Below are 107,482 nucleotides of genomic sequence, written 5' to 3'. Positions count from 1 at the left end.
TTAATAATAATAATATGTTAATTTATGTATAAATATATACCCAAAAATATGTTAATCAATCTGAATGCTTTTGCAGGGTTTTTTTTTTTTTTTTTTTTTTTTTTTTGCTTGCCTAAAATGTGTAAATGCTTCTTTATATATCACTACAGATGCAGCTTTTGTGTTGACTTTGCAGCGCAAAAACAGCCTAACATCTGTGTGGCCAAAAATGCTGTTTGTATTTATTACATTAATTTATGAGTGAAACCAATCTTGGGTCTAGATCTAGACCTCAGTTTGTTAATTGGTGACCTCTGGTTTATGGTTTTGGTGTTGTTATAAATTGTTTAATTTTATGAAGAAACCAAGCCCACAGGAACAATTTATTGCTCAGAAATTTCTCTTTCATAGCTCAGGAGACAAAATAGTTATGGACTGGTTTTGTCTAGGATAGTTCTCCTAGAATTCCTCGGGATTAATTAAACCTGACTGACTCAGAAAATAAAAGTAGACAGTCCAGGTAATTTGGTTTTGGAAGTATTTGATGAGAAATGTAATGCTAACAGAAATGTCTTTAATCGAAAGCAAAATCTAAGAAGCAACAGTCCCAGTTTGATCTCCCAGTGCAGTCTAGATAAAACAATGGAAAGCTACATTGTGATTTTTTCCTATATGGAAAGTCTATTTGGAGGTCCACACGTGTGCAACTTTCAGTGTGTGTGCTCATAAACTGGCATAATCATTTGCGAGGCAGCAAAGGAAATGAAGAGTAATTAAAGTGGGCCATTTTAGTGTTGCTTGCACAGCGAGTGACACGGTGCTAAAGAAAACAAAGAGTGGTGGAAAAACTGCAACTATCAGCAGCAAACAGGGACCAGCACTCAGGCAAACCGCCAATCCAACCATGATTACCCACAGAACTGAACTTTACATGCATGCTCACGTGCACGCTTGTTCAGTTGGTCCGGCCAAAGAGCAATAAAGCCTGGAGTGAGAATTCCACGCCGGCGTGATCAAAATGGTCATTAGCATTGGCCATGTCAGCGGGAGTCCGTTGGACCAATTTTCCATTCATTTCGCCCCATATCTCCCATTTCCTGCCTAGTAAACAGTAGTCAACTGGGAGCGCTTAGAGATACGTTTCACCTACTGTTAGCACGACGTCCAAAAAACTAGAGCAGGAACGATGGGCGCCAGATATTGTCATTTCTTCCATGAGCGGTTCTCGCTGTACTGCAGGAGGCAGGAATCAGGCCAACAGTAGCTCAGTGGACTTTTTACTGGTGTGTGAATATGCAGAATGAAGAAATATTGTAGCAAAGCTAATGGAGAGGGAAAACTAGTTTTGCATTTTGTGAAGGACCAGCGCTTGCAAGGAAGCAAACAAATTGTTTTGAAGACTGAATAATTGTAATTAAGGTTAAAAATATCAATACAGTGTTGCAATCCAAACTTTCGTAAGTCTTCATTTGTAACTTTATTTGTAAGCTACTCAAATTTAGCTAGCAAAGCTACCAACTACTTGGAAAATAAAAGCTAAACTGCATGCCATCCCTTTCAATTGCAGCTGCAATTTGCTTCATATTTCTATTTATTTGTTTTAAAATACAGTGTCCCATTAGGTTAGGCAAAATTTGACATGTAGTTGTTCAAAACCGTTTAGGTCCTGGTGACCCTGGGATGACACTTTTTGTCCCTAGGCACAAAGTCTTTCTCATTAGTGTGTCTGACGCATGATTTGTACTTGCTCGGAGTTATAAGTCAAATGGAACGCAGCCAGGTCTGACATCTAAATGCTAAGACAGAATGATAATAAGCTGGAGATAAACTGTTTATGATGCAATACCAGGGTGTAATCTAACGCATATTGATCTGATAAGAAAAGTGGACTGATGGAGACATTTGCTGCCTTGCCATGTTACTCAATATCGCAAGCACTGCGTTAGCACACACACACACTTTTCAAGCCACAAACCTCTTCCTTTCCAAGATTGCAATTTCAAAAAAGCTCGAAATGCATAATTTGTCTTTCCATCAAAAACTAGAGCAGCGCTTAGAAGTAATAGAGAGAGATTAAGCGGGACCGAGCAGAGTTTGGCATTCTATGACAGGTAATTACACTTGAGCCTAGCGAAGCGGAGGATGACGTTATGATCAGACTAAGTTCCAGTTTTACAAGTCTGGTAGGCCCAGTTATGCTCGAGGAACCTTGTTCTTCTGTGTTTTGTAATTGAGCCGTTTAACACTCATATTACTCTGAATGGTGTCAGAGATAAATCAGAGATCATTGAAAGACTGCATACAAAAGTTCACAACCTTGACTTCACAAATGAAGTAATGGGTGGAAGGTTGCTATCTTGAGTGTAGTGCATTAAACAATTATGCTTTGTATTTATTAGTCAAAAGGCCAATATTTGAACACTGGTGTGATTTGGGGGGCAGTTGATCCAACCAATGGCAAACAGAAATAATAAATAAATAATACATTTTACATTTAAAATGTTTTCTTTGTATTTTAAAATGCATTTTATTCCTGTGATGCGAAGTTGAATTTTCAGCATTCATTACTCCAGTCTTCAGGGACACATGATCCTTCAGAAATCAATGAAGATGGTAGATATTGAAAATTAACAATTTATTTGAAATGGAAATATTTTGTAATATTAAAAATGCCTTTATCCTATCGCTTTTAATCAAATTAATCTATCCCTGCTGAAAAAAAGGAAAAAACCATCACACTTTAAGGTCCAATTCTGGACCTTATCTTCTAGATTTATATCTGTTATAATTGCCTTGCTAATAAACAACTAGTTAATAGTGAGAATTGGTCCCTATACAAAAGTGTTACCGAAAAATCATTGTGATTCCTAAAATTTGAGTAGTTGTAGTATTTAATTATGGAAGAGTGAGGGAGAAAGACATATCAGTGTTTTAGACATGTTTCTTGGTCTCTAGCGTAATGAAAGAAACTGGTCTGGCCAGTATTGGTTCTGTCTGGAACAGTGAAATCCAAGAACAGTCCTGGGCCTCATATAGCCTGTTTAACATGTGCCAGGAAAAAAACCCATCTCGCCCCTCCTTTCCTGAGGAAACAGCTCAGTTGAGGGAAAGATCGAATGAGGGAGTGAAAGAACGAGGGCAATGGACAGAGATGAAGTGTTAATAGTGGCCATGACAGATGGGTTGCAGAGGGACCAGCCTTTCCTCATGAACACCCATCAAAGACTTCGTCAGCTTGTGCTTTTCACAAATGAACCTTGTGGTGAGTGAGCCCAGCCCACAGGTTACTCCCCAGCTAACAGCTTCTACAAACCTGAGGAGACTCCCTCTTACAGATAAAGGAGACAGTAAAAGGAGTGTGAGAAAACAGGATAGAGAAATAGTGCTGAGGTTGAGTTTTCCTCTGAAGTGGATTCAGCGATTTTATAATTTCATCTGGCAAAGGACTTTTTATGTGACCCAGATTTGTAAAAAAATACTAGGGCTTGCATAGACTAGTCGAGTAGTCGAGTGATGGACTAGTTCAACCACTAGTAGGCGCTGTCAGAAACAATCGACTACTCGAGCATGCCATGCATTAACCATAATGCATACAAAGTGTTTGCAAGTGCGACGTGAATTTTAGGATTACAACACTGCGTGTAGCTGTTAGTTTCTGTTATGTTGCATGTAAAATTAAAATATGTAAATAGGGTTGTGCCTGAAGCCGAATACTTTATTCCGAATGGATAATGGCTTAAAAAATGAATAACAGACAAGGAATAATTCTGCCTGAATACTCGGCTGAAGCTTGCACAGTCCGGAGGTTGCTAGATAACAGGTGAGCCAGGGGATCAACGCAAAGTTATACAGAGAGCTCTAAAGTCACGAGTGTGAAGTGAATCAATGTAAACTTTATGAATGAAAAGAGCGCAAATCAAACACAGCATTGCTGTTGTCTCTCCGTGCATCTCTCAAAAATCAGAGCTTGGCAAGAATAATATCACCTATAATAATACATCAAACACGTTTTATTGTATATATTTAAAAGTAAACCTTAGGCTACGATTTGATACGAATGAATGGATTAAGCACAGCGAGATTACCAATCAAACAGCTGCGCGTGTCAGTCTCTCAAAAACCAGTTGCCAAAAGGCACATTTGTTCAGTGAAGTTCACTGGACTCGCTTAGAGTTAATGTAATGAAAATGTGTGCATTGAATTGATTCAGTCTTGTTCAAATGATAACTAAACGTTTGTCATGACATCTCTCTGCTTGCATGATTAATATTATTTTAGAAATTAATATTTATTTTAGTTTAACACGGAATACTTGTTCAGTGTTAACTATGAAAAAAAAAGATAGCCATAAACGGAACAGATACGAAAAATGTTGTGATTGTTACAGACACAAATACAAATACTGACATGAAAATGTAAATATGTAATGTCATAATAGTTTTGACAATTTCTGTAATTGTTACATAAGCCTATGAATTAATAAGCGTTTATTGATAAAAAAACAAACAAAAAAAAAACAATGTCTTTTCATTTACATTAGCATGAACCACGAGTAGTCGAGTAATTCGAGTTTTTTTTTATAGAAAATCGACTAGTAGAAATCAGTAGTCTTGCAAATACGATGCTGCACTCTGAAAACTGACAAAAAGATAAACTAGCCAGATGCAATGTGTGAAATTTAAAGCAATATGATATATCAAAGTCAATCAGAATATATCTGATATGTAACATGCATTGATGTGTTGTAGGATTTGGGATCATTTAGGTTTTAACAGTGACTGGAGTTACAATGAGTGACTCCAGGAATAAAATAGACTGTCCCTAGAGTTTGCATCTGGTTAGGACTGCTATACATGCAACGTCAGATCATTTGCAGGGGGCTCACAATATATGATCATTTAAATCACAAAATGTTATTTTATGATTTTATGAAGTTTGTTTGATATCTATAATCGCCTACAACTTTTTATTTTATAATTTGATTATACAACTTAAAAGCAAATAAATTTTTATTTTACATTTTTATTTTTTATTTGAATTGTCAGGTCTCCAGTGCAGGAGAAATAAAGCAGCCCAAGTTATGATATGGTCTGGCCTCTGTTTCGTGACCAGAAGCAGATAAAAAAAAAAAGAAGAAGTAAAACTATTCTATTGGTCATGTTTAAAAGCCCCATGAAAACAAACCATTCTTCATGGGTGGCTTTGTGCTTGATGAGGGCCGCAGAAGCACTCTGGCTGTGTTTAAAATCAGTCAGGACGCCCGGTTAACTTCAGACCAGTGGCTCAGGAGTTCAACATCAAAAGTCTTCTCTCTGTCTCTCTCATCCTTGTTTAGACTCCAGATACTTGAGAGAGGGAAGGAGGTGCTCTTTTTGGGTTGACATGACCGGACATAACAATGAGAGAGCTTATGGAGAGCGACGGGCAACCCTAAAAGGGCAAGTGACAGCAACATGATACCACACTTTAATAAGCATGCAGAGTCTATAACACACACAGTTCATGCATTTAGCATGCATCTACCATAATACCATGTCGATACATTTGTTCAGATGTCACCCATTTATTCTTGTCATCCTCTATTTGGCAAAGTAAGTTCTAGATTAATGTGGTATTAAGTAGCTATGTATTCTCACTCTCAAGCCAAACCACTCTCCTCTGAGATGTCACAGGACGTGTCCATGTATAGTTAACAACACAGCTCTATTAGGCCAAAAACAAATAGTCCACCGTCACGTGGGATTATCACTGCGGCTCCTGCATTTATAGCTCCTAATGCTCTTACAGCTGGCTGTACAATGCTATTACTATCCCATGTAACAAAAACACTCTATATCTATATCTATTTCTATAGCTATCTTTTCCAATCACATGACAAAAATTCATGCTGAAAATACAGAACGCTCAACCAACACTTTACAATGGCTCTTTGTGCGTAACCTGCTTTATTTTTTGTTACTATTTATTTTATGCATTTTTGCACTTATGTATGCATTTATTTGTGCATTTATGATTTTCTTTATTTGCATTTATTAATTGTGCTTTTATTTATTTATTTATTCAATTTTCTACATGGAAAATGACTTTTTATGGCACTGCAGATTTATTCAGGTCAAAAATATCTATCATGTGTTCAAGAATTTTCTTGGTTTAAAACCATAAATTATTTAGCAGATTAGCCATAATTTATTAAATGAAGCATTTCTGTCTCATACCCCCCCTTTTAGGACAATTAACCTTCGAACCTTTCACATGCAGGTACAGACATGATATGAACTTTCTGAGCCTCGGGTAGCTTCACTCAACCCAAAGCTATAAAATACACCAGCTTTTTGAAATAACATAACTATAAAAAATATTTTATTTGCAAATGCTGTGACACTCGTAAAAAGTGTTTTTGTCTGTATGACATTTATGGTTTAAGGTTTCTTGATCTGTGCGGCTGAGGATCAGTAGATGTCTTGGAGGTGTGAATGTAACTCACTCCTTGAGTTAATGAACAGTCAGTCAGTAAATAAATATGATCTCATTGTAAAATGCTGCTGATTGTTTCGGTACTGCAATGACGACATCATCTCAGGAAAGAGATAACAGCTTTTCTGTTGTACTTTGACCCAACAAGTACAACTGACGTCAGTTCTTCTATAGATTGACGCTTTTTGAAATTGCCTTTTTTTACATCGTAATTACGTCGTAATTGGCCTATTGGTAAGCCCCTCCCCTCGAACGCAGATGAGCCACTGGCAGTTGAGTATCAGTTGCACAGGGATCGTAACTCAAACATCTTTAGTTTTCAGCACCATAGAGAAACATTGGAAGATCCGAAGGTCGTATCAATTGATGTTGTTTGCATTGTGATCTGTAAACCTTGCTTCGTAATACCCACCGTATTTATTTTAAAATATTTTATATGTCCCTCCATGGAATATTTAATTCCCACTTGAATGGTGGCCCTTCTGTGTACAAAATTGTGCAAAAACATTGTGGGACAAGATTTTGACACTTAAATCTGTCGTTATAAGAGAGTAAGCAACTCCGTTTGTTTGTCCAAGGGAGTAACAGTAACTAAGGGGGCGGGGCTTACCGATAGGTCAATTGAATCAAGCTCTAGTAAGCATCAAGATTCGCTCGCAGTCGTCTGGTGGGTCTTTGTGTTTTAGGGTTTGTGTACACGGGTCCTGATAAATGTGCTTTGACTGGCTGTTCTGCAGTGTTCTGTCGGCACTTATCTGAAGTGACTTTCAGAACCAAACACAACATGTCATGCATCAGTGTTAACATAAATACAAGGACTCATCGAGTTTTTGTCACTGTGCTTCATGGCACGTAACACTGTGTAATCAAGTGTTGCTCTGCGTTATGTTGATAACAAACTAGATCACATTAGCTTTTTATTGTGATTATGGGTCATAGGTTGCACTATGAGATGTTGAGTTTGAAGGGCGGTATTAACAAGGGAACAGCACTGAGAATAAAGTGTGTGTTTATACATAAAGATGTTCTATAGAAAAGCTATTTTGTGTGATTTTAATGTATTCAATAATTTAATGTTACAGTAATGCCATGCCTTTTTAATTATAAAAAGGGGCATTTAACAGGCCTTTTTAATTATATATTATAATACATGAATTAATCAATATATTGTTGTTATTATTATTACTACTATAACATGCTGTGTAACCATAAATACTACTACGGCTGCTGCTTCTACTACTACTATTATTAATAATAATATAAATAATAATAATAATAAATTATTATGTATGTTTTTTTAATATTTATTTATTATTATGAGACACTATAAAATGCTTTATTTTATTATAATAAGTATAATTAAAGTTTCTAATATTATTATTAACATGCTAAAAACGCATATTAATAATTTGGATAATACTATTGAGCTGTTGTTGTAGATATTATTATTTTTATTAAAGCAAGCCGTATAGCATAATAGAAAATGTAGAGAATCAGGGATCCAGTAATTAAAAGGCTTTAGAGGTCGTCATCATCATACAATTCATGCAGAGAAACTTTGTATTTGTTCATTTAAAGTTAATTTAAAACATGCACGCACAGTACTCACACATACTTAGCTGTTTACCAAGTTATTCATTATGATAATAAGTTCAATTCTTATTTGAAAACATCTTGTTTTAGGTCGCCTCTCACGTGAGCTGTGTAAGCGAGTGTTTGCAGCAGCACAAAAGAGGCTTTGTTCCAGCAAACACACACACCACACGTGAATGACATCACTCTTGTGAGTGTTACTGTGTTGAATCAGGATTAAACCCTTTGGTATATGTGCCTGAATGTGATCCAGTGGTTTGAAGCCATACCTCAGTGGGTATTAGGTTTTCTTTTCTCTCACCAATTAATCTTCACACGTTATTCTCAAGTAGGTCTTCCATTACCTTGTGAAGATGGCGTGAGCCTCTAACAGGTTTTAAACATACATAAACCAATGCACAAAAACAGCATGTGTAAAATTTGTGTTTACAATTAAGTGATATCGAAAGCATGCAATGCTAATATGAAAAAAAAAACCTTTGTACACAAACTGAACGAATAACATCCCGTCAAACACGCACACAAAAGATGAAAGGCAAACATTCAGAAGGCTGGCATGTGTGTTTTCCATTTGCAGACTAGCAGCAGTATTGGGTTACTGATGGTAGTGGTGACCGGGCCAAACATAAGCCTTGATCCATGTAACTGCAGTGTTTCTGAGCGAGTGACACGTGTAACAGAAAGACACGTGTGATGTGAGCACTGCTAGGGAAGTCTTGTCCCATCGCAAATACAATCGGTTTGCATGGGAGACTTCGATAAATGTAAATAAATGCTTTGTGTGTTTGAGCATGTTCGTTTCCCAAGACCTCTCCTGGGAATTGGAGGGGGTTTTAGTGTGATCATGTGCCTGTGTGTGTGTGTGTGTGTGTGTGTGCACAAAAAGTAGACAAATGTAACCATGAATTTGCTGTAAACCACAGTTTAGTGGTGGAAGTTAATTCAGCTTGCCAAGCTACTTTTTCAACTCTTGAAAGACTAACACAATGTAGCTAACTACTTTGAAAAGAACCAATACATTTTAAAATGTATCACTATTAGATAGAATTAGCAACTTTTAAAATAGTTGTCAAATTCCAATAAAAAACTGCATTATTCTCCCACAGATATATTTTTCAATTTTTGACAATCTGGTGCATTAAAAGGAATCTGACTTTTCAATGAGTTGAAGATATGATTTTTTTTGGCAGAGGTTATTTATTAACTAGAAAGAATGCACTTTTTTAAGACTAATCATAAACTGGTGAGCTGTTGAAAACGTTAGGTTAGTAGCGTTGGCAACTGTAGTTAGTTACTTCGCAGTGCTGACCTTATCTTTTTTGTCCTGTGGCAATGAACAGGATGTAGCAAACTGTTGGACTACCCTGTTCCCTTCCTACATGTTCTTTATATCTAATCGGCCCTCAATAATCAAGTTGAACATGAAATGTGGAAGAAGATCAGGCTGTCTGCTTTGCTTTGTCCTTGTCTATTTGTCCACTTCCTTTCACCTGAGCCAACAACACAGCAATTAAGTCGTCAAACATATCATGTTCAGGTCTGTCAAATGCCGTGTAAACAAGGGTAATCCTCTTATTTGTGTGTGCCTTTTAGTACAGTTACATGGTGCATTGTAAAATATTTCAGAAAAAAAATGTTTGCATGTAATGTTTTAATTCAATATAGCTTTGGGTTTATTTACACTGGTTATTGCTTCATGCTGGCTGGAAGTAATGTGCAGGTATTGGTAAAAATAAGCTTTTTTTTTAGTAGTTACTGGATCTTGCAGTGTTAGTTTAAAATAGGGATGTGACGTTAAAATGATATACCAATAACTGAACGGCAAAGAAATGTATTTTCAGTTTTGATAATGGTGCAATTAGCTCTAGTGGTGCAAAAACCATACACTTTATGATTACGATTTTTTTTTTCACACTTAAGCATACAGTTTTATTCATGACTTACATCATGCAGCAAATGTGTTATTTTAGCTTGCTTCTATATGTCTTTGAGCTCTTGTATCATGATTTATGGTACCCGAGCACCAATGCAATACTGTACCAGGTGAGCTACTGAGCAAGTTTCCAATATTAGAAAAGGCAGACATATGAAGCTGGATATGTCAGAATGTATTCTTTTACAAATCATAACATAAAATTGTTCAAAGAACCACGTAAAAGAAAGTCTACATTAACTGATAATCTTCCCCCTATATTGATTTGTAAGAACATTTATAGACATTTTAAATCCACTAGTGTTTATTTCACCTGGAAACTTCAGTGAGTTGTGTGAAGGTAAAACAGATCAAGCAAATGCAAACCACAAACTTTGACTAATGCTAGCTGCTCCAGTCTTGTAAATCTGGTTTATACTCCAAACAGGAGAAGCAGGTAGGGAAACAGTAAACTTTTGTATATATAAGTGTCATATCTGACCATCATGTTCAAAAGATAAATTCGCTATCAAGCATTTTGTCTTTTAGATTAGAATTGACACAACTGTTTTATTTCTCACTAGTCCTATTGTATGCTATATCTTTTTGAACACTCGATGATGGCTAAACCTTGATGAAAGCACTTCACAGGTCTGCCGGCCCCAGCAGTCAAAAATGACTCATTGTTGTTCGCCAGACAGCAGAAAGATTAAGTGATAGTAAATAGAGAGAACGGCATACAAAGTTGGAAGGAAAACCCATTGGCGCATCCTGTCGGGTGACCGGACCGGCTGAGAACAACCTATGATGTCATGACAGCAAAACTGTCAAAACAGATAAAGCACACATCTCTCGCCCACGTGCTATGGAGAGAAACTAAATTCATTGGGTTCGTTTATCTGGTAAATTCTTTGCTCAGATATACGTGCCAAATGTGGTTCATGGGGAGGTTGGTTAAGGACTAGTATATTTCTGATTCACCTACGATGACATACTTAACTGGAACAGCTGTACGGGATGGCTAGAATTAGGCCTATGGCACTGCAACCTAGCGCAAATTCAGACATGATCACGTAATGCGTGTCTAAATATACCAATGTGACCTCATATACAATGAGACCATTTCAGTTCATCAATAGCTTTGTCTCTTTCTCTGTTACTGTGGGGTATTGATAGATGGTGCACTGAGTTTCGTTCCTGCAGGGTTAGATCTGTTATTTAACAGTGTTTTGAGTCCTGGAAAAGCACTGGTAAGTAATAACAAGCAATGACACAGCAGTCCAGTTCCAAAAAAACAAGACATTCCTTTAAATAGCATGAGCATGTATTGTCAATATTGAGGCTTACAATGAATCGACTGGCTTTTGTCTTTATAGGGTTGTTGTTGGTATACTTAACCTTAGGTCGTTTTAAACAACAGATTTTGAAAAGAGGTTGGACAACCAATCAGAATAGCCTCAGCAGTCACCACATTAGATATTTATGAGATTGGTAGAGTCACAGAAACTTCCTCATGCAACTTGGTTTCAGTGTCTGATATGGAAATGTTTGTCTTTGCGCATTTCAGTAGATTTAAAACAGCAACACACACACACACACTTAGATCTGAATTAGATCTTGACTACCTAAGGTAAAGTAAAACATTGAACAAGATGAAACTTCATTTTAAGTAATATTGTTTATCTGCTGTTATAGGGTGGGATTGAGAGAGACGCAATGCTGTGAGATGGCGAAAGGATAGAGAGAGTGAAAGGGAAGAGTCATTTAGTTGATCACACCAATGATTCCTCTGTTAAAAAAAATAATGATAGAAGTTTCCTGCCTGGCAGACATTATAATATAGATTTTGAGTCACTTCTGCTGTGAGAACATCTGTTGCCAATCTGGCAGTGACTCAAAACCTAAAACAGACACAACTATAAAAGTAGACCGAGACTCCCCAGACGGTCTGCTCCTTGTACAGTCAAGAAGACAAGGGTAATGTTGGCCACAGTTCAACGCCACATTATGATGTGACACTTATATGGTTTCAGGCGCCTTTTAGATTCCCATTGTAAAATACAATTCGGTCAATTCCCGCTTTTGAACTCACACAGCTTTTTCCACATAAATTTAAACAAATCTTTAATGTCACTGTGTTTGCACCAAGGTTATCATAGTTTAGCATTTTCCAATATACTTTTCTTTTCTTTTTTGATGCACAATTTCAGTAGGTTTTCATATGATTTATTATTTACATTTTTTATTTTATGGACATATGTTAGTTTTTTTTTTTTTTTATTATTATTGTAATTCCTAGTATAAACCGAGGAACCAATAGAACATGGACAGAGTTTACCTGTAAATCTAGAAAAGGAGGAAGTTGTGTCTGTTACCAGAAGATGTGCACTGTTTATGATTTTTGGAAAATACACTATTTTGATGGCCCCACAATGAACGTTCTACTAATTAATCTTGCGAATACTTGCAAATACAATATATTCTACTAACTCTAACCCAACCACTTAACAGTCTACTAATGCGCTGGTCTCACTTATGTGGCCTTAACTATGTACTTACATCAAAAATAAGTGCAATGTTGTTGTTTTTTTACTTCATATTGTATTACAAAACACTTCAGCTGCTATTGAGGTGGGATACAAGTAAGGTTAGGGACAGGTGTGGTGGTATGGGTAGGTTTGGGCCTACAGTTTAATTATAAAAATAATTACAGAAATCAATTACATACATAATAGCATGCATGTTTTTAAAAATATAAATATAAGTACAATGTAAAATCAGGTAGATATGCAATAAGTGCTTTGTACCAACTGATGATTGTGATAGTTATAGATACCTAATGATAGTTAGTTGACATGCAGTTGCGAAGTTAGTAAAATGTCTTCTAGAAAGTGTACTATCGCAATAAAGTTTGGACTCTGACTGTCATAATGGCAAAGTTTAAATTGACATGGAATTTCCTCGTTTTTTTCATGCAGAACAAAAGCTTTATAACAGTCAGATACAGAAGTTTAATTTACAGAAAGTGTAAATGGACTCTGTCTGCCTGTACACTCATTGTAATGTGATGCACTGACGTTTAATTTATCTAATGTCATCTCTGTTATCAGTATGAGTAAACTTACTGGCATCTCGCTTCATAAAAAATAGACGTGCTTTCTGACATGACTTCGGTTACTATGCCATGTGATGAGTTTTTATTTTATTTTATTTTGTTGGTTTGTTTTGTTTAATATTTTATTTTATACATTTTTTTTACTTTTTTATAGGTAAACTTCTCGCTTCATAAAAATATGTGACATGCTTTCTGCCATGTGATGAGTTTATTTTATTTATTTATTTCATCTTTTATTTTATATATTTTTAACTTTTATTTTTTTATTAATAGGATTTATCTTAGTTTTCATATAATAACCCTGCTCCTTGAACTACAGGACAGGTGCATATAAAAAAAAGTTAGAATATCATGGAAAAGGTCTTTATTTTTTTGTAATGGAATTCAAAAAACAAACTAGATTCATTGCACACAAACTGAAATATTTCAAGAGTTTATTTGATGTAATTCTGATGGTTACCACTTACAGCTTAGAAAATTTTACAATTCAGTATCTCAAACAATAAGAATATTCCATTTTAAGCTTTATTAGTTTGATTAATTTTGAGTATAAATACTGGGTACCTCCTGGGCTAGATTAGAACATGAAACCACAATTATGGGAAACACTACTGACTTGACAGTTGTCAAGATACCCGGGGATTTTGGAGCACTTTATGCTTCCATCTGCTGATAAGCTTTATGGAAATGCTGATTTCGTTTTGAAAGTGACGTGACATACACCATACTGTATGGTGACCTATACTCAGAATTCATGCTCTGCATTTAACCTATCCAAAGTGCACACACACACACACACCATGAACACACACCTGGAGCAGTGGGCAGCTATTTATGGGGAGCAGTTCTTGAACATTTCTGTTTTGTAAATCTGTTTTTGATTGATCTTTGGAAATATATTTAAATATTTTGAGATACTTCAATTTGAATTTACCTAAGATGTTAGTAATAACCATCAGAATTAAAACCAAAAGTTTGTGTGCACTGTGCAATGAATCTAGAATATAAGAAAGTTAGCTTTTTTAAATGAAATGCCAAAAAATAAAGAACTTCTCCATGATATTCACATTTTTTGAGATGCACCTGTAAGTTTAAAAACCTGATATTTGAGTCCTTTTATGCTGTTCCCTGGCTCTTCCAGCCATGCAGTGGTTTTACATCATTGCTTTTATGTAGTCTAAGCAGAACCAGTTTCATATTGCTCTAATAAACTACATCAGGAAGTTAATCTGCTGATATACTCTCTCACTTGAAGAAAAACGACACCGCAAATGCCACAATGCTCCAGGCAGCGAGACAGGAAGTGCTTTAATCAAGGGGTTCCTGTGTTCCTCGCTCTGAGAGGCTTGTTGTGTCTGTGATGCACTCACCAGCTGTTACTGTAGCAGCTGGATCCAGACGTGTGTGTGTGTGTGTGTGAATGACTTGAGCTGTTAAAACTCCCTCGTAGCAGAACATGTGCTCTCTACCGCCTAGATCTTAAAATCTAGATTACTCATCCCTCCAATGTGATAGTAATGATAGGGATCTGCACCTGACTGCCTGATTGTTGAGACTGATCTTTAAAACTGCATTTATTTCACCTTCTGCTGTAATAATAATGATGATTATCTGTGCTTGACTGCCTGATTGTTTGTGTTACTGAAGCCTTGCGGTCTCGTTGTTTTTAGCTAAAGGAGATGCTATGCTTGTCAGATAAAAAGATGAAAAATGGTTTGTTTTTGTCAAGTTTTTGTATGTACATCCACACCCAGGATGCTAGCAGAGAAACTGCTATCTTGCTGAACCAGTTTTATGACGTTAAACAGAAAGTTGCAGGGTTTCCTTTTGTATATTCTGTCAGACTTTAAATGCTAATGATTGAGATGCTAACGCAGTTTAAGAATCAGGTTCAAATTAACATAGAAAAAGAAAAAGTATCCATTTAAATACCTGGAATAACCTGGGGTTAAACAAGTTGCTGACTGGTCATTTCAAGCTGTTATTTTTTCATTTTCACATTATAAGTGACTCATAAGATCCCTGATAAGAAAGGGAGCAAGCAGAAGAAGAGAAAGATATAAGTGACTCATAAGTAAACATTGAAGACAGCTCAAACCCCTTGTTTGAGTATATTGATTAGCCCACTCTTTATAAAGATAACAGAATGAAGAGCATATTTTAACATTTTCAATCAAAGCACATTCATTTTGATAACACATTATGGTTTATTTGGTCTGTCTGGCAATGTGTGTTAAAATGAAGATATAATATTTTTAAAAATAATAATAATATACCAATCAGGGTTATTTTATTATCAACTAAAAACCATTATCCTATTTGTTAATATTTTGAATTAGCTTTATTTTATATTTTTAGTTGCCATTTCAATCAGTTTTTCCTTTAATTTAGAAATTTAAGTACATACTTTTCTAGTTTTCTCATTTTCCTAAGACAACATTTCTAATGTTCATGTAACATTCATATTTTATTTCAGCTTTTAAAATTAATAAACTGTTTTTGTAGGTAACTAACAAATCTGATACCAATTTTCAATTCACTGTTATGAATAAGAAGGTGAATTTATATTCTAATTAATATTTTAATAGTTCAGGATTTAAAAACCTACTTAAATAGCCATTGTGCCACAGAGAGCATAAGAGTTAACATTTTAAAAAGTCAGTTCTTTTGGCCTTAACATAATCTACTGAAATGAGAAAACATAGTTCTGGTATCTAGGGATGAGTCTATAAATATCCTTCTGTTGCACATTTATCATCTTATCAGTACCTGCAGCAAGGTCTTGTAATGAATTTGTAATGTAGGGACATTTTAAAAATTTGAATGAGTCATGAAAGATGGAATTGTTGGTATGGTGTCCGTGGAAACACTGTTATTGTTTTTAATCCACCAGCGCAGGGCGAAGCGTTGCACCCATCAAGGACAGTGGGAGGCTCATTGTTTGTGTGTCTGTTTAAGCTTGAGATACTGAAACGCTGATATTTCAAAGAATGATGCGTTGTTCAGTGTGTTTACTTCAGTGTGCGAGGAAAAGGAACAGAAAGAAAGAGACAGAGTGTGTTATCTGAAGTAGGTCTGTTTGGTTTATCATAAGTAAGGCACAAAAGTAATCTTCCATATGCTGTTTACAGCTAGTTATCCAACTCAAAATGGGGTTAAGAGCCTCGTGCAAGCCTCCAGTTCAACTCTAGAGTTCTTGGGTTCACATGCCTTCAAGCATTTAGCAAACATGTTTAAATAAAGCAACATTTAATGTGTACATTTTTTCACTTGTGATCCCTGAATCAAACCCATGACAAGCAGAGCCATCAAAATTAAGAGTTGCAATTGAACATGCAACCTTTCACATGACAGAGTCCTATTTGGACTACTTTTGCTGCCTAACTGCTTTTTATAGACAAACTGGTTTTCATAGACTAAATAATTTCTCCTGCTTCCAGGCATCTTTGTCTAATTTTAGGAGAGTTAAGTACAGAGGCTAATTTGGCTGCAGTCTAAACATCGATTTGGACATGCATTGGTAAAGAGAAGTAAATCTGTTCAGATGTAATCAGTATACTATCTATTTCGGGTTTGTTACCACTATAAATAGGAACGTCCTCTGGTTGGTTCTAGATTGTATTTGTTTTCTTTCCCTTCCAAAGAGGAGATAATCTTTTTTTAAACACCAAAACTTCTTTGTATCTCAGCTTTTACCGTATGTATTTTGATTTCACGGTCTCATGGTATATTTCTCAGAAATTGTCTTTTAACTTCAGGTGCAGCCGCCTTTCATCTGAATTTCTTGAGGGTTATTATCAGATCCTCACAAAGCTGGGTTGACAGAATAAGGTTGTTTACAAGGTGTTTGTGAGATCTTGCAGATGTTGCACTGTTAAGACATCGAGGTCACTTTGGCACACAAACAGACATGAAGTTGAGCAATCGCACTTGAAACTGAGAGCGGAGAAACCAGGTCACAGCATCCCTGGGTCTATTCTCTGCGATGGGGAGCACAGACCTCTTTGCACGCAGACCAAAAATCCCTTTGGATGAAATTACACCTGGCTAACCTTGCAGGTGGGAATATATCTTTTAGGATACACCTTTATGGCCACTGATGTGTTGAGTTTGACTGCAAGTTATGTCCAGAAGGACTTCTGTCATTATGGAACTGATGGAAATAAAATGTAAATGTTGCATTGACAACTAACTGCAAAATTGTTTGAGTACCATAATCACTAAAACGGAAATTAAAGGGGGGGGGGGGGGAATGCTATTTCATGCATACTGAGTTGTTTACACTGTTAAAGAGTTGTATTCCCATGCTAAACATGGACAAAGTTTCAAAAATTAACCAAAAAAATACCTCTTCCTGTTTGTCACAAGGTTCGGAAAGTTTTTTTCGAGTATGGCTCTGTGTGACGTTAGATGGAGCGGAATTTCCTTATATGGGACCTAAGGCACTTCTGCCGGAAGAGCGCGCTCCCGTATAGCAGAGCACTGAGAGCACAACAGACTTCACTGATCAGAGCGAGAGCGTTGGGAAAAGTCACAAAAGAAGTGTGTTTTTGGTTGCCAGGGCAAGACAACCCTGCACAGATTACCAAAAAAAAAAACAGCATTAAGGGACCAGTGGATGGAGTTTATTTTTACAGAGCATCAACGGAGTTGTGCAAGTGTTTTTGTTTGTTCCCTGCATTTCGAAGATGCTTGTTTTACAAACAAGGCCCAGTTTGACGCTGGATTTGCACATCGTTTATTTCTTAAGGATAATGCAGTCCCAACGAAAAAGGGTCACGATCGTGTGTTGGAACCGCAGGCGGTGAGTAAAACTGCTTCAAATATCTCTGTGTTATTAACTTAGCTATCGGCGCGTAAGCACATCAAGTAAACAACATGCGATGTTATCATCAAACTGCACTTTCCACATGTACAGCTTAAAAAAAGAAAGAAAAAAAGACGACATAAAGTGGTACTTAGTCATTTTCCAAAACCGCTAAGCAAATATATACAGTTTCAGTACATACCACATAGAGACGTCGTTGCTGCTGCTGCTCTTGTTAAATTTCAGCCTCTGGATCTGATTCTGGATCATAAATATAGACGGTTTCATGGGGCGCACGCACCTGGACCTAAGTTAACTTCCGGTCTGTTGGCTGCAGTGCCTTGCCTTCTACAAATGCAGTTAAAGCCAAGGTGATGAGTAGACTGAAGTTGGGCTCAGGTGGTTGTGCTGCGGGATGTGTTTCCCATACATTTATTTTATTTTTGGAGACTCGCCACAATTTTAAAACTGATCGATTTTCAAAAAGGCTTCGTTGAATAAACTTTTATTAATAATAATTCCTTACATTTATATGTTTAAATATCAAAGCGAGGCACAGGTGTTTTTATATCGCTGTATTTCTGAAGGAAGACTTGCATGTTATATGGCTGATAAAGCAGCGTGTGAGCGTAGCTCTGCTTTGTTTACAGCTGTTACAGGGGAAACCTCTATTTGTCGCACTTTATGTCTATGCTTTAAAACATATTTTGATTTGTTATCAAAAAATATCTGTTGTTATTTATTCTATTTGGAAGTCTACCGGAAGTTAAGTTAGGTCCACAATACGGGCACATGCAGTAATGTTTTTTTATATTGTTGCCGTTAAAACCGTCTATACGGCTGAATCTGACTGTTAGCCATGGTTTGTTTTGGATGATGGTTTTTTCCTCACGGTAATGTCACAGCTTCCAAACGCTCTCAACGCAAAAGCCTACTTGCGCTCATGATTCTTTAGCTCCGCCCACACGTCACGCCTCCTGCGGCTCGTGTTTTTCCGGGAAAAATCGGTACAGACTATCTTTCTCTTATGAATATAATAAAACTAAAGACTTTTTGGAGTTATGAAGGATGCAGTACTACTCTATAGGTACTCAAGATTAACAGGATATTGAGTGAAAACGAGCATTTCACCCCCCCCCCCCCCCTTTAAAAAGATAAAGCTATATAGGAATATTAAAAAAAAAAAGAATAGAACGGCAAAAGCACAATCACCTTTGGTCACACTTTATTTTAAGTTCCAATTTCTCTATTAACAAACCATTAACTTCAACTTTTACCCCAAACTCCTAATTTGTGGTTTATTCATAATTAGTAAGGTAATTGTTAAGTTTAGGTATTGGGTTTTAGGGATGTATTTTACAGTCATGTAGATTTTGTGCTTTTACTGAAAAACAGCCAATGTTTAAATTAGAATAGCGCATATTAAATGTTTTGAGAGTCAAACCGTTACGAAATGAGTTCTTAAAAATAATAAAAAAGAGCTATTAATAAATATTATAAAACTATATAAATAATATTAAAACAACACTTTAGAATGGTGGTTTTCGATTCAAGTAAAACAAGGTCCGCGGTTCACATTACTTTGACTTGACATCCATGTTTTGTCAACATTTCACAACATAAATCCCTCAAAAGTGAATTATGGAACCTTTGTGGGCTTCTAAAAAATGCAGATTGCTAAAAATAACTTCCAGAAAATGTGAATTTATGTGCTTGATGAATCAGTAGTCCTTATATAGCGTCTTGCATCCTATGAGGAACACAGCGGCTTGACAATCTCTTCAAATAAAGTTAACCGCAGACCTTTTTAACTTATAAATCGAAATCTACCAAAAAGGAATATTTGCGAATAAGGCCCACCAATTTAAGAGTTTGGAAAGAATGGCTCCATCTTCTACTGCATATCTGGATATTTTACACATCAAACAATAACAGTTTGTGTCTGGCAAATGTTTATGGGTCCTAAAAAGATGGAAAACACCTTGTTATATACTAGATAACTACTAGATACAGAATATTTCACAAGTGGTTGCTGTCTCTAAATTACATAATTTGAGTCCAAACTGAGTGTGTGTTTACTCTGCTGGAAGGAAACCAGCGGAAGATATGTGACTGTTATAATACAAGAGTGTAATCAAATGTAATGGCCATATTTCAAGCATAGCTAAAATGATTGTTTGGCCAATGGAGAAAGACAAATTCCTGTGAAGTCATTGTTATTTAAAGACTTCTAAATATATCGCATACTAAAATAAAATGGTGTAGAAACAATTTTAATTCAGAAACTTCTAATTTCATATATTATTATAAAAAACGGCAAGTAACACGGAACTGAATGTAAAATTTTGCAGTATAAAGACTCAAACTAGTTTTATAATCAGTGTTGTTGTAGTAGTACAAATTATTTTGGGTAACTTAAATAAAGTTCAAATATAATTCTTAAACTTTTGGTAGTTATTTTAATTAGTTACATTTCTAATTTCACTTTATGAGAAGTACCAGTTATAAAAACTTATAAAAATATATAAAATAACTAATAAATGACAAAGGCACAAAGTTGCTTAAGCTTTTGAAACAAAATTAAAAACACTGAGAATATAAAAATCTAATTCAGGATATTAATAAATATTAAAAAATGATAGCGTAAAATTGTGTTTTTTGATTTGAGTTAAACAAGGCCTGTTATGTTCTCATTCCTTGAAGAAACCTCCATGTTTGTGACCATAAATCCCTCAAACATGGATTATGAAACCATTGCATGCTTCTAAAAGATAAAAATGGCAAGAAACAAACAGATGCTTTTAGAAAGTCTGTATTAATATTTCCTTGTAAATTTTACTCCATCTTTATTTACAACTTCAATAAATAAAGTGAAGACAGGGCACAGAAATGTCGATATAGTCATTTTTTTTAGTGAACTATTCCTTTAAGAATATGCTTTAAAATGTTTTTCAGGTGCCGTCTTAAGAGCCTGAAGCTCACATGACATGATATTGACATGCCAAAGGTCTTCACAAACATGTTTTTCTCCAGAATGGCACAGATGTTTTGGCTGCTGCGTTTGCATCCGAAGGTTGTTGAGAAGGTCACAGTCTTGTTATTGTAGAGCCAGAGAGCCGGGAGGACATTGTGTCTGTAGGAGCTCCGAGGAGCTGTTAGATAACAGGCTCTTCTGCTGTAGTTTACACTTCTCAGTGTGCTACTGTGCGGACAGATGCTGAAGTGTTTAGGAAAACTGTTTGTACGGCCAGGGCACGTGTGCGGGAAGGAGAACCGTTGAAGGCGTTATGCAACCATGCTGAAGAGCTATGCTGCGATTTATTCTTCTATAACTATATCCAGATTTCTGTTCACTCTACCTTGTCACTCTTACTCTAAAATCTCTTTTGTGGTGACTCTCTCTTTGTCTGCTTCTTTGTTTGTCTTTTGTCTGGTGGCAGTGTGAGGTGAAATTGGAGATTATGTGTGACTGGCTGACTCAACAGGTGAATAAGGCAAATTTGTGCTTGGAGCAATGGCAGCGCTCCAGTGAGGGGAACCTTTCACACGCGAACCCTGCAGAGCAGCACTAGTGTGCTAAATAGTCTCATACACACTGTACTCAATGATCAGACAGCCCATACTACTCATTTCTGATCATTAATTCAGTTATGGGAAGTCAGCATTTTCATGCATTTATGACTGAATGATTGGTCACATATATAGTTGTAATATGGATTATGGACAATTCCGAATTAATAGTTTGAAGTTAAAAAACAATTATTTGTTACAATAATTTATTGTTACATAAATTAAAAAACATTGCATATTTTAAAGGCAGCATATATTAAATACTACCAAGATGCATTCTTTGAAGTAAAATTGAGATTTTTTTTATTTGTATAATAAAACTAATACAATGTAATATTAATGCAATATTTAAGAGTTTTTTTTTATTTTATTTCATGTAATAGAATTTCTTTTTATTTTTATAATAATTATCCAGGCTTGTTGTTGGCAAGTTATGTGAGTTAATCGGTAGCCTATATTTATCATTTTTATTGACTATTTTATATTCTGTGCATTGATTTGCCTTTTTTACCCTTTTCTCTCTCTTAGACCTGCGCTGTTTGGTAACTTTTGTTCTGTCTCTGTTGATTTGCTTTGGCTGTCTATGTGTTTTTTCCACCGGTTTGCTCTGCTGTGGTCACTGATTCATGGACAGCGCTATTATGAATCTTATCTGCCTTCCCAGCAATGAGTGTTGAGAGGTTTATCTGAGAATCACTGCTGTAGGCTAAAACATTTCAGAGCGTGGAAGATGACTCTGCAGTTGAGCTCACTGACTGCTGACCGCAGCCTCAAACAGACACAACACTCACTTCCCCACAAACACTGAAGAGTTGAGTTGAGAAGAGGATGAGTCCACACAACACTGACAGCTTATCATAAACTTTCCCTTGGAGGATGCTGGATTTGCAATACAAATCAAATGGCATCATCTTATCACACACTAGGCCTTTACCTCTGGGAAGTAACATTATGGTCACTCTGATCTGATCTGATAGTTATTATCTCAGCGGGCAAATTAGATGACTAAATGTTTACTCTAAATGCACTATAGGGAGTGATTTGGACACAGATACAAGGACTAAACTGTTCTCAAGGAGCACAATCTCAAGTGTCATTAATCCACTAAATGCGGAGCAGTATGCAAGGAATGCGGAAAATACAAGCCCGAAACTCTGAGGTCCGTTCATGCATGAATAACTATAAATATGCCATTACTTGTTAAATATTGTGGTTGTAAAAAACACTTGCAGGTGACTGGTCAACTGCCTCGAGATGAAAACATCACTTCTAGTGGCCTCCAGGAGTTTGAAATCCCTGCTTTATTATCACCTTTATTTGAGAAATTGTTAAATCGGCTTTTCAAATGACCAAACATCCAGCTTTTAAGAACTGGGTTTACGTTTTAGGTTTCTGCGAAGGTTGTCATAGTTAAAGTGTCTGTCCAGGATGCAATATTAGCAATCTGGATTCATTTTGAGAATGTACTTGGCGTTAGGTGATAATATTTTAATTTATTTTATTAATGGCAACATGCAAATATAAAATGGATTCATTTGATCTGTCACTACATATTTAGAATCAAGCATCAAAACTACTCATATACTCATACACTGAAAGTGAACATAAAACTAATTTAATTTCTTTTCCACTTGTATCATAATGAAACATTGCAAAAGTAAATTATTGCAGCTCCATTCTTCCATTGGTCAGACAAACAGATTCTCAGCTCTGTCAAGCTGGTTGGAAGTTTAAGTCTAAAATAATAAGGATAGTCTCAACAGTAATTTTATTTAGAAAGAGATGGAAAGATGAGATGTTTTGGGATGGAAGAATGCTGGAAGATACTCTGGATGCATCATGGTGTTTTTTAGAGGGTGGAGAAACATCGAGATAAGAACACATGTAGAAAGACACTAATACTAGTACATCTGACTAATACAGACAGACACTACAGCCAAAGCCATTTAGACGAGCACCTGATGACATGGCTGAGATCTGTTCAGTCTTGTCTTTGTTCTGCGGTCATGTCAGGAACACATAATTTGAGCCTCAGGACTGATTCTTCTCTCTTTGATGTTGTCCATGAGACAGATTGAGAGTGAAGGCTTGGAACAGGCTCCAGATCTCTTGTGTAACTCACCTTTAGATCCTCAGAACCATTCGCTTCTAAGAGAGAGAAAGGGAGGTTGCTATAATTGCAAAATATTCAAAAACTGTGTAAAACGGCGAGATTCTCTTCATTTCCCTGTATCTGGGCCCACAGAACAGACAGGTTGGAGTCGGTGGACGCTGAGGTCACAGGAGAACAATAGTGCGGGGTCTTCATCACTGTTTAAAGTTCTAAATCTGTTTCAACAGGAAGAGAGAATGATTCTCTTACAGGGAAAACAGACCCCCCCAGTGCTGTGTGTTTGATTTGGGCCTGGTTCAATCAACAGATCTCTCTGTCCGGCTCCACCCGGTCCCTGAGTCACCCTCATCTCCAAACAACTACAATCTCAGCATCTCTACTCTAAATATGGCAATTTATCTCAATCTTCTGCAGAAATGGCATAATTAATGACTATTTTTAGATACTAGGGAGGAATTCTATGAAATTGTAATGGATGGTCTGGCAGTGATCATAGCTTCAGTAGATTTTTTTTTTTTTGCTCTGCATAAAAGCTTTGGTCTGTTTTATGGTGTGTTTTGTGCCTGAAGTGCATTTTAGAAGAGCTGAACATCTGTTGTTTATGAGCTGATGCCGTCAGCCCTGCATGAGCACTTACATAATCATAAAACTGACACAAACTGTTCACATCAAACTCTTTCTACAAAGATACACATGTGAGAAGGTTTTCTGTTGTTTGGCTACCTTAACATTGTATCACCTGAATGAACTTTGGGAGGAATATAATGGAGAAAAGTAATGATGAGAAAGACATTGCATGAGAATAATTAAGACAAACAATCTGACGGACAAATTGGAAAACATGCATTTTTGATATTTTCAAGACATTTTGTGATAGGATGAAATAAATGCATTGTGAAATGCTGCATTAAAAATCTAACTTGCTAGAAAGTTAATTTAATTTAAGTTAATTATTTTGCCATTTAATGTCAGTTTTTATTATTATTTTAAGTGAATGCATGAAAACGATTTTTAATTTTTTTCTCTTTTACACATTTAGTTTCCATTGATTGCAACATTTCAAGATGTATGTAATTATTAAATGTATATCATTTCTAATATTAAAAGCTTGTTTATGTATTGTGACTAACACTATTTTACACATTTTGTTACTGTACTTACTATTATAATAATAGTGAATTATGCATAATAACATCAAGTAACCCTAAACCAAACCCTAATCCTAACTCTAACCATATAGTAAGTACATGTAGTTAATTAATATTACTTATTAATACTTACATTTATTACTACACTGTAACAAGGACACCTTAAAATAAAGGATAACCATGCTGTGTTTGTATTGTTTGAGATGTATTCCTATATCCCTCTTCAATTTTCTGAAGGTTTCTGCTCCTGTCACATGAACAAAAAGTATTTATAAACTGATTTAAGTACATGTAACAGGTTTGGGTTAGTTTTGAGTTCAGGTCAACAGACCAGTTCACTGAATGAGCAAACCATTAGACTGATTCAAAGTGATATAGAGAATTGAATTTATAGTTGTGAACTTGTGAAGAGTTGGAAAGTTCAATGTTAAGCTACCCACAAGTCTCTGGGTCACAGGTAGCAGTGAAGGCCAGTAGAAAATACAGTGGTGGCCGTATTTTGCTTTTCTGTGTTTATGTGATTCTTACCAAAAGATAAGGGTCTACACAAAGTCTCGCAAGCCTGTGGAATCGCTTGCAGATGCAGTCAAAATCTATTTGTTAAATAAGGCAAAGGTAACATCGAGAGAGATAGTGTGTGTAAGACGAGGACTACGTGCGCCTTTTGTTATTCCAGATGGAGCACTGAGTGTTTGTGTACAGACATAAGGATTTATGCTTCTGACTGTATAACTGGTGGTGGATGAAAACTCAACGTTAGGCCAAAGTTCAACCCAAAACTCAAGCCGCATCTTTAAACTTTTCTAAGCCATCAGGTATTTGGGGAGGAAATGAAAGTACAGCCGGATCTGGTTGCTTTTGTAATAAAAAACATAATTCACTCGACTGAATCTGCAGAACATTGTGTTTTGTGCAGTAGTGTGTGATGAAAGATTTATTGCCAAATCAAAATCTTTGAAAAAAGTGATGTCATGCTACTAAATTTACTCAAAACATACACATATTATTTGCTTTTTTTTGTGTGTGTAGTGTGTGTTCAAGTTGTCACTTTTCTAATGTTATTCTTTCTGAAAGAAAAAAAAATTGCCATAATTTGCATTTATGAAAATAAATGTGAACAAAACATCAGATCTCATTATGCAAATATTATGATGATGCAATCCTGGATACCTAAAGGAAAGAGTAATCCTTTAGTTCCTCACTATTCACACTATAACTAGTGACCGAAGTAAGATTTCACACATAAACTGGTTAATCACAAATGTCAAACCTACAAAGTACATCAGCAGTTTTTTTCAGTTTCATACATTTTACAAAATCTACTCTCTCCTACACTGTCATCAAGCGCTTAAGTAATTGTGCTGTGTCAGTTGGTGTATTAGCAAGCTAATATACACATTTACAGTAATATTGTTCTGTTCATTATGTAATTGTTTCATAAGTTGAGAGGTGTGGTCCTGAGATTTAACGACAATGCAGGACAATACAATAAGCAGCAGTAATTTTAGATAATTAAATGTTGTTTCTACATCACAAGACAACAGAGATAAACGGTTAAATACAGTTAAATAACCGTATCCGTAAAAGTAACTATGTGTCGTGTGTGTATATCAAATCACAAAAATATATAAACCATGTGGTGCTGATTGAAAGACCAGCATAAGTGTCTAATAAAAGTAGTTTTTAAACCATTAATAAAGATGGAAATGTAATGTTTCGCAATCAGCCATGAAAAGGGAGTACTGAAAATGGGAGATTTCCTGGAACTGGGTCTGCCTCACTGACAGAACTGACTCATAGCTTGGCCTAAACTACAGTCAGGAATAGATCTTCTTGCATAAACTGAACATTTTATGTTTACAGCATCATAGCCTGTAAACAAATATCAAAATTTATGCAATAAGTGATATTTGGGAATAACTAAATCAAATACCATTCAAATGACAGGAATGTCGATTTGATCATTTCAGCGAGTAAAACTTGTTGACTCTATTTGACCCATCTCTGTCTTGGACAACGTTGGTTGTATGATTGACAGGAATGGTGCATTTTGCAGTTTTGGTTGAGAAAAGGTTGAGACAAGCTGAAGTCTTACTGACACCAGAGATGTTATACATTCCATATAATGCTTCATGGCCTGGAAGCCAGAATGAACAGAGATATGTTATGTGTGTGTCTGTGTGTACCTGGTATTCCCTACATAATGGGGAGCAAATGTTACCCCAACCGGGATAGTCATGCCAGTAAATTTGTACCTTAGGGGGACCTATTTTTTTGGCTTTCAAAGTTTCCATGAGTTTTTTGAAAATCTAAAAATGCAGAAACCCTTGTGTGATGGGTAGGGTCAAAGTAAGGGGTCAGACAATACAGTTTGTATAAAAATTATTACATCTATAATAATGTCCCCATTATTAGAGGAAAACCTGTGTGTGCGTGTGTATGTTTTTTTTACATTAATTCATGCATTCATACTTTCATTCGTGCATGCATTCATTCATGCATTAATTCACTAATTAATTAATGCATTCATACTTTCATGTAGCTGCCTGTACTGCTATGCATGTTGCCTACATAGAACAACAGTGATCTTGGCGATGGCCACCAGTGGTCATGTGCTTAAAAACTGTTACTCCAGCTTATGCAGAAAGCATGTGTATCCAAATTAGGTCATTGCTTACTTTTGTTGGTTGTAGTTAGTTCTTTATCTCAGAGCATGATTTAGCATGTGAACAATTTAATGTATAAGATAAAGGAAGGATGATTGAATAGGAAGTGATTCTTTGACTAGTATTGTGTGATTCACAGAATTAATAAGAAGTTGACATCAGTTCCCAGCTTAAGCTCGGAAGTTGGTTTTGTGTGTCAAGCTATTCTTCTCTGTAGCACCTCTGGGTGAATGAAGTCATGCTCTGTCTATACACACCATTCAAAGTGTACCAGAGTGGGTATCTGAGTGCTAAGTGTGTGCACGCAAGCTTATGTCAGTCAGTCTTTAATTCAAATACTGATAATATAGAATAAATATTGTGCTCCTTGTCCTAGATATCTAGACCTTTTGTTTGCATATGTGTCTGAAAGAGAATAAAGTCAATAACCTAACATTTGTGTATGACCATACCACCAACTGAAACTAGTTCAAACAGGCCTCAAAGTCAGCATAACTTTCCAGCTAATGATCTAAAACAAGTTCAGTAGCAAATCAAATATTTACAATAATTATTGTTGATAGAAACAAAATAATACTGGGGAAAATGGCAAAAACAGGGGGGAAAGTATCTTATTAGGCAATATTTGATACTAACAATGAATTTGTATGTGCCTTGATGCCTTTCTGCCACTATACTGCGTGCCAATTCCCTATTTTCAGGTTTCAGAAACAAACTATGTGTAACAACATTAACAGACATCCAAACCACATCTGAGCTTTGGCATTCTACTGTGCCTTTCTGTTAATAATGTTGATACTCTACATATAAGCAATTTCAGTGCTTCAAAGTCATCATAACATTACCATTTTACATCTGACCATTTGTTATCTCAGTGAAAACACCACCAAGATTTCCTTAAAGCATGAAGATGTGATCAAAACCAAAGATCTGTTACACTCGAGGTTTGTCTGGCTCAATCGCCACCATCTATAACAACAAGAAAGCATTGACTTATTAGCTTCTTATTACAAGATTAAAACTCTGTTAGTTTTTGTCAAGCATTACATAACTCCAATCATCTAAGAGACACACAATAAAGACACATTCACTTATGTAACCATAATGATTTACACTGGAGCCAAGAGTCCTTACATTTGTTTAAAGACTTAAGGGGGTAGGTGCTAATTCAGTGACTGTTCAAGTGGCTGTTTAAACAACATGTAGTGCTCTTCAAGGTCTTCGTTAGTGTAACGCCAGGTCATATTCACACCAAAATTAGATCTAAATGTCGTCAAATTAAGGATTGTTTTTTTTTGGAACAGTCCCCCTCCCCCAAACCTCTTTCTAGATTGGACTCAATTACTAGTAAAAGTGTTGTCTGTTCGCGGTTGTAAACTGACCATCATCTGTTTATTTGACTTCCTTCCAGTAGACTCAATAAATGTGGTTTCCTCCCGTACAGTGAGAACAATGTTGAGTGCTACTGCACAATAGAGGCCCTCTTTATGATGACCCGACTCGCTCGTAAATGCTCGCGACCATTCGCTGACCCTGGAGAGGATACGTGTCTACATTATTAGTGTTTATTAAAGAAAACTGGCAACAGCAGGCAGCCTCCTCGGGCAAAATGAACAAACGTTTGGAGAATTCCGTTATCCCTTAAAGGCAGACATGAGGCAATTTCTCCATAAAACCTGAACCCACTAATATGTGGCTTTGCCAAGCACAGAAAGACCATTTCGAGCATCCAAGAGCCAAATGACTTAATGCACATAATATCAATCTATGAACTCATTTGTTGAGATTAGCTTTAAACAAGAACCGATCGCATTCTTTGGACCCATCATCAACGTTCACACAAGCCCTCTGATTGACCGTCGGACAAACAAAGCGATCGTGTGTTATTTGAATCCAGACTCCAAAGCGTGTCAACGGACGTGCTAAGTGACTTCTGACAGCTCATTTGTTTTGGGCCTCCCACTAAAGAGATAACCAGAGGCAAATGCCATCAGTGAAGGGGGTTCACGGAGATAAATGAAAGTATTTATTTAATACAGACTTACTTTAAGCAGCTGCCAAGTTCTAGATGAAATGGAGAGGGAGTTTAGGGCAGTGGAACTGGATAAGACACAGATTCAGAGTATGAAAATCATCCAAACGCTAAAAATGGAAGATGATTCGGGCATGCCGCCCACATTGGGGGATTTGTTTAAAGAGCTTTTGAGTGATTCATTGTCAGTGGAGAAAAACACAGAAGTAGTTTGACAATTAACCTGTGTATGGGTGAATTCGTATCTGTATGTTTGAGTGCTTGTCTACCTGGAGTTTATGGAAACAATTTCAAGATAGCTTTCTCATAATCACATCGGCATGTGTAATAAGTTTAGGTTTTGTAATGTCTTGCATGCCTTTGGAAAACTGGGTTTATTTTGTAGTGTAGAGCAGCAATTCACATCAGAAGAAAGAAAAGAACTCTGTTGTCCGATGCAAATCTTACACAGACCTTTATTGTTCTTTTAATAGTTTTTTACACCATACACTGTACATACAGGCCACCACAGTCCTTCTCAATAATGCCACCACAGTCCTTCTCAATAATGTACATCCCTTCTCATTTACAAACTTTTACAGACATTTTGAAGGGGTCATAACATACCTACTTTAACCTTCTTTAAACAGTTCATTCTCCTAAACATACTTTCATTTTCCTTTTCAAAACAACATCTTGGCTTTTAAACCAGTGTATCAAACCTTCCTACTTCATGAAGACACTACGAAAATATGAACAGCAAATCAATGTGCATGAATAGTTGCTAATATTGAGTAGCGCATCATCAAGTCCATCTATTCGTATCCAATTCTATTCCAGCGTTTCCTTCTAAACCTCACATCAACATTCCTCAAACCCTCATTTAACATTCAACTTTTCTTCTATCCGACAGTCCATTTCTACAAAGACTTTCTTCTTTGACAAGCATGTACATGCACTGGGCCCTCATGATAATACAGGCACGACTCAACAAGTAAAGCTCCATGCAAGATGCTACATTAAATATTCATCCATCATTTCGGGGGGTGGAAAACTTATGGCTCAGATCTGATTTCTGCATTAACAAAATATTTTTTTTTTCCATTTGGACAGTTTGAAATCAAATTGCTACAAAACGTAGCATTTTTTCATGATAAAAATTCTGATTTAAATATAAAATGAAGCTGATAAAACATCTGTTTAATGGGAATGTACTTGTAAGACTTGCCTTCCAGTACAGCTATGAATCAGACTTTCACAAAGTATTCATTGCTTTGGATATTTCATATATTTTTCTCAGTGGGTATTCTTCCCTTCTAAAAGCTAAACAGTGCTTTTAACAAAAACAAAAAAGAGCTACAGTAAATATCTTATTGAGAAGTTTTAAAAAAGTAAAACTTTAATTACAAAAAACAATCAATATTAATAAAATAATAAAACAAAAACATGACCAAACTAACAATAAACAAGACGGGATGTGTCTTCAATCTTCAATCCCTTGAGATCCACACAGTCGCCTCACGAATACTGTCTTTCTGGTACTGGTGCGGCCCACATGGACCTGGGAGGGTTTTAGGGGGAGGGATTTGGTAATAATAGCTGCCATTGTGGACAGTAACAAAAACACTGCTGTAGAAACACACAGTCCATACACACACATAAATACAAGTCCTCCACACAGTGCCACTCAATGTGCACCCTGGGATAGCTTAGTCTTTACACCATGGTCTCCTTTCTCTTGCCCAACGAGCAGATTGAACGCTTGTCCTTTTTGGATTTGCGGGACAGAAAGGGGGCGGAAATTGAAGATGATGAAGAGGATGAGGAGAGGGTGGAGGTTGTGGAGGACGTGGGGCTGGGGGGCTCCTCAGAGCTGGGGGACGAAGGGGCGGAGGCCGCGGCCCGTGGATAGTTCTCATCCGTCTCTTCCATAAGGATGATGGCGGAGACAGAAGACGAGCGCCGTTTGGTGCGAACGTCAGTACTGGCAGGGGTTGACAAGGATTCACTCTCAGGGAGCGGCGAATCTTTCTGGGTCAGCATGGCGGTGCGGAGGCAGTTGAGCCACTGTTGCTTGTGGAAGATGTCATTGACCTGCAGTGTGTGGGACTGGCCCTGAGATGAGTCCTGGAAACGTACCCTGAAGATGTTCTTGGCTAAAAGGGGGAAAAGAGATATTCCAATGAGCAAAAGGAAACAAGAAATGACCAAAGGAAAATGTGTGATCAGATTGACGTTGAGAGTCATCAACCTTACCTTTATCTGCATTACTGAAGGCCCCTCGGAATGAGCCACCCATGCGGACGTCTCCGTCCTGCAGGTCTTCCAATACGAGATCCTGCACTGGGATTGGCTGGCGGTACACCTGGAAACAATGTCGATCGTTCCGCGTAACAGGCCGGGTCAAGACCAGAACCTCCGTGAAGAGAAACACATGCAACTTCTAAAAAGAGGACAAAGGGAAAAAGAGAGATCTGGTTATTGACGTGTTGTTTCAACGTTGGGATGATTTACAAGAAATAACAATTTTCTCTCCTAGTGCTCTCAAAGATTCCCTTGTCATTGTGTCATGGGTTTAAGAGACAAAGGGAGCCAGTTTCCTCCCTCTAATGGCCTTATTTGGAATATGGTGGTTTTGTGTTTATATTTCCAGTGAACAAAAGACCAGCTATTTGCCCACAGTGGTTTAGGCTGTTATGGGTGTGTTTGTATTGAAGACAAAAACTCACCGTGCCACTTTTGTTGCGAAGTTCCCCATGGCAAAGCAGGCTCTTGCACTGCTCTATGCGAGGGTCTTTCTGTCTGTCATCCAAATACTCCAGCTTATCGATATAGTACTGACACTCGGACTCCCCTTTCTTCATGTTTATGTCAGCCAACACGGCCTGAATGATGCTTATCTGGAGAAGAGGACCAAAGGCAGCATTAACATCAAATGTCACCTAAACGACTCCATTTGAAAGACTACGGTTACTAGATTTGTGACTGAACTTACTGCCTGCTCAAGGCTTGAGGTGTCTTGGTGATCTGGTGGTGTGTGTCTTAAAATCTCTTTCAGAAGAAGGGGGTATTTGACCAGTCGTGAACGAGGGATGTCTAAGAAGCTCCACAAGTCTAGTTTCCTGCTGAAAGGCGACTCAAGGCAGCGCTGTAGGAAGTCCTGAACCCGTGGGTCCTGTTTCTTTTGGTCAAGCAAGGCTTTGGCGGCCAGCTGGTTACTGCAATATGCCCTGTACGCATTTAACCTTGGCAGCTGTGGAGCAAAGCGAGAATTAGACTTAACAATCTAACAATGTTAGTGTGCCTTTTATGATAATGAAAGGACAATCAAGAGATAAGATAATTACCCAATCCACAACAATCTTGCCAATCTCTCCCACTGTACCATCTGTGCCTGTAGCCTTCGCCAACTCAGCGAGAAGATCTGATTGGGTAAAGAATGAGTTAGCACTACTTTTTGTCAAATTCATTAAAAACATTAAGGTCTTGTGTACAAAATTCACCTTCATGAAGAGGAATATACGCATCTAAGTCTCCAAAGATGGCTGTAAGCTCCTCCTCAGACATGATAGAAAGTTTCAGCATTGGGTCATGGTACGCCTGGACACACAAATTGAGAAAATGATGAGTAAACAATAGCAGCTTCTAATTTTACATGGAGAGACATTTCTGGCTATAAATGGAGGAAGGAAGTGAGCCAATGTATCTGACTCTGAAAGCACAGCCAAGAACTTATTCGGTCTGTTTGCTTTAAATGTTCTAACTAAAAAATGTTAAATGGACAAACCTTTCGGGCTAATTTCAGGTCTTCAATCAGGTCTTGTTCTCCTCGAGACAGCTCAAAAATAGCCTGGAGAGACAGAAAACGAACAGTCAGATTCATTACCAAGAAAACTGTTTGGGTATTTTTAGTCAAGCTCCCTACATATCTGTCTGCTTCCTCCCTTTGGTGGGAAATATTTGAGGGGCTCACAGTTTGCTGTTATGTCTGATTACTAGGTCTAGTTGTGAATGAGAAGTGGAGGCTTTGTGCGTCAGACCAGTCAGTCTGTGTTAGCACTGTACGTCTGACTCTGAGATGCCAGAATGCAGCCAGACTCTCTCAGCTCAATTCCACTGCGTGCCAAGAACACACGCCAAAAAAACACAAAGGCCGAGAGAGGTAGAATAAAAACAGAGTCAGAGGAGTACAGGGCGCTTTCCAAGCCCCAGGCCCTTTGGGTTTAATAAGTCACATAGGCCTGATTCAGTAGCGTCTGGCGGGGGACTGAAAGTGGATCTAATAGTCTAGGTTTCTCTGTGCTGTCTGGATTTCAAAGCTCCATCTGTACTCACCTCTTGTCTCTTAATCTCTTTGGTGGAAAAGGTTCCTTTCTGATGGACGTCCAGGGTCTCGGACCAGAGCGTGCTGTTTCGTCGCTTGGGTGGTGTGGGAGCCACGGCCTTGCTACAGGGTTTCTGCTGGGGCACGCCCGGAGACCGCCCGTCGCCCCGAAATGAGGCCTGGAGGGTCTGGCCGAAGCGTCGGACGGCCCCATTCTTCACGGGAGAGATGAGGTTCGCCAGCGAGGTCACTCGGCCGAGAGGCCGCACACGCTTAGTACAGGGTTCCTATGAAACACAAGGATGAAAATAAACGTTAAAACTTAATCACCCCCTACTGACCACAACAGATTCCTTAGTGCTACATTAACTGCACAACTGCCAACACAAGTTTCTGCCTCACATAAACAGAGGCTATCGTATGAGTCACTGGATACACTCTCCATTGTTGCGGGTGTGAAGGGGGCAACCGGAGGTCAGGGTGATTGGTATTTACTGGGTAACAGACAGCTAGGTGGAAGATCCAGCCTCTGGAGGAAGCAGCTGTTCTGCCAATCACGTGAGATTGACCCCCTTAGCAAAAAAAACTATAATTTATTTTATATATATATATATATATAAAATCTGCACATGCAAACAAAGACCTGCAATCCTGGAGACTCAAGGTTCAAGAGGAATGATAGGAATGTAGGAGACCTCAGTCAGCTATCCCACACTGATGACCCACACACACTCGACAACATAGCCTAACTTTAGCAAACAGGCCACCTGATCAGGGTGGTTGTTCACTTAACAGAGAAAAATTTGCTCTCTCAAGGAGAAGTTTAAGAGCTGCTGGTTGTGTGTATTTATGTGGGTCAGATGGACCACCACGGTGTGTTACAGATTTGACCCAGGATTTAAACAGGGTGCGCACTACTCCCTTCTTCTCTGTTATTCTCCCTTCCTTTCCTCCATTAAGAGCTGATTATGGATTCGTGTTGAGGCAGGCTCTGTAGCCCTTGCGTGAGAGACAGCCACACCTGAAGCCCCTGGAAGAGGGGGAGGTGAGCACTCTCAAACCCTATATCCATAATGACTGGGCCTCCAGCCAACTTCAACAGACTTGAGAAGGGGGGAAAAAATCAAAGCAAAGGAGATCTGAGACATTGATCCTACACTCTAGGGATCTGACTGAAAAATTATCCTACCATTCCAGGAACAATGTGAGCTTTGTCGTCAAAAAAAAAAAAAAAAAGTTTTGCAAACAACGAGGACAAAAAGCACTATGCGCTTGCACTTTTTAAAAATGCACATTTCAATTGATTTTCCAGTGCTGGATGGCTTTCCAACTGCTGAAAATGCGTAAAAAAGGATGTGTTGTTCTCATCTAGGCAAAATGAAACCAAGAAACCATTCCTCAGACAAGCGGAGACAGCTGCCGAGCAGATCTACGACTATTTTAGCAGGAACTGCAACTGTGGCCCAAGCACAACTGGACTTGGCCACCCAGATCCGCCTGCCTGCACTTCCTCTGCTGTAACATATCATGCAAGTAAATATGAAGACCACAAATGAACCTTCTCCACCGGTGGCCAAAAACACAAGATGTTGGGGAGACTGACCGCAGAGGAAGCAGTCTGGCTCAAAACTGAATTTAAATGAGTACCACAATACCTGTGTGAGCCATCACTGTCTCTAAGCAAATAATCGCAGTGCTGCTGCTGCGCATTGCACTCTTTCTGCTGTTTAGGGAAACCCTGCAATAATAAATCTTTTTTAAAAATAATTATTCTAGATTATTTAGTGGAAAGAGCAACATGTAGGCAGACAGTTAGTCTGATAGTGTGGCTATTTCTGGCTGTGTTGACTCTTAGGGACCCCCTGGGAGAGTCGCATTGGGAGAACTTAGCAGGGGGAAGACTCCCCCACAGGAACCAGTATTTAGACTACTGCTGTTAAGTAATCTGTGAGTGTGTTTGCTTAGCTATACATTGGTGGGGGTGATTGTCACTAGAAGTTGGCTAAAGGTTCCATTGGGAATAACCACCAAAAGTAAAGGAAAATGTATAAAAAAAATTTTTTTCTAAAACTGCAAAAGATTTGTTTAAGGGTATAGTTAGTCTACGGTTATTATAAGCTTTGAAAAAGTCTATGGTATTTTGCCATGAAAATAATTACCTGGCAAACAAACAAATTATGAAAAACAATTAATGAGGGGAACCAAGCTCTAGTTAATGTCCCTCAGCCTTGAACCACAACTTCCTTAAAATCTCCTGATTCATTCATAATTTGCTACTTCTGCTTTAGCTTTCCCGACAACTAAACCATTTCTGTGGCCACTTCCGAATCCACAAATAGGAATAGCAGCCTGCTGAAAAGAAGTGAGATAATAGCCTCTTTCCTGGGTTTTAAATGCATTTCTAAATACACAGATCAGGGTTCAAGCACACCTAGGCAATGGGCTGTGATTGCTTTCAGACAGCTGGAATCTTCTTCATCTCTGCATGCTCTCACACCTTTAAAAAACTTGAGTGGCTCCTCAAACCATTAATATACCTGCAAAACGTCTGCTCAGGTGTACAGCCAAACACACAGGCTTTAAACTTCCTGTATAAGCACATTTAGCCAACACAATGATGAGTTAAAGTGTTAACCAGTAACTCAGTTACTAGCTGAGGAGACCTTTAGCCTTGTTGATTTACGGATCACTCACTCAAGTCTCATATCCTTGAGAAACTCACCTGCAGTTCTTACACCTTAAAAGGCAAGTGTGTGTACAAGATAACAACAGGGCAAGGTTCTGACTTGGCTGATAAAAAAAGTAAAGAAACTCAAAGATGTTTTAATCATGGAGGAAAAGAAACAAAAGGACAGAATTTGTGATTAATTGCCTTTGGGTCTCACCTCTAGTTCTTTGCAAGTCTGGTTTTGGTAGTCTATCTTCTGTAAAGTCCGTTTGATAGGTACCACACAGGGTTCATCGTAAGCCACCATTTCTTTCAATAAAATCCACTGGTTGGTTTCTGTTATTTCCAAGACTCAGCAATAATCCACAAGTGATTCTTAAATAAATAAATACGTGATGTAACATAAGGGGTCTGAAAACCTCACCGTCCCCCTAACTTCTGACTGTCCGCCTGAGCGGAGCTTTCTAACTTCTAAACACACTCTCGGTGTGTGTACTCTTAACAATCTCTAACTTTGTCCTAGGGATGTGAACGGCAGGGAGTGCTCATATACAAAGAGTTTCAATGGGGGTGGAGTCAGGATGTAAACTCACCAATGGCAAGAGGGCGGAGGAGGGGATATGTAAAAGAATCTGAAGAGACAAAGTCTGAGAAAACCTGACTAGCTCTGTAACCTCATACCAACAAAGATTCAGTCTACTAGATATTACCGAATCAGAAATGTATTAGCAAAACATTTTATGGTCCACAAAGTAGAAGAGCTTATAAAAATTTTGTAAAAACTTGTTTACTCTATAATCCTTTTCATTTTTATAAACTTTTTTTCGGTCTTAAAAACTGTTTTTTCAACCTTAATTAGAGTAATTTTGGACCTTAAACAAACTAACCAACCAAACCTCCCATATTCCCCAGTTTGAAGTAAAAGTTTTAGGATAAAAAGCAAAAGAGTCTAGCTTTGTGGTGAGTGAAAGCGAGATCTGTCTAATGAAGAACTGGGTCGTTATCACACCCTCATCGGGGGGGTTGGGGTTGGGGGGATGTATATCAAAAGGTTTCACTGGTCCGAACCAGAAACTGACCCAGACCACGCCATAAATCCCTCTTAACAAAAGCTGCTTTTCTCAGCGTACACAAAACTGCACAGCCGTTGACCTCCACATTTGGGCGACCAAAAATCCACTAGAACTGGTTCACAACAGACCCAAATCTTTTACAGCTACTTTCCCACACTGTCAGCAGAAGTATCAACTTCAGCTGTGCAAATGGACTAGCATGTGATGGCGCGTTTTAAGAGAGATTTGTGTTAAAAAGTGTGAAAGCGTCGGGATGCGTTCTAAGCAAATGGAGATGAACGATGTGCAGACTCTAAGCTCACCCTGCTGTGTCAATACAAGTGTGTGAAACAGGACAAGCATTGGTGTGTTTGGATCCGGACACCTTCCAGTGCTCAGTGGACGGGTTCAGTTTACATGTTATGTTATTGTATTATTCTAAACATTACACTCCCTTTTCTCACAACTAATCAGTGTATTTTCATAGTGTGTGTTTCTCCAACTAACTAATTGAATTGTAAGTGTACTGAAAACCAACTAAAACCAAAGCCACCTACACTCTTCAAAACATCTTTCTTCATGTTCCACAGAATAAGAAAGAAATCATACGGGTTTGAAACAACATGAGGGTGAGGCAATTACAAGGCTTTCGTTTTAAAGTAAACCATGCCTTTATCAATCCTTCTCAGTTCCTCAGAAAAGCATTTGCGTTCTCTTCTTATAAATGAAGAAACTGAAAGCGCAACATAAACTAGTTGACTGACGAAATCCAAAATCGGAAAAATGGAAACTTGTGAAGTTAAAATGTGAACTTCAGAAACCATAATAATATATGGCACATTAACCAATGTCAGTGTCATTCATTTTACACTAATAAATTGTATAATTTAGGAAAATGTAAGAAACTTTGTATTGCTAACACTTATGTCCTCCTTATGATAAATCATTTGTATTCTTCATTCTAACTCGCTTTAGATAAGTGTTTGCAAAAGAATAAATATTAAACAGAAATTAAACAAAAGAATACAAGATTTTTAGAATACTTTTTGACCCATCTTTGTCATAAGTATATTAGATGTTGGTGATAACTTATTTAGCAGCAGTCAATGGCTTAAATCATGCGACTGCTCAGCACATGAAAAATAAAATCAAATAAAGGGCTATCATTGTGGGTTCCTTCATTGGTCATCCCATGGGGAGACACTTTCATACTGTTCTCGGTGTGTTTTGACGAGAGGTGTGGTAGTCATATTGCATGTGAGCTTGGCTCAGCCTGCACCCCCTGCGGGCTAACACCTCGACACACATGACAGCTGGACATCTGGGTGTGAAGCACAAACACAACACTCCTATTTTAGTGCTAAACCCCAGCACACAAGAGTGACTCACTTCATGCGGGCTGTGTGTGAGCTTGCCTAACGGGAAAATGTGAGCTAACTTGCTATGATCTGATAAACCTTTGTTGAACAGGCAGTGAGCAGAAAGGTGTGCAGTGGATAGTAGTGCTGCCCCCTAGTGGATTTTTCTACAGTACTGCGGTTCAGGTGACTGATGGAATTTCAAATTGTATTTCTTTGTGGCTGGATGTTCCAGGATGCATTTTCTATACTTGTACAGACTTTGATTAGCAACATAAAGAACATCTTATGATAAAACCTCTTCTGCCCGAGTCTTTGAAAGCTTTCAGTTTCTTCTCATTGTTGGAGGAAATCGCATCTACTGTAACAAAGGTGTGGTCAAAGACAAGCCCGTACTGGGAATAGGCTGTAGGTGTGTGACGTCTAAATGTGTAGGTGTACATTAACACCGCAACGCAAACTCTTTTTCTCTGGAATCACTCTATCAATTGCCATCTATACTCCAAGGCCCACCTCCCATTCATTTATTCATATTCTGTTTGGGATCTTATATGCCTTTTTCCTTCCATGATACGATCGTCTATGATGCATACAAAATGTAAACATGGTAACCCATTATATTCCACACTATTGTGAGATTCCAACCTGTATGAATTTCTTCGGTGGACCAAAAATAAGACATTTTGAAGAAATTGGCAGACTCTGTGGCTTCTGAAGACTTTGACTATAGCACAAAAAAACACACGAGCCACTTTTATGGTGTTTTTGCATCCTTTCTTAAGCTATGGAAAGCACCAGTCCAACTTGATTTCAAGTATATTTAACTCCAATAGAATCAACGCAGCCTCAACAGAGGTGGTTGCCACCAAACAGAGCAGGTAACTAATAACACACCCCTCGGTCCAGACACACAACAGAGTCAGGGCACATCCCACACACGCGTACAGACGCTTTCCTCCTCATTCTGACTGACTTAAACAATACATCGCAATCTGATCTGAATCAGCCACACAAGTTAAATTAGTCACAGAGTAAAAACTTCTACTGTGACCATTTAAAGACAACACAGACACTTGTGCATACTTTTGTACATTGTGCAAATTTGGTCGTTGCATTAAGCAGAATCAGATGAGTATGTATTAAGCAAATCTCTATTTGACAGTCTCAGGATGAAAATTTAAATTCATCAGAACAAGGCCCTGAGGGGAGAGCAGAGGAAAATAAAAAGTACAAAGATCCCACCTCCTCCAAAACGTGTTCTAAAAGGTGTGCTGCGGGGAAGGGAGTTGGGAACTTTAGTTTAATGCACAACAAGTTTCTCTGGGTCAGAATGAACAAGTGATTGAAACATTTCAAAGATGTGAAATGAAGGCAGTGAGGCCTTATCCCTCAAATCATTCCAAACTTGCATGACTTTTCTTTACTGGATCTATGATTTATAATCTCCTACTCTAGCAATACTATACTAAAAAGAACAGATTTGACAGTGTTGGGCATTTTGTTACGAGATGCTTTTGTGCAATAACCTTCGCCAGCTTTTTTTCCATTCCTTAAGGCATGTAGGCTCTGTTGAATCAGAGTTCGGTCATCTCATATGCGCAAGACTGATGAAAGTCATCTTAGTTATATTGTTCTCCTGTCTGTCAAAGTAAAGAGGATCTGGGTGTGCTCAGCGCAACTTCTTACTAAACCGTAAAAAACACTGGGTTGCTATGGATGTGTATTAATAAGTCATCTGTTGTCTTTCAGAAGGAGAAAAGTACAAGAATAAACTAGAGAGGAGTCAAGATCAGTGCGGAGTCCAATTACAAAACTTGTACGTTTACACAGCAGTGCGTCTTAACTAAGCCCTTGCTGAAATGAGGATAATTACGGACAGTTATCATGGAAATGACCCTTAAGATTATCAGTGGAAAGATTTTCTAAGATTAAATTCCCCCAGTTTAAGGTTAAAAGGCTTTGATTTCTGCCACAAACAAGTGATTTTATCTAGGATTCTTGTGCATAATGGCTTTGATTTAACTGACAAATATGGCGGGGGGGGGGGGGGGGGGGGGGCATTTTTCTTTCTTGATGTTGTTATAATGAGACTTTGATGTTGTGTTGAAGCATGTTGTGGACAGACTGACTTCAGGGAGTAATTTAAAAAGCAAGACCTCTTGATTTGTGTATTTCAATAAATCAGGGTTTTTTTTGCTGCTGGTTTTCTTACCTTGAAGTCAAAGCTGCATAGACTGACAGTGTCCACATCGTCCTTCTCTCTACGCTTGCGTTTCTGCAAAAAGCAAAACAACCTTTAAGAATCTGAAGCATGATACACATCTAAACTAAAAGGACGACACTTACAAAAACTGTAAAAACGTTCTGGCTTTGAGAGAGGAACCAAGGAAGACATTCTTTTGTCAACACTTTTCCTTTAGTTTCCTGAAGAATATGCAAAGTGCTACCTCAAGAGTTATTATTACGGGTTACAATGACTCCTAAGGAGGTCCAGTTAGACTCAGGAAGGACATCATTATCCCAGAGGCATTTTAGCACCTGTGTGTGTGTGTGAGAGTGTGTGTGTCGGGGCTGGTGGGGCATCTGGATAGTGAAAATTCTACCTGTGGAGTGTGTGCAGGGTGTGAAGGGGTTATAAACTTTTTTGCAGCACTGCGTTGGCCACCGAGAGCCCTTAGGTTCTCTGTTATTGGCAGATTTTCTCTTTATTAGACTTTTCCCAAAACCACTTTACGAACCTTCCAACACAGGACATTTAAAGACAGTTTAGTTGGTGGCTGAGTTATAGTTTAATGAACCTCCCAAGAAGACATCAGCCCATCCTTATAACTAAATCCACATGGATCTGCCCTTTTTATTTTTTGCATTATGATGAAACAACATTTTGTATTTTATTCAATAATAATCATGTATCTATGTATATAAGCAATAGACAAAATATTATTATTAAACCCACAAGTAGGAGGTTTTTGAATGTTAGTAAATCTATTCATCCAGAGTGAGGCTACGTATTGAAAAACAGGTGGTAGTTTTAACACAAATGTGCCCATAATCTACATTTCAACACTTACCAAACAGGGCTAGTTTGTAAGTCAATTAAGGTTTTATTATGAGATGGGTATAAATTGAAAAGCCCCTATTCTTAATGTCACTGCTTCTAACAGAAGTAATGTCTTGATGAGCTCCTTGTTTTCTTAAAGGGTGAATGCATTTGTAAAGTCAAGTGATCAAAACCAAACACCCTATAGCCAGCTCACCTCGAGTTTCATTGAAGCAATGAGTAGATTAGGCTAATTTAACATCAGACCCATTGATGGTGAACAAGTTGGCAAACACACTGAAACAAAAAATGAAAAGCTATCATTTAGCAAATCCCCATTCGGAGACGACAGGGAGAACTAATCAAAATCCTAACTGGAGGGTTTTAGTTGACACTAAGCTGAGCTCCTGAGTGAATCACAGATTACTTATGGTGTTGGGTTTTGAACATTTTAATTAGATAACACCGATAAGTGGCTGCTTTTTTGTTTTCTGAGAAAGTAGAAAAGCTAATAGTCTGTAAGTTTACAAGTGGCACTGATACTGCTAGTGTATTTATTTAAAAAGTTATGTAAAATTCAAAATTAGGTCAACATTTGAAAGCATAAAAAAAGACTCTAAAACTAAACTAAAGCTTCACAATAAGAAGAAAAAAACAGCAACAAGGAGAAAAGGTCGAAATAATAGACAAGCGTGTATTTTGGCTCCAAACTGCATGTTCCTGGTGGACAAACCATAAATGGATATTACTGCAAAGAATTTATGAGAGCAAACAGCTGCTGACACTGAAAGCATGAAATTATTACAAACAAGCTCAATCAAAGTCACGTTTTTGGGACACTCTGCATATTGCAGTGGTCAGTAAGAGCTAGGATGAAGAGTTTGTGGGCATGATCTCCAAGACATGTGGTTTGCATAATGTTTTTTTGTTTTTTTACATATCTGGATAAAATCTATATGTACAAAGCCCATCTGTTAGAGAGAGAACACTGATTACCAATCAATGAGGGGGGGGGGGTCTAAAAAGGCAAAAAATGAAATGGAACGTGAAATGGTGTTTGCAACCCCTTTAACTGCTGTAATGTGACATCATTGGATATTCAATTAGAGAGAAAATACTTCCATCAGGCTGACTGGATGTGAACAGTGGTTGGTAGAAAGGAGCTGAAAAATAAGACAGCCTGATAAGTTGTTTGAAAGGTTAAAAGAAAATCTTTAAAGTCAGAATTTTAATTAGCCTACAGAATTGGAAAAGTTATTGTTTCCAAACAGGTTTCTCCTGAAGCTACCATTGTTCAGGTAGTTTCATCCCAAACTGATGCCATCAATACAAGTAGGAAAGTCGTGGCCTAGTGGTTAGAGAGTTTGAATCTAGGGTTGTGGGTTCGAGTCTCAGGCTGGCAATACTACGACTTGAGCCCTTGAGCAAGACACCGAACCCCCAACTGCTCCCTGGGTGCAGCAGCATAAATGGCTGCCCACTGCTCCGGGTGTGTATGTGCACTTCGGATGGGTTCAATGCAGAGCACAAATCCTGAGTATGGGTCACCATACTTGGCTGAATGTCACTTCACTTGTTTTTTTTTTTTAGAACCAATGCTGCTACTTAAGCATGTCACCTTTACAAAAAAGACTTATGAATGAATGCCAAACCAACAGATAATTTTCTTAGTTTCCCTATGAACTGAATAGCTTGAACTTTAAATTATGCAACATAAATTTGCATTCTGGAAGACAATGAGACCAGACGTTTGAACATGTCTGAGACAGATTTTTTAAAATCCTCATCATAACAAGCTGTCAATTTAAATCCGGCAGCATGACAGAGGTCTGCAGGCCACTTCCTGCATATTCCATCTGTTGTTGCACCACCTTGTTCACCCTGCGGCCATGCAGACGGCCTTAACCAGAAGAACTACTTTCATTAAAGACAAACATTCTACGCTTTTATTTTCCAAGAGTCTGAGAAGAAAAAAGTGGAGGGAGGAATACTCTTTCACCTAGGCAAGGTTTTGAAGGTGAGATAATGGCGCTCGAGCTGGAAGCCTAATGAGGCACATGTGCCCACTAGATGAGCTAATGTGTGTGTATTCATGAAAAAAAAAAAAAAATGTACATATCAAAGGAACACTTTGGCATGAGATAAAGCGGTCCGTCTTTCTATCCCCCAGTTTTCCTACAGATGAGAGATGGATTGCATTTCGCTAGGCCTTCATAAACTTTGGAATGCTCTAATCTGGCTCTATTCTCTGTTTTCAATCACAAACTAGTTTGCATTTACTGCTTAACTGATTCAGTGGGAATGAGGACTTTGGATATAGTTTGGTGGAAATTTGAGGGGTAAGAGAGAGAGACGCTTGGGAATGTATCAGTGGCAATTTGTCCATCAGCTGAACCAGATGCACGCGATGCCATGAGAAGATTGAGATGTCAGCAGTTGGCAACAACATGATGGTTGAGTGGCACAACATCTGCCAAAATGTTTGGAAAGGGCAAGAGGAAAGTACACTCACTAACTTGCGTGAAGGAAAAATAGGGAAAGGTTGAACAAAAATGACCTTATGTGTGTAGCATTAAAGTTTCTGAGGCATGAAAACTGGTGAACCGTAGCACCATTAATGGAGTTCACGTCATTTAAAATACAGAAGGTCACCTGTTGTATGTTTTTGTTCCCACTTTATGTACTTACAGGCTATAATATACTGAAACAGAGTGGTAATGTGAGAGTGAATAGAACAGTAATTTCTAATTTCCACTGAAAAAATTTATAGTTAAATAGGCTCGCCTAAAAAGATTCTGTTCAGCATCTATTCTTCTGAGAAGGAACTGCAATAAGCCGTATTATGAAAAAATGTTATCAAAGACTGTGGCCAAGAAAAATCCTATCTAGTAATTAGTATTTGAAGAAGTGATATGGATGTGTCAAATCACTTATTCAATTAAACTCATGATGCTTCCTTACAGTAGACAGCAAAGGAGCTTGGGACAGAATTACTGTGTGTTTTGTATGCTTGAGAAAGAGTTGAGCCACATGGATGTCATAAGCTACTCACCAGCGTGAAGTCCCACTGGGGTCCAGGTGTCAGGAAAGTAAAAGAACTTCTTCGTCTCAAAGACGGCCTACAGCAAGAAAAACACAAGATAGGATTCTCAAAACAATTATACTTTTAAAGCCATTTGAAATTAAACATTTAATTCCCTCTTCACACAGAAAACCAGACAAATACAAAGCATCCAACCAGACCCAGACCTCTGGTTGTGCATTAATGACGTAGACCATGCAGTCAAATCTTGTAGATCCATTAGTATGTCCATAACCCAACAATGTCAGTGTGCCCACAAGAAAAGCCCATAAATGCAAAGACACATCCTGTACGTACCACAGACCAAGCCTGGTGTACCTCTGTCTCCTGTGACACTGCATCATGGTCTGCAGAACCGATACAGAGAGAGTGTCACTTAGCCCTGATCTCTCTAACTCACACCAAGACACTCAGTTTCTGCCGTCTTTCAGCCACGTGCCCTTTCCATCATGTCCTCTTTTACCCACAAATGCACTGCCCCTCATTGTCGGCTGGCCCCTTATTTGGGGACTGGTGACAACTGTCTGAGCGAGGTCATTTTTGCAAAGATACCCAAGGTTCCTTTTTCAGGAGAGCCACTTCTTTTTTTCAGCCACATTAATGGGATGGCCCACCACAACTTTAATACAAAGCCTTCAAAAGCATTCTCACATTTATTATCCGCTAATTTACAGAACTATGAATAAATCATCATTAATGGAGTCATGTGGTATTTCCTCTGGGTTGTTCATTTTAGCAACATTCCAACGGAATGATCATCATTTACCCTGAACAACGTCAGCGTTATTCTAAAGAAAATATTTCTGCCTTTCAAATTACTCTGAAATAATTTTTGTTTACTGATGTAATCAGACCCAAAAGGGTGGTGAAAAATATTTACAACGATATATTGCATTACCATATGACTACTTGCCAAATTAATACACTTCAGATCAAACTATTTTGTTTTTGAAAAGTCTCTTAAGCTCACCCATTCATTCTCTAGTGTCCAACTATCTTGGGTGTAGGAACATGTGAATGTTTGGGCTAATTTCTTTAATTCTGTCTGATGTGGTTTCTGCAGGCATCCCCTCATCTCTAGATCTTTCCATGAGTTGTCTGTTTATCATTCCATCACTTGAGTGCAGATGACAGTAGAGTGCAAATGGTGTATATGTATATGAGAAAACAGCTAATTAATTACAGTTCAACAACTCAACTGAGAAAAAAAAATGTTTGTTGGAAGTGAGAGAAGCTGGTTTTCACTAGTTCAAATGTGACTCATTTAACTTAGGTGTGTTTAACAGTTGAATTAAGGTATGTCTGATGGTGTGTGTGTGGTACAGGTTGTTTCTTAATAACAATGCAAGAAATGTGATTATGCAATGAGCAGAACATTGAGAAGCTAGGTGATCCTGGGTGTGATATTATCTGACCAGACAGAGGGTGTAAGCGTGTTAACAGAGTACAGAATCTATATCAGTGTCCACTAGAAGAAGAGTACTGTGGGTGGTCTCGTTTGCTGACAACAGGGGACTAAATATGCAGGTCAAATGAGGCTGCCAATACCATGATGGGGTGTCCTTCATTCCACACTGCCCTGCTGAGGAATAGACCATAGACAAGGAAAAGTAGAGACAGCATCTTTAATTTATATGGATAAAAACAGACTTGGCTACCACCAGGTCAATAGATAATATGTAATTAATAAGTGATAGAAAAGTGCATATTTTGGGAGTAATGCACCAATACTGGAACTTACTGTGATCAAATGTGACATTATAAAACGCCATGTAACCTCTTGTCACACACGGTTTGTGTTTTCATGCAAATATTAGCTAAATTAATTACCTTAAAATTCACAACTTTGAGATTCATAATAATAAAAAAATACTTTAAGAAGCCATTCTTTAATATAAAATCTCCCAACGACACCATTACAACAACCATAATCAATGTTCAAGGGGCAATATTAGTTATATATTAGTTATAATAAAGTAATATACAATATTTAAATCTCTTATCAATGCAGAAAACTCTTTCTCTGAATTTCTGAATATATGTAAAGTGTGTAAAACAACAGTATTCAACATTATAATTGACTTTGCTGGCACTTTTGACCAATTTAATGCTGAATAGAAGTAAAAATGTGCCTAAAAATATCACTAACCTCAAAGTTTTAAATGGTAGCGTACTATTTAGATATACTAATTCTGACCTGTCACACAGTTTAGACTGGATAGCATGTGTGGACGGTAAAATGAAACATGGGATGTGAGAATTGTGTGACTTGAGTTGAGAGACCTTAAAATCAACATGAAATCAAATCCAACAACCTGCTATTCTAATATGCAATATTCCACTCAATTACCAAGCTTCTTCTGAAATGGTTGCAATATTGACTGATTACGATATTTGGATTACACTGAAATTCTGAGCAGACTGAATACTTGATTACCTCAAGCGAACCAATTGTGGTTTTAAAAGGGAAAAATGTGAAATGGTTCTGGTAAGAACCCTAGGGCAGAATAAAACACACCCATGATGGCCTGTAGCCATATAGTGTAAAATGCCAACAGCAGCGTTACCCAAGCCTGTTTCTGGAGGCCCTCAGCGGCACACTTCCCTAATCATCAAACACACCTGATCCACCTCATCAGCTCAATATCGAAGCCTCCAATGCTTTAAACAGGTGTATCAGATAAGAGAGACATCCAAAATGTGTGCTGTTTGGGAGCTTCTCCTATGAGTGTGTAGTGCTTTCGAAACATGACTGGAATGCCGAGGTGTTGTCTGAATCGCTGGACACGGAATGACAAATATGGACCAATAGCACACACACCTTGATGGTTACATCAACACAAACACCTCAGAGTCTCTCACAGGCAATGTACCCGACTGCACAAATATACCAAATATGGGGCTTGCCCTGTTCTGAGAACTCCACAGGACATAATATCACTATAGTTATTACCCTCGAGTGTGAACTGGTCAGATACGAGATTACGAGTGTGGGAACATGTAAACAGCTACTTTTTGTTTGTAGGTTGACGTCATTGTTGCATAAGTCATTTTGATGCGTGGAAATTCATTTAAACAACTGCACTTCTTGTGTATCATATTCTGAATGTTGGACGTCCTTAGTAGTCACATTGTACCAATATTTTTACATAATTTCTGTCATTGAGAACGCAATCCCACTGACGTTAAGGTGGGAAAACACTGAAGGGGACTCGGGTTAAGCTAAGTAGGTTTGGTTTCACCGTGCTTTACGTAGCAAACAAAGGAGAAGGCCTTGGAGGAATGATATGTCCCTTACTCATCCAGATCACTCCACCACGGCTTCAAAAGCTCTCTTTGTTGTGGTCTCCACTGACAAATGAGACATCATATATAACGAACCTGTAGAAGGCCACGTAAAGGGCTTGAGTGTCAAAATGGCACAGAATAGATCATCTGAAACTGGATAACGGTTGCCTTAAACATCTACAATGTCCTGCTACTCGCAAAGCAGTGACGTTGTGCTCTTATCTTACCTATATCTGGATCTTCAGTGCGCATTAAATGAAATGGGTTATTGTCGACTACATCCTTGGGGATTACTGGCCAAAACAAGGCCAAAAACAAGACATTTAATAAAAGTGTATTTTGCTTTTAGCGTTCCTTGAAAGCTATCCAGTACAATGTAACTCTTTGTTTTCGAATGCTTACATTTGAACATTAAATTATTTTCTACTTTGTCTATTTACAGGGTGACGTCATTGTGCCTTTGATGTGTATGATGCGTTATGCTTGGGTAAGAATTGATTTATACAGTTATACTTCCTAAAAGTCTTAGCTGTGGACTAGTTTGTATAATATCTAGGAAAGCGCTCTTTTGACATCTCCAACCAAGCACATGCCACGAGTCACGACACCCAAATACCCACTCTGGCTACTGCATAGCAACACACTAAAAATGTTTAGAATATCACAGTGTCCACATTGCAATGACTTTGCATCACAGTGGCAAGTAGCTCTCAATGTTCCAAAAAATGTTAAAAAGTTTCCATGCCATTTTTGTTGTTTTCTGGTTGTATAAGAGGCAAATAGGGTCACATTTCCTGGTGTTCCAATCAGGCAGAAGGCTTGGCATGAGAGAGAAAAAACCAGCCCCGCTGCCAAAATAAACGGTTGTTATTTTAACCTGTGATAAAAGCGCACTTGATGCTCTCTGGCTTCTTTCTCAGGGTTTATGCGAGATATCTTGTATATATGTGGCACAGTCTATTTATATGTGGTGCCTTGGACACATTATCAGATGTCTTCTTTGTTTAATGTTGGTAAAACGGCTATACACCAAGATCTGACAAGATGTTAAAGGGGTCATATGATGCTGCTAAAAAGAACATTATTTGGTGTAACGAAATGTGTTTATGCGGTTTAAGGATTTAAAAAACATTATTTTCCATAAACTGTAGATTATTGTTTCTCCTCTATGTTGATTTTCGCAAGGCTCTCCGGTCTGAGATGTGGTTGCGTGTTTGAACGAGACGTTTTAGGGGGGGCACAGACGAGTGTTAACTTTGATAAAGAATATCTCTTTGGATTTGATACTTTAGTCTTTGCAATTTTACAGATATTCTTTATGCACCAACAGCTTGTAACACTCCAAAGAGAAAGGAAAAATTGAAATCGCATCATATGACCCCTTTAAATTTGTTTATTCCTTCTAACATTTTAATCAAAAAGATGAAAGCATTTGAAGATCAAAAACAATGTCTTTGCATACAAAAAAAAGATGCTTGCAGCATTTTTTTATTTTAGATTGTCAAATAATTATATACCAGTTTAGTTTGGTTGTTTTTATTAAATCTTCTTTGGTGTATATACTTTGTAAACCTCTTTAGCACTACAATGTGAATGTTGTTGTTGTTGTTGTTAGTAAGTCAGTCAATTGCATCACACAGCTGATTAAGTGATAATGCCGATTTAAAACTCTTCAGTGAGTAAACAAATAAATCACTTGTACACTTGTCTAGTCCAACACACCTTGTAAAACAGGTGTGTTGGGCTAGAGGCTTGAGCTGAGCATTTGCTGTGACTTGAACGCTGCTCTGTTATGAGACATTCGCGCCATCGTGTGGTGAGATAAAACATTACAGTAATACGCTCTCCTGCTGTCATGATTTGTTTTCATTAGTCGACGTATTGCGGAAGTTTTTCTCACTTTTGAAAGCACAACACAATCATACACCTATACTCACTCATTTAGTGGCATGTTACAGAATAACGTATTAGATATGGTTTATAATATATAGATAAAACTGTTTAAATGTATTCAACGAATATATTTTTATTACCAGATTGCAGAGAGTGGCGTATTTGGCAAAGGAATACGCAGACCACAACAGTGCGAGCATTGGAATAATAATAATAATGACCAACAACAACAGCAACAAAGTTTGTGATATGATCTCCCTGACCGTTTGAAATCGCGCTCTGGAGAAGCGTCGCTCTCCGCCACCGACGACCTTCTCTTGTTCCTCCTCGGTCTTTCGTTAAACTGCTCCGCCATCGGCGCTGGAGATCCGTCGGTTTCCTCCATTTGAAAATGTGGACCTGAAATGCGCTACTGTAAACTGTGTATACAAAACGTAGTACAATTAAAAATTGTTATTTCGGGGGGTGTATTGATCGGACGGGGCTGATTTTGAATATGGCGGAAATCTGAAATCGTAGCCAATCAGAAGAGAGCAGGAGGAGGCTCTGATGGCGACTAATGACGTAACACTTCCGCGCCTGCGCGCTCTCGTACAATGTAAAATAACAGAATAGCATTGTTATTGTTATTTTATTTTATTTATTTAGTACTATATACAAATATTTTTACAAATAACAAATTTACTTTCTGGCAATCAATGAAACTAAGCAGTAGGTCAAACAATTTCTAGCTGCATCAGAAAACAAAAAGCTAAAAACTAATTCGAATTCTAATCTTAAATGTATATATTTTTCCAAAGAATACACACACACACACACACACACACACACACACACTATTATTTTTATAACCCTTTGTAGAAAACCTTTTGTAAGTTTTGCAGATTTTATATAATTAGTTATATAGTTATTAATTTGTTATTAATACCTGTTCTATTTCTAACGAAGAAAAAAAAAAAAAGGAAACACTGCTGCTCAAACTTAAGTCTAGATTTTACTAAACACAGCTAATGTTTAGGGGATTTCATTTCTAAATATATTTTAATAATAGCCTACTGAATATAGTAAGATTGACTTTTGTATATGCCAATTCTACAAAACTGAACAAATCTGGTAAAGTAAGCTGCCTAACGGAGTTTCTGGAGATAGGACAAGTAAAGGATGATATGCTGTAGTTGTGTTAGGTCAGATAAGATGAGCAGTTGGTTTTGAACTTTGTGTTTTGAAGGCAAATTTGTATCACACAATAGTCCAGACCTCATTAGAGCTGAAAACGTTTAGCTTGTTTACCTCAAACTAATGATGCCTATTCTGTATGGTTACTCATTAGAGGCAGTTCAACCATTGTAAATACACAAAGAAAAGCTTGACAGTTCCCAAAGAATAAACTTTTTGTAGAGTCAGTAAATCCAAAAACTTTCCCTTTTTATTTTTTTTATAAAATGCCTCCTTTATTATTACTCAAGAAAACAAAAACTAGGCTGCTCTAGTTACATTTTTATTATTATACACCACTTATAATAATATCATTTATAAAAATATAATTAAAAAATATCATAAAGATACATCCAAAATATATAAATATTTATTAGTGTGTCAACACATTAAATTCCCACACTGTTCATAAAAAAATACAAAGCAAATATAAATTGAACTAAATACCAGGCTCTGCATATATCCACAAAAACCAGGAAGGATACTTCATATTCACATTTGATAATGAAATCGTGGTTAATAATTCCCATTGTTAATAATTCCCACACTTTTGAACATTAAATATAATCACTGCTAAATGTGACTACAGGCATGATGATGTTAAGAAATTATAAACATTTAACAAAATGATTTTCTGTAAAGCTGCTTTCAAACGATGCATATGGTGAAAAGTGCCACGAATTTATATCAACATTTCTTTTCTGCATATATTAATTACATTGCGGATTTGTAGCTTGTGTCTTCTTCCAACCAACAGAGGGCAGAGTTGATGTGCAGATGAAGTCAGTTTAGATGCAGTTATCTTCTGATGGAATGTTAATGAAAACATTTTCATTTATTTGGTTGTGAATACATAGTGAGGGGTTCTCAAAATAGCAACCCAGCTTATTAAAATTTCACACATAACTTTCTGAAAAGAAAACATTTCATTTCTTTCCAGTGTATTTTTACAATAACCTCTTCAAAGGCCTGAGCACACATGAAGTACATAAGAAAAGGGCACTGATGGCACTTTTAGCGCAATGGGAAGCTGAAGAATTTATCCCCAGTCATTATAACCGATTTCAAATGGTGCTAGATGACAGAAGAGACTCTAAGCACCAGAGGAAATCAGTCATCCTTTGGTGGGGAGAGATGAGGGCAGGAACAGGCAGAGATGGAGAAGGGCCTCTCAGGCATAGTTGACAGTTCAACTGAGGTAACGAAAAACTAATGCACACCACAGTTCCTATAAAGAAAGATAAGTAGGCAAATCCGAACACATACTCTCCCATGATGTACTCATACAATAAATAGTCATCCTTGAACCTCATTTTGAAGAATTTAATTAGCACGGCATGTTTTTTAGATGAATTGTCGCCAGTTATTTTGGTTGTATTTTGAGAAATTAGAAATTACAATTGAATTAAAGTTAGTTTAAGGTCCTGCTGCATTTCATAATGCCAGTGTTATTATGAACTAAAACTAGAAAAAAATAATTAAAAATAAAAATAATACATAAATAATAAATTAAACTTTAATTACTAAAACTGGAAAAGTTAAACAGATATAGATATATAAAGATCTAAGAAATACTAGAATTAACTACAATAAATACTAGAATTGTACATAAATACTAAAAATTTCTCATTGCTGTCACACATTTATAAATTCAATCCTCTTATATAATGCAAGATACTGCATCATATTACTTTTGTTCCTACTTCTTGCATCATTCACTGACATTACATCATGCAAAGTTATCATCTCGAGATAATCAAGCCTTACAGAAACATCCAAAACAACATTTAACATAGTTTTAGTGAATAAATACTACTAAGATATCACTTCAACTTAAGCTCAGTTTAAGTAATTACAACTCATTTCTGTTATATTAAATTAGCTTGATGTTATATTAAAAGAACAGTTAAATGAAGTTGAAATTGGTTAAATGATTTACATGAATTAAAGCAGTAGAAAAACATATGTTGCCATGAATTAATTTAACCCATTTTAACTTAATTTGAAAGATTAAATATCTTGCACACATTTAAGTCAAATGAACAGACATTTTTAACTTTTAGTTTTTTTTTTACAGTAAACAGCAGTATTGTGGGACTGGGCTGGCTTGTTCACACCAGATTCATTTGACTTCCAGCAGTTCATCGAGCGTTTGAGGCAAACCATGAGCTCTATCTGGTTCTCCTGTCTTTCAACAGATGCACTTCCCTCACTTCTCTTGAAAAGCCACTCCACCCACTAAAGATTCCTTGTCCTTTTTTGTTATTCTTTGACTTCTCTTGGGATAGTCCATGGCTGGGAAACGTGATCCAGCGGCAATTCCCTCCCCAGGAACACTGATTTCAAATGGTGCTAGACACTGGTAGAACACATCTAAACCACCATGTGAAACCAGCATCCGGAGGAAGCGTCCAGGAGAGCGAAACAATCCCATCAGAAGTCCCTGTGTCACTGGCTGAGCTGATGATTAACGTAACAGGAAGAGCAAAAGGTTGAAATGCCAGTGGGCATGCTTTAACAGGAAGTGTCTGTCAAAACAAATGTCATGTCATGGTCACCATGACATTGTGGTTTTGAATAATGACGTCCAATGGTTCTCCATTGATACCAGGCTCTAGTTGTTGATCAGTTGGATAAGATCGTGACCGCATCTTATTGCATAACACACACAGTGTGGTTTGATGTATGGTGTGTTTGTGTATAAATAGACCCTTGATTGCCCAGAAAGAATCCCTGCATCGGTTTTGTCCGTGGGAGGATGACGTCAACCCTTTTTCAAAGGAGAACTGCTGGGAGATGGAAATTATGAGTCACTGGTAGATCTCTAAACAATGTCATCATTCAAAGTAGCCGTAAAACATGAACAGGATTGGTCGCTCACCTACGGCCGGGCCAATGAAGGTCCTTGAAGTTAACTTGCGCACTTACCACCAACACAGCACTGACGTGATCTCAGGCCCACTCGGAAATGAATGTGTGGCAGTCATGGTGCGCTGTCTTAACTGCCGTAAAAAAGTGTAAAAATGTACCACACCTTCCCATTGCTGCTCCTCTTTTATACCTCTCAGCCTATGGCTGATCGTGGTGATGTCATTGCTAGTCACCCTACCATCCATTAAATCATTGTCTCCATCTGTATGAGGAAATGTTATTATTTACATACTATTATTATTTACATACTATGATAGTATTACAATTTTGAATTATATATATAATCAGTTATTTTGTCATTTATATATATATATATATATAGAGAGAGAGAGAGAGAGAGAGAGAGAGAGAGAGAGAGAGAGATTTTATTTGTATTTTTTTCAGTTTTTACTTTATTTTTCATTTTGGTAAGTTTATGTTGCTGTTATAATTTTTATAAGCTATCTGCTTTATTTAGCTTTCATTTATTACAGTTTTTGACATTTTAGTATTTCAACTTTATTCTAGTTATTTATTCTAATTTGTTTTACTATTGTTTTACTATTTGAATTATGTGTTTCATCAAATATTATATATTACGTAAATTATATAAAGTATTTTAATTCAGTTTTATTTGAAGTAACAAAAGTAGTTTAACTAAAAGCACAGATGCAGAGCTGATTAATGTTAAAGGTGATGTGTGTAATTTTTTTTTACTGTACTGAAGCATAAAACACCATAATACATTTGCAGATATTCAGGAAACATGCTCACATACTTGTCTTTTTGAAAAACCCTGCTATAGCCAGTTATTCTACTTTGAAAATGTGCATTCCGAGGAACCTGATGAGATACTTGGAGACAGTTAACATAAAATTTTAATTACTCACAATTATGTCACTCCAAACCTGCATGACTTGTGGAACACACGACATTTCTGCGACTTGACTGAAACTTTTTTCCAAAAATATCATCTTTCTGTTCCCCAGAAGAAAGTAACTTATAGGTTTGGGCAACATGAAGATTACAAAATTATGACACATAAGTTATTTTAGGTGAACTGTCGTCTTAAAACCTTAGGGTTAACAGCTATATTTAGGCTAAGAAATATGTTGTTGACTGTTTGTGCTTGGAGGAATGTCTGTTATTTTACTTCTATTTCTCACCAAGAATAATCAAGATGGCCTGTAGAAATATGCTGTACACTACTGTCATTCTTACTTTCTTTTTGCAGCCTGCATAAGTTCTCCTCTGAATCCTAAGAAGCCCACACATATTTGGCTTACTGTGTATAATTACACACCTTATTATCGGTTTCTCACACCCTGGAACCCACATGAGGTGTCTGATTTAATGGCCTAAGTCACTCAGCACGGATAAGAGGAGAGAAATGCCGCCTTGATTTTCACACAAAGTGACAGTTAACCGTCTTCAGTTAACCAGCGCTAGCTTTGGTGTTTCTGATTTGTCAGTTTAATTGGATAGAAAATATCATCTTGTATAACATGCACTACTCAGAATAGCACAACACTAGCAGCTGGCAAAGCTTATTAAAGGTCCTGTAAGCAATTCAGACTTTTTTCTACAGCTAGATATTACTGAAATGGCTGTCCTGAGAAATCACAACTGTCTCTATAGCAGCACTATGAGACATAACAATGTGACTATGGTCCGCTGAGGTTAGCCAATTAGAAAACTTTGAGATGCTTCAATGTAAACCACAACTAGTGGCATGTGTTTGGAACAGGACAGTGGCTGATGGAGGGAGGATTTCAGAAGTTTATTTGGAAATAATGATTACCTCTGCTATTCCATTTAGTGCCACTACAGGTGAAAAACAAATGCTTACACAGCTTTTTTTTTTTCCTGAATGAGAGGAGAAAAATGATTAGTCATATAGGTCCAGAAATCATTTTTGTGCTGATTGAAGGGAATATCTGCAGAATTCTGGGTAATGGATATGGTACATGATAAACGTCATTATTTTGAAGGTAATTTGATGACTTTCTCTCACTTAGTACAAAAGAGTCTTCGTATAAAACTTTCAAAAAATGATATGTACCATATTCCGGGGTGAAAATATCTGAATACTTCTGGTCTAAGTAACAGACAACACATTTCTATGGAAATGACATTCTGTGGGCAGAGACTACATGTGAACCTGGAAATAAACCCATCCCTAAAACACTGGTGTTATGCTGTTATTGTAATCACTGATAGTGCAACTTACCGGATCCAGTTAGAAAACCAGGTGTTGTACATTTCTCTGCAGTTCTGAAAGCAAACAGAAGAGGGCAGTGTTTCAGTACATCTCATCCAGACCAGACACCCATCAAAAACAGGGCAGAGCTGAAGGGACTCCTGCCAATTTAGTGAATACACAAACACACATGTGAGTCCTGCTTTCTGGTGTGTGTGTGTGTGTGTGTGTGTGTGTGTGTGTGTGTGTGTGAAAGCCCACCATGGAGGCGTTGTTCTTTGCACCCTGTCACTCCACTTCCTTCTCTATTCAATCCCAGGAAGAAACTCACAGAATCACAGAAACTCGCTATTGCGCACACACATACACAGAAACCCACAAAAATGAATGGACTGCATGATTGCCCATAGCTACCAGTGATGACATCACCCCCTCCCGTCCCGTTGCCTCCTCGGCCTGGTTTTAAACAGAGAATGACAAGGGCTCCTATTTATGTAACAACCTGCTTTGAGCACGCTCTCTATCTCGGTTATTCACTCAACATGTTTCTCTCTGTTATCGATGCATATTTTACTAGCCGAGTGCTGCCGCCAAAAAGGACAGCTAAATGTTTTCGTCTCTGCCAATGCGGGTGGGCGAGCAGAAACACCTATCCTCTTTGGTGGCTTGGCTTTAGTGAGCTCTGTGATGACGTGGCCCACACGTGAGTGTTTCTCACTGCTGGATCTGTTAGAGAGGTGGTGTGATGCTTCTTTATAGTCGGATTCATCTGCAAGAAGTGCAAATGTGATATGTTAACCTCATCTGACCTTTTACCACTAATAAACCTCTTCACATTTATTGGAAATGAAGCTGTTTTCTAATCTTTACCTTGACAAAAAGGGGAGGTGGGGGGAGAAAAGATTGCATGTGTGTGTGTTTTTTTTTTTATCTATCATATTCATGGTATGAGCTTGCATTAGGGGAAGAAAATTTTATTTAGAGGCCTAAATTGGGCTAAAATATTCAATTTAGTGCAGTTATTTATGTAACCAAAATGTAAGATGAAATTCTGATAGCGTGAAATGCAAAACAAGTGTGTGTGGCAAACTACTTACGTTAACATTCTTAATACACATTCCTTATCTAATTGTTACTAGTCTTTATCACTGCATATTATTTTAAATGATCTTTTTATGATCTTTAATCAAAATAACATTCAGAGCACGTCACCAGTCTCTTATTTTTCAACCACAAGCTGCATATCTAGCATCATCTTTTCCCAGTCTAATCAATTCCTGATGGATAAGTGCCGCCCAACATTCTTTCCTCATCTCACTGACAAATACATCAGATAATAAGTTGTTGGTTTTAAAAATACATTTTGTTGCTTTAAATTATTCTATAATGACTTTAATATAACCAGTTTATGATTTTTTTAGGTCATCTGACATATCTTACATTATATTATCCATAAAAGAGACTGTGGTTTGAGAACTACAGGCCAAAGTGAAAAAAATAAAATAATTCAGAAACAGCAAGTACTTCAGATTGTGCGTCAAAGCAGGTCATATCTGCCCACTGCTGTACATTTCATAAATGTATACTGCATACACACACATACATCGGTGTTCTAGTTATTTCTCCATGAAACGTTTTAAACCCAACAGTGCCCTACGGGATAGTGACTCATCACATTTACACCTCGATTAGTCCCACACACACTCTTTCTCAGCATAAATAAGTGCTTCAGCAGACACTCTGCTGCCACAACACCATTCGATACTCATATAATTTGTCCTCATTATCACAAACTCTTCCCACTCTGTCACGGGGCAAGTAATTTGGCCTGTTTAAAACGAGTCTTTGCTGGTCACGATGTGGGGTTATGAGAGACAGAGAGAGAAAGATGATGGAGGGATGTATGGATGTTTTAACTGATGGGTCAGAAGTGAATCATAGGAAGCAGGTGTGTTTTATTTTAATCCTGTCAACTATGACACAGGTACACAAGCACAGTTATGACTCACATTTACACAAGTGCACATGACCTTTAAATCATCCCAGAGCGGTAACTCATTCTTGTAAATGGGTCCTCAAGTCTAAATAATTAAACTAAAATGATTAATTGCATTCAAAATACTTTTTTTTTTTTTTACATCAAATATGTATGTGTGCTGTGTATGTTTATGAATATATAAATACACATGCATGTGTATAAATTAAGAGTTTTTTTGTTTTACCTTCATCCTAACTATTTATAGACATTAAGGGGTGGTGCTGACCGGACACCAATGTCGCCTAAAAGAGGAAAATGTTATGCGTTTTGGTTGTTCATTTGCATAACAACCATGTTTTGTGGGCTTGAAATCGCAAACTTTTGAAAACAGGTTTCAAAGTTTGTGTTTGAAATTTTGACAGTTTCCATTTTTAGCACATCGCTGTCATGTAAACATACTCTAAATATCCTCTGTGTGGCCTGACCGCACACTGCAGGTGCCCGTCTAAAGCCCTGCAGAGAGACACACATGAGGGCAGCCAGATTCTCTCTGTAAAGACTGAGATGAAAAGAACGGCATGAGACGGTACGGTTTTAACACTGCTGTGTGTCTAGTGAGAAGTTAATGCAGATCAGTCAATAGAGTTCAGCGTGATGTTAATATGGCTTAGAATGCTCTCCTGAGTTCATGCACGGGGCACCGAGAGTGATGGCTATAATGGCAGCAGGTCACACACTCATTCCCTCTCTCTTCCTTTCTTAATGAGAAGCTGAAGGAGACTGTTACCTATTAATAAATCAAGGCTGAAAAGCGGTGCTACCGTGTGAGTTTTATTAAAACCACATGATGCAAGAATTGCTGCACCACACAGCAAATAATTTATATATATATACACACACAAAATTGGGTCATAAAGTCTAAGGAAATTTTTTTTGTTTTGAATTAGATTTATTTCAAAATATATCAGATTTTAATTTAAGTCACTAAGCAAAAATATGTGACAGTTTATAATTATTTCTTATTAATTTTACACCATTTTTAAAATAAAAATATATTTCAATGTCATTAAACTCTATTTCCTGTTTAAGGTAATGGTTTCAGAGTTTTCGACTCACCTGTATATATTTTTGAAGGAGTAGATTTGTGTGTAAACACACATAGCTACACATAGCTATACATAATGCAACACATTGCTTTCATAATAACCAAAGCATGTTTTTCCCTCTTAGTCTCCTGGCATTATCCTCAGCTGTTTTGGCAGTGCAAAGGTCCAAAGCATGCTTTTGGTACGCAAGTTCTCCGGAATTCTTGCACATTTCTTAGGGAATTTGAGACATCTGGCTGTTCCTTTTGATCTATTTACAGGAAGAGGCTGAACTTTGGCCCGCTTGTGAACGCAGTGTGACATAGCCACGGGAGAATGTTCCTTTCTGGGCAAAAACAGATAAACAACCTTAACAACCTTATCAGAAGAGTGGGCCAAATTTAGAACCTGAGTAAATAGCCTAGGAAAACAGAGCAGAAAGACAGAATAATAATGTAGGGAGAATGAGGATAAGCGAGAGTTTCCAGGAACCATATTTGAAAGGACAAGTAAGTATATCCACTCGTACCTGTCTCTGTTTCTTTTTGACACCTACAAACAAACAAACACGTAGTCTGGATCGATAGACTATAGCGATTTGCAGTATGACGAGAGGAAGTGATGCTAACCTGAATCACGTTAAGGGAGCCTTTTAATTACAGCTCGCAATACTGTGCTTGTTTGTTTTTGGTATACCACTTCAGCTGAACCTATGTATAGCAAACTCTTGAGAAATAAGTGCTTCTACCAAGTGGATTTTGAGGAAGGAGGAAGAAAATTATAGTGACCTGCGAATACAAATTCCCAGGACGTCCTGAACTAAATGAGCTGTTCTGAGAAGCGCTCCAAAACTCAGCCTGCGCTCATCTGGAAGGGCCTTGCCAACAGAAACACCACTGCGCAAATCAGTAATTTTACATTTCCTCACCGCAGTGTGTGGTTTATTACGCATGTCCGCTCTCTGATAACCTCTAAACCGCCATTACCTGCTCTCACACACACCACACTCACTCTGATGCAGCGTTTAACAGACAGTTTTATTCTAAACGATTTCTCTGTGAAGAAACCTGGGATTAAAAGACTAGTTCACCCAAAAATTTGAACTGTCTTTTAATCACCTCATGTTGTAACAAACATGTGCGGCTTACTTTCTTCAAAACAAAAGGAGATGCTTAGAACAATGTTCACCCGGCTCCCTTCACTACTGTGAAAACAAGTGGGTATATTTGTATTTGCGTTTATTTTATAGCTGTGAATCGATTTGGGTGATTAATCAGAACTAATCATGTTACGTGTGATGAATCATGATTAATCTCATAATACTTGCTCTGCACAATAGAACTCTACTCCCAACAAGTGGGGAGAAACATTAGCATAGCCTCTGGAGGAGAAAAGGGTGCTGTATTAGGGCATTAAACCGTTCACGATTATCACAGAAATGAATGCATTCATCGCCACAGTCCTTTTAAATATGATGTTTATAATCAATGACATGCTGCGTTAACCTTTTTTTTTAAAGTCTGAACCAGGGGCATATGATATCCCTGAGGAGGCAAGGGAGGCAGAGCCTTTACAGAGAAAATAAATAAAAACGCAATAAATAAAAACGCAAACAATACTTAATACTTAAAGCATATAAATAAATAAAAATTCTAAAGTAAAACTGTCCAATAGCGACACTAGCAGGAGTCCAAGTGTCTTACTACCCCTGAGCCCAATGCGTTTTAACCATAGACTGTATAAAAACATGGACGTAGTGTCTGTGACGTCACCCGTAGACTCCTGAAGAGAGTTTTTGAAGCCTAAAGTGTGTAGAGCGAGCTGCCGCCATCTTGGCAGTGCATCACCGCGCGACTCTCCCGGTCAATCAAAAATGGGCAAAAGGGCGGGAGCTGGTTGCTGAAGCCACTCCCACCTAGCGCGACGGCTGTGACAGCAGTGGCAATTCACCTGTCACTCAAGTGGCCACGCCCTTAATTATGCAGAACTTTAAGGCTTAATATAATTTAAACGGATGAGTTATAAAAAAATTCACCCCCCTCACAGTTGTCATAAAGGGCAAATTTAGCTATATAAACTAAAAAAATAATTTTTTGCACCAGGCTGAAAACATGTTTTTTTCTGCTGTAAAGTTGGGCATTTTAACATGGGGAGTCTATGGGATTGACTCTCCTTTGCAGCCAGCCTCAAGCGACCAGTCGATGAATTGCAGTTTTAGTCACTTCCTTATTGACTTCACTAGAGAGAGCGGGAGGTTGCCGCTCGGTTTTAACAGACCCCCTAAAGCTGGTGATGTGTTTAGTTGGGGGTTATTGAAAATAAATCGTGGAAATGCATCTGAGAGGAGGAAATAGCTCCATTGCGATATAATTGGATATGACTGGATATAATCGGCTATGATTGGTTCTTGCAATAAATCCTGTTTTTTATGTTAGCCTATAATAGTAAAAGACTTGAAAATAGAATACAAAACATATGTACTGATTATTTGTCGCTTTTTTGTCCATTTTGGAACTTTACAGCATTCATAATAGGTGCAGCATGAACATTTGAAAATTCATGTCAATTTTTATATTTGGGTAAATGAACCCTCTACATACCTTGCTGTGGTGATGTCTGATGGGATTGAACCAGCAACCTTCTGATTACCAGTCCTATGTTTCAACCACCGCACCCTAAGCAGAGAGGCTGCGAATAACCACAAACTCAACACAGTGTGTAAAGATCATCACGATTATATTTAAACCAACACCGTTTTCCGAGAAATGACACATTCCTGTCTGTGAGGGAATAGCTTCTTGGAAGTCTCCTAGGCATGTATGCATAATTGAATAAGTACCATGAGTCTTAACTGACTCACGGCTTGCCATTCACCATTCCCCCCTCAATCTTTAGGGATGTCTGTTACCCCCCCCCCCCCCCAGTTTACAATGCACATTTGTTCTTCATTTCACTGCACGTGCGTGGAAGCGTACTTCCTCTGACTCACGCCGCAAACAAGCCTTAAATCAGATCATCTGTCAGAGGGTTCATCTCAGCGGCGATTAACAGCAAAGGAAAAAAAATAACTCTGCCGCAGTTGCCTGTGTGTTGTTCACACAGTCTTTGCTTTGATGGCTTGTCAGCCGCACGGGGTCAGCCTTCCAGCAAACCACAGGGACGAGTCATAAAGCAGAGATATCTTAACAGAGGGCCCGGGGCCAAGGCTGCTTCCCAAAACTGAAGTGCTGGAGAAAAAAAAAAGGAACGTATTACAGTAAACGTGACTCTTTTTCCCAGAAACCTGGTGTGGGGCCCCAGTGACATTACAGTTCAGCGCACACAATAGAAACACTCTACTGGGAGTTGCATTGTGTGAGGTGAGATGAACACTCAGTCAGGCTAATTATTGTGTGTGGGTAAAAGCCCCAAACAAATCAATGTCTGGTTATATATTTAACAGCTAATACTACAAGTTTTCACACTTGAGTTCTTTTTAAATGAAAAGCTCAGAACCCCAGTGGACCAAAAGTGAACTGAGTGAAGAATCAAGGTTTTCTTTGCATTCAAACTATACTTGGCCTTTAAAGTGGGGTCGGATCTTATTATAGTACATTTTATTATTATTTCTGAAAGAAAAAATATTTAATGTTTTTAATCAATTTAAAAAATCTTTTAAGTTAGAGAATGGATAAATGATGGATATTTAGAGGATGGATGGATATTAGATAGAGGATTGATATATGGACAAATATGGTTGGATGGATATAGAGGATGGATAAATGTGTGAATGGATGGATACGTAGATAATGGATTGATATATGGATGGATAGATATAGTTAGATGATATATAGATGATGATGGACAGATATATGCATTGAATATAGATACTACAGAAAGACATATGGATAGATACATGGATATTGTAGACGGATGTATAGATAGATTACAAACAGATTTATTACATGCCAACTATAGCAATTTGTATTTAATTTTATATTTTTCTGCATATTTAATAAATTAACTTGTCAAATGTCAACCAGGGTGGAAACACATTTAATTTCCCTGAATGCATTAACTGTTAAAATTGCAATTCAGTAAATTCAAGCTCTGAATGAACTTCACATGGGGTGTGTCTGATTAATACTGAGAACTGAATCCCCATAATACACCTCGGCAGTTGTAAACTCTCATTGCTGAGTGCTTGAAACCTTAAAACAGCTCTGACGTATGGTAGTTTTGTGAATTAGGTTACCACCTACATCTTGTTACATTACGGCTGCCTGATAACATCTGTGCAAGGATGAAACTAAGTCTGCCACGGATAGACACTATCAAAGACATGCAATATAAAACAGAACGTCCGCCTGCACGGTTATTACCTTCTGGATAATTGTAGCCTGTCTTTTAACCATTAGACTGATGACTCATCTGTGTTTTCAAATGGTCTACAACCTCATTCCCCTCTCTCTGAGTGATTACTTTCAGCACCAATCCCACAATGACGTCTTGCTTCAATAACTTTTACAGATCTGGCATCGATCAATAACACCACAAAACAGGTACGTTTTTCAATCTCTCTCAGCGATAAATGAATAATAAGGGGTTGTTTAATGACTGTGAACGGTATGCTTCTGAATGCAGGATATTGATGGGTTGTGCTCTAGATAAAAGATGAAAAAACATTTAATTCATTCAATACATCTTGACAGTCTGAGGCTAGAGAGAGAGTGTTTATGTCAAGGTGGAAACATTAATCTAGCTTTCAAGAGAAAGCCAGAGCATCACGTCAGCCACGGACTGCAGTGTATTTCATTGTCCACTGGCACGTCATGTGCATGCTAAATCGACGCTTCCTTAATGTCATGTTTTGAGAGAGCAAAGTCCTTATCCAATGAGACATGAAATATGATTAAGCTCATAACAAACACTGGCAAAATGTGGGATTATTTTTTTAAAGATTGAATTGTGATTGTATTTCTTCCTCTGAAAGAGCCTGGGTCATGGTTTTATAGGGCCATTAACAAAACAACCGAGCCCATTTTTTACCCAGCTACCTACTGACCTCCACAGAACAATGTACTTAACCCTTGTGCTGTGCTGATATTCCCTTACATAATTTGGTGTTCCCAGTCTAAAATCACCAGCATTAAAAAATAAAAAACAAGTTTATAGTTTTGTGACATTGCCACCAAACTTGTTTTCTTTTGTTTAGCACAGGTTTTGGATTTCTTTTTGGAACTGATTGGTTGTAGGCCTGCACCTCAGTTTTGAGTTAAAAAAAGCATTATTTTTGAATATTCTTGAAAATGTTCTTTCTAAAACTGAAGGACATAAGTTCAGATCAATCAATTAGATCCAAATCAACTGTTCAATCAGTTCCAAAAATAAAAACACACTCTGAGCTAATAGAAAGAAAACAAGTTGATAAAAAGATTGAATATATTACTTGAAAATAATACATCATAAATGGAAATTTTATAAGCAATTTTATGTAAGTTAGTTTTTTTTTTTTTTTTTTTTTTTTTTCTGGGAAACAGCGAGTGTAACAAGGTGGAAATATGCAGAAAAAATACATACATCCATAAATGAAAATTCTATTCAGGTCATAATTTAGTTTTGTGGTTTTGTGCTGAGTAGCCCCGCCCACACTAAAATCTAATTTGTCCAAAATCTTCCTCCATACAACAGTGTCTTATATATTTTTCTATTGTATTATATAAATATTCCCACTGGCTGTGAAAGTGTCACATTGCAAACTATTTCCACTTAAGTTGTGGACACATTACTGGTGGACCTGGTCTAAACAAAACAAAAACAACCTATAAAATGAATAATAGAAACAAAACATATAGAAATAAATCTAACCAAAAATATCAAAACAAAGCGTAAAAATATAGAACACTAATTATATATATATATATATATATATATATATATATATATATATATATATATATATATATATATATATATATATATAACAATTAAAATAAACAAACAAAAAACATAAAAATATATAAATGAATAAAATGTATTAAGAAAACGTTTTTTTTCCACAAAAATCATGCACATTTTCATAAACATAGATGAAAATAGCAAAGTTCAGATACTTTGTTGATGCATTTTTCCTTTAAATGCACTGTAATCCAGCTATTTCAGGAGGATTACCTGGCATACAAAGCCAAAGCCCGGAGGCATACCACAGAAGAAACACACATAAAAACCACGTGTGTGTGTGGTTTTTTCCTGTGTTTGCTCTGCCTCACCATTGGCCACTAAAGCAGTTATGTAATAATGTCTTGTCATTTTCTCAGAGCTCGAGTAGGAAAAGCCAATTATTCTAAGTTCCTCCAAAGTTACTCAACTCCACATCACAAAACTTGTTTTTTACAATCTTCCCGAGGGCATAATTTGTCTGCACAGGGAAGTGCACACACATTCACCTCTGTTTGCCCAGGACCACATGGGAGAAGAGGCGTGACACATTGGCACGTACGTCAGAGTTACAGCTTGATCTTACGTTGACATCTTATTTTCTCTCTCCATTTTACAGCTTTATTCACCTTCACGTAAGGCCTGACTCGCTGTTAAACTTCCACCGTTTCTGCCGTCACACACAAAAGCATACAACCGGAGCAGGTATTCTCTCTACGTCAATGCACTGAGACGTGGCACTGCAGTGGAATGGCTAACAGCTGCCCAGATTGAGTTACCTTCCTTTTGACGTACTTTCAGCTCTCAGTTTCTGTCCGTCTCTCTCTCTCTCGCTTTCTCACCCACACATACGTATACACACAATTTGTTCCTTATCTGTCCAACACAATATTTCCAGAGCCTACTGAGCTGCCTGTCTAAACAGGGTATCATAGTCGTGGTCACAACTTGAGAGATTTTGCCAAAAATCAAATGAAGCATCACAAGAAGAATAACGCAATCTCAGTTTTTCAGCTCATTCGATCCCCCCAAAAAATCCAAGATGGTGGGATGAGTAAAACAGACTTCATTCAATACTAAAAAGTATAAAAATTTAAGTTAAAATGGATTGTTTACCTGTATTTTTATATGCCGTTAGCTTAGCAACATGCTAACGTCAAACTCTTGGAATTTCACCTTTTTGTGCTTCACATTTAGTGCTATGCTGACTAGCAAGTTGAGTTGATGTTCATGTAAAACATTCAAATTATTTCTATGAGGGTGCTACCTTTGAAATCGTTTGTGTATGTAGCTCACCAGGTTTTGGGACAGAGCTAATCTCAGACTTATTTCTCCCACACTCACATAACCATTGGTACATCCACAAACACACGTTGCAGTTTCCAACAGCCATACCTGTCATTTTTGGATTACATCTTACCTTAACTTGGATAACGCAGCCTAGGCAGCGTTCGTTCACACAGATAGCTTCTTTAGCAGGTCTTACAGCATTTAAAGACATACAGTCATCCCTCCAAAGCTCCAACCGCCCCGTGACCCAGAAAGCACCTGTCCCAGGACCACCAATACAGTCGCACTGGAAAAGAAGTAAAGAAAAATCACATAAAGATCACGCTCTATAACAGAGGGTGTGTCTCTGTAAACCCTCCCAATCACACACAGACGCACACACAAATACATAAATAACACACCCTTAAGAATAAAATCTGAAAGAAATCTGAGAAATCTGGCGCTCCTATAAAGGAAGAGAAACTCTAGCTCTTGTCCTCTCGCTGGCACTGGTGCTGCTTTCTTCAAAACACAAGCCCCCGTAAGTGCACACAACCGTGTAAAATCCAAGAGTTCACAGAGTCAACATTACTATAAGATTGTAGCCAAGATTCAGGCTGGAGTTTGGGTGGTATTGGTGAGATTTGGGCTCTACAGGTGTGCAAGTGCAGCTCACACTTTTCACAATGGTCCTATTAGCTATGACAGACCTATAGAGGCCAATAGAAAAGACAAAGCTTGTAACTCAATTGTGTCTCATAGACAGCACAGAGATTACAGAGAGTAAATGGAGACTTGCTGGCTAAAAATGAAAACTGTAATTTATCTCACAGAGTTACGAGCCTATTGGACTGTCTTCTGTGAATCACAAAGATATTTTGAAAGCTAAAAGAGTCTACAACACTGGACCTTACTGACAAAAAGCCATAAAACATTTATCTTATTTTTGGGTTTACTGTCCCTTTAAATCAGATTTGTCATCTGTTCACTTAATATTTTTCTTAGAATATCTCGCTAATGTCTCAAATTGTAATGTCAGTTTACTCAAGTCTGTAATCATTTTTTTAATCAAATTTATTTTCAAAAGTTTAAATTATCATTAACATACACTGCCGTTCAAAAGTTGGGATCAATTGGACTTTTAATGTTTTTTTATGGAGTCTCTTATGCTCTTCAGGCCTTTATTTATTTGATCAAAAATACAAAAAAAAAACAGTAATATTGTGAAATATTTCAATTTCTAATATTGGGTTCCTATTTTAATATATTTCAAAATATATTTTTTTTCTGTGATGCAGCTTTAATTTTCATCAACCATTTCATTTGCAGCATTGATTAAAAATCTGGAGTAATGATACGGAGAATTTAGCTTTTCTTCACAGGAATAAATTATATTTTAAAGTATATTAAAATGGAAGACAATTATTATAAATTACAATAATGTTTCACATAATTAACATTTTCCTGTATTTTCGATCAAATAAATGCTGTCTTGATGATCAAAAGAAGCTTCTTTATAAAACATAAAATCTTACTGATCCTAAACAGTTGAACAGCAATATCCATTAATTTTTTTTAAATTATAATCATATCACAACAAAATGTAAATTTGTGTCTTTTTGTCTCTCCGAAGTCATTTAAAAGTAGCAAACTGACTCAACAAAACAGACTTGAAGTCTTCTGAGTGATAAAAGAGCAATAACATCCCTCAGTCTTCTAGACTTCCCTAATACACACATACACACACACACACAAACACATTCACAGATATTCCTCACCCGCCTCTTTACTCATTCTCATTCAGCTTTGAATGCTAAGAAACATGGCAGCGTTTAAATGTCGACCTGGTCACACACTCCACTCACACTCAAACACTGAGTAACTGTAATAGTGGCACCCAAGCCTGTTACCGTGGAGACCAGGGAGGAGAGGGAGTCTGCTTCACTCCTGAATCTTTTGCGGCCCTCTTTGTTCCAACTGTGCATGACACATTCGTCTCCTAACTCATTTTCAACACTTATATATATCGTAGAATGGAAAAACCATTGACCCGTAGCCTTTTTTGTCCTGATCTTGCAGCATTAAAACTATCATTGATTAAACCCGGGCCTGACCTAGAATATTTCAGTGGCAGTGACATCACCTGTCGACGTCAGCACAATCTCATTAAAGCCTGTGGTGATTAAGGCGCCTAGTAGGGCTGAAATATGAGTTAACATGACGCTAATGAGCGTGAACTTTTCAGACACTCCTACCATGAATCAGCACAGCAGACAGAATAAGGCCTTCAAGAATGCAAACACACACAAAGTTACTGTATGCAAATATGTGCTCTTTCAACAGTACACTGTCATATGTACACAGTAAATCAACTTCTGGTGACGCATTATGGAACAACTATGCAATGTGGTACCAGTCAAAACTTTAAACACACCTGACTGAATTTGCTTCTCTCATTCTTAAAGAGACAGTTCATCCAAATGAAAATTGTGTACTTTTGTCCATACAAAGTCAGTGGGGTCCAAACCTACATTGTTTTGGATGCCAATGTCACAAACTCTAGCTGGAGTGCCCATGAGCTCCGCCAGAGGGCAACCCATCCTCCACCCTTTGCCACTCATCGCGAACTGGGACTGCCTGGACACATCATCAATTGCAATCACCTGTCATGGATCTCATGGCTCTCATCATCAGTTCACAGCTGTCTCACATTAGAAGGGTACACACACTCTCTGACTATGCTGTTGATTGAATGTTTAGCTTTCATTGTCCTTCCTGGTTTCCTGATTATTGTATATTGATTCTGGACTATTTCCTTGTTTTTGATCATTTGCTGCCAGCCCTGACCATCGCTTGTTTATCTGGATTACTCTTTTGCCTTGTCCCTGCTGTTACTGTTTGCTGTTTCTGGACCCTGCCTGTTTTTACGACACTCTCTTTTAATAAAGCCTGCAAATGTATCCCCTCTCCGTTGACACCACGCCTACGTTACACCCATAGAGCTCCACATTATTTAAAAATATATTTTTTTGTGTCTCACAGAAGAAACAACATCGTACAGATTTGGAACAACATAATAATAGAATGCTTCATAATTTTAATGAATTTACTATAATTGTAAATTGTAGGAATCAGTAATACATAATAATAAGCAGGTTTGTCCAAACTATTGACTGATAGTTTGTACGTGGGTGGTGATAAAGATGGTAATAAAGCTGATAAAGTTTTACAGGTGGGCAGGTGGACGTAATGGGTCAAGGTGCGTCCTGGCCACACCTACAGCTGCATTCAGCAACAGTTGTTCTATGAGCCAAAGCGTGGGCAGATGTCACAAGGCAAACCAACACAATGAATAAAATGCAACTTATGTGCATGACAAAATGAGATCGAAAGAGAAAAAGAAAAACTACAAAAACCTGATAGTCATTCAACAGTCTTAGTGGAATCATCCCAAGCAGGAACTTGAATTTAAATACTTTACATAGTTCAAACTGTTCTATAGGAATGCACTTTGACATTTCTGAAAGCAGGCTTTATTAGAAACTATACTTTGGAAATGTTTGTTTACATTTCTAAAAGGTTAGTTAAATTATGCTCAGAATAAAATAACATTACATTTGAAACAAGCTGAAATTCAATTCAATTCAAATTTATTTGTATAGCGCTTTTTACAATACAAATCGTTACAAAGCAACTTTTCAGAAAATTATGTTTCTACAATATTTAGTAGTAGCTTATGGTGGTGACTCTCAGTCAGTCACAGAAAAACATCACCTTAATGTTCTTGTTTTAGTTTCTATTCCTGTAGCTCAACTGATGCAAACAATATTTAGATCATAAGATGGATTCTCTGGGTAGACTCATACTGAAAAGATAAACCTGTGAGTCACATTGTATATTAGTATCTGCTAAAATAATCTGGTAAGAAGTGTGCTGTTTATTGAGTTAAACACCAACAAGCTACTTATTTGAATGCCAGTACACCTGTAAGCTGAAGCCCAAGAAACACACTGCTTTGACACCAGACACAAACACACCATATCTCAGTAAAAGCGTCAACATCACCGATTAATGATTTACCGATTTTAAAAGTAACACTCACTGTCACGCAGACATCTCCTGACTTCATTCACCATCCAACAGCAACTGAGAGAATCCTGCGAAGGAACCTTGCTGCTCTACTTTCCACAACAGAGTGATCCAGAGCAGCCTCTCCTGTTACTTTCACTCACTGCGTCTGTGTGTGTGTGTGCGTGTTTTACACCGTCATATACGACACATCCAGTCAAGCGATTCCTGCCAAGTGAGTCCGCAGGCAAGCCAATCTCACTTTGTCTCTCTTCCTTCTCCCTCGCCTCTTCTCTCTTAGCCTCTCTTTTAGTAAATGCTTCATGTGTCTTCAATCAGGCACTAATTCATTTCTTAGCCACAGTACTAATGCGGCCACTGGGGTGTGCTGTTTCACAAGGTTCCTTCGAAAACAAACGGTTGGTTACGCAGGAACATTGTTTTGAGGTTGAGGACACATCGCTTTGAGGTTGCTGAGAGGAAAAGGGAGGGCCAATGGAAATGGATGAGCTCAATCAAAAACAACTTGTCACCGCAACAGATGTTTTGAAGAAAAATGTATTTTTTGCAGCCTGTAATTATTTGGAAAGCTTGAGGGAATTTTTTGCCCAAACTAGTTGTAGAATAAACACTGCTGCTTCAGTAAAAACTAATGATCTGTAGTTCAGAATCAGAAGGTGCCTTTGCAAAATTCAGTGCACGGAGAATTCATTATGGCAACACGGGAATGCTTATAACCTGAATAACACATCAAGCGCACTGCTCATAACACGCAACCTAACCTAGATTAGGAATTTATTCACACTGAAAGTGGAACTTATTATGGCAGCCAACATTTCAGATACACTTTTTTTAGCAGAATTTTTAACCAATGATGTTTATAGTGGGCGTGGCTACATAATTAGAACCCAATTAAGCGACAGAACATTCTGTTGCTCGTGACTACATGCTTTTGCGGCCAGCTTTATGTAACGCTTGGTTTGGAAACTGCATAACATTTATTCAGATCACAAGTATGCAGTGAAAATGCAAATGCAAAATAAAACATGCTTAATTAGTTAACTAAAAAAAGAAAGGCACATGACCTTCCTGACAGAGTTAATTCTGAGAGTGAAAATGAAAGTTTAATAACTGTAAAAGACAGGCAGTCCATCTCTCTCAGTTTCTTTCTGACTCTTTTGTTACTCAAGGGGAATTCCACAAGTGCACATGCTCATCGCCGCCACAGAATGGATCCAGTAACAGGAAAGTGGTCATTCTTGCAGGTGCTGCATCCACTCACAGCATAGGAATCCGGTGGCAGACCTCACACAAGGGCGGACGGAGTCAACAGTGGCGCCGCACTGCGTCGAGATCACAGGCTTGGGCGCTCGACTCATACTACAGTCATTTCCCTTAACTCACAGGAATGTGAGGTTAAGAGAGTGTGTGTGTGTGTGATGCACACTCCTCTACTCTTGTTCCGCTGACCCTTTACCCCATCCAGCATCCCATTTCTCTGTCACGAGTGACTGAATCACTTGATCCTTCACTTTCACTCACCCTAATTTGTCAATCACTACCCACAACCCTCTAGCAACTCTCTCTGTAGGAATCTGCCAAAATGGGCCACTTCCTCCTTGTCCTCCTGCTGCTTAACCAACCCTCATCCTTTGACATGCTGTTATCTCAGGCCCTCCAACATCACAACAAGACCTCCCACGGGGAATCCACCATCAGTTTTACTGTAATTATCATGCCTATCTGGACATAAAAGGACATTTCCTCCTTATGCCTTATTTAGAGTGAAAACAGCTACTGAAGATATGATTACAAATTAGTTTTGTATTACAGATATGTGCTGCTATGTTTTAGAGGTGGTGATGGCGCAGTGGATAAGACACATACCTTTGGTGTGAGAGACCCAGGTTCAAATCCACTGTGAGACACCAATGTGTCCCTGAGCAAGACACTTAACCCCTAGTTGCTCCAGAGGCGTGCGACCTCTGACATATATAGCAATTGTAAGTCGCTTTGGATAAAAGTGTCAGCTAAAAATGTAAATGAAGCAGTTACTCACACTTGTATGGTGAAACATCAGATCCAATATAGTCTGCACAGATTCGTCTTTTAGTATTAAATCTTTCTGAAAATCCTGCTTTAAATTGTGCCTTGTTTGTAAATAATTCAGCGGTAAAATGAAGTGAACAAAGAAAAAAGTTGTGATCAAATAAGGTTTATCATTTGGTTTCTGCATAGACCTGCGTTTGCTGCTCTTGTCATTTACCTACTAAGCGCATGTATTGGTGGGCGGGGCAAAACAAAATTCAGAAATTTACTGCTACTCAAAAAGTTTGATATCAGCAGATCTTCGTGACAATAAATAATTTTGGCCTCTCATCAGCGTGCCGTTCCCCTGTAATCAGTTCTGATTGGTTGAGAGGGTAACATGTTATAGGGCTTATCTTGGCATCAACAACCACAAACACATCAGAAGTCTTTTTTGAGATCCGTCCGGCTCTCCTTTTCCCACACTTTGCTCTTCTCACCAAAAACTATCAACGATGGAACTTTTCTATCGCCACTTATACATCAACTGCTGCTCATAAGAAGTTAAGGTGTGGTATGGGACAATGCCAGAATGTCATTATGACCAGGTTTCACAACGCGTACCATCACGCAAATGCTCGCCCACACATACGCAAACACACACACACACACACACACACACACACACATTCCTGACGTTCCCCACACCAGGTAAACAAACGAGCCATTGCACACACAGGGCATTTATCATTCCTGTTGGCAGAGGAATTTTTTGGGATCACCTGTGCAGACTACATAGTGACCCCTAAAAAGATGGCAATGACACATCGTTCACATAAGTAAGTTTGCCAAGACCAGTACCACTGCATAACAGTGTCCTGGCAACTGCCCAAACACGCTCTTCTTATCGAACTAACCTTGACTAGACACAGCATAACTTTGATACACACACGCGAATCTCCACAACAGCCTTCTTCACAGTGCAAAATCTCTCTCATGAAAGTCAATATTTATATATTTTCCTGTGCCAAAGATCAAGAGCATCCATTTTCCAGCAAATTATGTAACTTTGTCAGATAACAGACCTTCAAGCTCTTCATTTGTTGAATAATTGAGGCTCCGAGATGTTTATTCATCTGTAACCATAGAGATAAAAACATACAATTATACAAGTGTGAGATATATTTCTGAGTCACACTGTACTTCCTAATATTTAGGCTTCAGCAGTACAGACAAGACCTAACAATCCTCGATATCAATACAGCAGTCAAATACCTATCCTTCACATTTTTAATAGTGCTTCCCCATGCAAAACTTGCCACAATGATGTTAGAATGCGATTGATTACGGTCACAAGTCAAACGTTGAATATGATATTCTGGTTTCTCTTTAAAGTAGTTGTTCTATTGTACATCGTGTGGAAATGGTTAGCTACTATTCACATCCATAGCACAAATCGTTAAATACTTGGGGTTTGTAAACCTTTAGCGTGTAGAAAAAATAGCTATGCTTGTCTTAGCAAGCCACAACGCAATTACGTTTTGTGAAAGAACATACAAACACATAAATATAACCCCCTATTTTAGGGTTACAAGAAAGCCGCCTCCGTCTAAGGTGTATAATTTTAACACACCACTGACGTTTATAAGCATCCATGCTGTATAATCAGAGAGAATATTAGAATGTCAGTCATACTTTCACATGCAACTGCACACCTTACAGGTCCTCTAGCATCAACATGTGAAATGAAAAATAACACACACACACATACCTTGCAGAGACATATTCATGCACTTGACTATCTGAAGTGCTCTCCTCCTATGAGGTCAAGTCTTTCCATAGCGCTCTGACTCTCATAAAACTGATGAGTCAGGCTCTCATCACCACAGTGATCTGTCACCATTTAGGGGCGTTAACATAATGGCCATCCAACTGCGCACTGTCATCTTTCAGTATAGCTTGCTCGGAAGTCAAGATATTACCTTCTGAGGACGCCAAGTCAATACTAGACCGGAGGATATGACTAAATATGGATTGACTGAAGAGAACAGTATTCATAACTGTCAAAGTGAGACTCATAATAATGTCACAATACTAATGAGTCAAATGCATTAGGTGAGATTTATAAAGAACAATATAGATTTATTATAAATGAGCAGTCCGGCATTTCCGCAGAAACTTTTTTCCATCTTGCCTTTTTTGAAGGAAATGGGAAACGAACCAAGTCGGATTTGATATTTACTACTAGGTGAAAAGGTGCAGTGAGTCTATGTGGGCTTATATATTATTTTTTATATATTTTATTTTTTTAAATATGTGTTTGTTTACCAAGTTTGTTTACTTAAGTACTTAAAGGAAAATAAAAATTCTGTCATTACTCACCTCCATGTCGTTCCAAACCTGTAAGACCTTCGTTCATCCTCTGATCACAAACGACGATATTTTTGATGAATTCCGAGAGCTCTCTGACCCTCCCATAGACCACAATGTATGTGATACTCTCCAAAATGGCACTATAGGGTGACGTGGAGATGATAGACGAAAACATATTCTCGTAGCTTCGTAATATTACAGTTGAACCACTGATGTCACATGGATTTTTTTAAGGATCACCTTGCTATGTTTCTGATCCTTGATCATGTGTCTATGCAGGGTCAGGGAGCTCTCGGAATGCATCAAAAATATTTTCATTTGTGTTCTGAAGATGAACAAAGGTCTTACGGGTTTGAAACGACTTGAGATTGAGTAATTAATAACAGAATTTTATTTTTTGGGTGAACTATCCCTTTAACTGAATAGTCCAGCCTGGGCCTGATTGTTGTAAAACACTTTTGGCGTACCGAGCAATTATCACTCCAGATACTGGAGAACACCCATCCTGTGTGTGTACGTATGCCAACGAGATGCCAGTTAGCACCAAACCATCACATCCTTGCCATCCCAGTGTGTCTGCCAAAAGTATCCTCTCCCCAGGGTGTGCTGTGTCCGCTGTGCCACTAATGACGCCTGGTCTTTGCCGTGCTCTTAATAGGCTCATTAAAAGGCCTGTCACTGCTGAGCGGTCCCCCAGCTCCGGGTAATGACACTGCAGCAGTGGATCACACATACACACACATGCACACCGCCATGTTTTCATCATAACAGAGTGCTTTCTCATTCTCACTTGCATTTAAGCTCAGAAAGTGTTTGAGCAGCCTGTGGGTCCTAAATCAATGATTGTGGAGAATTTGTTCAGAGTGCATAACTACAGAGCATTAAAGGGATAGTTCATCTAAAAATGAAAAGATTATTCCATACCTGTATGAATTACTTTCTTCTGTGTAACATAATATTTTTAGAAGATACTTTGGACACCAAAAGTCAATGGTCACAAACATTACTGAGAATAACTTTCTTTCTTGTGGAGTAAATGATGACAGGATTGGGTGAGCCATCTCTTTAAGTGTCACTTTTTAGAAATAAGGTTGACTGAGTGTTGACACTACCATCTTGTGGTCAGTAAAAAAAACTACGTGACAGATCAAAACTAGGTGTTTAAAGGGATAGTTCACCCAAATATGGAAATTCTGTCTATTACTCTCCCTTGTGTCGTTCCAAACCCGTAAGATCTTCGTTCATCTTCAGAACACAAATTACAATTTTTGATGAAATCAGAGCGCTTTCAGGAGTTCAACCGTAATTTTACAAAGCAGTGAGAATACTTTTGTGCGCAAAGAAAACAATAACATAATTTATTCAACAATTCTTCTCCCCAAGTTACCGTCTTCTGCCATTTTGGAGAGTACCCCAGAACGTAATCAACGTAATCAGAATTGTTTACATTCAGCATGTGCTCGCTTTCTACTGAACATAAACAACACTGGTTACATTCTGAGGTACTCTCCAAAATGATGGAAGATGGTACCTCTGAGTGAAGAATTGTTGTTTTATTGTTCTTTTTGTGCACAAAAAGTATTCTCATTATATTGCAAAGGCATTGCTATGCAGTTGCTAAGGTTTTCTGAGTAGATTTTAGCATATTGCTATGCTATATGCCTAACTCTGTGATTCAATGATATTCTGTTTTCTGCAGCTGGTATTCCCCAGGTTATTATGGGATTTTTCTGACTTTTTTCCCATTCAAAAGACAAAAAAAGAAATAAAAAAAGATTTTTTTGTTGAAATCACTAACTCTAAATAATAGTACTATTAATAGGTCTGACTACAATAGGTTTAAACTGTCACTTTGCAGCTGCCAATGATTACTGACACACTAGCTTAGGGAAAATTGTGCTGGTCAGCCTATACAAAAAGACAGGCTTATCTTGCATGTCAGGCCATGGCCTGGTACTTGCTGTCATAAAGTAAAGGCAGAATTAATAAGTCACAGAATAATAGAGTGAAACAGGAAACTGATTTAGCTTTTGTTTAAATAGAGAAATCGTTTTCTTCACTTTTTTTCGGGGGATCTCTATGACATTTTCTGGACACACGTGGTTCTTGTTTATCATTGCAGTGCCTCTTGGCAAACACAGAGCTGAACATTGTGTTCTTGAGTGTCTTTTTACAACAACCATCAGCCGGCCAAAGAATGTTCTTTTTTGGCGTCACCTTCGCCCCTGCCTTAACAGGAGTCCAGGTTTCTCTGCTTCTCTTAAAGTGCATATTGCAAGTTAGAGACCCATTGAGTCAATGTATAGTAAAATATTCTTATAAGTGCAGCGAGGCCTGTCCCCGCTCTCTTGGCTGCATAGCAGGCTCATAATTGTGTGGCTGTGGTCCGCTATACGAGTATGAATAAACATTTACAATTTCCTCAGCGTCTGAACTGTCATTGCGATCCGTTGTTTACTTTTTGCTTAAATTGACCGCACTCCATCTCGTTACGTCACTTCCGGTTTTGCCAATTTTCAGATACGGAAATTAAACTTTCCCACAAAAACTACTCCAGAAGCCTCAATTAGCATATTTAGAAGTATATTTTAGAGAAAATCTAGTTCCTACACTATTTTTCTATACATTGACTCAATGGGTCTCTAACCTGCATTATGCACTTTAACTTTATTGTCTTTTCTCTCTAATTCTCTATTTCTTTCCCATATATGTTCTTAAAGTGACAGTTCACCTAAAAATGAAGCTTCTGTAACCATCCCATTTGAAAAATAACAGCACTTTACTGTATGATTTATGGGATCACTCTTGTCTGTAGCACAACTTACGTGTAAACTCAATCTTTGTATCCATTCTCAAAAGCCATATTCCCTCTCCACAATTTGTCTTCACTTTGCATTTACATATTTCTGAATCATCTCCCCACATATCTTCTTTGTTACTGCTTTGGTGTTTCCATTTAACTCAATTCAAAACCTCCCGTCAAGTGATAAAAACAACACTCACAGACTACACATGTCACAAACTTTGATCTGGCTTTGAGTACGGGACACTTTCGTATGTGTCGTAAGCGCAGCGAGGTAGAGATTCAAAGCGTTTCATTTTGCACAACTGTAGCGAGGCCTCAGTCCCCCGGAAACCCCAGACAGCACATCGCTTTCCTAAGAAAGCGGTAAAATCCCCGCAGGAGGTTTGGCATTCAGCCAGGGACGCACCATCCAACCACAAACAAAATATGCTTGAGGGACATGTCATTCAGCCAATCACAGCGCTCAGCCTTCCTGGAGCCGACCTATTGTGACAGATTAATTTCAGTAGTACTTGTCACAGCCCTTCCTCTGCCTTTCTCACTGTGCGTGATATCCTAACCACACGCAGACAGAGTGGTGAACTCATTGACTTTACTATATTTTTTTTCCTACACAGTTTGAGAGACTTTGAATATCAACTTACATGTTTCTTCTGATGCAAAAATAGAGTTAGAAACAAATGAGGCATTCGTTGACATATTGCAAGTGCATTGTGGCATAAAATTAAAGGGAATTGCAGTTTAAATGAGGAAGAAATGTTTAAGTTCATATTGAATTTTCTGACTTTTGAAGACTTTTTGAATTTCCTTATCATTCCTAAATTTTAAATCCTATCAGTTTGAGACTTTGTTTATGAGATTTAATAGATTAAATCTCAATTTCATTTCTGTGTAGGAGAAACAACTGAGACAAAGACATCAATATTTTTATTCCATCCAAGCTGTAGGAATTGCTATGTTGTACAGCTGTTTTCAGCTGCTGGTTAATCTGGGAACATGACATAACTTGACAAATTACATAACATTGAATAAAACTCTTTCCTAATCTCATTTTACATAATTTGAAAATATCACCAAAGCTAAGCATCTGTTAAAAGCCTCAAAAGGCTTTGGTTTTTTCGTCCAAATCACTTCAGAAGTTTACATATGCAAATCTGTTTAAGTTCAACAACCCACATATTTGTCAAAGGATAAATTCTCTGAAGGAAGTCAGGAGTGTCGGTCCATGTGAGTGTGAATGTCCCAGACATATAAACACTCCAGCGCAGGCCAACAGTGGGGATAAAAAACACAGGACCGATCAAAACAATGTGTGCGGACGATGTGAACTCACCTCCAGCTCCCTCTCTCTCTCTCTCTCTCCTCTCTCGCTCTCACAGTCCATTCAGCCACGTTGACAAGCAGGTGCTAGAAAGAGAGCAGACAAGTGTTCACTGCCGTTTCCCCTCTTCAAATGAGCGATCACATCACTCTCTCTCTCTTTTGTCTTCTCATTCTCTGTTTCAATGTGCTGCATCTATTTCTCCCGGTAATGAAACTGTTGACACACACAAACACGCACATTGCGCAGGTACAGCTGTGCAAGGTTTCCTGCAAAGTTCTCTAAAGTCCAGTTTCTTGTGTGGTGCTCCTTTGAATAACAATTTTTATGACCTGTTGCCCAATGATTCATGCTGGTTGCACAACCAGGCAAAGTGCACAGCAGTACACATCTGGAGTAGTACACACGTTCAGTCAAACACACAACGGTGAGTGTGACAATGGGTCAGCAAACTCCCACACAGAGATGGAGCAGGTAGAAACCAGCTCAGGCTGAAGTTTATCTGGCCGACTTCTGGCAGGAGCGATCAACTCAATCTAGTCTATATGTTGAGACTTGTACGTTTGCATTGCATGAAAGAATCGGATGTGATGGCATGAGAGTTTAGGGAGTAATTTGATTCTCATTCATATTGGCCAATTTGAGTTTGGCTGATGCGACTCAGTGTCATGTTTAAACACAACAACAGCCCAAGAGGGAAAACAAATTTCTAGAAGAGGAAAACACCGGTGAATTGTGTTCCAAGAAAAGTTCTAGGAAGTTTTGATGCCTAGATTCAGCTTGCTCCAAAGTGATAAGGGAATGAACTGGGATTAGTAAATGTTAAACTCTATTGACAGCATCAAACAGAAAATTGACAAAATGTGTCATTTCTCACTTCGTAAAATTAGAAACAATTTGTTAACAGTAATGCACTTACAGTGGAAGTCAATAGTGCAAGGCATTGCTAAGTATAAATGTTAGTGTTTTGAAAATCTATCCCTTGACTTGAAAGGAATACATGTTTAAATGAGACTACGGTTGTGTACTAACAAATTTTCTTGTCACAACCAGTGTTGGGCAATAACTAGTTAGTTATTAGTAACTAGTTACAGATATATTACTTTTTGCAGTAACTAGAAGGGTTACTAATTACTAATAAGATTTCAATAACAATGTTACAGTTACTATCTATAAAACAGCTCGTTACTTGGTTACATGAGACTAGAGTGACAAAATTGTTTACTTATCACTTTTCTTGTCACAACCAGTGTTTTACTACTTGATTTTGTCAGGAGAAAAGATGATCTGAATCCTGATGTGAAAGTTGTTGCATTACATGGCTTACCTACCCACATCCCTTTCATCCTGATATAAATTATTACTAATTAAAAATCTTTTTAGAAGGCAAAACATTTTCTTTTGAACTTGTGATTTCTTTTGATAAAATACATCTTGAAATAAAACTGTATATGGAGAAATTACAGCTACAATTAACTTAAAGCTACACAATGAGATTACAACAGCTCTACTTAAACTACACTATCAATCTTCTGTGATAACTCTGATGAGGTGGTAATATATTGTCAGTAACATTTCAGAGGAATGTGCAGGGAAGACATGCAATTTCTATTTCTGTGGGGCATGAAAGATAACAAATCTAACTAGTAGTTGCCAGAAAGTAGTAAGTAATGTAATATTACTTTTGAAAGGAGTAACTAGTAATAAGTGATAAATTATGTTTTCGGAGTAACTACCCCAACACTGCTCAGAAGTTCATTTTACATATTAACAAAGTTCATGGGGTCATAGGAAGCCCATTTTCCACAAGTTGATATGATTCTTTAGGGTCTTAATGAAAAGTCTGAAACATAGTTTGATTAAAGTTTCTCAGTGGAAGTGTAAAAAGCACATTTTTACCCAAGCCGTTTTGTAGCATTTTCCTTGAAATGTTAATGAGCTATGCTGACCCCGCCCCTCTCTGCCGAGCTGAGGCTCTCTGAGGCACCGTTTACTTTAGCCACATTCATCGTGACACATACTAATTAGCACATTATTAGGAAAGCTGAGGAAAGATTTATCGGGAAAACTTCAAATTCAACCAAAATCTATATTTTTCAAAATTATGCTGCGTTCCAGGCAGGTTTTTGAGCATGCACGACTTCAAACCACAACTTTGTAGCGTTCCAGGCAAGTCACGCCAAACTTCCTGAGCGCAAGGAATTGTAGCTAGATTATTCATTTTATTGCAATGTTATATTGTCCTAAAATCGTTTTTTCAATGTGTGCCACTTGCATAAACTTTGACTGCTGTTCCAGTGCACTTTCACGGGTATAAGGTTGGAAAAAAACGGGTTATGGGTTGCCTGGAATGTGGCATTACCCTCTGTGTATTCTGGCTCATTTTACCAGCACGGGTCACAATTAGTCTTTACATTTAGCATTTTTACTCAAGTTGTTAGTGGATTACTTTAAACCCATTTTTGTCTCTTCTAACTGAGCAATGAGTGAAAATTATTTTATGTCGCAATTTACAGCATGACACGTACTGTATACTACTGACAGAGATAACTTATATTGAACCTGTAATGTTCCTTGAAGAAATAGGATAATTCAGATTTTCTTTGGGTACCATTGTACTTTTCAAAAGTTTTCTATTTGAACGTTTCTAAATGTAATTTATTAGTGTGATGGCAAAACGTAATTTTCAGCAGGATTGCTCCAATCTTCAGCGTCACGTGATCCTTCAGAAATCATGCTGATTTGCTGCTCAAGAAACATTTCTTATTATCAATTTTGAAAACAGTTGTCCTGCTCAACATTTTTGTGGAAGCCATGAAATTTTTTTCAAACAGAAATCTTTTGTACCAATAATGTTGTTCTAATGTCACTTTCAAACCATTTTAATGCACCCTTGCTGAATAAAAAAATAATAATAAAATTGTTGACTCCAAAATCTATTACCTTTACTCATCTTAATCTCTAGATATCTCTCTGGTGTTTCTCTCTTCACACTACTCTGTGCTAGATCTAATGTTCAAATAAATGCAGATTTTGTACATCCCCTGACCATAACTTTATCATCACTTTTAAACATGAGTGACCAATTTTCACATTCACACTTAAGATATGACTGACTTTGTAAAAACCCTGAACATTTCATTCTCACAGCCCACAAACTTCACACACGTTAATCAACACTAAACCAGCTAAACTGGGTTATAGATATGAATAGGTGACATTTCTATTCACTGGCACACTCTGCTAGCTCTGTGTGTATACGTTCTTTTGTACATGAACTTTCCCTTCTTTCTCTATCAAAACTACATTTTCTGCCGAATATGTGAGCTACAATGTTACTGGGTGGTTGGTTGCCATGTGCCTCCTAAAGTGTTTGAGGCAGTTTTCCTGGAGTTGCTTTGTGGTTGCTGAGAGAGTTGCTGGGACATTGCTAGGTGGTTTCTTTAGGGTGGTTTCTTATGTTTCAGATCTAGACGATTTGATATTCTGATATTACTTGTCTCCTTTTTTTAAAAGAAAATCTGAGGGAGTTTTTCATCAGTTTCTTTCTTTTGAAATATACACAAATTTGACCACATAGAATAAGCTAACACACATTTCCTCAAACCACATGATTTCAGGTTTGTACCACAGGGTATTATCTAAATCCAAAAAAAAAAAAAGATTTACAAAGAAATGGCAAGTAACATTGAATAAAATGTAAAAAAAAAAATTTATATATAGTTTTGAGCTATATAGTTTTGAGTTACAAAAACATTTTTACAGCGTAGTAAGCAGTCTTAGATAACTCTTTCAGCAAGTTTTGTCAATTGAAGCATTTCTTTTATGTAACCATAAAATCTGCACAAAGCCACACTTATGTGACAGTTTATGTCTTGGTTTGAATATGATGGCAAGACTAGTTTCTGATTGAGTTTCTTCACAACTTTCGGAAACATTTGGCAGTTAACGGCAGGTTGTGTTTATTCGATACTGTCAGCTTGCTTGAAATAAAAGTGTTTGTCTCCTTTTATAATTACCTTTTATGGTGCATTATATCTGACACACACATATATATAAATACACACTAATTCCGATCAATAGCCCCTGATTAATGAGTTATACAGACAAATCTTTACTCATTCAATTCATCTCTATGACTACCCAGTCGCTTATCAGAGATTTCTGATGGAGGTAAAACAGTAAAATAGAGGAAGAACCTATTTAGATCATGCAAACAAGAGCGCAGAGCTCCTCTATCAAACACCGGAAACAAGTACGACTTTTAAAATAGTAATGGCCCCCAAACTGCAGCGTTCTCACTAAGTGTGTCCTTTCTGACATATCATCTATGAAGCAAAATTAATGAGCTCTACTGTACAGTGTTTAGAGGCCAAGTTAATGATTTGTAATCGAATCAGGCTGTAGGAAATCCCCCAGCCATGTTAGTTAAACCATCAAGCCATTTGCATTCTAAGACAGACAGTGATTCTTCGTTCAACTGAATAATGAAAATAAATATATAAAAAAAAGTGGTAGATGGATAGGGAATAACTGTCTTGCATATAGACAGTGGAAAAAGGGTGTTGACCGGCGGTGAGTCACATGACACGGTCCCTTCCCTTCACTGTCACGACTCATTTTCATACGCAGCTTATGTATAGAATCCTCTGGAGGTTTCTAGAGAATGAGAGGCACATCGCTGCGTGTTCAAAGGCTGGTGGGGATTTTGATGGAAAAACAGCTGAGCAAATTGTTATCCATTGCGAAACCAGCTATCAGACTTGTCATTGCTGATATTTGTGAATTGTACACGAAACGAGACACATTCTGATCTCTGTGGGAAAGTCAAACGTGCTCATCTGTGATCTAGGTATAGCATTACTAAAAGCAGCCATGAATGTTTTTCAGTAACACAAAGTTCAGCTGTTTTCAATATTGTGTAGCCTTTCCATATACAGTATAGGAGATATGTGTGTGTGTGTGTATGTGTGTGTGTGTGTGTGTGTGTGTGTGTGTGTGTGTATTTTTATATCACAACGTAATCTACACTTAAAGCAGAGGAAGTGATCGAACGCTCTTCTAGAATGTTCACACTCTCTCTATTGCGCAGCTAAAATTGTTTTGTTCTGACAGTTTATTTCAATGGAATGTTTCAAGCAGCAGATTGACTACTATTTTTACTATTTAGTTGAATTAGTATTTTTAGTGCAGTGTTCTTTAAATATTATTTATATACTATATAAATTGAGTATATATAAATTTAGTAATTTAGTTTTTTTAATATTTAGCTATTTTAATTTTTTTTTTCTTCTACTAAAATAAAAAGTGTTTTATTGGCAACTAATTGAAATAAGTTTGTTTTCATCTAATATTTATTATTATTAAAAAAAAACTTTATTTCAGGTTTATTTTAATTCTAAAATCTTTGTTTTTTGTTTGTTTGTTTTAGTTTATAACAACAACACTCTTTCTTATGTAGCTTCAATGTTTTTTATATTTAGCTTTAAGAAAAATTCAAGTACTTTTTAATATTAGTAATTTTAATATTTATTATTATTTTTAAAAAGAACTGAAGAGTTTATTTGCAAAAACAGTAATAAACTCAGCTGTTTTGTTTTGTTTTCAATTTAAAAAAGCATTTTTTTTTTATTATGTGTTTGTGTTTTATTGTTTTAGCATCACTTTTATTTAACAAAGTTAGACTAGAATTAGTCTATGCAAGCTTCACATCGGTCTGTAACCTACTATGATCTGTTCAGGTTCTCAGATTCAGAAATAATTTGTTCCTATGGCAATGACATAAATCGATAAGCTGGAAATGCATAACTGCGATATACATTCTGCAATGATGCACCAAAACTGTCAAGGCAGCTTCTTCAACACACAGTACCTTCATTAATGTTTTCTCTGGGTTTGAATGATTTCCTGCCAAAGCTCAAAGATTTTATAAATTAATTATAAATGTACATGAGCTAAATGCATGGTCATGCATACAGTTTTTACTTTTCGAGCAGTTCTTGTCCTTCACTTTCTTTTATTCTTCCCCCTAATTACTAACCATATTTACAAATGCTTAGTTGTTTCAAACACATACAATATAGGACATTTATTAAAAATGCCTTTGCATACACTGACCTCCATGGGGTTGCTATGGAGATGCTATGGAGATGTCCTTGTTCACACTAACTCAAATGACCCCCAGAGCTCCCGATCAGCCAATCAGAGGTGACTTGTTACATCACTCGGTTTCAGCCAATCACATAGAACTCCAGTTCTTGAGGCAAAGCCAGTATCCACTGATTCAGCTGATTACAGTGGAGCCACACAAATACAACCTTTTAAGTAAATCAAGTCAAAGTGACATCAATTTTGGCAAATCACAACAGAGCATTCAAATTGTAGTTAAAGCTTGCCTGAGGATATGTTCTGTCAGTCTGATGAAATATAGAACAGGGCCGGGTAACTTGTATTAGTCACCATGACTAAGGACTTTCAAAATGACATAGTTTTTACCTCATTGTTCAAAGTGATCTAGTAGAGAGGAAGTAGGAAATGTAAGCGTTTCTGACAGGAATGGTATCAGAATGATAATCAGAATTGTGTATGTGGGTAAGCATTTTATTGGCAGAGAATCCAAGCGAGTCACTGTGATAAGGAAAGAAGGTGTATTAACCAGAACGGTGCCAGGGCAGAGAGGTTCAGAATGATTATTGCAAACACATGAAACATTATTTCGTTTCCTACACACCCACTTGTTGATTAATAATGAAGACAATCAAATACTCTTTCTTGGATGAAAATCGTTCGGATAAATACAAAATGGGAGAAAACTGATTCTTGTTGATTGCTGATGACTAATAGACTTATGCTCATAATAAAATTGGTACAAATATGCTAATGCAAATGTATAGACCATCACTAAGCAATTGTCTGTCTCTGTTCCATGTCTAGTGTTGTGTTTTCCTCCCCCACGTGCTCCAGTTTGATGTTTATGCCCATATTTGGTTTTCTGTTCTGTTTTTAGTTCTATTGGTTCTAGCAGGGTTTAATTAGTTACTGTGTATTTTTATGTATACTCTGCCCATCGTTTCTGTTCCGCTGTTAAATGTAATTTCTTGTTCTGTGTTTCCCGTGTTCCTGTGTTCCCAGCTTTGTGTAATCAATAAAGTCTTTGGAATTCGCTTTATTCCTCGTCTCCTCGCTTCTTCGTTCAAGTGCTCCCTGTGTGAATCTTGACAGAACAGCGGACCAAAAACAGTAAGTGTTGGCCCTTCTCCCATGTTTTTGTTTTAGTTTTAAATAGACTTTTGTTTTTCTGTTGTTCTCAAGTAAAGCCCGCAGGCCCCGCTGTTGTAAATTTCCCCGGCTTCCCCAGAGCTCACTCCAGTCTTGGCTCCAGCACCAGAGCTCACTTTAGTGAGGGCTCCTGTCCCGGAGTTTATCCCACAGAGGGCTCCTATCCTAGAGTTTATCCCATGGAGGGCTCCTGTCCTAGAGTTTATCCCATGGAGGGCTCCTGTCCCAGAGTTTATCCCATGGAGGGCTCCTGTCCCAGAGTTTAGGCCAAGGAGGGCTCCTATTCCAGAATTAAGCCCATGGAGGGCTCCTGTCCCAGAGTTTAGCCCAAAGAGGGCTCCTATTCCAGAATTAAGCCCATGGAGGGCTCCTGTCCCAGAGTTTAGCCCAAAGAGGGCTCCTATTCCAGAATTAAGCCCATGGAGGGCTCCTGTCCAAGAGTTTAGCCCAAAGAGGGCTCCTATTCCAGAATTAAGCCCATGGAGGGCTCCTGTCCCAGAGTTTATCCCATGGAGGGCTCCTGTCCCAGAGTTTATCCCACGGAGGGCTCCTATTCCAGAGTTAAGCCTATGGAGGGCTCCTGTCCCAGAGTTTAGCCCAAGGAGGGCTCCAGTCCCTGAATCCAGTCCAAAGCGCATTCCTGTGCCCTCTCCAAGTATTCTGCCCCTCATTTCCCATCAGCTGTTACATTTTTTGTGTTTTCTGTTTCCCGTGTGCCTGTGTTCCCAGCTTTGTGTTATCATTTAAGTCTTTGGAATTTGTTTTATTCCTCGTCTCTTTGCTCCTTCGTTCCTGTGCTCCCTATGTAAATCGTGACAGTCTTCAAAGGATTTTCATCCTCCTTGTTCCTAATAATCACCACAAAGTTATCTTTCTTTCCAACAGCAAGGTCGCTGGTTTGATTTGCAGAGAAAATACATGCTAATCAAACACTGCTCTCTGAAACTCTTTCAAGACTGTATTATTTTAGCTTATGTATAGGTAAACATTTATAAATAGTATATTTATAGTCAAAATCTCAGTAGGTTAGTTGTGTATAGGTTTATACTGTTTTACTAAATTGTTTTATGTAAATGTGCAATTATGCAATTCTCACCATTAATAAACCATTAATTACTATTTTTGCTTCAAACGGCTAATTTGCTGCTAATTTACTAATTAGAGGTAGTTGAGTACTGGGTAGGATTAGGGACGTAGAATATGTGCTTTATAAGCCAATATGTTACCTAATAAAGCACATATTCAACACATTAATAAAAGGCAAGCTAATAAGCATGCTTATTATTATACATTTTATAAAGTTAGCTTATAAAGCAGATATTCAATATGTTTATAATAGGCATGCTAATAAGCAATTAGTTAATAGTGAAAATTGGTACCTATATATATACAGTACATATCACACACACACATATATTTGTCTGTAATTATGTGTTTAAGTGCATGTGGACTTTTGTCACTGCAATATTCACAGTGCAGTTGGATACTAGACATCCTTTCTGAAAGACCACAACCCGTTCGAGACATTGATAAGAGCACACTTACTCTTGATCGAAGAGAGCATATATGCTTTTCCACGCGTGTGGGAGGGTGTGTGGTGGGACTACGTGTGATGAAAATGACTAATAGGCCATTCAGTGTGAGGCTGTCAACGGTCATTGGAGCGTGGAGGAGGCACGGGCCTGGGAAAGTAGGGCATGAATTCATGTGTTGTGTTGTGTTCTGTTGTGTTTTATGCTGTGTGCCAGATTAGTGTGCTGTGCACCAAGGTGTCCGTGTACTTGTGAGCGAGACAGCTTTGTATATTACAGTGTCTGGACACATTGTCATCTTTTCAGCGGGCGAGCGAGTGATTGTGACAGTTATCGCGAGTGGTGTGTTGGTGCGTGTAAATCCATGAAAATACCCATAACACTACAATGAAGGCTGTGGGTTTGGCTCAAGTGTATATCAAAACAGTGATTGTATCTTAAAGTTGGCTTGTTTGTGTACGTGTTAAGCGATTTCAAGTTTTCCTTTCTCTTTGAAGTGTGACGAACTGTTTGTGAATAGAAAAGATCCTTAAAGTTGTAAAGACTAAAGTATTAAACCCAAAGAGATATTATTTATAAAGTTAAGACTTGTTCTTGCCCTCCTAAAATGCCTTGTGTAAACACGCCCCTTACATGTCTACGTCACAATGTGGGAAGATTTACATAATGCAGCCCAAATGTTCACACGAAGGTGTAACTTTGATTCTCGCTGTCGTATTGTTCCTGCTGCCATGTTGTTGAGATGCTGTGTTTCATTGTGAAAGTGAAGCTACTTTTTTTGGCCTTCTAAAAGGTGCACGATGCAAACCAACATGTAAAAAGACCATAATTATATCACCACTGGATGCAACAAATGGTTCATTTGTAATGGGTATTATTGGTTTTTGCTTGTCGCACCGTTGTTCTAATCAGGACACGTAATCCCAGTAGGTGAGCGTGATTTCAACAAGTACAACATGTTCCTGGATCAACATCCTTGTTGATCCTGGAACAACATTCCAATCAACCAATCAGAATTGAGATATAACTTTTCAGAAAAGATCTGTTTTAAGCAAGGGGCAAGGAACTCGACCGGAAGTTGAAGTCGGGTGGGGGCTGCCATCTTTTAGCAGAACTTCACTTGCGTTAGCATTCCCATTGACTCCCATTCATTTTGGCGTCACTTTGACAGCGAATAACTTTACATCTGAGGCGTTTAAAGACTCTGTTTGTCCATTATTTATTTCTAAAGATACACGACAATGTATAAAGGGCTCCATTACCTTCTATGTTACATTATGGCCCCGTATAAACAGTTTTTGTAAAAAATAGGCTAACGATTGCGTCATAACCACTCGGCTCTCTGTCGCATTACCGTACAGACAGGTGGAGAAGCTCGCAGGCAATTAACTTAATATGGCGTACTGGCGTTACATTTTAAAATACTATACAAAATAATTAATCAGAATACTTACTCCTGCTCACTCACGACAAAGAACTCCCCGCTCAAGCTCGCCGTCTCTGCAAGATTAACGATGGCAGTTTGCACGCACAGCCACTTAGAAGATTTACATCTGGCAGACAGGTTGCTGACGTCGTCAAGCTTCGTTTGAGTCTGCGCGTCAGAAACGGAAGTGCTAGAAAAAGCTAAAACTGGGCTTCATTTGTCTCAATTGAGTTCCAATGGGGTCGCTGTGTCCATTTCTTTTACTGTCTATGGTTTTAAGCTTACAATCAGAGTTGGGTGCTTCTACACCATTGCAAATCAGCTATCATTTCCAACTGATTTTGGGAATAAATTATGGGTAGGGTTAGGTTTAGGGTTAGGGATTGGATTAAGTCTTTATTTTTGGACAATAATGTTGATCCAGGATCATCAGAAGATGTTGATCCAGGAACATGTCTTACTTGGCAAAATCACGGTGACCAATTGCAGTAGGCTATAGTAAGGGGCGTGACATTTCAGAAACACGCTTGAGGTATTTGGTCAATCACAAAGCACTGGATAGCAGGCCAATCAGCGTAGACCCGTCACTTTTCAGAATGATGAGCTTTGTAAAAAATTACGCGTTTCAGAAAGGCGGGGCATATAGGAGAAATAATAATGTACAGTATTTGGAAAATAATGTGTTTATTGAAACTTAAACCACATAAACACATTTCATTACACCAAATATACAACATAATGTTCTTTTTAGCAACATCATATGACATCAAAATGTCCATAAAAGGAAAAAAATATATTTAAACTTATTGATTAATTTCTATCTATAAAATTCCAGAAAATATTGAGATCTTATTTTTTGTTAATATCGCACACCCCTAGTACTGACACAAAATGATTTGCAACAGTCACTTTGTCACATCCAGTGTAGACCGCTTCAAGGGGTTTGATTAATTTCAGAGGATTTCTTTTTTTTTTTTTTTTTGGGCTAGCAGAAGTTATGAATGGCCAGTAACTTAACAATTTGGTAGCCAAATTGGCTGCTGAGTGAAGAGGTTAATTTCAATCCCTGTGTTAGTTTGTACATGCGGTTTGTATGTGTTTGTGCTAATTTAAGTAAATTATGTAACAATGTCAGGTCACATGGGCAGACCACAATCCCAGCAGCCAATCAACAGCTGACACAGATAAACAACATTCTACACATTCTCTAGCAACTGTGACCCACACACAGGCACACACACCCACCTCCCCTCTAACAGCCATTGCATCAATGCACTATGGACCTCTAGTGGAAACAAAGTACACTACATAGAAAAAACCAAATGCTGAGGCATCATGTACACAATTTCAGGATTTGATTTACATTTTAGCCTTGAAAACTCACTTTAGCCGGAGAGTTCTGAGTCTCTGAACAGCACTGCCTTCAGAAAAACAACCTCCATAGTGTGTGATGCTAAAGCTATGAGACAGATGGTTACGTAACGCACATATACACCAGCATATCCAGCCGAACAGAGAGAGAGAGAAGCCTATAGGCTGAGACGTTTGCTCATTACTGACACTGTCCCATGACCTCTCTACTTACCAAACCGTCATTATTATCAAAACCAGACTCTCACAGTTCAACTGCTTATTCCCTTTTGTTTCTTTATCCATCTCTCCGTTGGTGTGTTTGCCTGAGGCGGCAGCTGCAAAGAGTGCGAAAGAGCCACCGGACCGTGACAATACCAGAACACACTCACAAATAACTTCCTTCATCTAATTAGTGAATGCACACTCATAAACCACAACATGAGGCTTTAATAACAATACATGTGGGAAACGGTATAACAAGAAACTAGACTGTTCTGAAGAAACACATCACCACAATGCCTTGTTATGCAGTTGTTCATGTTTTGAGCAAGTTATTAAGTTATTTCTATGATCTATTTAGGCTTACAAAAAAAAAATGCAGCCATGATTGATTTTTCACAAGTTGCTATTTCATTGCTAAGATGTTATGGGTACTTGCTTTTTTTTTTTTTTTTTTTTGCTTACTGGTCTAAGAAAGATCTTAAAGGGATAGTTCACCCAAAAAAGAAAATTCTGTCATTAGCCTAATTACTCATCCGAATGTTGTTCTAAACCTGTAAGACCTCCGTTCATCTTCGGGTCACAAATGAAGAAAATTTTGATGAAATCTGAGAGCTATCTGACCCTGCAAAGACAGCAACACAACTACTACATTCAAGTCCCAGAAAAGTAGTAAGGACATTGTTAAAATAGTCCATGTGGCATCAGTTTTTAAACCGTAATATTATGAAGCTTCATTACAGTTGAATCACTGATATCACATGGACTATTTCTACAATGTTCTTACTAACTTCCTGGACCCTGAACGTGGTTGTTCCATTGCTGTTCATGCAGGATCAGAAAACTCTCAGATTTCATTAAAAATATCTTCATTTGTGTCCCAATAATTAATGAAGGTCTTACAGATTTGGAATGACACAAGAGTGAGTAATTAATTAATGAAAGAGTTTTCATTTTTGGGTTACTATCCCTTTAAATATTACTCATGTGGATCTTCTGTTACACAGGTATCTAGTCAAACGTGTTCTCATTGGTTGTTTGCTATGTTGTTGCTAATGTATTGTAGGTTATATTTCACAAAAGCATAGTTGTAGTAGATCGTATAAGGACCAGTGATGTTAATGGTTTATACGATCTAGACTTTCTCTGTCTAAATTTATGATTTTCTGAAACACACCGTTGACTATGATAATACTAGTGGGACCTTTATATATTATTTGAATGCAGTATTATTCAGCCATTTAACATTTGATACACAAAATCATTAGTCTGACTACTTTGCAAGAAAAAGAAGGAAAAAATAACTCCTCACCACAGCTATAATGTTAATAAAACTGAGGAATGATATTGTTGGAATCACTTTCAGAAATTTTTTTTTCCCAACAGATGAATGATAAAAACATTAACAGCCAATAAAAATCCACTCAACTTTAAAGAGCTTGAGCATTTAAAGCGGGAGACGACACTGCTTATAATAAATCCATTAGTGTGGATGATAATAGTTATCATTATAGTTCCATAACTGAACAGAAGCAATAGTAACAGTGATGTTTGCCTTTGCACCACTAATGATTAAATAGAATATAAAGATGCAAAAGAGGAAAAGTTAGAGCACAGGATAGTGGCTTCTCTGTGTAGCCATATTTGTGAGAGTCTGCGTGTGGGCGTTTGTCCTCTTTAGCTTGGTCGGCACGTTGGCGCATGTGTGTATGCTCTCACTGTTTGTGGAGGGAAATGTTTGCATTTGTTATGTATTAGTGTGGGAGTATGTTTGACACACTGTTGCATGTATGTATTTGCATATGTACGTGCGCATGTATGTGCATGTGTAGTGACGTGGCACTGTCATAATGAGCACTTCCTGGTGTGTGTGCCAAGCATCTGCCTACGTGTCTGGTGAAGTGTCAGAGGCCTTCTGCCCACGCTAAAGAAAGATCTGGAAGCCAAGCAGCTTGACGGGAGGTCACGACCTCTTTGTTGGCCCTGATTCAGCTTCCTTCATGCTGATGAGAACTGATCCCAAGAACAGAATTCTTTCTGCTTATGCTTACCTGGTCCTGAGCATGTAACAGCCTGATCTAGGGTCAGTAATCAAAATTACGTGTTTCACAAAGCAGCCACTAGGTGGAGACATCTGTAATGTAGCAAATGAGCCAGTGCTAATACTGCTTGGTCATGATGAACTAAACTTTGGCCGATGATGCCCTGAGATTTCTTTCTTTTTGCTGATGTTACAGCACCAAATGGGTGGATACCATACAAACTGGACTGTGGTTTACAATTTCAGGCTGACAGTGGTAAAAAAAAAAAAAAAATCTAACTCTCGTACAGCTGATAAAAATGCAGCATAAGATTTGTTTGACAAAATCCAGCCAAATGCAATGCTAATGGAATAGAAAAATTGGTATAGTTAAAACAAAATAATAATAATAAAAAAGGGGCCATTTACCAATAACATCTCTTAAAGATCAGAGTTTATAGTGTGTCACTTTACTGATCTTACAATATTACAAGCTGTTATTTTCATGTAAGATTAGCTCTGACTATCTATACGTTTTCTGGCTATTAGTACAGCCGACCTCAGTTCTCCTTTCTGTTTTTCTACAGCAATTCATGAGAAATCGGTGATCTAGCTAAATATGGCAGCTTTGCTAAGTCCATTTTTATCGTATATAGCACAAGCACACAGGAGAAGAAAGAGGAACAGAATCGAACTCTAGGATTCAGAGGCCATAATTTCGATGGAATACAATAAATATCTAAAATATAAAACACTTTCTGAATGAAAAATAATAAACATTATGCAAAAGTAATGCATATACACGAGTTTTAGAACAAAATATTAATACTCCTAAAAAAAAACGAATTCATGCAAAACATAATTTAACATTTACTTTTGAGATGTGACCTGAAACATTCACTCCCAAAAACTTAAAGCACTCTACTTCTACCTTTCAACCACTCCTTAAAAAACAAGCACTCGACAGAACTGCCTTTAGGAAAATAATTCCATCATCCGCATGTGTAATATTTAATTACGCAAGCACTTAACACATCATAAAAAAATGTGACACTTAACCAGTTGTTGCATAAGCATTCACCAACAGATGTAGGCCTACTGACAAAGCTAAGTTGTCATTTGTTTCTTTTGTTTATGTAGAATTAAAAGGACATATCCAATGCAAATAATATATTGTGATAAATACATCAAAATTAAATATGTATTTATCTGCCAGCCCTGTATATAGAGATTACATAGGACTATTCTAATGCAGAAATTATGTGACTCCATCCAGTCATATCTGATAAATCTTAATATACACTCAGAAAGCCACAAAATAAATTGCCTTTAAAAACATATATATATAAATTAGCTGAGCCGCTCATTAGTACACTTCCTTTCCTAACAGCATTCAGCAAATCTGCTTGCTAATGCAACTGCCTGCATCTTCTGTTGTTAGCTTGTGCCATGAGTCAGCAGTTTATGCTATTTAGCCTGACTGAAAGCATTTTTACTGGTTATGGAAAGTCATCTGAATGATATGGTTAGAAAGAGCTAGAGGTAATGAGAAAGAAATACTCTTACTTTTTAAAAATGGAGCTGTGCTAAAGGGGAAAAAAACATTTTGAAGAACTGGCCATGGAGAATCATACTTCATTGATTTGTTTTTATGGTTTCACTCCTTTTGGCTTTTTTATTTTGCATCAGGGGCATGCAGATGACAAAGAGATGAAGGAGAAAGTGAGAGGGGACGGTTTTAAATATGGGACGAGGGCAGCTTTCCTCTGGCTGATAATGACCCAGTGGAATTGACCTGATTTTCACTCATCCCAAAAGGCTATGGATTCCAACCAGACAAACACCCTGCCTGGGTCCTTTCATTAGTTGGATAATAAGTCGATACTGTACCGCCAAGTAAGTTTCTACAACAACAATCTCCACTCACCACCAAAACAAAACAAACAAAAAAAAGTCTGTAAAGGGACTGTCTGTAGCAGAACAATTATTTTCAGAATTTACCGGAATCATTTCAGTTCTGTCCAAAAGAAAGAGTCCAGCAAAAATGACTCATTGTTATGCATTACAAATCTCAATAATAATGTTGGCTAAATGATTCAAGGAAGTAATTTGACTTGGAATTTCTTGCTCACATTGTTTCTTTCATTGACAAAATGGCTACAATAAAAAAAGCTGTGCTTGGTAAACTGTGGTGGATTTTTAAAACTGCATTAATATGGAAGTTTGGCCTTCTTGAATATAGCGTTTTACATTTTCTGTGAAAGTTTACTGCGTTACGCTGACCGAACCACATCCTCTGCATAAGGACCGCGTTGTGCTCTCCGGCACGGTGGAATCAAAGCGTTTTCGCTGACTGCTGCCAAGTTGAGCTTGTGTCATTACTCTGTGAAAATGTATCCTCTCTATGCTGGTCACTTTGAAAGCCAAGCCACAGTAGCTCTCCAGCTCTCTCACATACAAACACACTCAGACCTCACTCTTGATAGATGAGGTTTTGAGTAGGGTGGAACACAGTGCCCCTGGAGAGTTGCTCTTTGTCGAAAGCATCCCGAGTGAGATACGAGTTCACATTAGGCAGCGGAGGTCTCGGGTAGGGGCCTTGCCAGCTTTGCTTGCCCGGGCGCATTCCTCTCCCATTCAGCACTTTGGGAACCGGGAACTCGGGACACAAATATCGGCCATCGCCGTGCTCTCCCTGCCAACCTGAGAAGCCCTGGGAAGAGAGGAAGGATCTCTCACAAAGCCAAGGTTTGAATAAAGGCTTTTAAACCATAAGTACCAGAGTTTTTCTTGAACACAAAGGGGTATTTAGTGCTATAAATGGCTGTGGGTTACAAGTAAGGCTTAGCAAGTTTAAAGCCAGAGGGGAAAGATGAAAGAGAATGATTTGTTGGCTACTCGATGATCAAGTTTGAGAGCTAGGGATGAACTTCAAAGTCAACATAAAACGGGATTTCAAAGCACGTTTTATTTTCACAGTGTAACGTATTTCGAAGTAAAATAGTTTATTCCGTGAGGGTAAAATGTTTTGTCATCTATTGGAAATTGATTGGATTGTAAAAAGCGGACCACTTTCCAAGAGGATAAAAATCAAGTTCTCAGTGTATCCTTTTGTCCAGTACTACTCCATTCTCAATTAAGCAAACCTAAAGAAGCTTATCAAGAGATGTGTGTGATTCAAACAAAAGTGCCTGGAATAAAGCTAATCCGAAGAGAGTAAACATGTTCAGTTTGAAGGCATAGGGAATGAGTGTACGACACATCTTCACAGCAAGTGGAGAGGGAAATTTACCTAACTGTCTTTGCTCATCACCACACTACTTTAAGAAGCTTGACTAAAATGAGTAGCAAGGTATTCTGAATGAATGCATTTTGTCAAGTGACGTGCATTTCAAAAGGTATACTGTGCTCAGAGACTAGGGAACAGCTAATACTGCATAGAGACGCTGGAACTGCAGCTAAGGTCTCGAGGATAACTTGAAACTTCCAGGCAAATGTGTTGGAGCAGACTGGCGTAAGCCCTGCAGGAAACTGGACTTCCAGGAGCAGGATTGGACAGCTTTATTTTCAAATCTAGAGTCTATATAATTCAACTACTGTATCAAATTAGATTTCATGTTGACTTTAAATAGCTCTAAGTTAATCCGCACTCCAATATGTCGTAGCCTGTGCTTTAACTCTCCCTCTGTTTTTTTATGATGTCCTATATTTTTCAGATCACATTCCCCCCTCTACGGCTCTACTGCCATATGTCTTGTCTGAAGTCTTGTTAGTCTCTTTTTATTCCCTCACTCTGTCCTTTTTCCTGCTCAGGGTAATGGCGGCAGCCTCTGCTTCTGTACCGCTGCTCCTGCGTCATTGCTCACTTCCCCTCACGTCCAACGTCGGATGTAAACACACGCAGACACATGGGAGCGGTACATTACAACCACACAGCCCCCCCTCCCCCCACAGCCGGAAACGCAGGTTTCACAGCTGAGTGTGAATCAAATACACTCATACGCACCAAACAAACTCTTAATCACAAACACACACACCTTTGAACATTATCCCGACTTGCTAATTCAAACCTTAACAACCTGATGAACACAGACGCCCCAAATTAAATGCATGCAGAAAAATAGTGCCATTTTCAAACACACATGCTGTTGTTTTTGAGCTTTTCTCAAGAAGCGTACATTTAATCTTGGGTTTCCAGTAAAATCTTTGCATTAGCTGGCGTGCCACAGCTGAATCATCAAAAGAGGAAGCTGTTAAACATCAGGTCGCCAGGGCTTTAAAGTGAGTTGCAACTGCATGAGGGGTGGATGAGGGATGTATGGTGATAGACCAAAATGGACCACAATTATCTTCTAGAGAAAGTTCAAAATATCCTTTTTCATTTCTGGAGCTCTTGTGGTCTGCATTTCTATCAAAAGCCTCATACGTCATGGTTGATGACGCACTTCATGATGTGTATTTGTTTTTGGCGAGCGGGACCACACATTAACGTGCATGCACAAACATCCACAGCAGGTCTCTCCCATGCGTCAGCAGCTCCTGGTTCATTTTAAATGCAATGTTAATCTTATTGTTTTCCTTTATGCAGTGTTGTGTAAATGTGCCTGGTTAATTCACCCCAGAGTGGAAATAACTCCTTAAACCACACTGATCCACATAACACTCCTCAGAACAACATGACCTCGAGTTGGTTTTTCCCATTCACAAATGAAAGCCAGCCTCATAAATACCATCCTTTTTTGGGGACTGTTTACAAGGTATGTAACAGTCAGGAAAGCCCTAAAAATTCTGTCAAGTGACTTACAATTCAAAGGACGTCAAGTCAAGTGACTTGACACACAGCCAAAAGGTTTCCAAGCCAACACAAGTTGGAACGGAAACCAGCATTTGGCTTAATTTATTTAAGGGACACGCAAGGCACAGATGGAGTTTCGGTAGTTATGAGCTTTTTTATGAGTACATTGTGAACTTATCCCCTTGTCTTTACAACGTTAACAACCGTTTTTGTTGTTTGAGATCACTTAAATCTAGGGTGACCAGACAATGACCTATAAAAAAAAAAAACAGCAAATCAGGACTTTATGAAGGGAAATCTCTTAATTAATAACAAATAGGTGTTCCCTGTTCTAAAGTTTTATTTATGCATTTATTCTCATATCATTTTTTGCAATTTAATCTTTTTTTTTTTTTCGGTTAAACTAAACATCCACTGACATTCATTTTTAAATATTAATTTTATCCGTTTTTCCCCAGCTTTGTCATGACATCATATTTCTCCAAAGCCATTAGTCGCGTGGAATTTACAATTCAGGTGATCGGCTCAAAACAACCTGGCAGCAGAATGACTATCCATAAACAAAGATGGCAGATTTCAAATGGCATACTGCGCCAGCTGAGCAAGTGCCACTGAGATGAACAAGAATGCTAATGGATAGCTCTCTCCACTTATGAACCTCTTTAGTTCACACACACCTTAACCTTAACCTAAAACACATGTTTTACAAGATGTATCAACATGTGTCCTGGCTGGTGGCTTTATAAAATCTAGCCATCCAAAATCTCCAAAGTCTTACATAAATCTGGCATGCCCCAAAACAATTTTAAAGTGGCCTACTATTTACAGTAGCCTACAGTACCACTTTCTGAGTTAGAAGTTGACTGATCATCCTTGGCAGAGCGTTCAATGTCAACGTCAATCCTCTTAAATACGCCCTTTACCTGCGTGGTTGCTTAGCGACCTACTTTATGACAACCCGTTTGCGTCACTTACAATAAATCAAAACCATATTCCTGTCTGCCTGCACCGGTTTGCCGCGCTTCTCTGTCCGTCTAAACGCCACAGGCTCGACCTACATGTTGCGCGTGTTATCGTCTCGGCAGCACTCACGCACGCTCCGGTTGTTGTCAGGTGCTCGGGTTGTTTTTCTTTCCTCCACGACAACAAGGTAGTGGCGTCGCACGTTATTGCGGAAAAAAATAGCTTAACAGCCCCCAACGGACAGGAATATGATTATAATTCTTTAAAATATGTATCCACACAGCTGCCGCCTGTTTATACCTAAGAGTGTATTCCAGTGTCATGCTCGGAAATCGCTATAAGTATCTAGAAAATAAGCGCTTGGTTCTGTAGCTACTCGCGCACTCACGGAACGCTCTGAAATAGATTCTAGCACGCTAAACTAATTTAACACTCATTTAAACGCTATCTGCGTTAAGTACAACACAAATGCATGACTTTATAATTAATTTATATACAATGACGCGGCAAATCCACGATAAAAAAACGGTAAATTCCTATAGGCTTATATAACACATACGTAAACATATTAAATAATATTAAAGTGAAATAAAAATCCTTACAGTCTTACTTGTTTATGAGAGGTATCGAGCCGGCTCTTCATATCTGCGAAGTTTTGCTTCATGTCGCCGAAGAGCCTGTTCCGCTTTATCTTGTGTACTGATGATGATGATGATGGTGACGATTGAACTGAAATAACAGCGTAACTTCTAAAAGTGCGCGTCTGCGCGAGGCATTCCTGCTTTAGATCTCAAGTGACCCCTCTCTCGTTTCAGCACGCTTTAAACATCAGTATATTCAGTTGGTCGTCAATATTAAAGGGTTAGGTCAGTTGTATATACGCAGTTAACCCGCTTGCTGTGACATCCTTCGGCAACTGCGCACTTTACAGGGGGCGTGATGTTGTTCTTTAACAGAATTGCTCAGCTTAGAGGTTTTAAATAAGACATGGTCCACACGCAGCATTAAAACGCAAAGATAAAAATTAATATTTCCCCACGTTCACCCACAACACTGGATTTTAATCTGCGCAACAGAGCCCGGAATGCGGACGTTGGCAAGGGTTCGTTGAGTGAAATAACATTGCATGTGGCACATCATCAAAATATCTTCTCTTTGCAACAAGAGACCCGATCTTTTTCCCCCTGAAAATGCACACACATTTCTAATAGCCTAAGGTATCATTGTACACACTTACTTTGTTGCTGATAACAGTCCGCACATTTCTCAGTTTTCACATGTGCGCGAGGAGTTTGCGTTAACTGTGTCATTCATCAAATGAAGGAGCCGCGGATAGCTTCATGCGTCCTCTTGCTTTTCTGTGAAGTGCGTATTATGCGTGGCAGCAGGTGCAGTCCGGTCCGCACTACGAAATCATCACTGGGTGATGTTGGGAACACTGCAGCTGTAGCTCCAACTCTGAGAATGGGGCGTGTACTGTCCGACTGCGTTGCTTTACAGTCTTATTTTCTAGTCATGGACACACACACTTAGCTTTTCTGTTCGCTGTTTTATTATATAATGTCCATCATGTGACATATGCGGCCTCCCTAAATGGAAACTTAAAGGGACCTCCTACCGAACTGCTGCTGGATCTCATTCGCAACCGGTCCCGATTCCCGAATGGGACACTCTTTAAACTCAATTAGTTTTTTTGGCATGCTATTTGTTTAAACGTGCACTATGCTATAAACTAGCAGCAGTAAAACCTTAAAAGTATAAAGTATCTGAAGCACGTAGGCTATCAAATAGTTTGTTTAACAGCATCTGTCAAAAATATTGTGAAAATGCAACTTTTTTATTATTTATAAATATAATAAAATCAAGAATCCTATATAATTTATTCCCAACAATCTTTTATTTAAATATTACAAAATAAATATATCTTTCTAAAATAAATATTTAGCATTTTTGGAATAAAATACATTAAAGAATTGATCATGTATTTCTGTGCCTGCAGTCATCCACAGGTAATTTTATGATTAAGATTTAATGTCATGGTCTTTTTCATTATTATTTTACTCTGTAGTGATTTTACTCAAGGTGCACAGGTTTGTTGTCCTGTACCAGAAATTAGAAGAAATATTAATAATATGAAAAGCAAAAAATGCTCTCTTCATAGACTGAAGGAATGAATGGTGCTATATTCCACACCTTCATGACTGTAAAAATGGTAGGGGTGCAACAGCTTGCCACAGGGGACGACTTTGTATTTACCCCTAAAAGGTTGTACATTAAGATTCCATAATACTTATCTAAGGTATATGCACTTTGAAAAGGTATAATGTACAAAGTTTTTTAGACTACTAAAGGTAATATATTTGCTATTTTTTCTAACATAGATGTACATTAAGGTTACTTCTCTATGGTATAAACAATGCATATAATTGAAAAAGTTTTTTTGCCATTTTTTTAACAGTGGCAAAAACTTTTTTTTTTTTTTCATATTTACTCACAGGTTTAAAAGATTGCAACACACAAACGGTCCCCATCCATTTACGGAAAATTAAAAGGGCTCTTGCCAAGATCTGGCCATGCACTTAGCTGAAATGACATTATCTCTCACCTTACATCAGCTTGATTCTGGTAAAAGACAACACCAGCGTGCTATGATCAACTAAAGGCGGAATTCATTTATCTAGATCTAGAAGGTCACTGTGTTCTTCTGCATTCTCGAATAATTAGCTTCACTGATAAGGCATTTTGACAGGCACGTCCAGTGATACAATATAATCATATTTGTTACCTTTTAAAGAAATATTTCAACCAAAAATGAATATTTAATCAACTCACCCTCAGGTCATCCAAGATGTAAATAAATTTGTTTCTTCACTTTAAACAGATTTGGAAAAATTGACCATTACATATGGACCCTATGCAGTGAATGGGTGCCATCAGAATGAGAGTCCAAACAGGTGCTAAAAACATCACAATAATCCACAATAAAGCCATATAACTCCAGCCCATCAATTAAAGTACTGAGAAGTGAAAAGCTGCATTTGTAATAAACAAATACGTTTGTAACTATCTTCAAAGATGACTTCTCTACCATTGTATTTTCTTGTCATATATCATTTCATATTATCATCTCATATCATATCATATCATATCTTATCATGTCACATCAAAGAGCCCGTGAGATCGTGTGAAAACTAAAGCCCACTGCTAATTGGCTGATAAAGACCCTTGATTGCATGGAATTAAGAGAGGATTACAGTTCACTCAAACAATACCTCCGCCCCCTCATCCCTCGCTTGGCTCCTGGCTGCAGGGATGGGATCTCGCTCCTTGGGCTGGTAGCCTCTTGGAGTATACTGGTTCATTTGCTTGTGTCAAGAATAGCCTACTTTCAGGCTTAGCAGCAGGAAATTTGCTCTTAGCCTCATTGTAATGATTAATAATAGTTCAGACATTGCTGGATAATTCATTTAAAGTATAAGTGTAATTTAGATCCTATGAAAATATTTAGGTGATGAAGAAGAGGGAAAAGTTTTCCTAGTTTACAACAACCCACATAAAGAGTGTAAAGTTTTTAAGCCTGTTAAGACTTATTCATACTATACTAAAGGCACTATGTTAACAGAATGAATAAACTTGTTTATTATGTGTTCTATGAGCATTTAATTATTTACCCTATATTTTATTATTTTTCCAAGGACCACATAATGTTGTAGTCCTGTTCCACTTTAAGATTGCGTGCTTGCTCTCTCTCTCTCTCTCTCTCTCTCTCTCTCTCACACACACACACACACACACACACACACAGAGAGAGAGAGAGAGAGAGAGAGAGAATATGCGTGTGTGTTGTGTTTCGTTCGTGCATCAAGATGGCGGTGGCTCCTGACAGCAGAGTGCTCTCCTACAGTGTTTATAAATGGAGCTCGTACTCCTCTACATATTTACCCGAGTGAGTAACGCACATTAAACACTCACGTTGAGACTGCTCCTAAATATGGATACACAGTTTATATCTCTGAAATATTAATCAAATATATGGCTTTATCTAACCAGTGGGCCGGGGTACAGCAGACGGGTACATAAAAAGCAGCAGCAAATGTATTACTGCAAGCAACAAAGCAAACGAACATCTAATTTTACATATTAATGTGCATTTAGATGTGAAAGTCGGGAAACGGCTATACATGTGTGGAAATGTGCAGATGTGACAGTCATGTTAGCATGCTAGGTTAGGCTAGTATGAAGCAGCCCATGTTAATTTATACAAATAACACGCCTGAAGTAACTTACATCTAATGTTTTTATGTTTCATATCATTATACAGATCATGATGCTCTTTTAAGAACCTGGCAGGTGTCTCACTGCACTGCGTTTATTTATAGTTGAAGTATAAATCAGAACTGCAGTATGTAGCCGGTTAGCTAAATGGCTAACGTTAGAAGTAAACAAGAAGCTAAAAGTAAACAAACCGTAAATCGTCGAATGACATTTATCTATTTAAAAAATATTTGGTGGAAATACATCTAAATTATAATGTTACCAGTACTGTTTTGAAATACATCAATGTATAAATAAGCTATGGTGACTACAGCTAAACCGTTGGAATATGACACTGAGAGTCGCTATTTTTATCCCGTTTTAATCTTTGTCTGTTACTGTTAATCTACAATATTATATAAAAATACTTCATTGAGCAAATTTATTTAACAAGGGCATCTGTACCAAATATGCTGTTATTTCCAGCTATCTAGCAAGGCATGAAGTAGCAGAGTTTGGAAACAAGTGAGCTGCCAAGACAGCTTATGAAACGCGGTCTCTCACGTTTTGAAACACAGCCAATGAGCTGGTAGTTATTTGCGGTCTAACCCATGCAATTTGTGTCATGTAAAATGGATCATGTATAACTAATTTACATACCTTCTTTGTAATCCTTGTGTTGGATATGACAACTAGAGCGAATGTGCTGTAGTAGACTGATAAACAGTGCACACGTTCATGCATTAGTCAGTGGCATATACTGTTGTGTGACACCTGGGTACTCTTGCCAGGGTTTTTTTTTTTTGGTTTTCACACCAAGCTTACATGCTTTATGAACTTTATTTAGTAAGCAGAACTGTGTTGGACTTTGCATAACCAGCATAATACAATTGCAAGCATACTTGAGTAAACAAGGCATTTTGTGCATGTATTCATCTAAAAAGTTGTCAGTGCACTGGATGGTTATGCATTCATGGTGACAGCTTAATGCTGTGGAATTTCTGCACAACTTTTCTATTTTGCATGCAAGAAAAAGTGTGGAAAAAAAGTTTGAAAGAATGTTTGTGGTACATTAAACTTTTCTTTAACTCGTTCTTATTTTGTTTGATTGCAGGAATATTTTAGTGGACAAACCTAACGATCAGTCTTCCAGGTGGTCATCTGAGAGCAACTACCCTCCACAGGTAAATTCTGCTTACGCCTTTCAATTTTTAGGTGAGCTGGATAATAGTTTCTGTATCAGAGTTATTATTATTGTTTACAAAAGAAAAAAAATTAACTGAATTTAAAAAAGTAAAGTTATTGTATTTCAGCTAGTTGCTAGGGCATCAATTTCGTTTTCTTTTAGTTTAAGTTCTAAAATAACTAAAACTGCAATACAATTGTATAAGAACTATAAATATAAAAAAATAATAAAAATGACAAAAACACACAGCCAAATAAAAAAAAACATTAACTTAAATGAACATGAAAACACGAAACATAAAAAAACGAATTCAAAATTTCCATAAAACCCATAATAGTATATCAATGATACTACAATTACACTTTTATTCAGATTTTCATATTATTTGTCCTGCAAATGCTTTCCATTATTAAGGGCATCTCTCACACTCAAAGTGCTACAATGCTATGTGAAAGTAAAACATCTCAAAATAATTATTTCCAAAAAAGAGAGAAAATGATAAAAGGTCTTTGTTACTTAAAGGGTTAGTTCGCCCAAAAATGAAAATTATGTCATTAATAACTCACCCTTATGCTGTTCCAAACATGTAAGACCTCCTTTTATCTTCGGAACACAGTTTAAGATATTTTAGATTTAGTCAGAGAGCTCTCAGTCCCTCCATTGAAGCTGTGTGTACGGTATACTGTCCATGTCCAGAAAGGTAAGAAAAGCATCATCAAAGTAGTCCATGTGACATCAGAGGGTCCGTTGGAATTTTTTGAAGCATCGAAAATACATTTTGGTCCAAAAATAGCCAAAACGACGACTTTATTCAGCATTGTCTTCTCTTCCGTGTCTTTGTGAGAGAGAGTTCAAATCAAAACAGTCTGGATATCCGGTTCGCGAACGAATCATTCAGTTCACCAAATCGAACTGAATCGTTTTAAACGGTTCGCATCTCTAATACACATTAATCCACAAATGACTAAGGCTGCTAACTTTTTTAATGTGGCTGACACTCCCTTTAAGTTCAAACAAACCAATATCCCGGAGTAAGTCATGTACTCAAACAGTACATTGACTGAACTGCTGTGAAGAGAGAACTGAAGATGATCACAGAGCCGAGCCAGATAACGAACAAAACATTGACTCGTTTGACGATTCGTGAACTGAGGAGCTGATGATACTGCGCACACATGTGATTCAGCGTGCAGCAAACCGACACACAGAGCGTCTGAACCGAACTGATTCTTTTGGTGATGGATTCTGAACTGATTCTGTGCTAATGTTATGAGCGCGGGTAAACCGAAGGCTTGAATCAAGGGCAATCATCGCAAATGACGCCGTTGCGTCGAGCGCAAAAGAACCGGTGAACCGTTTTCTTCAACCGGTTTATTGAATCGAACTGTCTGAGAGAACTACTGGTGATCCGAACACCGATGCAACCGGTTCTTGACTCGTGAACGAGTCAGTCTATTGTTCATTATCTGGCTCGGCTCGGTGTTCATCTTCACAGCAGTTCAGTCAGTGTACTGTTTGAGTGCATGCATTACTCCGGGATATTGGTTTGTTTGAACTTGGAGGGAGTGTCAGCCACATTAAAAAAGTTAGCAGCTTGAGCTTAGGTAATTTGTGGATTAATGCGTATTAGAGATGCGAACCGTTTAAAACGATTCAGTTCGATTTGGTGAACTGAATGATTAGTTCGCGAACCGGATATCCAGACTGCTTTGATTTGAACTCTCTCTCACACAGACACGGAAGAGAAGACAATGCTGAATAAAGTCGTCGTTTTGGCTATTTTTGGACCAAAATGTATTTTCGATGCTTCAAAAAATTCCAACGGACCCTCTGATGTCACATGGACTACTTTGATGATGTTTTTCTTACCTTTCTGGACATGGACAGTATACCGTACACACAGCTTCAATGGAGGGACTGAGAGCTCTCGGACTAAATCTAAAATATCTTAAACTGTGTTCCGAAGATAAAAGGAGGTCTTACATGTTTGGAACAGCATAAGGGTGAGTTATTAATGACATAATTTTCATTTTTGGGTGAACTAACCCTTTAAGTATTGATGTTTGGCTGCAGAGATGTCTATTTCAGTTATGACATTGTTGATATTAACATGCCTGGTTGTGTTGAAATTTCCATTCATTAACAACGTGCCTTGCTTTCATCTTTGTTTTTTTTTTTGGAAAGAGGAAGCCTCTTTTATTTGCTGTCCTTGTGGCACAGACCATTGCAGCAAAGACAGACTTGTGGTTAGTCAATAAGGAAATCGAAAGTGCGTGTTGGCAGTACAGTAACACGCACCCTCAACTTTTAACCTCTAACCCAAACTCAAAGCCTTGTGTTTTCTCAATCATGTCCTTCCACTCTTCCTTTCACTTAAAGTACAGTTACACTCTGCAGAGATCAGAGTTTTCCGAAATCATAGTTCCTGTCATTATCCAGTATTTTCTTTTCCCAGAAATGACCTCTCTACATGTTTTAAATCATTATAGAAAGTTCAATCAATATTTCATCCGTGGGTTAAATGCTGAATGTTGGAAAACCTTTTTGTTTTTTTCCCCCAAGCTCTTAGTGCAGGCGGCCATCAGTGCTGGTGGATGGAATATTGCAGTCAGTCTGTGTGAAATATTTTCCTCACCCTTCCCGTCTTCAGTGACGTAGCCCATTCATTTTTAGGGTCTCTATGCAAGCTGCGTTTGTTCCGGACAATATTTTACAAGCTGTGATTATGGGCTGTTCTGTCATAGATGTCTACAGTTGATTAAATTGTTTTCATGAGGGCAGCATGAGTAATAAATCCCTCCTGCCCACCTGCACCTGAAGAGGCTCTTATCACTCACAGTATATGGCCATTTTGATTTAGTGTGCCTTTAAATGCACCAGAAACACAATAATATCTCTTCCTTGTGTTTTGTAATGTTCACAGAGGAACGTAAGATGTGTAAGTAATTGAGGAAAAATACCCGAAAAATGGCCCGCACATTTTTTTTTCCTGTTTTCCAGGTTTTGTGAAGACTGTTCAAAAATGATTGGGGCTGCCAAGATTTTTAGAAAGAAGTCTCTTTTGCTCATCAAGATGGCATTTATTTGATTAAAAATACAGTAAAATACATGTTTTGAAATGATTACATTTTAAAATAACTGTATTTCATTAATATATTTTAATGTCATTTATTCCTGTGATGCAAAGCTTAGTT

General features: G+C 37.8%; 2 protein-coding genes and 1 long non-coding RNA gene across 4 annotated transcripts in view; 1 reads left to right on the top strand and 2 right to left on the bottom strand.

Moving 5' to 3' along the window:
• Positions 1-29,836: 29,836 nt before the first annotated feature.
• Positions 29,837-50,599, bottom strand: LOC127956592 (neuroepithelial cell-transforming gene 1 protein-like). Of its 2 annotated transcripts, XM_052554618.1 has the most exons (11): positions 50,357-50,599; positions 44,883-44,949; positions 41,003-41,065; positions 33,724-33,999; positions 33,176-33,238; positions 32,892-32,988; positions 32,736-32,812; positions 32,384-32,641; positions 32,118-32,288; positions 31,645-31,831; positions 29,837-31,544 (listed from the first exon to the last, which is right to left on the bottom strand). In XM_052554618.1, exons 1-11 carry the CDS (start codon positions 50,476-50,478, stop codon positions 31,105-31,107), a joined length of 1,821 nt encoding a protein of 606 aa, XP_052410578.1. In that variant the 5' UTR covers positions 50,479-50,599; the 3' UTR covers positions 29,837-31,104. The 2 variants fall into 2 exon arrangements, with proteins under 2 accessions (XP_052410578.1, XP_052410579.1); XM_052554619.1 differs by lacking the exons at positions 41,003-41,065; positions 44,883-44,949; positions 50,357-50,599 and adding an exon at positions 36,598-36,907.
• Positions 50,600-65,483: 14,884 nt separating this feature from the next.
• LOC127956597 (uncharacterized) lies at positions 65,484-100,381 on the bottom strand. The gene is made up of 3 exons (XR_008153601.1): positions 99,459-100,381; positions 79,275-79,348; positions 65,484-66,973 (listed from the first exon to the last, which is right to left on the bottom strand). It is a non-coding gene; the product is annotated as an uncharacterized LOC127956597 (long non-coding RNA).
• Positions 100,382-102,634: 2,253 nt separating this feature from the next.
• mkln1 (muskelin 1, intracellular mediator containing kelch motifs) overlaps positions 102,635-107,482 on the top strand; it is a 22,257-nt gene continuing 17,409 nt past the window's right edge. The window contains exons 1-2 of the mRNA XM_052554949.1: positions 102,635-102,794; positions 104,217-104,286. Coding sequence (XP_052410909.1) covers positions 102,715-102,794; positions 104,217-104,286 — 150 coding nt within the window. The 5' untranslated portion in view covers positions 102,635-102,714. The remainder of the gene's footprint in view (positions 102,795-104,216; positions 104,287-107,482) is intronic.

The sequence above is a fragment of the Carassius gibelio genome, chromosome B4, assembly GCF_023724105.1.
Source record: "Carassius gibelio isolate Cgi1373 ecotype wild population from Czech Republic chromosome B4, carGib1.2-hapl.c, whole genome shotgun sequence".
NCBI classification, from domain to species: Eukaryota; Metazoa; Chordata; class Actinopteri; order Cypriniformes; family Cyprinidae; genus Carassius; species Carassius gibelio.
This window is presented reverse-complemented; position numbering and strand designations above follow the sequence as displayed.

Excerpts from the sequence above, each read along its gene's own strand:
- LOC127956592 (XM_052554618.1), bottom strand. The coding sequence starts at position 50,478 with ATGGAGGAAACCGACGGATCTCCAGCGCCGATGGCGGAGCAGTTTAAC. Across the intron at positions 41,066-44,882 it reads CCCAGTGGGACTTCACGCTG|AAACGCAAGCGTAGAGAGAA; the intron begins GTGAGTAGCTTA and ends TGCTTTTTGCAG. Across the intron at positions 32,289-32,383 it reads CCTCAAGCCTTGAGCAGGCA|ATAAGCATCATTCAGGCCGT; the intron begins GTAAGTTCAGTC and ends CCTCTTCTCCAG.